The sequence below is a fragment of the Podarcis gaigeae genome (assembly GCF_964106915.1).
Source record: "Podarcis gaigeae genome assembly, chromosome: 6".
NCBI lineage: Eukaryota > Metazoa > Chordata > Lepidosauria > Squamata > Lacertidae > Podarcis > Podarcis gaigeae.
In genome coordinates this window covers 72132191-72256735 of record NC_139682.1, presented here as the reverse complement: position 1 = coordinate 72256735, position 124545 = coordinate 72132191, and the positions used below count along the sequence as shown (strand labels likewise).

The window sequence follows — 124545 nt, the reverse complement described above, 5'->3', positions numbered from 1 at the left end:
TCTGCATATCTTGTATATAGAGAAACAACCAGGGTTATGTACAAGGTTCGGTGGGCATTTTAGGTGGATAGTTTAGGTGGGGATCTTCATGAAAGAATTGTCCACCATGTGTAAACTGCAAGTAGGTTTTTCTGCTTCTCTTTATTTCCTGGGGTGAAGGTCTGGGGTCCCTTGCGTGGTCAAAGCCTTGGCACCCCTTGGCTTCCGGTTCTTCCTGTCTTAATGGAAGCAGCTCCCACGACAGCGGGAGACCGTTGGCGAAGGAAAAACAAGGATGATTGAGGGGAATTATCCATGCAAATTTCCCCCCAGGGGCAGGGGGAATGGGCTTCACTCACAATTCATCTTGGTACCTGGCTCTCGCTCTGGCATGGATTGCGAGAGGCAGGGAGATGCTGAATGCAAGAGCACTTCACCTACCGAAAACGCTCTTCAACGGGCGCAATGGCGCTTTTCCCTCTCACACTGTTGGATCCGCTCTCACTTAGATAACTTGCCCCTACCTCACTGTACAACCCTGTACCCGAATGTTTCTTTTCCTTTCCTCTTTAAAATTCTAACCCAGATGATCCTGTGGGGGACCTTTGTGAGGAGATATTTAGTAAGTTGGAGTCCCAGATACGTTTTCTTTAAATAAACAATAAAGATTTATGTAAGGCAAGATAGTATATCACACAAATGGATTAAATTTAGGTTACTTCAGGGATACAGTACGATTTCACTTTAATTTGTCCTCAGTTGTTTTTGCGTTATAGGTTTGGTTCCTTTATATGGTGATACTTTCTTTCAGTTATCCACCCCCTTTAACAATCCTGCTCCTGAGGTACTTTAAGTAATAGACCAAAGGTCTCTCCACACCCCTCCCTTCACTGGGTTTGGGAGTTTCTTCTTTTCCTTAGAAGAATCTCTCCCCTCCAGACTAGATTTGAGTCCCAAGTAGGCTGTTCCTTTCCAGCTCCTACTTCTCCTGGCTCAACATCTGCCTTCCAGTAAACTTCCAGTCGATTCTTCCTACAGGACACCACACACTGTCCTTCACAATACAGTGTACGCTCAGAGTGGGAATTATTTTTCCAAAACCAACTCTTTTTCCCATTCACTCTTAATACCTCAACCTGTCTTCTAACCTATCTCCCAACCTCTCCAACCTCAATTCCAACCCACCTTAACCAACTCTCACTCTCCAATAACCGTCCTGGAACCACGGTCAATCAGAGGCTGCCATTCGTTAACCATTTACTGGCAGGGAAAGAAAAGAGAAACACTTGTTGATCCAACCTGTCCAGCAAAACCAACATTTTCGTCACACCCTCCAACACTGCCATTAAGAAGCAGAGGCTCTCCTGTTAATTAGAGTTAAATTGGACTAAGTACAGGCACGTTCTAGAAAAGATGAGATCACAAACTGCGGAACATAAACAACCGCAAGGATTTTAAGGTTTGAATTTGAGATAAAACTTCATTCGGTGCAAAAGATGGTGTGGGGGGAGGAGAGCCTATGGTTTCTTTATTTAAAGTTTTATTCTTTACATTTATGATTTGGCAACCCTTCTCCGAATGTTTAGTTCAAATTATATTTGTACAAGCGAGGACGGAAGAAATTGGATTATAGATATGGAATATAACATTAGATGGAACTGTGTAAAAAAAAAGGAAAAAGGGAGAGAAGCTATATTTTGCAAAAGGTTTACAATGGAAACTTAGAGCTGACACTTCCCTATCCTTTATTATTTTACAGTTCTGAACAATAAGAGGCTTGGAATTTAATTTAATTGGAAGTATAATTGCTAATTTTTCTTCACTTGGACGGAAGGTTGAAAGGAGTCTGTGAACTTGCCAAGGAACTGATAAGGTTCATTATTGAGTCATCTGCAGTTCGACAGACTACTTTTCTTCCCAGGCTGAGAGGGAAAATTGTGAAAACAGGTTATTTATTGGGACAGAGTGATTTTTGCAGCTGTTGTTAATACAGTGGTACCTTGGGTTAAGTGCTTAATTTGTTCCGGAGGTCCGTACTTAACCTGAAACTGTTCTTAACCTGAATCACCACTTTAGCTAATGGGGCCTCCTGCTGCTGCCGCACCGCCGGAGCACGATTTCTGTTCTCATCCTGAAGCAAAGTTCTTAACCCGAGGTAATATTTCTGGGTTAGCGGAGTCTGTAACCTGAAGCGTATGTAACCTGAAGCGTATGTAACCCGAGGTACCACTGTAATGCTAAGGCAGGGTTTCTCAAACCTGGGTATCCATCTGTTTTTGGACTACAATTCCCATCATCCATGACCGCAGGTCCTGTTAGCTAGGGGAAATGGGAGTTGAAGTCCAACAACAACTGGAGACCCAAGTTTGAGAAACCCTGATCTAAGTGGAACCCAGCTCTCCGTAAGGCCAATTGAAGCAAACGAACACTGCAATCTTTAAAAAGTGGGGAGGAGCATTAGAACATTAAGTCTAGAGGTGCTCCTGCCATAAGAACAGTGAATTCAGAGTCCAAAATTACCAAACCCCACCGCAATCAGGGAGGGGGTGATGGAAGATCAGGTGGTGTTGCAGGTCAGAGTAGGTAATGCTCTCAAAAGTCTCATCTGGTTTAAGGGAGGTATGCATGGCAAGATCCAGGATTTGTCTTTATTTTTCTACTTGTGTGTGAAGCAAGCATGTTTTTTAAAAAATTAATTGCTGTGGATTTGGTCTTTCAGCAGTGTAACAAAGAACCCGGCTTAAAATAATAGTGAGCTGCCATCTGCTGGTGTGAAAGTGTTATGTGGGTGATAAGACTGGATTTTGTTTATTATCCTGGATGTTTATTTGAGAGGCGTATTACAGTGGTACCTCGGAAATCGAACGGAATCCATTCCGGAAGTCCGTTTGACTTCCAAAACGTTCAGAAACCAAGGCACAGCTTGTGATGGGCCGTTGGAAGCTACTGCAGCCAATGGGAAGCCGCGGAAGCCGCGTCAGACGTTTGGGTTTCAAATAACGTTCTCACTTCTGGGTTTGCGGTGTTCGGGAGCCAAAACATTCAACTCACAAGGCGTTTGGGATCCAAGGTACGACTGTATTATGCTTTTGCAACCGGCAGGTTACACAGTGAATTAGAGGCAACTTGCCAATGTAACTCATAGAATGAGGCAGTTGGAGCAGCAGTTTCCGTATCGTGAGGGACAGTATGTGTTATGTGAGGAAATCAAAAGCATTATTTTGACTTCATTCTTGTCCAGTTTGGCTGTAGTTCTCATGAGAAATCTCACTAAGCATTGCAGTACAGTGGTACCTCGGTTTACATACGCTTCAGGTTACAGTCTCCGCAAACCCAGAAATAGTGCTTCAGGTTAAGAACTTTGCTTCAAAATGAGAACAGAAATCATGCTCTGGCGGCGCGGCAGCAGCAAGAGGCACCATTAGCTAAAGTGGTGCTTCTGGTTAAGAACAGTTTCAGGTTAAGAATGGACCTCCGGAACGAATTAAGTACTTAACCCGAGGTACCACTGTAGTGACCAAATACTCCTCCCTTATTTGCAATGGTGGCCACCTGAGAAGCGCCAGAACTGATTTCCAGTGGCTTCCAGCTGGAAAAAAAAAGCCCTGGCGATATGTGCGTTTTAACCCATTTTTAAATTTAATAATAATTAAACCTGAAATGCGGCATTCACTGCGTGGTTTATACGAGTGGCTACAGAGAGCACTGTTGTGCCTTTATTACCTTCAGTTGCAGTATAGAACCGAGGTACTGAGGTGGCTGTTGAGGGAAACTGCTTCGTTTCCCACATTTCTTTGCCTTTTGATGCTTAAATTTCTTCCCAGCAAGTGGTATTCGGAGGCATACTGCCTCCGATAGTGGAAGCAGAACATAGCCATCATGGTTAGAAGCCACTGGTAGCCTTATCCTCCGTGAATTTGTCTAAATTCCATTTACAGCCATAAGAGTTGGTGGTTATCACTACATTTGATGGGAGCAAATGCCACAGTTTAACTGTAGGACTCAACTGTCAGGAGAACATGCAGGAGCCAGGCCCTGTGACCAGTAGGGCTTCGCAGGACTGGGGCCTTCCTAAGTTTCTTCTGAAGAGGCAAGGCGCGGCCGCACAGGTGAGGCCGATTGGTAACTCACAGCACCTGGTGGCAAGAGCCGGGAAGGGATATAAGGTCAGCATTTCACTTCGGCTCTTTGCCACAGCAACACGCTTCCTGCCTTGCTGTGTTTGGCTTTTTGTTTTGTGATGTTTCTTGATGTTCCCTTGTTTTTGTGACTCCCTGCTTCCTGACCCTTGGACCCTTGGCTTCTTGACTCCCAGCTCTCTCTAACCCTCGGGATCTTGGCTTCCTGACTCTTGGCTTCTGGTCTCTCGTTCCTGCTCCCACCCTGCCATCTTGCCTTCGGTCCCAACATCCTTAGCCGGGACTTCGATCGCCCGTAGACCGGACCATGACATCAGCAAAGAAAAGGTGTTTTAGATGCGTTACAACCCCATGGCACCAGGTGGCACTGTGGAGTCCTGTCTTTCACCAGCGTGATTTCCCATTACAGTGGTACCTTGATTTTCGAACAGCTTAGTTCTCGAACAACTTGGAACCCGAACGCTGCAAGCCTGGAAGTAAGTGTTCTGGTTTGCGAACTTTTTTCGGAAGCCAAGCATGCTACGCTTCCAATTTGAGTGTTACGCTTCCCTTTTGAGTGCCACACTTCCCTTCTGAGTGCTTGCTGAGGTCTGTCGGCTGGCGGGTCCTGAGCACAAATGCAAGACGGAGGTGGTATTTGGAACTTCTATTTGACACTTTTGTTTTTGCTTTTTATTTTGTGTTTTTGTTTTTGGGGCTTTTTCAGTTAATTTGTTTTTGTGACTGTGTGGAACCCAGTTCAGTACATTGTTTATTGCTTTCATTTTACGGATCAATGGCCTCGTTGGATAGTAAAATTCATGTCAAATTGCTGTTTTAGGGGTTTTTAAAAATCTGGAATGGATTAATCCATTTTGCATTACTTTCTATGGGAAAGCGCGCCTTGGTTTTAGAACGCTATTGAGCATCACCCGAAACACCCCAAATGCTGAACAAAGCTAATGGCTTTTCTTTTTAAATGCCTTCTTTAAAATGGCACAGCTACTCTCTCTTATTTGTAGCTTATTATTATTCTTATTATTATTTGTTCCTATTGTAGCGACATCAAAGCAGTTTCAAAGGAAAGGGCAAGGGGGGGAAAATAGGTCAGCCCTTCATATGAAACTGGAGATGAGCAGGCATTTGTAATGTTTCTCAGGTTTGTTTCCTCAGAGCGAGGTTGGCAGGTATGAGAGGAAGTTAAAGATTTATTTTTGGTACTACTTACCAGATGTCACACTTGCTCTTCGGAGACAGTTGCTTTCATCTTTCGCAGTACCTGTTCCGGGAGCGACGAAAATGTGATTTTCATCCCATTTTAAGCAGTGTAGCACATATTCTTTGCATGCCATTGAGGGCAGTGGTGGTGGGGGCCTGGATTGCTTGAGAAGGCTTCAGGCAGAGACTTTAGGTGTGATTTAAAAACTAAACACATCTATACCAGCTTTGTTGGTTCTGGAATAATCATGAAGGAATCCTATATAGCAGGGGCTCCCAAGCGATCGCTCCGATGGACCACTTGAAACTATCCGAGGGTTTTGGCAGACCGCTTAATTTCCCCCCCTTTTCCTTTTTTTGCCTGTAGTAGTAGTAGTAATATTTTTTTATTTATAACCACCCATCTGGTTGGGCTTCCCCAGCCACTTTGGGTGGCTTCCAACAGAATATTAAAAACACGATAAAACATCAAACATTAAAAACTTCCCTAAACAGGCTGCCTTCAGATGTCTTCTAAAAGTCAGATAGTTGTTTATTTCCTTGATATCTGAAGGGAGGGTGCCACTACCAAGAAGGCCCTCTGCCAGGTTCCCTGTAACCTCAGTTATCGCAGTGAGGGAACTGCCAGAAGAGCCTCAGAGCTGGACCTCAGTGTCTGGGCTGAGCGATGGGGGTGGAGATGCTCCTTCAGGTATACTGGGCCAAGGTAGTTTAGCAGTTATATTATAGCTTCGTCTTTGCCTCCCTGGAGAGAGCATTCCCCAAGCGCGGGGCCACCATTGAAAAGACCTGTTCTTGTGTCATCACCCTCTGAATCTCTCTCATGGAGCAGGAAACACAAAGATGGACCTTGGAGGATGATTGCATGTTCTGGATTGGGTCATGTGGGGAAAGGTGGTCCTTGAGCTCTGAGGGTCCTAAGGTTTTACAGATCAAGATGTACACTTTGAATTGAGCCTGGAAACTAACTGGTAGCCAGAACTGACGTTATATGTGCAATATAATTCTCATGGCAAGGAGAGACAAAGGGAGCCGCTTTTGAGACTGACAGCAGTTTCGGAAACAAAGACATTCCCTTTGATACCCATACTTTGTCAGTATTCACGACAACATTAACTTATGGAGACCTTGGGTAGCGTGGGGAACGTTTAACAGCAAAAGGCCCAAACTCCAGGCATTTGTCAAAGTGAAACTTTGTGAATGACTAATATCCTAATCCATCAGGCAGTGCATGCAAAAGAGACGCTGAGCGCCACTCTGCCTGCTGATAGGAATTTGGCCCATGAAGGTGCAAGATGATTAATCGGTGAGGGATTCTCTCCCCCCCCCAACTATTAATGTTATGTTTGGGAGCGGCTGCCCGCAGCTCATTAAAGCGTAGAAAATTTGAATTCAAGTGTGAAGGACAGTACAAAACATATTCTCTGCGCATCCCCTGCTTGAGCCTTAGAGATTAGAAAAATGAAGTAGTGAAGGAAGCTCGTCTTGTGATAACACTGACCCAGTGTGGTTTCGTGTGGTGTTTTTTTTCTTAAGTGTCAGGCCTGTCAGGAGTTGTTTAGATGGATACAGGCAAAAAGGGATTGAATATAACGCTGTCAGGAACAGGGTGAAGGTAAGCAGCTGCTAATATAAAAGTAGGTGATTTAGATCAGTGTTTCCCAACCTTTTTTGGGCAAAGGCACACTTGTTTCATGAAAAAAATCTCGAGGCACACCACCATTAGAAAATGTTTAAAAAATTAACTCTGTGCCTATATTGACTATATATAAAGTAACTCTCTTTAATAGGCATCAAATAAACACAAAGAAAGTATTTTATAATTACTTTATTATGAAATAGTAAGTACCGTATTTTTCGTCCCATAGGACGCTCCGTCCCATAGGACGCACCTACTTTTTTGGGGGGGGGGAATAAAGGAAATTTTTTCCCCTTTATTTCCCCCCCCCAAAAAAACCAGGTCGGGGAACAGTGGGATGGCGGTGCTGCGCCTCCCCGCTGTCCCCCGAGCTTGTGGGGCTGGCCCATGTCTGCCCGGCGCGAGGGGCGCCCTGCTTCAGGGCGCCCTGCTTCAGGGCGCCCCGCGCGTTGGGCGGCAGGCTACAGTCAGCAGCATGGGGAACCCTCTGTTTCAGGGCGCCCCACGCGCCCCCCGGTGCGCAAGGCTTGCCAACACGAGCGCGGAGCACGGGGCGCCCTTCGGCTGCCAGCTGCCGCCCGCAAGCCTTGCGCTGCTGGGGGGAGATCCCCCGGGTGCGCAAGGCTGGCCAACACCAGCGCGGAGCACGGGCGGCCTCCGAAGGGCGCCCCGTGCTCCGCGCTGCCAGCTGCCGCCCGCAAGCCTTGCGCTCCTGGGGGGAGATCCCCCGGGTGCCCAAGGCTTGCCAACACGAGCGCGGAGCACGGGGCGTCTTCCGAAGGGCGCCCCGTGCTCCGTGCTGCCAGCTGCCGCCCGCAAGCCTTGCGCTCCTGGGGGGAGATCCCCCGGGTGCGCAAGGCTGGCCAACACCAGCGCGGAGCGCGGAGTATGGGGCAGCCTCCGAAGTTCACCCCGTGCTCCGCGCTGCCAGCTGCCGCCCGCAAGCCTTGCGCTCCCGGGGGGAGATCCCCCGGGTGCGCAAGGCTGGCCAACACCAGCGCGGAGCACGGGGCGTCCTCCGAAGGGCGCCCCGTGCTCCGTGCTGCCGCCCGCAAGCCTTGCGCTCCCGGGGGGAGATCCCCCGGTGCGCAAGACTTGCCAACACCAGCGTGGAGCACGGGGCGTCCTCCGAAGGGCGCCCCATGCTCCGTGCTGCCGGCTTCCGCCCGCAAGCCTTGCCCTCCTGGGGGGAGATCCCCCGGGTGCGCAAGGCTGGCCAGCGCGGAGCGCGGAGTATGGGGCAGCCTCCGAAGTTCACCCCGTGCTCCGCGCTGCCAGCTGCCGCCCGCAAGCCTTGCGCTCCCGGGGGGAGATCCCCCGGTGCGCAAGGCTGGCCGACACCAGCGCGGAGCGTCCTCCGAAGGGCGCCCCGTGCTCCGCGCTGCCAGCTGCCGCCCGCAAGCCTTGCGCTCTCGGGGGGAGGTCCCCCAGGTGCGCAAGGCTGGCCAACACCAGCGCGGAGCACGGGGCGTCCTCCGAAGGGCGCCCCGTGCTCCGTGCTGCCGGCTTCCACCCGCAAGCCTTGCGCTCACGGGGGGGGGAGATCCCCCGGGTGCGCAAGGCTGGCCAACACCAGCGCCGAGCACGGGGCGTCCTCAAAAGGGTGCGCAAGGCTTGCCGACACCAGCGCGGAGCACGGGCCGGCCGGCCGAAGCGAGCGGCGATGGGATGTGGGAGCTCGCTCACTCGCCACCCCGCGTGTGCTCGCCGCTGCCGCCCCGCCTCTCGCCGCCCGACTCGCCCGCCTCCCTCCCACGGCACACCAGGCAACGTCTCGCGGCACACTAGTGTGCCGCGGAACACCGGTTGGGAAACACTGATTTAGATTACATTCATGCTAGAGGAAGAAGAGGAGTTTGGATTTGATATCCCGCTTTATCACTACCCGAAGGAGTCTCAAAGAGGCTAACATTCTCCTTTCCCTTCCTCCCCCACAACAAACACTCTGTGAGGTGAGTGGGGCTGAGAGACTTCAGAGAAGTGTGACTAGCCCAAGGTCACCCAGCAGCTGCATGTGGAGGATCGGGGATGAGTATGTGCCTGTTTGAAAGGTACAGCTAAGTGCAATTTTAAATGGGCTTTGTTCCATCTTAACTACAATAGCCTCTCCCAGAGAACCCCATTCTAGCTGGGGTGCCAGCAATGATGTTAGAGATCCATGGATCCTGTAAGAAGTCTCAGACTATGGTCTCCCTCACACACATACCCAGGAGTATAGAATGGAGTATATTAGGAATGCCTTCAGACTGCAGCATACCCTCCAACATTTCTCCAATGAAAATAGAGACGTCCCATTCCATAATGATAATTTTACTATTTACACCTCATACATCTTACCAGCTTGCCCCAGTCTCTCTGGACAGCTTCCAACATATATAAAAACATAACAAAACATTTTAAAAAAACTCTTCCCTATACAGGATTGCCTTCAGACGCCTCAGGGGTGGGATTACTCCTTAACTTCCCGTCTAACATTTCTCCAATGAAAATAGATCAAATTGGAAACCGTGACGGCTTCTCTAAATCGGGGACATCCCTGGAAAATAGGGACACTTGGACGGTCTTCTGCACCTCTCATAATCCCTGAACATTGGCCATGCTGGTTGAGGCTGATGGAAGTTGGAGTCCAACAACATCTGGAGGGCAACAGGTTGCCGAACCCCTGATATATGTGAACAGGGGTGCCATGCAGGGGGGGGGGGGAAGTCCCCTCAAATTTTCAGGCAGCGGGCCAGGTCCCCTCATTATTCTGCAACCCGTCAGGGCCACCCTATGGCTGCGACGGGCCCCACCCGTGAAAGCTAGGAGCTAAATGGCACCTTCAACCCAAGTTATGGGCACAACAACGGAACGTCTAGTCACGCTTTTTTATAACAAGAATACAAAGCTGAAAATGAATGAACAGCTAAAATTTCATGTTCGTTTTTCACATGTTCTAGTCCTTCCCCTGCCCACCCCTCTAATATTAAGAGGGTCTTTTCTCCAGTCTTTGGAGAGTGGCCGGAAGTAGGGAGGCAGATAAAGGTTCTCCTTTCCTTCCACTCTGCAGTTTTAATCTGAAATCTTAGGCACAGTACGGCTCGCGCTAATGAAATTCCCTGTTGTAAAATGTGCCTAGAACGATGGGAGTTTCGAACACGGACCCCGTCAGGTTTACCTGCAGTCATGATAAGCCCTGTGGGGCCTACCGACAGATGGCCCCATTGGTCCTCCTCCCACCACGTGATGTCACATGCATGCTGCCCCCCCCAATTGGGCAGAACCTAGCGTGTGCGAATTAGTTATATTTACCGTATTTTTCGCCCTATAGGACACACCGTCCCATAAGGTGCACCTAGTTTTTTTTGGGGGGGGGGAAATAAAGGGAAAAAAATTTATTTCCCCCCCAGAACAGGCAACTCTCTGCAAGCTGTGCTCCCGCGCCTTGAGGAGAGCCGCGCAAAGTCTGGGCGCACTGAGCGCAGCGCGCCCAGCCTTCGGCATGCAGGCAACTCTCCGCAAGGCGCGGGAGCCCAGTGCAGGGCTCCCGCGCCTTGCGGAGAGCCGCGCAAAGCCTGGAGAGTGAGAGGGGTCTGTGCACACCGACCCCTCTTGCTCTCCAGGCTTCAGCGAATGCCTGCATTTGCCCCATAGGACACACACACACATTTCCCCTTCATTTTTGGAGGGGGAAAAGGGTGTCCTATGGGGCGAAAAATACGGTATATTTACACCCTATCTTTCTTTGACGGAAATCAGTGCAGACACTGACCATGCTCAGACCCGCTTAGCTTCAGCAAGGTATCTAGGTATGCCTCAGGTGCGTCAACTCTAGGGGGGCGGAGGTGTTTGTCAGCCCCCTCTATAATCCTTAGTAGTCTCCTCCCAATGATGTGTGTTAAATGTTTGGAAAAAGTCAGAAGCCCAAGGCAGTATAAGTTCCTCAACTTCGTTTATTCAACATTTGTCAGTGACAACAGCTCACTGATATGAAAACAAGAACCGAACTCACAGGACTACACATTGAAAAACTGCAGCATGAACTGGCCATTGACAGTGGAGAGTTGAAAGTCCATGCGCTTACTTGCAATTAGAACGTTCATCTACCAACGCTTATACAATTGGTTAGAATGCGCCTTGTAACATAAAAAGTGTTAAACCCAATACATAACAACATGCCTCCTCTGGACAATGCACGCCTGTCACAAGTGTGACATCACAGGTCTAGGTTGGATGTGTGACGCGCCACTGCCCTCCCCATCTTCCGCCCAAGGCGGCCCCTCCAGTATGCCTCGTGACCTATATGGTGTAAACTAAGCCACTCAGGACTCAGCTACAATAGTCAAATGACAACGTTATAAATGTGTTATAACACGGTGACACCAGATGGTGCTGTAGAGCTGAAATCGCAACTCAATTCTATTTTCCACTGTGAGCTTTAAAAGGGGTTTGTTTTTTCCTCAGAGTTTTTCAGAGCATTTTTTATAACTGTAGATCTAGCCCCAGACTATATATGCATTAAGTAAATGCTGGGAATAAGGGGAGACACGTCCAAGTGTCTCCAGCATGCTATGTGCATGTGTTAAAGGATGTCTGAATTTACAGAATTCAGAGCATTTGTTCACAGAGGCAAATTCTTTGTCTTAGTGCAGGGGACTCTTTTTTAAAAAATGTATCACATAATTGTTATCAATTGATTATATTAATCAATGTTATTGCTACGGTGTTTAAATTAATTCCCCTGGTTCATTAAATTAACAAATTCCCACCCTCCTTGCAATTCCTAATCCAGACTTTCACACTCTCTAATCTGCATTGAACGTTAACCTAATGCACGTGATATATTCCTATTACTGTTTGTTCAAACCACCCTTAAAAGCCACACACACTCTTCCAACTTTTTATATTTGATTTACTGTTTCAAATTCTACCATGCCAATTAAAGAGAATTTAGGTGCAATATATACTTTTCATCCCAGACTAGTAAAACAATAAGACAGAAGCGATTATTTTAAAATCCCTTTGTTTTTTCTTTTATATATGTTTTTATCTTTGATCAGTTGTAGATAAAATAGCTATCTAAATAATGTGGCACAGAGCCTTGTCATTTGGATTGATAAAATTATAAAGACATTCAAATAAGATATTAATTTCTTATCCTGATGCAGTCACAGGTTGCTTTGAGAAACTCAAAATGCACCTCTGAGACAGCAAAGAAAACCTCCAGTTTTGACTCTTCTGATTTGAAATTTTCAGTCACCTAGCAAGATGAAATCCTCAAACTATTTACTTAGATGAATGGATATATCCCTTTCTGAAATAGTGGATATGCAAGATTTAGCCATTAAAGTGTTGGGGTAAAATTAAAATCCTCTCCAGTAGTAACTAAAGACAGAGAAAATCTTTCAAGAAAATTAAACACTTCATCAAAAAGAAGGAAGGGTTATTGTTGAGATTATAAAGATTATATAGGAGGGTTTTCTCTGATGATAGCCACCAGCTATAAATAGAAGACCCTTAGTAAATCTGCTCAGGGAATCTTCTTTTTCTTACAAAGCTATGTCCTTTAACACAAATATACAACTACATTTCATTCAGTCAAAGTATAACATAGCTCTTTCTCTCCATCTATGGGAGGAAGGAATAAACCTTATGGGAAATGTAAATTGTTATATTCTAACAGGAAAGGTAGGTTTGATACAGGAGCTGAAAAACAATTAGTACAGGTTACCAGTAACGTTATGTATGTGTGTATCTGTGTCCTCTGTTTTGTATGTCCATCTATTCTGAAAGCTCATTTCTATAGGTGGGCTTACATTTTTTTATTTTTGATTACCTATTGACACCATACTTTTGTGCTTTTAACTCTGAGTGGCTTTAAAAAGAAAAACAGGAATAAAAATTAAAGTGTATAAGCCACATCACAGACCCTCCAAGTGTCCCTGTTTTCCAGGGACATCCTTGATTTAGAGAAGACATCCCGGGTTTTTTATTTGATTTTAATTTTATTTTATTTGAATGTCCCACTTTTCCTTAGGATGTCCCTATTTTCATTGGAGAAATGTTTGAGGGTATGGAATTATCCGACCCGCCCCCCCAGCTGTCTGAAGGCAACCCTGTATAGAGAAGTTTAATTTTTTAAAAATGTTTTTAATATATGTTGAAGCTGCCCAGAGTGGCTCAGGCAACCCAGTCAGATGTGTGGGGTGTAAATAGTAAAATTATCATTATGGAATGGGACCGCCCCTATTTTATTCAGAGAAATGTCGGAGGGTATGACATTAACCTGAGCAGGCTTGTAAATGGATTTAAAAGGGCTTGGCAAGTGAGTGGCTTAGTGGTGAAATGAATGATTTCTGATAATAGAATGCAACATTGTAAGTGACCCGAATAAGTGCTGTCTTCACTCCTCCTGGTGACTTCACTAGTAATTCTTCACTAGCAATTCACTACAGTGGTACCTTGGTTCTCAAACTTAATCCGTTCCAGAAGTCTGTTCCAAAACCAAGGCGCGCTTTCCCATAGAAAGTAATGGGAAATGAATCAACCTGTTCCAGACTTTTAAAAACAACCCCTAAAACAGCAATTAAACATGAATTTTACTATCTAATGAGACCATTGTTCCATAAAATGAAAGTAATAAACGATGTTCTTCAGTCACACAATCAATCAATCAATCAATCAATCAGTAGCTGAACTGGGTTCCACACAGTCACAAGAACGAAAAAAGAGCCACAAAAATAAAAATGCAAAATAAATAGCAAAAACAGACAGACTTCAGTGTAACAATCAAAACAGAAGTGTAACACTCAAAATGGGGCATGTTCGGCTTCCGAAAATAGTTTGCAAACCGGAACACTTACTTCCCGGTTTGCTGTGTTTGGGTTCCAAGTTGTTTGAGTACCAAGGCATTTGAGAACCAAGGTACCACTGTAGTAACATCCTTCACTAACAATTGTGATGGACGCTTTCTACTTCTTTGTCTATACAGTGGTACCTCTGGTTATGTACTTAATTCGTTCTGGAGGTCTGTTCTTAACCTGAAACTGTTCTTAACCTGAAGCACCGCTTTAGCTAATGGGGCCTCCCACTGCTGCCGCGCCACTGGAGCATGATTTCTGTTCTCATCCTGAAGCAAAGTTCTTAACCCGAGGTACTATTTCTGAGTTAGCGGAGTCTGTAACCTGAAGCGTACGTAACCTGAAGTGCATGTAATCTGAGATACCACTGTATGCTTTTTTAAAAAGGTCTATTCAGGGTGCCATTTTCTAGAGCAGATAGAATGATTAATCTCTGGCTCTGTGTGGGTATTGTTGTAAAACGGGGATGGGCAACCTTTGGCTCCAGAGCCACTTGTGGTCGTCGGCTTAATTTCATGTTAATGAGGAGAATCTGAAGGTAAAGAAGGGGAGGGGAGGAGGAAAATGAGAGGAGGGGAGAGCCAAAATGGATGGAGAAATTGAAGGAGGTGGTGGGGCCAGGGGGAGAAGGAACCTGCCTGTGATCAGTTTAGACCTCTGCAAAAAATAAAAATAAAATCTATGTACTGGGCAGCGAGGAATGTTGGGTGGTGAGAGTGAAGGTGATAGTCTTGCTCAATCCTGTGCAAACTCACCTGAAAATAATCCCTAGGAGGAAATTGTTTCAAGAAAACATTTTAAAATTTGGAGTATATATGCATCTTTGAAAAATAAATAAGGCAGGAACTTGGTTTGGACAGCGTTATGCTGGTTGGCTCACAGATTTTTTTAAATAAAAGGTCAGCCTAGAGCAAATGTGGAAGTGGTAAAGCGGTTAAACTTTTTAAGAATTTTGATGCACAAAACTGGAGTTTGGTCTCCATTGTGGAGTGTTTAGCTGACCACTTCTGCATTCAGTGCGGGCTGGGAAAAGTCACAATCGAAGAAACATCACTCTGAAAAGTTATAGGTGCAAAAGCAAGTTTATTGGAGCTGCATGTTTTGTTGGTCATTATATTCCAAAATTGTTGACGCCTGGCTTGTGCTTAAAGGAGAGGACAGGTTGAAATAATAATAATAATAATAATAATAATAATAATAATAATAATAATAAAAATAAATTTATTTTTATTATTATTAATTTATTTATACCCCGCCCATCCGGCTTGGTTTCCCCAGCCACTCTGGGCTGCCTCCAACAAAATATTAAAAATACAATGAAACATCAGACATTAAAGACTTCCCTAAACAGGGCTGCCTTCAGATGTCTTCTAAAAGTCAGATTGCTGTTTATTTCCTTTACAATTGATAGTTCAGTTGGTTGGAGCCTGGGGCTGAAAACACCAAGGTCACAAGTTTGATCCAGCTGCATATTCCTACATTGCATGGGGTTGGACTAGATCAGGCACTCCCAAACTTGGCCCGCCAGATGTTTTGGGACTCCAACTCCCATCATCCCTAGCTAGCAGGACCAGTGGTCAGGGATGATGGGTGTTGTAGTCCCAAAACATCTGGAGGGCCGAGTTTGGGGATGCCTGGACTAGATCATCCTCAGGGTCCCTTCCAGCTCTAAAATTCTAAGATATACATATAAAGTAGTTTAACATTCCTAGTTACAATAAACACACGTACATTATATTGTCGGTTTTCCAAGGTTCATTTTGGAACAGGGACGTTATTTCTTCCCAGTTGTTTTACTACAATTGCAAAGATTTTAAAACAAAGACATAAAAAAGAATCTGCACCTTTTGATATCTTTGTCCTTTGACAGCGAGAGTACTGTCTGATAGACTGACAGTGGTACTATTGCACTATCAGAAAGAGCTGCGGCGCCTGGGCATATTAAGATGCAGCAGGAGAGTCTGGAGAGAAACCCATGCTGTGTCTGGTGTATTAGGGATGAGAGTATACTCTGATTATATTATATAACCAGATCATCTTTGAAATTTAGTGAATTTCAAAGCTACTTTCAGTACTGTTTGCTAAGCTAAGCTGATTATGGATCCCTAGCGCTTACTTGGGTTTCTGCTACTACACTCTCAAGAAGTGGAGGTTCAGAATGTAGTCTGCTGCTTTCGCTAGGGGCTTCCGTTCTTTCAAATCACAAGTTTATTGCAACCCTCAATGGCACAGATTAATGGTCAAATTAAAGTTGGCGCGAAAGCAGCACGAGACCCAGTGTGAGTGAGGCCTTTGGTTGTGATAGTTTGTACCCCCATCCTGGCTTGTTTGTACAGGTTGTGGGGAGGTGTGTACATCGAGTGGTGGTTAATGCATCCGTGCAGGAAGGAGCCATCCTTTCCCTTCTGAAAGAGGTGGCAGTATGTCCACTCCTGGAAAAGTCCTTGCCAGCATGGTGTAGTGGTTAAGAGCAGTGGACTCGTAATCTGGTGAACCGGGTTCGCGTCCCCGCTCCTCCACATGCAGCTGCTGGGTGACCTTGGGCTAGTCACACTTCTCTGAAGTCTCTCAGCCTCACTCACCTCACAGAGTGTTTGTTGTGGGAGAGGAAGGGAAAGGAGAATGTTAGCCGCTTTGAGACTCCTTCGGGTAGTGATAAAGCAGGATATCAAATCCAAACTCCTCCTCCTCCTCCTCCTTCTTGCTGGACTCTGCAGTATTTGACAACTACTGCCTGTCACCAACATGCCCCAAATTATTTTATTTATTTATTTACTTCTTAACATTTATATACTGCTTGATCGTAAAACAAAACCAAAAATCTCAAAGCAGTTTACAAGAAAAGGAGAACAATAGAATTATCAGTAGAAAGAGTTCAAAACTTCTGTTTAAAACATTCAAATAACCAGTGATTTTTTTGGGGGGGGGGGAATGTAGGGATATGCATACCCCTAAACATTTTATGAACCTGAGTTTGGCCTCATTGAGGGGCAGTATTTCAATATAAGTAGGAAAATGAGAGAACCCCTAAACATTTTTTTTAAAGAAAAAAAGCACTGCAAATAATAATTAAAATCTGTAATAAGCTGAACAAAGATTAAAACACATGCAGGCTTGTCTAAAAAGGCAGGCTATAAAGGCAGGCTTGTCTAAAAAAATGTTTTTAGGAGGCTCAGAAAATAGCACAGTGAAGAAGTATGGGTACTGTTCCCCTGAAAGATTGATTCCTTACAAATGATGTGGGACTTGTAACAGTGCTAGGTGTGCCAAGTGGAAATGCTGTCTATAATAATAACGCTAATATTGATGTGTGAAAGGCTGATCATTTGCCACCTGAACTCCTTTACCATATAATTGTACGACGGAAGAGGCAATGATAATGTTCATATGTATAATGGATTATAAGTGTGTTATCTGCGATTTGCTCAGGTTAGCGGAATAACTTGAGTAAATCAAGTAGTGATTTGTACACATCGTGTAATGCAGCGCCATTGATGCCAGAACTATATGAGGTGTGGACAACTTTTATCATGTCTAAAGTCATTTCAATATGTGCCGTGGTATGTAGATTCACCCATATGCGTTGTACACTGCCCTGAAGTTCAAAGACATGTGGTGACATTCCCTGAGGACCCAGAATAAGAGTGTATGCAATGAAGTTTTCTTTCTGGGATAGTTTGGCATTTCGCTGCCAGGAAATATTTCCAGACATACTGGAGCCAGAACATCTTCACTGATCATATGACAGCCAGTGTGGATGGTCCAAAGATTTATACATAGTGGTACCTCGGGATGCGAACGAGTTCCGTTCTGGAGCCCCGTTCGCATCCTGAATGCAACATAAGCCGCGATGGCATGTCTGCGTGTGCGCAGGTCGCGTTTTGCCACTTCCGCGCATGCACATGACGTCATTTGAGCGTCTGCGCATGCATGAGCGGCAAAACCCGGAAGTAACGCACTCTGTTACTTCCGGGTTGCCGCGGAGCGCAACTCAAACGCACTCAACCCAAAACCCATTCAACCCAAGATATGACTTTATGGGCCCAATTCCACGAGCTGGTTAATATTACCTTTAAATCCTTGAATGTCTTAAGACGAGGTTACTTAGAAGTCTCCCTCCTTCCATATGAAATGTATTATGATCTGCTCTGGAGATTCCTTGCCTTGTGTCTTAACAACAGAGAGTAGTTGATGGGAGAAACTCATGGGTAGGCAAACTAAGGCCCGGGGCCCGGATTCGGCCCAATCACCTTCTAAATCCGGCCCGCGGATGGTCCGGGAATCAGCATGTTTTTACATGAGTAAAATGTGTCCTTTTATTTAAAATGCATCTCTGGGTTATTTGTGGGGTCTGCCTGGTGTTTTTACATGAGTAGAATGTGTGCTTTTACAGTAGTACCTCGGGTTAAGAACTTAATTCATTCTAGAGGTTTGTTCTTAACCTGAAACTATTCTTAACCTGAGGTACCACTTTAGCTAATGGGGCCTCCCGCGGCGGCCATGCCGCGGCGGCACAATTTTTGTTCTCATCCTGAAGTAAAGTTCTTAACCCGAGTTACTATTTCTGGGTTAACGGAGTCTGTAACCAGAAGCATCTGTAACCCGAGGTACCACTGTATTTAAAAAGCATCTCTGGGTTATTTGTGGGGCATAGGAATTCGTTCACCCCCCAAAAAAAATATAGCCCAGCCCCCCACAAGGTCTGAGGGACAGTGGACCAGCCCCTTGCTGAAAAAGTTTGCCGACCCCTGCTCTAGAGATTATGGAATACCCTTCCTAGGAAGGCCCAGTTGGCTTCCTCCCTCTCGAAAAGCCATGTTTCTCAGCAGGTACCCAGCCTTTGGAACTGGGGGTGTTTTTGTGGTGTTCTTACATTCCCATAAGTGGTGTGAAGCTTCATCTGCTGCTTGTTTTTTTTAAAAATGTAATCTATTTTAATTATTTTATTGCCTTGTTAGGTGGTGAAGAGTTTTCATCCACTGTTGCACCGGCAATGTTTTCTGGCGACACCCCAGGTGCCTCTTGACCCCATCGCCCCTGCTGCTGGAGATGTGAGGAGAAGCCCTGGCAGCACCGAGATCTTATGAGAGGATCACAAGATATCACTGGAACCCAGAAGCCGCCACTGTCCCTGCTTCTCCAGTGCCATTGGACCCCTCCTGCCCTTCCCTTCAAAGTGTTGGTGCTGACCTTTAAAGCCCTAAATGGCTTTGTCCCAGTATACCTGAAGGAGCATCTTCACCCCCATTGCTCAGCAATGAGGTTCACTTCCAAAGGTCGTCTTCTGGTTTCCTCATTGCAAGATGCGATGTTACAGGGAACCAGGCAGAGGGCCTTCTCCGTAGTGGCGCCCTCCCTTCAGATGTCAAGGAGATAAACTACTATCTGACTTTGGAAAGACATCTGAAGGCAGCCCTGTATCGGGAATTTTTTAATCATCTGTTTTATCGCGTTTTTACTATTCTGGTGGGAGGCACTGCGGCAACAGCGAGATCTGTGGAACTCCCTGCCTCTGTGTGCTTCATAGGGATGCTCACACTGCAGCTCAGGAAATTGCTTCCGGCTCCTTTCAGACCATGATATCCAGCTGAGATTGAACTTTGGTCAGCTGAGAGGGGAATTTGGTCCTGAGCGCCAAACCAGGCAATAGATCCTGAGAAGCTATGGCGTGGGGAAGACTGTGGGTCTGCCTGACATCTGCTTGAATGGGATGGGTTGCCATATTTTGAAAAGTGAAAACCAAAAAGCCCTGAAAGTTGTTTTTAAGCCTTTTTTAAGGAAACCACCATTTTTGAAAAAAAATTATTTTTACAAAAACGCCAAATAACCCTTGATTTTTCGATGGACTCGCTTAAAATTCAGGGCAATTTCCCCTGAATGTCAATCCTGACTTTGAAATGCGATGTCCGGGAACATCCGGAAGCATGGTAGCCCCAATGCAGGGCGAAAACTAGATGATGGCATAGTGTCAGAAGAAAGCGACGGACCAGATTCCTTCCTTCAGCTCTTTCCGTTTGCATCAGCTGAGACCAAGGATATCGGCTGAACAACAGACCTTGTCCTCTCCCCGACGTCGACTCGGGATCACGGCGGTGTCCGGCCAAACCCGGACGGGTGGCAGCCCGAACCAGACCGGAACCCGGCAGCCAGACGAAGCAAGTTCGGGAAAGGAGGGCAAAGGCGGGCGAGGGGCGGGAAGAAGCAGCAGCAGCCTCCGCACATGCGCCTTTAGGTGGGTCGGCGTGATGCCGTCACGACGCCGCACGCAAGGGCCCCCACCTCCCCCCGCTCCCTCCCTCGGCGTGACGCACGCCCTGGCGAGCCCGTGAGTTTTCCGTTATGATTATTATTCATTACGGGAGGGGTGGGAGGGAAGAGGGGAGGGGGGGCGGTCTGGGAACGGGCGGGGAGGGCGCGCGCGGGAAGGAGGGAGGGGGGCCGGAGGGGAGGGGGAGGGGTCTCGTCTCCCTCCTGTCGCATCAGGGAACATGGCGGCTGCCTCCGGTGCGGCAAAGGGACTGCGGCCAGGCCGGGGTGAGTGGCTGGGAGAGAGGCGGCCTCGCAGGCGGGAAGATGGGCTCGTTCTTCTCCCCTCAGAGCGAAGCCTCGGACGGCGGGGGGGGGGAGGGGGCGGGGTAAGCCGCCGCCGCCGGCCTCCTCCTCCTCCTCCGGCCTCCTCCTCCTCCTCCCGCGGCTCCGACTGGGCCGGACACCGGAGCGCCGGGGCCTCCTCTGAGGAGGGTTTTCTCTCTGAGGAGGCCGCAGGCATGTGGAGAGGAAGCCGAGGCGACCCCCCAGCTCGGGAAGGCCGTGGAAATAGCGAGGTCACCCTGGCAGCGGGTGGGGGTGGGGGAAACGGCCAGGTGAAACCAGGGGCTCCTTCTCGTCCCTGGGGCGCCTTGGCTACTTTTGTTTTGTTTCCCCCTCCCAGGCCAGGTGAAAGTACCTGGGCCTCCTGGGTGCCACTTTTTCAAGCCCCCCCCCCCCAGCTTGGTCCCCGTTGCAAACGGCACCAGCACAAGGCCGCCGAGGCTCTAGCCCCGCTGCGCCCTTGAGTTTCGCGATCCGACCGAGTTCCGCGGCTTCTCGCCGGTGGAAGCGGAGTGCTTTCTCTCCCCTGAAGCTCCCCTTTCAGCTCGCTGGGTCGGTAAGGCTCCCCTCCTCCCGCGAGCTCGGCAACTTCTATAAACGTGCCAGGGAAGTTCTGGAACGTGTAAAAACGCACCAGGGACAATAGTAACCGTTGGTACTAATCGGCAGCGGACTCCCTGCACTATGCAGTTGCCTAGGGATGGATGGTGTCCCGAAATGTTTCCACGCTCTTGTACACACACTTGTTGCTCTTCTCTTGGTCTGGCGCTCACATTGCAGGGCGAGAAAATGCCTCCACCGGCAAATCTTAACCAGGCACTTGCCATGTAACTGTTAGGCTACCAGAATGTGTGAGGGTGTAAATCACCTGCGTTGTGTTTTGATGGGAGAACTAACGTTTAGAATTCCTTGTCCCCAGGTTGATGAATTTCAAGATGTGAAAGAACTTGGGCGGAAGAATTTTGCTGCTTTAGCGTAGGTAAGGCTTCAGGAGACTACGGTTCTATGCAGAATTAGAAACTGAGATATGAAAGCCAGGAGCTAAAAAGCACCTTAAACTGAGGTTGCAGGCGCAGCAACGGAATGTCTGGGGCGCACTTTTTTACAATACGAAGCTGAAAATGAATGAACGACGGCTAAAATCTTACGTTCATTTTTCACACGGTCTAGTCCTTCCCCTGCCCACACCCCTAATATTCTTAAGAGGGTCTCTTCTCCAGTCTTTGGAGAGTAGCTGGTGGCTAGGAGGCAGAAAAAGGTCCTCCTTTCCTTCCACACTGCGGTTTTAATCGGAAATCTTAGGTGCAGTACTGCTTCTGTAGCTCAGAAGCTGCTTGCTCTAAAGAAATTCCCTGTCGCAAAATGTGCCCAGAACAATGAGACTTTTGATCACTGATTCTACGTATTTCCTGGTGTGAAAGTCGTACGGCAAGGAGGACTTGAAAATACTTGACAAAACAAGATAAGCTAAAATGTACATTTAAAAAGCTGTCAATTCACCAAAACAATGCAGAGTACAAAGAAAAGGTCAATATGATAATCCTTTTACAACAGTAGAGATGGTACTAGTGGATCAGTAGTTTTTTTAACATAGGAGATCTGGTTCATATTCAGGTCACTTCATGGGCTTGGACACACTGTTGGGCCAGTTACTGTTTTCTTTGCATGTTACTTTACCCTAAGTAATATAAGGTATGAGATAAGAAGTGGAAAAGTTAAAAAAGGGGCTGCAATCATGAACCTGTATCACATCCATATTATCAGGAGTGACACATGAAATTTGCCAGTCTTTCAAAAGTTAATTCAAGAAAGGAAAAACAGTCTTAATACGTAGCTTTTCAGTTATTTGTAAAATGAGAGTAGTGGTGAATCTCTTATTTACATTTTGGGGGTTAATTTAATACTATTTAAAAGCAGTATGCAAAATTAAGGCTCAAAAGTGATGTGATATTGGGCCTATTTGTGGAATCTTATTCAGAAATACAGGGCACAGTTTCAAATTAATGTATAAGTAGCACACCTTAAACCAATGACTTGGGAATATTGTCATGGTTCCCTTACGATGGCTGCTAAAGTGTGTGCTTCATTGTAGTTTATCACATCAAATTGTTCCCAAGATACTGAAGTTCTTAAGATCCTGGATGTACCAATACTCTTGACATATGAGTATATTTCAAAATACTGGTGCTGCAAGGAAAACTACTTTTTGATACTTGATGATGCTTTTATTTTTTAATTGGTCTGGGCAGGTAAAAGAGATAGCATTGTGCAGCATTAATGTGTCAGAAAGGCTTTATTAAAAGTAAGAAGAGTTGTTCAGAAGTAGGGTAGATAGACTAGGAAGGTCTGGATTTGAGTTCCCGCTTAGATACATAGAGATGTGATTGGGAAAACATACATCTCAATTACACTTTTATTTACTAATTCATTATTCATTTTGAATGTGAACAGAGCCTGCTTTGCTCTTAAGAACATATGAATGTAAGAACAGCCTGCTGGATCAGGCCAGTGTGTGGCTCATCTAGTCCAGCATCTTGTTCTCAGAATGGCCAGCCGGATGCCTGTGGGAAGCTTATAAGCGCAACATGAGCACACAAGCACTTTACCTTCCCATTTCCACCAACTGAAATTGCTGCCTCCAACAGTGTAGGTAGAGCATAGCTAACATAACAAGTAGACATTGACAGCCCTCTCCTCCATGAATTTAATTCTATCTTAAAGCCATCCAAGTTGGTGGCTATTACTGCCTCCCGGGGCATAGTTTGACTATGCACTGCATGGAGAAGTACTTTCTTTTATCTGTCCTGAATATTCCACGAAAGTGACAAATACATTTGAAACCTGCTATTCCAGGAAAAGTCGTCGCTGACGAGGTTTGCTGCCACCTTGCTATCTGTGGCTAAGTCATGATTTGCCTTAGTGTTGTGTCTGCACCTGAGCTTGTAGTTTTGCTCCTTCAGAAAAACCACAAATGATCCACAAAAAACAAACTTCATGGTTTGTTTTGAGTGAGATAAGCCATAGGCCTGAATTTGGATGTAATGCTGAGCTAATCCATGACTTCACTCACATTAGTGAGGGAGGAGTGGGAACCCACATTTGCTTGTTCTCGCTATACCATGATTTTGCTTAGTGTTAAATGTGAATGGGGCCAATAACTTTAGCATGTGTTGGGATTAGCAAAAACCAAACCACAGAACTAGTGATCGCAATGGCCAGATGGGCTTATTACTAACAGTATTCATATTGCCTCTAGAAGTTAAACTAAAAAAGCAGTTTAGGAGTAATTGTTTTTGTTAGTGTTATATGCCTCATTTCCTCATAAATTTATTATTATTTATCCCTAGCGTTCAGAAGCATTGGAACATGCATTACATTTATGGCACTGTGAACCAATTTTTCCATATCGTTAAGTCAGGATTTGGTTAAAGTCATGTGATTTTTGTTTAAAAAAAAGAGGAGCATCAGAAGATCATGTTTTCAAATTTGCATGGCTTAAAAAAAAGTCAATTAGCATTTCTAAGATAAAAATAAGCACTCTTTGATGTAACAGTGACTTTAGTGCTGATAGGTGCTTACTTGAACATTTAGAATTCAAGCTAAAGTATTAATTACTTCAAATGACAAATATAACACTGATTCTTTTATTTCAGTGAAGGATCTGAAAAAAATATTACGACATGGCATATACTTTCGGACAACTTTGTATTGCGCTGGTGGACTTAAGTCTTGCTTAGTGAAATTCCACCAATACTTTACAAGCTGACATATCTAGGAAACTAGGAAGTTACTGATAATTCACATTTAAAATTCTATCTAGAAATTGGTATCCCACATACTTAGGACATACTGTTGGCTGACTAGCTTTGTTCAATATTTATCCTTGACCATGTTGGGGCAAATTATGGGACCAGAGGACAAAAGTATGTGGCGTGTAGCAAGAACTTATTCAGTTAAGTGTTGCAGCACCTTGGCCCAGTTCCATCCTGGCTAGCAGCCATCTGAACACCTTTGCCATGCACTCTGCAGCTATGCTTTTCTTCTGTATGTAGAGAGGGGAAATTTGCTGAGGATCCAGTGCAGAAGAACTTGGGCAGCTGCTACGCCCAAGCACCAGTGGTGGCCTTCTTGGCAGTCTCCTTGCTCTCCAGATTAAGACAAGAAGGCATAGAGAAGTGGAAATGGTTGTAGAATTCATTGCTGGGCATCTGTCTCCTTACGTCAGGAAGAGGGAGGGGACAAGAGATGCCAGCCAGAAACTCCATGCTGAGGCAGCTCCTAGTCTCCATGTTGCCACTTTCTTTTCTACCTGAAACAGTTCCTCTGTGTATGAAACTTAGCCTTGCACTTTCAGGCTTAGACTTCTAGTTTTAGGACTGGTAGGAAGAAAGAATCACTATACACCTGTAATAAAGGGGTGTGTTTTGTAGGTAGGGCTCAGGACTTTTTTCCCCCATCGCAGAAATGGAGAGAGCCTGGGATGTAGTCTTCTGGCATGCAAGCAAGGAGTTCTTCAAGGTTCAGAGGAAGAATTGGGACACAGTAGTTGATTGCCTGGGGACAATTCTTTTTCGCCATTGACAAATGACTGTCACAGCTGTAGTAAGCCAGTGACAGCTAGAATAACGAAAGCATCTATGTCATCAAAGCAGGGCAACCATGGAGAGAGGCTTGGATCAAAAGTGCCATTCACAGTCTCCTCTAATCTTTGGGGGTTCATTGGTTCCCCCCCTTCAACAGTAGCCTCTTGCACCTCCTGAAAAGAGCTTTTGAGACCCTCTGAAGGAGGGCCCTGTGAGGGGCCTCTATCACAGGAAAAGAGGCAAGCTGCCTCATGTGTATGGAAGTGTTTTTTCTGTGTGCAGAGACTTTGGTTCTCTGCCAGAGACTTGAATGCATGCGTGTGCCATGTTGGTTTTGCTGCACGCTCATCAGAGCTTAATGTTTATAAGATTGTTTTAAAAGCTTTGGCTGTTATAAAAAGTACTAAATACATTGTCCAGGAACATCCCACTGATAATAACAAACTGCTTTAAGTTGCAATGAAATATAAAGCTTTATACTCTTAGGCCAAAATATAAAGGCTGAATAGCTAATCTCCAAACTTTCCATCATTTTATCTGCTGTTGTGTTGTCAAAGTGTCAAGTTACCTCCTGCCTGGAGGCTGGAATGGAGCCTTTTATGTTTTTTTTTTCTGTCTCCCAGCTGCTGCTAATAGATGGCAAATGTATTTTCAAAAATCACACAATTTGCAGATGACTGGGTTGTGGAAAGGAGGAGAATGATTTTCTGTTGTACCACTTTCTGTCCTGTCCTGTGTAAATATCCATTCACTGAATAGCTCTAGAGTTAGGCAGTGTTTCTGATAGTATTTGTAGTGATTGTCTTGATTCTTGAAAATTTCAAGCCATGGCTGTGTATTCAGAAGCAGCTACAGTGTTCGTCGTTGCATATACTGTAGGTACTATGACCAGTTGTAGTGGTTACTTGTGGTACTTTCAACCTTTTTGGGTCCATGGTTCCCTTGATAAACTGCATTCTTTCTGCGGCACCACTGTGGGGCTCACTCAGGAGCCCAGTTATGTCCCCCTTTGTCTGCAGAGCTGGCAGCCTCTCACCCTTTTTCAAACACCCTCCCTTGTGTGTTCCCTCTTCCCTTTCCCTTGGATTCCTCTGGGCAGTCCCTGGTGTCTGAGCTGCTCCATCCCACCCCAAAAAGAGGTGCATCCTCACAGGGCATCAGAGAAAGGGGGGTAAGAAAGAGGGACAGAGGATAGTATTGGCCGTGGCACCCCTGACCATCATTCATGGCACCCCAGGGCGCCATGGCACACTGGTTGAAAACCACTGCTTTATGTTTATAAATCTACACTTTAAATTTGTTGTTGTTGTTTAGTTGTGTCCGACTCTTCGTGACCCCATGGACCAGAGCATGCCAGGCACTCCTGTCTTCCACTGCCTCCCGCAGTTTGGTCAAACTCATGCTGTTAGCTTCGAGAACACTGTCTGACCATCTCGTCCTCTGTCGTCCCCACACTATAAATTACAGGATGACTAATGACTATCTCCTGTGATGGGGGTGCCAAAAAGAGACTAGAGTTGATGTAGGTTTGCCTCCTAGAATCCTAGAATTGTAGAATTGGAAAGGACCCCAAGGGTCATCTAGTCCAACCCCCTGAAATGCAGGAATCTCATTTAATGTTCCCATGTCAGCTGTGGAAGATTATATTAGCATCCTTATTCACTTTAGAAATGAAGAATCCTTGTTGAATCCTTTAATGAAGATACAGCTTCAGGATCGCCCATCCTTGTACCTGTATATATTTCTGGAAAGAGGTCTCCCTTTCAGTGGTAATAAATATAGATGACAGTGGTTGGAGATGGCACTTGCCTACCAGTCATCTCACCCTGCAAACACTGAGCTTTCGTCATTGCACACTTAGTTTTCACCTAGGCTTTTGCAGCAGCTATTTGTTGGGTGTGTGGCAGAGCTGTGGTAGCCGTCTTACACAGGACAGAAAGATGGGTGAGTGCTGAAAGCGAATTCCAACTGCTAGCATTTGTACAGGTGTTGATGGAAGGCAGTTTGCTTACTTCTTCTAGAGGTCAGACCTTGGTTATGTAGTGAGTTAATTCTGCATAAGCTGTAATTGCAGGTTAGTCTAAGGTTCTCAGATTTTTTTCAATGAATCCGGGGACACTTTTCAACTTCCTACTAAATAGATGGATTTTGTCAGGGGACTGATTTGTAAATCCGGGGACTGTCCCCGGGAAACGGGGACATCTGGTAACCTTAGGTTAGTCTTCTACCATAGACAAATCTTGGAATTTTTTTTCCAATTTAAGGATGGTATAAAAATCTGATAAATGTCAGCAACTAATTGCCCAGTAAACTAGCAGTGTGGATAAATAATAATTCTTCTTCAGCATCAACATTTTCTGTTGATCATTGACAGCCAGATGTGAATTGACATTTACAAATACTATTGATTTCAAGATTCAGATTTTGACTGCAGAATTTCATCTTTGAAAGGGATAAAATTTAAATGTGACTGACTTAGGAAAAGGTGAAATTAGGCCTTTGCTGGGAAGCCTCAGGAGACATTTATAGTACTGTATTTGGCTTCATGGTGCATTCATTATGATACATGGACTACTATATGGAGGCCGGGTTTGGTTGCCAAAGCAGAGAAACCTGCTTGTGTGGCCTGCCCACTTTTGGCAGCCTGGTACACAATTCATCATGATATTCTTGCTTCATACTATATTGGTGTGTTTTTATAGCTAAGTAGGAATGAACTCTGAAATCTATGTTTAAGTTAATCATATAGTTATTGAAATCTTCTGGGCATTAAAATGTCAGGAATTGTACAAGGATAGAAATGAAAATAAATTAGGATTTATTTAATCAGATATCGCATGTATGGTTGAATTGTAAAAAAATACTATCATTTGGAAGGGATAAACATCAAACTAAAAGGTAAAGGTAAAGGTACCCCTGCCCGTACGGGCCAGTGGTGTCCGACTCTAAGGTTGTGCGCCCATCTCACTTAAGAGGCTGGGGGCCAGCGCTGTCCGGAGACACTTCCGGGTCACGTGGCCAGCGTGACGAAGCTGCTCTGGTGAGCCGGCACCAAACTAAAAAAAGCGTAATACAGAATAAGCACTGGTGATAGAATCTGTTCACAGCTCAGCAGTATCTAAGGTGGAGTGCCTTTTTGAAATGAAAAAGAACATTTTTGTAGTAGTTTTTTCAGCACTCCAAGTTGGTAATTCAATTGAGAGAAGCTGAATTTTAATATTTAGAACAAAGTTATGAAATGTTTTATTCTACTACAGATAGAACAGTTCAATCTTTGTCTTCTGTTGATTTTGTAATGAATTACTTTCAAGTTTACAAACTCTTGTCTCAAGCTTCCTACAGTTCCTAGATCTTCTGCCTGTTGTCTTTAGTGTCTTTTGGTTGCCTCATAATTTTCCACTTTGTTCTCTTGCTTGGTTTTCATTTTTATTTTACCTTCTGATCAAACTTATAAAGCATTTTTCTCATCTCTTCACCACCTTGTCCATCACATTCCCTTCACTCTGCTGACACCCTTCTACTTATCAAGCCCAATATTTCTTCCTTCTTGCCATCCTTTTCGCTGTTTCCTTCCACCCAAATGCCCTGCTTCCTGACGTAACAGACATCTCCCTTGGTCTCTATATTTTAAAGAGCTGCTTTTATCCATCTTTGCTCAGAGTTGTCCTTCTCCCTTCTCCTTCATCATTCTCCCTTTATCTGATTTCTGTTACTCTTGGGTAGTTTGTAGGCAAAATATACCAGTTTTGTTTGTATTCAAATGCATAGTCCCCCCCACAAATGCTGTACAGTTAATGCATATGATTAATAATCTTACTGTTGTTACAGCACATTGGAGTGTTCATAGCACTCAAGATACATTACCTTGTAATTTGGATAGATCTGTATCTTGTGTTAGTTAGCTGGTAATACTAAAGTTGAGTTTTTGTGTTGTTCCTGGGTGTTGATTGGAGAAGTTACTTTGAGTGTAGGAGGGTGAATGTGGTAACAAATATGGCATAGACTTGCATAAAATGCTGCTTGCCAGACCCCTCTCCCCAATTGTGCTGGGCTTGGGCATGCTACAAGCATTTCCAAAGGGATGAGGCATTCTCTTCAACTCGGAGGGAAGGGGTGGGCCTCAACCTTGCAAATATGCTGGGACTTGTAGGCATCCTGAAGACATTGGCTGAGCTGTTGGAACATGTCAGAACAATCTGCGGAAATCTCATACCAGTTAGAGATTGATGGGTCTATTTATGGCTAGTGGGAAGATGACTGGAGAAGCAGGAAGGCCTGAAAGCATAGGAAACTTCTATTGATTTTTGCAAGCTTCCAGTTGTAAGTCAGATTTTTGAGGGGTAATTGTAGCCTACAATAGGATAAATGAATAGCTATCTTCAAATTTCCTAGTTTAACAGAAGGAAGGAAAGTGGGTTCATTTTAAAATTGGAGTAGTTCTGTTCTGCAGTAGTGCGTAGTTGAAATGCAGATGAAAGTTGCGTTAGATGGCAATATTCTTTGGTGTAAGCTTATAGAAAAATAGAAAAGAGCACAAGTTAATTATTGCCACCTTCAGGTTTAAGGGGAGAGTGCAGTAAGAAATGCAGAATCGTCAGTGTTTGATACAAAAAGAAAATGGCTACCAGAAATGAGTGCTGGTGCAGCAACATGGCTTGCTGTAGTTTTTTATGTGCTGCTTCTACATCTTTCTGATGGTTTTGTTGTAAATTCTGATATAATTTGAAAAGAATTACATATATGTTATTTTGGTATTTTGAATTTTGTAATAAATGACTGATTCTACTGTATTCTACTGATTCTACTGATTCAGATTCATTAATTTACATAAAGTACAAGGAATTAAGTCTCAACCCTAAAGATGCTGGATATCCATTTTTAATCCATTGCTCTGAAACAAAGCTAGATGCTGATCTTTTGGACACATTTAAGCATCTTAGGAACATCATAAAGTTTCTGTGGCACTGTACCCAGTTTATTTCAAATATATAGTTAAGCTCAGAAAATGTTGATGGTGAAAATGAAGTTTCTTTACATTACTATAATCAATGAAATATCCTCTTCCTTACTTGCAAATGGTGTAACCTACCCTTCAGTGCCTTCCCTCCACCTCATTGTTGAGGAATTTTTTTCTGGAATATTTTCCATTGATTCATTTCCCCCCCGAAATATGCCCGTTTCTAAAAATAAATGAAATCCATCTATAACCATGAATATGGATTCCAATACAATATGAGCAAGCTTGGCAGCTTCCAAAATAATAATTTCCAAGCAGTTATTCCTAGGAATTGTGTGAGAAAGTGTGTGTGTGTGTATGTATGTACGTTTTGTAGATATCTAAGCAGGGATGAGATACACAGAATAATCCAAACCAAGTAATGAACTCTCAGGACTAGCTGTGCAGTTAAATAAGAACCAAGCTGAAATTATTATTTCGTTTCCTAACTACAATTGAAAGCAAAACTGAAACTAAAATTGTGATTGCTATTGCTTTCACTTTCAGCAAACACCATGAAAAGAAATTGACATTCCCAGTGTCTCTCTTTAGGGCCTGTCCCCAGACTTCCCTTTAATGTATTTGCTGTCACTACCTAAAGACTTTGGGAGCTCCAGGACTTTCGCTCTGTAATATTACCCATATATCTTTTGAACTATTGACATAAGTTGAGACATATTTTGGTTTAGAATCTACCCGGACTAGAGCACGGATCAGGAAACAAACATTTATTCAGTTAGTGAATGCAATAAGCAGTCATTAAATGCAGCATTCTTATAGCTCTAGTTTTCTGATTTAACCGACTAAACATTTTATATCTATCCCAGGTACCCCAACTCTCCCTTAATTAGCCCTTGTGCTAGCCAGCACTAATTAACTGTCAGTTCCTGCCTGCCACTCCCTGTCAGTCATTCCCTTTAGCTTTGCTTAATATTTCATTCCTCCACTGTTAAGTCAGCCTTCCACTTAGATGTCTGGTACAGAAACTGCTATGTGGCCATGCACGTAATTCTGCAGGTAGCGACTGTGAAACTGGAGGTGTCCAAGGTGGATTATAACTCTGAAGTAGAATTGTGGACAAACATGATGCATCATGCACAATTATTTTGGTGTGCTAAAATTGTTGTGTTAGTAGTTTTCCCTGCCTTCATCCCTCCCCCTCTTATACAATGTAAGGGAAGTGCAAACTATCATCTTTATAAATTTTTTCAAGTTATTATTTCCTTGTAAGGTTTTGAGTTTCTTTAACATTTAAACCACTTTTAAGTATAATAATGTGCCTGATAAAATATGTTGATTCAAAAACTTAAGAATTACCTCATGCTAATTTTATAAGTCACATGATGAACATGTTAGAATTATGAATTTTCCAATTCAAACTCCCTACCACTTTAAAAATCCATTCTATTTTAAATTCAACTATGGAAGAAACTGGATATCTCTGTTTGCAAATTAAGTTTTTCATTATTGATGCAAAAGAAGCATGTTTTAAGTAGCGAGATGGCAAGAAAATATGCCAGATAGTAGCGAGATGGCAGTAGTTTTAAGTAGCGAGATGGCAAGAAAATATGCCACTTAAGAGTTTTAAGCGCAAACATATAGATGCATCTGCTTAGGTAAGCTGACTTTGTGCAGATCAACAGTGGCCACATTTGGCATAACACTAAACCATAGTTTCATATTTTGTGAAGAAATTAGCTGTTTCCTGGGCTCTGGCATTCTTATCCCACTTAGCCAAGAGTTTGTAAGCTTTTGCCTTGCAGTATAAGAATTCAGGACCTCTTCTGAAGGCTGGCGGGGGGCGAAAGTCTTTGCTCCCCCCCGCCTGCCTTCAAAAGCCGTCCAGGACAGCGGAGAAACACGCTGCTTTTCTCCGCTCTCCCGGGAAGGCAGGCAGGGGGGAGCAAGGACTTTTGCCCCCCGCCAGCCTTCAGAAGAGGTCCTGGACCTCTTCTGAATGCGGGTGGGGGGCGAAAGTCTTTGCTCCCCTCTGCCTGCCTTCAAAAGCTGTCCGGGACAGCAGAGAAACACGCTGCGTTTCTCCGCTCTCCCGGGAAGGCAGGCTCCCCCTGCCTGCCTTCAAAAGCCGTCCAGGATAGCGGGAAGCCTGGACTGCTTTTAAAATGCTGGCGGTGGGGAGCAAAGCCTTTCGGCCCCCGCCGGCCTTCCTGGACCTCTTCTGAAGGCCGGAGGGGGGGGAAGGCTTTGCTCCCCACCGCCAGCATTTAAAAGAGGTCCCCGGAGATTTCCCTATGGGCTTTCTTCTTGCGAAGCAAGCCCATAGGGAAATTCGTCTTGCGAAGTGCCTCAAAAAACGGAAAACCCTTTCGTCTTGCGGGTTTTTCGTCTTGCGAGGCATTCGTCTTGCGGGGCACCACTGTACGTTTTATGTTTAGTCTTGAGGAAAATGTATGTAAAATATATAACATTTTAAGTCTAACCAGCTGCTACATAAAACCATGATTTAGCATTGCCGCCAAACATGGCCAATGTCTATGGCTAAGTTACCTAAATCATACTCTGATAGATCCCTTTAAGTCATAGCCAACGGGAAATAGTGTTGCCTTAATAGGCACAGTAAGATGAGAGAATACTATACAGTGGAACCTTGGTTCTCGAACTTAATCCGTTCCGGGAGTCTGTTCGACTCCTGGAACAATTCAAAAACCAAGCTGCATACTCTTTATTCTCCATGTATATCGGGAGTAGCCAGTTTGGTGTACAATTCCTGTCATCTCTGATCATGGGACTTGCTGAAGGGGCTGATGGGAGTTGTAGTTCAAAACATATGCAGTATACCACAGTAGCTTTCCCTGGTCTGTAGCTTCAGTCTCGATCCTCCATGTTCTGTGTCAAAGCAGGATTATTGCTGATTCACTGAATAAAGCTTTGAAAGGGTTTTAATTCTGTTGTTGCCTCTGGTATCATGATTCCTTTGTTGCATTCTGGAACATTTTGTTTTTTTCATCCTAGCATTTGATTAAGTACTGCCTAAAATAACAGGTTTCTATTTCAGAAAAACTCTGAAAAAAGTACTTCTGTTTGTAAAGAAACATGTATGTACTTCAGCAGGGCTGAAGACTGATGGGTACTCAGGATACTTGAGCATTAATCACCATATTCTTCTATAAAATGTAGTCATTGGAGAGTTGGAGGAACGTGTATATAGAGGTTTCAATAATGGGATAAATGTTTAGGTATAAATATTAAGAAAATAACTTATGTGGTGTTTCATTGTTGGTGAGATTGAATGATTGCATATCCATTTGTACAGCCTGGGTGCCTATCAGGGGTATAATAAATTTGCTTTCAGACAACTTTATCATAGTCTTTTATTTACTGCTTGTAGGTTTGTCTTGGTATTGGATCCAAACTTGCAGCTTGAAGAGGGAGAAGGCAAACACAGGTAAGCAGTAAAAACTTCTACAGGTTTGTATCTCAGATGGAATAATAACTAATGAATATTCAGAATCATAACTAATTTCTTTTCTCTCGTATGATATTATATTTCAGGTTTACAGATTTCCCCTTTTTCATAAATAAACCATAGTGAAGAAATCAAAATACATGAAGTTTTCATTAAAGCAAATGTTCTTGCATATAATCATCTCTGCAAGAAAGCCATTAGTTTTCATTATGTGATTATTTATTTGTATACTGCCCTTTATGAAGATACAGGGCAACCCAAGCAGTTTCTGTGCCAAAACGGTGCCTAAACCCTGATTGAAATGGATCTAAAAAATCAGTTTCCTCCCAAGAGTGTCTGGGTATGGTCTGCGACCACCTGCTCAAGAACCTTGCCCAAGAAAAGGAAATTGGCCACTGGCCACTAGTTTCTTAGATTTCCCAAATCCAGTGAGGGTTTCTTGAGCAGTAGTTTTACCACTGCCTCCTTCAAGCAGGCAGGTACCACCTCCTGTTGCAAGGAGGCATTAATCACCTCTCTGGCCCAGCCAGCTGTTAGATCTTATCAGTCATGGGGGGCAGGGATTCAGAGCAGATTTACAATCCCAGTGGATGCAAGCAATTTAATTCTCACAGTGCTTTGCAAACAAGTCACAATGCTACCTTCAATTCTGCCACCTCCTTCAGACCAGACTGTAAGCGGCCTGCACTACCTGGAAAAGCTGTGCCAGAAGGCACAAAGAGGATGCTATGGAGGCAGCACAGTATGCCTTCTAAAGTGGACTCTATAATGAGCCCTCTCCAGTCTGCAGTTGCATTTGACTGGAGTTTACCTGCACTTGTGTTTAAGCTGTCTCTCAGCTTGTTTCCTTGCCCTAAGCTCTGGACTATTACCAGGAAGCCAAGTGGGCTCTGTGAAGTGGGAAAGGGCGCTCAAAGGCCATTGTGTCAGCATCCTGAGCAATTTGGATGTTCCAGAGGTTGGCCAGGCCTTTGACAGGAGTGCCAGGCATATCAGCAGGTAAACCCTACTAAGATGTCTGGAAACCCATTGGCTCCATCAGCCTCTGAGAGTGGAATATCCTAATTGGCCTGTTGCAGAGGAGAAAAGGTGCTGAAAGCCTAAATCTTGCAAGAAGCGATCTGACCATCCCGAGGGACTGATGTCAATATCCTCCACTTTCAGATGGTTGAACTCCTTCCTGCCAGGTTGAGAAAACGTCCCAAGTGTGGCCTGCTACATGCTTTGGGCCGGTGACATGTTGAGACGGCCCCATGGTCGTCATGGCAGCCATAGAGCCACCCCAGAGCCAGTTGCCTCAGCATGAATGTTGAAGTCCCCCAAAACCGACAGTCTGGGAGTCCTCAGGACTACCTCTGAGACTGGCTCTGTCATCTCAGGCAGGGAGATTGTTAACAGCAAGGTGGGTTGTAAACCAGCAGAATCCCTAATCTGTTCCAGTTGCCCAACGCCAGGAACACACACTCAAGATTGCCTCCCCTCCTCTACCCAACTGGACAGTGAGCCTGGAAAGAGAAAGAGAGAGAATTTCTATAGACCACAAGAACTCCCTCTCTCCAACCTTCAAGCCTACCCTGATGCTGCATCGAGCACCCAGGTGGGCACAGCTGAGTGAGACTTGTTCCACCCACCCAGGTCTCTGTGATACAGACCAAATCTGAGCTGACCTGTCATTCAGCAACAACAGCCCAGTCGCTGATCCAATAGCTGGCTGATAGGACAACCACAATTCCCCATGTTGGAGAAGGGACTGTCGCACAGCACAGTCACTAACTGCCTGTGCTATGTGCCCCCTACCCAACCTTCCCCACCCTCCACACCATACCTTCCCTCCAGAACCACTGTGATTGGGGTTGCTCCTGCTCTTTCTAGCTCCTCTCCTTCCATGCAGATCTTATGTTCCCTTACTTTAAAAAAACAGCAAACCCTCAAATGTAACAACTTACAAGTTAAAAGCAGTTAAAAACAATTTAAAACATTTTAAAGAGGGCAATAAAAATAGCAATAAAACCCTGCAACAAAACCCCCTGTTCAGCCACTTCAACTTTTTGTAGCTGCCCCCACCCCCGGGCAAGGAGCAGGTCATCCAGGACTCACAGCAAGATGGCAATTTGCATTTGGATGGCAAGTGCAAATCCTTCTGCAGCTCATTAACCATGACACCTGCTTCCATAAAACGTACGTCAAGCTATAAGTTCTGAGGTGTTCCAACAATAGTTTATGTGTTAAAACAAAACAATAACATTAAAAGCCAGCAGTACTTAAAATGTGTAGAAAAGAATAAATAACTGGGGTGTGTGCCCCAAAATAATATTTGGCCTGACACCCATGCATTCAGCAGAATGTCCTCTACTAGATAGCATTTAGTTACATATTCTCTGTGCTTTGTTTGGGCACTGACCCATCAGTGGACCCATAAATCCTTTTAACCTGGAATTGCTGAAGTAGTCTACTTTTGAACATACCCCCTTTTGAACATACTTTTGAACTATTGGCTTTTAGTTATAAAAGCCAATAGTTATTGATGCCATCCAGGAATTTCTCTAATCCCTTGTTTTACCAACTGTTGATAGAAAATTGATCGTACCAATTTGGTATTGTAGTGAAAGGTACCCAGGAGGGCCATCCAGATAAAATAATTGATGGAAGTTATTAAGCCATTTGCATTTTATTTTTTTAAATCCCTTTATTGAGACCTTCCCTTGTCCAATAAAACAGTCTAGTTACTAATAAGTACTGTGGTCAACAAGGCTCAGAGTAAAGTACAAAAACCTACACAAACTATGGAGGTGTCTTAGTAATCTCAGTTTTTAAAATGTAACATATTGTGCCATAAGCCATGCATATAAGATAGTTATAGCAGCTGCTAAAGTATAACAGTGCAGTAATCTTGCGTGTGAACTTCTAGTGACAACAACAAATCTAGCATACTTTGCAAACTTATTGGACATGACCTGAGCATTTTCTAATCAACATGACTGTTTGAGCTGGGTAGACAGAATTGTTAGATGAAATGCATTATTGCTGTGATCTTCTCATTGCATCGTCTGAAGAGACATCATCTGCCCCTGTCCTTTATATCGGCAGCAGCAGACTTTACCAGTTCTGAGGCTATCTCTCTTGACATCCTAAGAAAGCTATGTGTGTGGACTAAATCTGGTTTTGATCTACCGTAGATCTACTGGAAAGAGACTTCTTTTGAGATCTTCACATTGTGTGTTGTCTGGCTTCTATAGGCATGAAAGCAGGCCTTGTCTACCATTGTTCAAGTGTTGCTGCTGCTGTATTTATAGTGTGTAATGATTTTTATCTTTCGAAAGCTTTCGGTGCTGTTTTACAGTTTGTTTTCATAATTTCATAATTTGTGTTTTCTTCAGATTATAATCATGTTTTTATATATGGTACTGGGTCACTATTTGAGGAAGGGTTGTTTAAAAGTTGAGTAAATAAAATATGAATAAGTAAATATTAAAACAATATTAGCTGCTGCTTGATCATGAGTTTAGGATTGTTTGTGAAGACCATTTGGATGCATGAGTCCATATCACCATTAGTTTTATTGTAATAAAGGAGTAGGCAATTCTGATTTATTTATTTCATAAAATTTATACACCATTTGATACAAAGAACACTATCAAAGTGGTTTACAGAAAAGTTAATCTGAGATTGCTTGTATACACTACCCTTGATTTATTTGCTATATTGCTTAAAAGGGTCAAATCTTTTTGAACTTCAAAAATGTTGTAGTTGGCACTAGGATTTGAGGGCAAAAAACTTTGGGGATATTTCTGGGTTTTTTGATGTGCTAAGCTGAGTTAGGTTTTTCTTTGCTAAGCTTCTGGTATACTGGTGATGTTACCAGTTGCTATATTCTATTCAGAAAATAATAAATCTGCTCTTAGTTTCTTAGCCTGTGTATGGCCTTGTTTGTCTTCACCACATTTATGTCTACCAGTTATGTTCAAGATACAATCACAACACATGTATGACGTACTTTGTGGGTTTGGATGGTATGTACACCATCATTTTCATTCAAATGGAACAAATCTGTTCATAAACGGTAACTCACACACAGGCATACTTGTCTCCTGCATTGGCAGTTCGGCATTGACAATTCTAATAAAATTTGAGGACTTTCTCTATTGTTTCCTTTGAAGGATGCCAGTGACATTTGGCCCAGAAGTGTTGAGGTCAACCCTCAACAACACATTTTGCAATGATCTTTCTGTGCGTAGAACAGAGAAAGATCCTTTACTGTATTAGAAGTTGCCATTAGGTCTGGCTTTCAGTTGAGGTGAGTGTGCTGGTTGTCCAAAAACGTTTTTGCAGATACAGTTACATTCTTAAGGATTTCAAAACCCGGATCAGCATGTTTTGCACAAAATGAAAGTCATGATGAAATAAACCCCAGTATTGCTGGGTCAGAAGGAAGGTTGTAACTGGAAAAGGGTTTGTAACAGGTTTTATAAACTCGTGAGGTATAGATTACTAGTAAATAAAAACTTTAAATACATTTCACAGCATCACTTTGACCCAGTAGGGGTAAAATTGACCTCAAAAATCACAAAAGTAAAAGCTTCAGTATTTCACTGAAGTATGGAGACTCCCCCCCCCCCCCCGAAACACCACATGGTAATTCCCAGGTTGACATAGTTGAGGGCTACTTGGAATATGGAGTTGTGGAGAACAGACACAAAAGTTTTATGTAATTTCCAGTGCTATTGGGATGTATATGGCCCCGTTTCTTGGCCAAGGGGTAAAGCCCTATATGCTAATGGTTATCTCCACATTAGTCCTTTTCACACATTAATGTGTTGGGATCTCAGTTTCAGGGTGGAGTGCAGCTATTCATTTTGCCTTGCCAGCTCTGTCCTCTGATTGTGTTGCACATAGCTGTCTGCAAGGAAACCCCCTACACTTCAGCAGCTTCTCACACATAGGAAATCCGTGGGATTGGGAACACTGGTGTCCGGAATGCATCAAGCCTCTGTCTGTGAGATGCTGCTTGTGCATAGAGATTCCACTGCATACAATCATTCTTAACATGTGGTCTTTGAGGGCATGGCATAGTTAGAGTGGAGCTTGAAACTGTGATTTTCCTGTTTGCATGTAATATGCAAATAGGGCTATTGTGGTGGGCAATTCTGTATGTTAAGTAAACAAATACAGTAATTAAAAGTAATCAAGTAATTCTTGCTTTTATGGCAACTATTTCATAGAATGATATTCTAAGGGATGTGTTGGTGGAGAAGGATACATTCCTTTCTTTTCCTTCCATTGTATGTAACACACTCCTTGTTCCTTTTCCCCCATCCAAAACAAAGCATTGTTTTTCCATATAGAATGTGCTCCAGTTATGTTTATTTCCCCCTTTTCTAACATGCATCTAACACCATGCATGGCTTAAACTGCATGTTCAGATGTGGCTAGGGCAGTAAACTTTCCTGTTGAGAAGAACTATTGGTGAAGATTTGTTCGTCCAGTGTTGGAGCATGAGTCTCCATAATCGTGAGGTCTTGCAAGATCGATCGATTTTATTGCATTAGCCATGTGGCCATAGCATAATATACATAGAAATAACAACATAAAATGGGGGTGGGGAGATAAAAGTGGATGTTGTCCTGGGCGAATACTTTGAAAAAATGGGGATAACAAAAGTAACAAGGGATTTAAAACATCGAGTGACAGAGAATACAAAAACAGGTTCGATTGTGCGGCGTATCGACTAGATCTGTGGTATTAAAGAAGAAGTTGGTGCCGCTTTCCTCTTCATCACACTAAGCAGGAAGTTAGCTGTCATCTCGGTAATCCAACAGTCAGAATCCTGCAGAAGAAGGGACACTATCCAAGGCTGGATTGGGAGATGAAGCTCGTTCACGAGAGGAGTTAGAAACCGAGATCTTTCATCAGTCCAGTTGGGACAGAAGAGCATTACATGTTCCATAGTCTCCAGAGCCGTGTCATTGCAGGTGAATGTTCTATTTGCGATGGAAACTCTGGAGTAACGACCCGACAGAACTGCTGTAGGAAAACAGTTGAGACGGGCACAGGTAAAGGCCCTTCGCTTAGCCTCCGAAGGAATTGTGAGGCAGTATAGAGGGATCCCTTCAGGGGGTGGAATAGCTAGGACTAAGCCTGAACACGGCCCTCTTGCATGGGAAGCTGTGTTAGAGAAGTCAAGTTGCTGTAGCTTCTTTTTGATTGGAGGTAGGGCTGCCGGGCTAATACACTCTAAGTTAAAAACAGTTTTGCGGTTCAAATTGAGAAGAGAGCGGAATTTGAGATTAATTGCGGTTTTTCAAGGAGAATTATGAATATCTCTTAGGATCAGATTGGAGAAACCACCTCTAATTCGAGCATCCGATGCTAGTAGGTGGGAGCTATAGGAAATGGCTTGACTCCATGCTCGTTTTACAATTGAGGGCTGGGCGAACTCAAGTCGTAGGGCTGCACCTGAGACACATCTCGGGACGCCGGAAAGAGATCTCAGAAACATGTGAAGTGGGCGATCCAAGTTACCTGATATTGCTGTGGTCCACACTTCGCAGCCATATAATAATTTAGGGACAACTTTGGCGTTAAATATTTGAATTGCTGCTGGAAGGTGTTTGCCGCCCTTCTGGTGATAAAATTGGACAATGGCATTAGAGGTCGTGGTTGCAGCAAGGGAGGAAGATTGTAGATGGGTGGTCCAGGAGAGATTATAAGTAAATATTAAGCCTAGATATTTAAAGGCTTTTACCTTTTCTAAGTAGCCACCTGTGATCTTAAGCGGCTCCAGCTTGAGTTTGCGGGAACGAGTGAAGTGGAGGACTTTCGATTTTTTATAATTAATATTAAGAGCTTCCACCTTACAATAGGCGATAAATGCATTAACTGCATTTGCTAGGTCCGCAGCTGTTCTGGATAAGATGACGGCATCATCTGCATAGAAAAGGGAAGCAACAGGGTGGCCTGCTAAGTGAGGAGGATACTTAGTTGCTAGCTTCAAAGGGGAAAGAGCATCATGAAGATAAAGATTAAACAGTAAAGGGGCCAAGAGACAACCTTGTCGGACGCCTCTGGCCGTTGGGAATGGAGAGGTAAGGAAGCCGTTGGGACCAATTCGGACGCGAGCTGTGGTGTTTGAATAAAGGGAAATAATTAGGGAGAGGAGGTGCGGATCAATTCCCAGATGGGCAAGTTTGGACCATAATCTCTGCCTAGGAATGGAATCAAAGGCGGCCTCCAGGTCCATGAAAGCGGCAAACAAGTGGCCTTGCCTTGGTGCAGTGTATTTACTGGCAAGGTGATAGAGAGTTAGACAGTGGTCCATGGTTGATGCTGACTTCCGGAAGCCAATCTGTTCTGGCGGTAGAATGGGAAATAACAGTTCCGATATTTGTGAACATCGGCGAACTTCAATTAAATCTTGATAACAGAATTAATATGCAAGCAGACCTCCATCCGAAAGGGATGTGTGTACACAAATTGTAAGTGATTACATGAAGAGTTATGTTACATCAGAGCTTTCAAAACTGTGCCACGACACATTAGTGTGTTGGCTGCACTGTGTAGGTGTGTCACACAAATGCTCCCCACGCTCTTCCCGGGGCTGGAAAGGGTTAGTTTAACCTCCAGCTTGCTAGTCAAACTGAATTACACAGTATGTAACCAACTTGAAAAGTTTGAAAAGCTCTGTATTGCATGAATGTAGTTGGTTTTTTAATGCAACAACTGGTGACTTTTAACTTAATGGGATGTGGTTGAGAGAGAGAAAGATTAGTAGATGTCACAATACAGCTTGATATCGCATGCTACTGCATGATCGCCTTCAGCATTACTGCTACTGTTCTATATATTATGGGGCTGGAAAATAGTCACAAATACTTGTTGCTTTCCATTCTACATGACAACATTTATGTGTTTATATAGTTACCACCCTTTCTTCCTTGAAACCTTTGCATAAGGTCTAAGAACAAGTTGCAAATTGAGAAGGCCTGCCTTAGGTTACACATTTCTGGTTTTTGTTTTTTTTAAGTTTAGAATGCTTTGTTATATCAAATTCACACTGCTGCTCTTTTTCAGAAACAATTTTAGGTGGGTGTTAAAACCATTAACTCACTTTCTAGGGTGTTTATTTCTGAAATGTTGCTAGTTTAATTTGTAAGAAATTTGTCTCAAGAAGCATCATAAAACCTTAGCAGTCAGAACAAAGATCCATCCAGTTCATTATCCTGTTAACACCAAACATCTCTGGAATTCTTTGAGGGCATTTATAACAGTATATTAATACTGCTGTAACTGCTACTATTTTGTTGCTGACATTAACTAAAGTGCAGCGTCCCTTGGGTCCTCATTGAGCTCATTGGGGAAGCCAGAGTATCTAGTTGTACAGTATAGTTAGTTGCCCAGCCTCACCATAAACATATCCATGGTAAACTGCTGCAGTAACTTGCAGAACTACACAGCAACAGGACTCTCCATAAATATGTTTGCCTTTCTAGAAATGTAGGGAAAAACCCTTTTACCAGTACCCTGTAGACTCAAGTATAAGCCGACCCGAATATAAGCCGAGGCACCTAATTTTACCACCAAAACCTGGGAAAACTTATTTACTCGAGTATAAGCCTAGGGTGGGAAATGCTGACAGCGGCAAAGGCGGAAGAGGAGGAAGGAGCAGCCCAGAAGGGCTGCTTTCAGGCTGCTCGTTCCTCCTCCTCCACTGACAACAGCCTCTGTTGCTCGCAAGGGCGGCGGCAGCAAACAGTAAGTGGGACCCTCACTCGAGTGTAAGCCGAGGGGGGCTTTTTCAGCATAAAAAATGTGCTGAAAAAGTCGACTTAAACACAAGTATATATGGTAATTTTCAGATCACTTTTTAAAGATTTTGCAGCAAAACTGTTTTACACACCAAATTCAAATTTGAAAGCTAAATGAATTCAAATCATAACAAGAGCCTCTCAGAAACACATTTTGATGTGAATGAAATGCAGAGATGATGAAATATTTAAAATGAAATGAAATAGAAATCTATTCAAGAAAAGCTATGAACATATGTATTTTCCAAAAGAGTGTAGTTTTCAGGTTTATTTAAATTTAAGAGAGTTGTTATAACATGATCTACCAACGGTATCTTACATGTTGGAAAAATAAAAATATACATAGACAGAAGGTAAATATTGATCTTGCTCCAAAAGCAAAGGGAACTTCATTCAGTTGTGGATATGTGGAAAAAAGAGATGATTTTGGAAAATCTTTATAGATATTGTTTAATATTTGAAACCGTTTAATATTTAAAACTAAACTAATCAGTCAACTGATTGTCATCTAGAGCAACTTCCTTTGGTGCTGAAAGCATGTCTTCAATTGGGATTGGTGCTGGAAGTGTATCTTTGAAGAGGCTAAATCTCTTTAACTGATGTGCAGTTGATTGTTTGTTGGAGGGGAGCTCCTTTGAAGCATTTGCAGTGGGGAAAATATTCCTTTAAAAAAATGGAAACAAATCTTTCCAAAGGAAGCTTGGAAGTCTGGTAAATTTTATGAGCCACTTTGCTAAATATACTAAATATATAAAAAATACTTTTAAGAAGACTAAGATAATATCAAAACACAGAGTATACTGTAAACAATTGTTTTATTTATTTCCCCCAACAATTATGACATTTAAGTTTAAAAAGCAGATTCACTTTACAGATAGGAAAAAATGTAAAATGCAGCGGCCACAAGCAAAAGCAGCGTTGAGTTGGATGAGAGCCCTACATATAAATATTATTTAATTGAAATCAGAATTAATTTAAAATTGCCCAAACTTCCACTGCAAAAGGAACTTAATTCACCTGGAAATTATAGGAACTACTTTCAGGTGTAAATATTAGATTTTTGAATTCAGTGAATTAGTTAATCTAAATTAGTTCATCGCAAGCCCTGCTCATATCTGAGAATTGAAAAGTCAGTTAATGTATGTGGTGCTTAACAAACAGTATACTTTATTGGCAAGTGCTGAAGTTATGCAGTAACCATTTCAGTATAGTTAATGCAGGAACTACACATGAATGAAATATAGGGTAATTTCAAGAGAATATCTTGTTCTGTCAGCTGACTTCCAGCTTCTGAACACAATGACTTGGATCCGAAGATCCACACAATTAGTTCTGCATGTCACAGCAAACCTGGGGGTTATTTTTCCTCAAAGATCAGTCACCCTTTTCACAGCACTGGGTAAATTACATGAAGCTGAAGGGACTCTCGAAAGCTGTTTGATATGGCTGAGGAGTCTGCTACTAAAAAAGAGAGAGGTCAAATATAATTCTGGATGTGCCCAAGCTGTTTGACCTGCTTAAAGTAGTTATTTGGATAGAATAGTAGAATTGTAGAGTTGGAAGGGATCCCAAGGGTCATCTAGTCCAACCCCCTGCAATGCAGGAATCTCTACCAAACATCCATGCTAGATGGCCATCCAACCTCTGCTTTAAAAACTCCAAGGAAGGAGAGTCCGCCACCTCCTGAGGGAGACTGTTCCACTGTCAAACAGCTCTTAATGTCAGAAAGTTTCCTTATGTTTACCTGGAATCTCCTTTCCTGCAACTTGAAGCCTTTGGTTTGAGTCCTACCTTCCAGAAAAGGGGGAAAGCAAGCTTGCTCCATTGTCCATGTGACAGCCCTTCCGATATTTGAAGATGGCTTTGAAGATATTTGAAGATGGACTCAACTTATGTTCTCACATTTTGGTTTACTATACATTTAGTACCAAATCAGCCTATTAGACAGTGCTATAGTTGAATGGTGATAGTACAGAGCATGTCATAATGCAGTGTGTCTCAAAATTTGGTCCCCAGCAGTTGTTGGACTACAACTCTTATCATCCCTAGGGATGATGGAAGTTGTAGTCCAACAACAGCTGGAGTTTGAGAAATAGTGACATAACGTTCCCTTTGTGTTTTTTTCTGAACCAAGTTGTCAACGATTGTAAGTAGTTAGCAGTGTAGTAAAAGGACAGGATTAACATGTATGTAAACAGAAAATTTAGCTTACGCTAGGGATGAGGTATGTCATCTTTTTCACTTTGGATGTTTAAGCAAACTGATCTAATTTGCATTTCTCAAACATGGATTGGAATGCAGTTTTCCTTCAGAATTTTGAGGTACAACTACACTCAGCTCAAAAAAGTTCAAAAATGCATAAAGCAACAATTTTGGAGTAAGATATGTCCAGAAATTGATGTATTGAGATGATAGATATTTAAATATGAATGTTCATGTGGACTTCAAAATATCATTGCAGCTAAATGCAGAAAAGGTACTGAACAGATTTACGATTGAGCATATGCAAAATTGACAGAGACTGGAAATAGACTGATCCAGTCATCCATATTTGCCCCTTGAGCTAGAGGAGGTGAACAGAATTGGCAGTTATAGAATATGTTGGATGAGGGAAACAGATACTAGAAGTAAGATTGTCTGTTAGGTTAAGAGTAGAAAATACAGTCGTACCTTGGTTTTCAAACAGCTTAGTTCTCGAATGTTTTGGCTCCCGCCAAATGCTGCAAACCTGGAAGTGACTGTTCCAGTTTGTGAACTATTTTTGAAAGCTGAACAACTGATGGGGCTTCCACGGCTTCTGATTGGCTGCAGGATCTTCCTGCAGCCAATCAGAAGCCGCGCTTTGGTTTCCGAATGTTTTGGAAGTCGTACGGATTCCGTTCAACTTTCGAAGTACGACTGTACATTCATCTGATTATTCTGTGTTCAAGTGGAAATTTGGGTTGGCTAGTAAAACTTGCATCATTTAGCTACTGAATGTGATATGGAACAGGAATCATTTCAGCAATGAGATACTATCAAAAGTAACTGACTGAAATATAAACCTACCCAAATTTTGGTATACCTTTGTATGCTAAAAGACTGATACCCTGCTTCTTGTTTTAGCTACAGTTAACATCTATTCCAATGAATTACTGGCACATTTAGAGATCAGTCATGTTATGAACATTTTAGTTGGGCCTTCTAGCATTCATTGATACTTTCTTATGAAAAATCCCTAAAAGCTATTTAGCCACAATAATATATAAATTAATGTTGGCATTTAAAAAAATAATTTTGGAGTGAATGAGCCTGATAAGATTTTTTATGTAACAACTACTGAAATGTCATCTATTTGCATCTATTTAACTATTGGCTTTCCCCTTAGAGGCCTTCTAAATGAATGTTTTAACTTAGTGTGTCTATCTGACATGTACGGGTGTTTGATGTCAGATTGTTAAGGCTGCTGATGAAACATTTTCAGACTTAATTTGCAGAAGGTGAATTCCACTTTGTGAGGTGGTTTGAACTGAATGTTGGATACAAAATGTGGCTACCACTTGGTGGCAGTGCCTTGCTTCAAGACACAAGTCTTCATTAACATTTTAATTCTGGAACTGAGTAGTGATTTGTGCAAGGGGGAGTTAGATGTGGGTTAAAATAAAACCAATATATATGTTAAAAGTGCAGAATTCTGCGAATTCAGAGATGGCCTTGACCATGTAGCATCATGGCCACACACATACACAAACCCCAGTTCTAGCTATAATGGAATTTGTGGCTTATCTGACTTGGTAGTCCACCTCGTATGCTTTCCAGGTGTGGTATCTGACTAAATAGAACTATCTGAAGAAACAGCACCCCGCCCCCCTGCTGCCCAGAACTGCCATGATAAGGAACTGGTTCATGTTCCACAAAGACTTAATAATCAGCATGGTCATTTCTGCTAGTGCTTTACTATCATTAGATTATCTAAATGTTAATTACAGGGGACACGCTAACAATTAATTTTAATTTTTATATTTAAAGCCTTGTTATATTCATATTGTCCCTTGTATTTCTGATATTTTTTTATGATCTGTGATATTGTGTGTGTTGACGCTGGTCTGTGACCATATTAATAAATTCATTCATCATTAGATGGACAAGTTTTTGTAAATTGCTTAGAGGTGTGTTTTTTTAAGAAATATAACAATCAAGTAGTATATAACTTTTTAAAAATAAATGAATTAAATAAAATTGGGAAGCATGTAGTCTCTTGTCTGGGTATGTCTGGCAAATGAGGCTTAAAAGTAACCTACCAGAACATTCATACCTCTTTTTTCTGATTTTCCATTTCGGATTAAACGTTTAGAGAGAAATCGTAATTTGCATATGCAGGAAGTTTGGGTTGTTTGCATCTGCAGGAAGGGCTGCTTTCCTAGTGGTAACAGGCAAAATCACATCTGCAATAAGTTTTCAGTACCTCTCCCTCCTTTGGAAGCCAGTTTGTGATCAGTATTGTAGTACAGCGCTAACTAAAAGCAGTTCTCATGTTCTTTTTCCCTATTCTTTGCAGTGGCTGTTTCACAAGAAACATTTAATTTGGACGTGGCAGTAGTAGAACTGATAAGTCCATAAAAGTTATAAGCATTCCCTACCACCACCAAAATAACTGCTACCTACTTGTCTGTTGAGGGATCACAAAGATACTTCACATTTTCCCCTTGCCTGTTGCTGATTAGCACCAACATTTAGCAGCTGTCAGGGTTGCAGCATGCCGGCAGGGTTTTATAATTCTGCATGCTCTGCCCTCTGACTAAGAAGAACTTGGTGGCTGGGTCAAGCTACTAGTAAAATTTCTCACAGCACCTCTATGTAGCATCAGTCTGGGACTATGTGGAAATCTAAAATGGCAGCCTAGCCAATCAACTCTGCTACTGCCTGTCACTCCTGCTGGTTAGGGTTTGCCATATGTCCTCTTTTTCAAGGGTAGAAGCGTCATAGTGGTCCACAGTTAAAAGTAGAAGTTGGCAAATGTGTCCTCTTTTTTGCACTTCAAAATATGCCAACTCTAAGTTTGGATCCACTGACAGGAGAAAGAGGTTGAAAAACTGGGCGTCTTCTAGAATAAGTAGCACTTCATCAATAATTACAGTTTGTCACTATCCAGACATTTTAGTATGGAGAGAACAAATGTTTTTAGATTTTTGGATATGCCCAATAAAAACAGAATGTATATGTACATTTGCTATGTATACACACCCAAGAATGAGTCTGAAGCTCAGTTGAGTTTACTTCCAAAGTCTATCAATAGATAAAAATGGGATTTCATTTTAGTAGTCTGTTTTTTGTGTGCCATTTTCAAAAGTAGAGCTCTGCACTGAATCAGGATTTTTGTGTGTGGAGCAGTGTTTTCTATGTAGACTCAGAGGTTGGCTTTGTTTACAGAAATTCACTATCGTGAATTTCAGTTTTCATGTGAAACAAGTATCTGGCAAAGATAAGGTTAAAATGTAAGGATATTTTTTGATAGGGTATGTCTGGCAAATGAGGATTAAAAGTAACCTACCAGAACCTACCAGAATTAGAAAAAATAATTAATTTGAATCTCAGCAGTGCCATTCATACATTTCTTCATAAATTTTTATCCGTTAATATTTGAGTATACAATTTCAAGGGGGTATCAGTGCTAGTAGTCTGTTGCAGCAAAAGCAACAAAGAGATGTGTGCTACCTCTAAAGGCTAACACATTTTATTATGACAAGCTTTTGTGTACTAGAATATCAGTCACAATATGATTAAGTGGACTCCAGTCCACAGAAACTTTTTCAGAATTAATTTTGTCTTGAATATAGAGGGCTTTTTTCTCTTGACCCACTAGTAAACAGTAATATATACATTCCTGGACTGAAATAATTTAAGCAAAGACTTCTGGAAGATAGATGTCAGGATGCAGATTTGAACAGCAGAGGCCATCAACATGCACAGTTGCTTGGTTTGTCTGTGTATTCTTTCTCTCCCCCTTTACTAATCTACTTACTGTATTTATAGGCTTCTCTCACAAAGTTCTCAGGGGATCTTACAATAAAAATCAAATTAAATTACAATCGAACAGCAATAAAAAAATGGCAAAAGGATAAACACAGCACAAAATTTTTCAGAGAGCATAAACGGCTTAAAACTAGCAGATTAATAAAGCCAGAGAAAATAAAAAAAAATCTTTTCCTGCTGCTGAAATGATACCCTGGAAGTAGCATCTGACAGAGGTATCAATGGGAGAACATTCTATCATGAGCCACCACTGAAAAGGCCTCTGTCTTATACAGTGTTGGAAACTGGGATAGAAAAGCTAGGAGCCAAATGGCTCTTGTGACCTGGGTTTGGCAAGACTTTTTATATATTATTTTGATAAGCATGAACTAATACGCAATTCACATAAGTGACACATTGTTAATATCACATTTTTAACAGACATTGTTTACACATTTTTAAATTGGTGCTTACAATAAAAATATTGGTACCATACTTCAGTTTTCAAAACACTCTACTCTTTATTGTTAAACTCCTTAACATATTGTCTACCCTTAGCATATACTTCGAGGCTTCAAAGCACATACATTTAATTGTTGAGTGTCAACCAGGTGTAAAAAATGGCATCCATACTTTTGGAGGTTCTTGCAAATGGAGAATCTTTAGGCACAGAATGTGCCTGGCGCCGTGCTAATTTCGAACCCTGGTCTTACAACCTTTTGCCACATCTTAGTTGGTGGAGGCATTCAGGGAAGAGCCTCCAGAGAAGATCTCATGGTCTGGATAGGGACCATGGTGAAAAGCCTGAAGATCCTTGCTCAATTGCACTTTTACGGAACTGAAAAATAGCTTTCTTCTGGGGACGCCTTACTACACAAATAGTTTCAGGTTGCTTTTGGTAGCTCACCAGGTAGTAAACATTTTATATTGTTATATCAAAACTGTTGTTTTATACCTCTTAGAAGTCAGAATAAAGTGTTGGTTGTTTTTTGGTTTTTTTAAAAAAACATTTTACAAGAATGAAACCTCATTCAACTTCTTATTTATTCTATAACCATTGTGAAATGTGGAGGGAGGGAAGTTACCTTGCAGAAGCATAAATCTCTGCACTGACAGGAATCTTTCTTAGCGTTGCATTGGATACAAACCTAAAACTTCTATTTTCAATCAGCTTTCTTTTTTAGCAGATCAGATTACTTACACATTTGGCTGGTCTAATAAAGGTTTTGCCCTACTGGAGTTTTTGGAACATTACTACATTTGGTGTTTTTTTTATCGCTGATCATGTTTGTTTTTTTCTTTCAATTTTTGTGAACTAGTACTATATAGGCATTATATAAGTATCTCTTGTTTTGATCTTAACAGCGGCTGATACTGAAAATGCCGCTTCCGTTTTGGATGTTTTAAAATTAACATAAAGAATGGATGTTACAGAAACATCTAGGGATGTGGCCTTAAATTATTGAAATTTATACTAAACGGATCTCTCAGCAATAGTAAGTGCAACAAAAATTGAGTATGTAATAAGCAAAAACTTGTTAGCAGCTTTAATGAGTGTTGAATCGCAGCTAGAGGAAACTGCTGGTTATTTGCCACTGAAAAGATATTCATTTTAAATATAGTCATGTGACAAAGGTGCATACTAAGTAAGTTCTTAGTTCAGAAAACAATTTTTTTAGTTCTTGACATTTCACTACTCTAAATGGAAAACTCTATAGTGTTAATTTAGCTTGAGGCACTTTTACCTTTTACAAATAGGTTGGTTTTGTTAATGGAACATACATAATGCATGCTACTTAAGTTCAAAGAGAAGAACCCATCTTTTTATAGTTAAACTTTAAAGGCTCTGGTAATGTTGAGTTTTAAAGTACTTGTACCTGTTGTTAAGAAGTGCTTAACTTTGTTTTATTCTTAATGCTACAACATCAAATGAAGTTTTCTGGGTAACATCTCTGGCAATTAGAAGTATGTAGTCTCATTTTTGGAGGTCATGGAAATACTTCATGTATGCTCAAAGGAGAAAAATTAATTTGACAAATGCTCTAGGGATTCTTAAGTGAACTATATATATTTCTCATGCCAAACTACTTCCAAAAACGAATACTACTTTATGTTCAAAATCTTTCTTGCATATTAATCACTGACTTGGAACTCTGCCCTCCTTATGTTAGCTGCTCCTGATTCAAGTTTGCAGTAGAAACTGGCATGTTTTCATAGATTTGAGACCTTTTTGACTTGTAGTTGCATGAACACCATAACACCACGGGAAATATTCTCATATAAACAAGACATTACAACTTTTTAATCCTTTGTGCCCTGATAACATGAAATTGAACTTTTAATTCAATTGTTAAAGGTAAAGGTAAAGGTACCCCTGCCCGTATGGGCCAGTCGTGTCCGACTCTAGGGTTGTGCGCCCATCTCACTTAAGAGGCCGGGGGCCAGCACTGTCCGAGGACACTTCCGGGTCACGTGGCCAGCGTGACAAAGCTGTTCTGGCGAGCCAGTACCAGCACAGCACACGGAAACGCCGTTTACCTTCCCGCTATAAAGCGGTACCTATTTATCTACTTGCACTTAAGGGTGCTTTCGAACTGCTAGGTGGGCAGGAGCTGGGACCGAACGACGGGAGCTCACCCCGCCGCGGGGATTCGAACCGCCGACCATACGATCGGCAGGTCCTAGGCATTGAGGTTTTACCCACAGCACCACCCGCGTCCCATAATCCAATTGTTAGTGAGCACCAAATCACTAACAGTTTTAAGCCTAGTGGCCTTAGTCCATTATCGATAATGTGATTGAGTGCTGTGGGCCATCACATATTTAGTGGGGTAGGAGAGCTGTAAATGTTGTCAATGTATTTCACATCTGGCAACCAATGCACCCTTTGATTTTAGATAAGTACATGGGTAGATGGGTCTGAAAAGCTTGGGACACAATTTTGTGGGGCCCTCTAGCTTCTGTGGTTGGTTCATTTACCAGAAGTAATGTATTTAGTGTTAACTCTGGAAGTGTATACTCGATTTTGACCAAACGAAGCCTCGTCTGCCCATGTACTTTCTGAAACTAAAGGGGTACATTGGTTACTAGATGTGATTTTTTTTCTAGCTCTCCTATCCCACTAATTGAACCTTTCCTAGAATCAGCCTTTGAGGATTCTTCTATTGACACTCTCTTTCGTCTGACTACACTCTGCATAGACAGTCACCAAAGCTGCTATCAACCTCAAATCCCCCCACCCACACAAGCATAATTTAGAGCTCAAATTTCTTACAGATTATTGTGCTTTTGTTAGTGAATTACCTGCTTGAGTAGTGAATTACCTGTAACAACAACAGCTGCAACATTTTTTGCATACCAACTGCATTAAGCAGCATATGCGTAATCACCATATGCATGAGTTGGTCAGACAAAACAGTTACATGAAATGCATTGTTACTGTGATTTTCGTGTCGTTGACAGAGATGACACCTGCCCCTTTTCTTGATTGCTGGCCCTATCATTTCTGAGGTGTCTTCTCTCAACTTGACCAAGACCAGTTGTCTGTGTTCTAGAGTCCAGTTAGGATTTGATGAACTCAAGTCCCAGGTCTGCGAGGAAAAAAGAGAGGTATTTTGGGATGTTCACTCCATTGTGGTTTCAGTTTCCAAGCAATTTCAAACAATGTAGGCATTTGAGCAGACAATGTCTAATAGATTGGAGAAACGAACTTTGGTTGCTGTTTGATTATATATTTGGAAGCGTATCATTACAGGTATTCACACCACCTTTAGTTTCAGTATAATAAAGGATGATCTCAGGCTTAGGTTTGTGGTCTGAGATTGCTGCTTTTTCATTTATTTTGTATAAATATATACCCCAACCTTCTGATACCTGTGCACCACTTAAAGTGGTGAACAACAATTAAAATCAGCCCTAAAATACAGTTTTGAAGAAAGTGTCCAATTTTACAAAGCTGCTTAACCAAGTCATGCTGTTGATCTCTTTAGGTTGGTTTTGTCTACACAGATTCATAGTAGCTGTCCAGGTTTCAGACAGGTATCTTCCCCAATCCTACTTGAAAATGCTGTGGTCTCAACCTGGGACTTTCTACATACAAAGCACTTAACCCACCATTGAGTAATGGTGTGCTGTTGAGACTTCAGGATTTTCAAGGAATGCCTTAGGCCTTCCTTCCTTCCTTCCTTCCTTCCTTCCTTCCTTCCTTCCTTCCTGATGTGCCAACCATAGTCTGGTTTCCTCTTAGCTAATCCCATGGACAATTAAAATGTTAGCAATTGTTACTTTCCATCCAGAACCCTGTAAATTTGGTGTTGGTATCTCAACCATTGTCCTGAGTTTTTCAGCCACTATCCATTCTTAAGTTTTCTTATTTATTTACTAAAAACATTTAGGCCAATCTGAGGGTGGGGCACCTAATAATTAAACAATTTGTGAAGGGATAACCCCTCTCCTACAAATATACATCAGTAATTTTAAAACAGCAGAGTGGTTGTACTACATTGTTCAACATCACAATCAACAAGTCACAATGACCTAAGAGACCAACCAGGTGTTGATCTGGTGCTGAAAAGAAAGAAAATTAGCGACAGACATGCCTCGGGTTTAGAGCTGTTGGGCTGCTTGATTATAAAGATGACAGATGCAACTCTCAACTGCATATTTTGGAAAACTCTTACTGTAAACAGAGGGAAGGGGTCATCTAAAGGTTCTTAATTGAGAACTGCCGTTAAGCCTGGCCACCTGCTGAGGTGAGGACACAAGCATTTGCAGATGCAGTTAGGGTGAAAATGACCCCCAAAGCAAATCAGTAAGTATTGTTCAATAGACACTCAGCAAATCACAAAGATGAATTGGGGAGGAGGTGGGTGCACATAAAAGTTAGCTTTTGTGTGATGGGAAAAACAATGAAATGAATGTAAAGGGGTGCTGTAAACCTGCTGGTTCAACTGATTCCTGACGCCATATGTAGTGAGCGATCTAAAGCAGGGATGTCCAACAGGTTGATGGCTGGGTCCCTTTCCCTAGTGTTAGTAAACTAGAACCCAGGCCCGCCCCCTCGCCCCGCCCTCCATTGTTGCACAATCTGCCAAATGGAAGGTGGAGTTTACTCAGAGAGGCTGTTTGTCTCCTCAGTGATCTGTTGGTGAGTGGCTGTTCCCCTTTCTCCCTAAAAATGGCGAACAGCTTAGCCTTGAACTCCCCCAAAATGGGGCTTTTCTTCTCCCTAAAAAAGCTCAACAACTCTGCCCTGAACCACCTAAAAACGTGAGTAGTTCACCACCAGTTTTTAATTCTGTGAGTAGATCGCAATCTCTTGGGAGTTGGCCACCCCTGATCTAAAGGAAAGTGAGTAATTTGTCTATTATATTATGAAAATACAGGGTTTTTTTCACTCTCTGTGCACTTTCATCACAAATCAACTTCATGAGCCATGCTCTGAAATTGGTTTTCTTAAACCAATCATATTTAATAAGATCACGGGCATTTTGGCCATGTTTGGACAACCTACAGTTAATTCAAGATGGAAGTGAAAGCTTTCAAGTTCTTCCTTGTGGCTGTTTGTGAGCCCAAGTTTGGTTCTCATAACACTAAGGCCCAGATTACTGTTGTGTCTAAATAGGACTGATAGTATCATGCCTTCTACCCATTCAAGAGCTACTTCATCCTTTATATTAGAGCATTGTTTGAGAAAAGTAAAACTAAACCACTGAAGCTCGTTCGTGTGATAGCAAATCATGGGTTAGTGTTGAATTTGAATTGGGCCCATGGTAGCATTAGCATAACATTCAGGTTTGGGTACTGCTGGGTGATTCCCTGTGGTCTGTTTATATTTTGACCTTTTTAAATGTAGGCATGGATTCAAAGGGGTCCTTACAGAGGCAGCAGGTGTGTTATGTTCATGGAGGGGCTTTTGTACTGCTCATCTTAGAGCATTGTATGAGGACAACAACGGAAGCATGAGGACAATAACAGAACCTGCCTGTTATAGCACTGTATCAACTTTTTTGCTAGCACTTGCACAAGCATTTACATAGCTGCGCTAGTGGCTATTTTCATTCTGCTCATGGTTCTTTGGATCCAACCCATGGTGCTTTCTAATTGAATATGACAAACCTTTAACTGTAACTGCTAGTGGGCAACTAGCATAACATTTAATTTGGTTATGTGGCTAAATGAGCTAGCATTTGAATGAGGACACTGTTATCGTTTGTGTAACCATATTACACGGAAAAGGTTGCCATTATGAAATAGGTATTCAGTGAATATTAACCTACTTGTAATAAATACAATTAATAATGTACATAAAAGAATAAAATTAAGTGCATTTTGTTACAAAGAATTCTTAATGAACAGAAAGTGGGCAGCATAGATATGACAGGAAGGTTGAATCTAATCTGAATTACGAAGTGACCTAGGAAGTTTGCTCAGAGGGGATTACAGAATAATTATGTTAATATGCAATTATCACCTCATTTCTTCTGTAGTAACCTCAAGATGTAGTGTAGTAAGGGTGTTATAGCAAGTGCTGATAGTTTGCAAAAATACTGATGTTTGAGATTTCCGAGACAATGAGACTAGCCTGAGGCGGTTAAGTGATGATCTGTCATCTTGAAGACAGATCTGACCTTTGTGCTTCATTTCTTAAAGCTTACATTATATGGCTACAGGCAGCTATAGCTGCAGAACTCATTAAGGGTTCTCCCCCCCCCCCCCCAAATTGAAATGTTTATGCAAAAAACGAGGATATTTTAGAGAAGTTTGTTTTTAGGTTTTGAAAAGGAGAAAATAGAGAAATGGTTATTCAAGCATTGCAACACTGAGTAGTGTTACATTTATAGAAATCTGAAGTAAATCTAGGTTTGTAGTTGGAGCTACCTTCTCTTTAGGATTTTGAATAGAAAGCTAGCACATATTCAGCACGACTCAGGTGTTACAGTTACTCTTTAATGTGTTGTCCTATCGATGTTCAAAGTGCAAAAGAGCCCCAGTTGATGGAAGGCTCTCAGATCCAATAGAAGCTTCCATGAGTGGAACTTGGATTTTTGCTGCTCTCCCCTTTCCTTTGCAGCCCCCCATATGCTCCAGATCAGGGGTCAGAAAACTTTTTCAGCAGGGGTCCGGTCAACTGTCCCTCAGACCTTGTGGGGGGCCGGACTATGTTTTGAAGGGGAAAAAAGAAAAAATTCCTATGCCCCACAAATAACCTAGAGATGCATTTTAAATAAAAGGACACATTCTACTCATGTAAAAACACCAGGCAATCCCCACAAATAACCCAGAGATGCATTTTAAATAAAAGGACACTTTCTACTCATGTTAAAACACGTTGATTCCCAGACCATCCGCGGGCCAGATTTAGAAGGCGATTGGGCCGGATCTGGCCCCCAGGCCTTAGTTTGCCTCCAGATCATTGAGGGGACCCTTTGAACGGCATGGGAGGTGATGGAAGAGGCCGCAGGAGGGAAGGGGGAATTGGCGAGCCCTCCTTCTGCTGGATTGGAGAACCTTTTGCCAGTGAAGGTGGACACAGTTGAGGAGTGTAGGCTGAAAGCATGCTTTACTCAAATAAATCTTTACTAGATGTATTTCCCTCCAGGCTGAAAATAATATTGAAATGTGTTAATGTGACAATTCAAGGCATTTGCTGATGGCCTGAATGGGTTGGGTATTATCCCTCATAACTTGACAGAGGCAGAAGAGCAAAGAACTCTGGGAGGCAGGCCCTCCAATTTCTCTCTCTTGCCTGATGGATCAGATCCATTTCCCCCATTTCTGGCTGACCTTTCTTTAAGCTTAAGTTCTTCTACTTTCAAATATTCTTTTTTACTGATTCCTTCTGGTGCTTTCCGGTTCCCTCTTATTCCCCTTTCACTCTCCTACTGTATTTTATTTCTGACTTTACTTGTGTTTTCCTTTCCTCCGCTGAGATAAACAAAAAACATTTTAACGTGGTGCTTTGTCACATAAGATTTTAGCCAAAGTGTATTGTAAATTTCTAATGGATTCAGTTGTTTTTTAAGATAAAACGTTTGCTAAGGAAAGATAAGCATCTGTCAGTTCTATTATTTTGAAAAACAAGCAAGTTGTACCTTTATAAAAGGAGTTTGGTGGATTTTTTTTTAATGCAATCTTACCAACATGAAGCCACATTTCACACAACAGGACTTACTTCGATACATAGGGTTCAATAGCATACTACCTAATTCCTGGCTTTCATGAAATGTCTGCATAACTTAACTTCTTTATTTCTTCTATGTAGTAACAGAATCTTGTTTCAGCTGGCATCTCATTATTTCTTATTTTCTCAAACAGAGTTTTTCCACACAAATATTCTTTATTAATCTTAATTTAATATTCATATTGAACAACAGCTTGCAATAATACAGAGTGCACATTTAAAAGTGAATCCATCAATCTGTATTTCATTATTCTCTTGCTCCACAAATTGTCAAAAAATAATACTGTTTAGTATTGGGGGGGGGGGGTTTAGAGTTAAAATTAAACTAAAGGCACCCTGGGCCAAGAAGTCAAATTCATAATTTGTGTGGATTTAAAAGGGCAGTTTGGGACTTTTATAATCACAATTTTAATTTCGTACCAAAGTCTGTACTGCAAACTATTTGACATCAGAAGTGCCCTGAAAAAGTCATAAACACCATGAAGTCCATCATGTCAATTCCACAATCTATGCTTGCCCTCTCAACCATTTAGGTTGAATGACTATGAACTGAACTATCATGACTTATATCGACCGCAGATTGGATGTGCAGTAAGCCTGCAACTTAATTTTGGGTTACGTTCTGGGGATCCCGTCTAAAGCCAAAATCCCATATTGTCCAAACACATTGGGTTCATAGGTGGCTGGGATTGTCAAAATGTTTTAGCCTGGACACCCACATCATTCCGCCGCCTTTTATTTTTATAGAATTTTTTTGGCAAGCACGTAAAGCTGAATGTGCACAAGTTAAATGCATGTCAGTTGTGGGCTTACTGTACTGCATCTGATCCAGCACTGACTTGGTTTTGGCACATGGGGAAACATCTCTATTAAAAAAAACTTCTGGCTTCTTTTGACAGATAAAATCTGTTTTGATATTAAAATCTTTCTGTTCCTACAAGTTGGTTTAAATTAAAAATCTGAGTCAGTTGAAAAGGCCTCATTGCTTGTGAACAAAATTCTATGTGGTTTAGACAAAAGGGTTATGTTTAGTTATTAACCTCAGACAATATTGTCTATAATAGTCATACTTTTTATATGTATAAGGAGAAACAACATTTCATGCAGACTTGCTTCAGGTTCTCTTGAAACCTTTCTGATAATGATAATTGCAGTCTCCAAGCAAATATGATATTCTTAGTTTACCACCCTGCTGTTCAGGGGGTACCAACAAAGTTGCTTTAAATGGGAAGCGTCTGTTCTTTCTCTGAACCCCTAACACCAGAACAGATGGATAGAACATGAAACGTGAAAGGTTTTACCTCAGAGGTGGCAACAGTGAAGCCACTCATTAACACTGAATTTACCACTTCGTTAGCAACGTTGCTTCCTGTTGAGAAAAGCTAATATAGACTCTCAAATTGACTGAGCATACATTTGTCTACTTCTGTGAGTGTAATAAGTTGGAGAAAATACAAATCTTTCTACTGCATAAACATCACCAAACATCTAAAACTTAATTCCTGTACTTAAGTTTTCAAGATACCTTGGACTTTTGCTTTCATTTCTCTAACATTTTATACTGCGTTTTAATAGTACTTTCATGCCTATTTTTAACCTTTGTCTATGTGATGTTGTAGTTCCTACTGGGTGCTGCATTATCACCATTTTAGGGTGATAACATTTAGTTCAATTTATTACAGGGGTCTACTTTTATTCATTTGGAAACCTGTTAATATACAAATGCAATGAATTTTAAAAGCAAAGTTATTAAAACTTATGTATAGCGTTATAAAGCTTAATGAAGACTAGAGTGTAGATAAATTTCAAGATATTTCAGTGCAAGATATTTGACATTGTTTTCAGCCTCTCATCTGTATGAAAACATTGATTATTCAATACTTAAATAAATTGAAAGCATTGGCCTGAATTTAATCAAATGCAAAACTGCTAAGTGCTATAACAATATAGCAACCTTTAAATGTTTTTGTATTTGGAAAATGAGTTAAGATGATTCTGCCAACCATAAATGATTTGTCTGTTAAGTAACTGAGAAACTTTAACCTTAGTAGCATTAAAGTATTGCTTTATTGTGCGATAATTGTTGTGCCAATTTCATTGGTTAGAAAGCAGGTTAGGAGCAAGACAATTTATTGTTTAGACTCCTTGCTGACTTGTCTCACTTAAAATATATTGAGAGATCTGTACCTATTATCTTGGAAGATTTTATCTAAAAATGTCTAAGAATTAAGTCACAATTGTTGAGAACCAGAGAGCCATGTCAGGCAAGGATGACACTTGCATGTAGCAGGGTGAAGCGATGTTCCTTATGCAGCATCATGAGGAAAGGATAGGTGCAGGAATTGGTATCTAAATGATGTAGCAAGACCTTTAAGAATCTGTAGGCCACAGTGGGGAATATGGAATAAGGTGGAGTGATATTAATTGGAGTAGGAGCTGAGAAATCAGTGTTAAAATCAGTCATGAAACTTACTGTATGACCATGTGCCAGTCACTGTCACTCACTCTGATCTGCTTCACAGGGTTGTTGTGAGGATAACATGCAGAAAAGGAAACTAATGAATGTCACATTGAGCTCCTTGGAAGAAGGTGGAATGGATACTGATAAATAAGGAACAGCCAAAATTAAAAGTTCAGGCAGCTTGTCTCTCGTTTTCAGTTGGGGGCAGGTTTGGAATCATGAAAAAGCCTAACTTAAAAATAAAATTAGGGACAGAATCAGAATATTCAGCCCCACCCCCAAACACTGGACTTCACATGTAGGTCCTCAGCAAATCCAGTCCGTGCCTGTAGGTGCTGGATGTGTACTGAAACACTAAACCATACACATAAAGATTTCAACTATATTTATACTTAAAACATGATAGAGAAATTGGTTTTTATCAGGCTAAAAACAAAAAAGTTGAAATTCTGTTTTCTTTGATCTGTCTCTGATTTAGTGGCGGGAATAAAAATTTAGGCTTACTTAGAGTAGACCCATTGAAATCAACAGGGCCATGATACAAGTTTGTAATAACCAAGAGTTTTGTGGCATGCTAAAAGATTGTTATGGCATAAGTCACAATGTAGTTTGGCAAGTCCGCTGTATGTCTGGATCTAACCTAATATGTTTTTCTGCTTTCCTTTAAGAGACTTGTAAAAATTGTTGCTTTTTCAGTATTCATTAGAAGTAACATTTATAACTTTTCCATGACTCTTTTCCATGAGACGTGGGTTTTTAAATTTGGCATAATTTTCCCTGAAATTAGCTTCTTTAATTAATAGTGTGTGTGTTATATATTAGTTGTCTTACAGTGAATGGCCAGCTTAGTAATGAAAATGCTTTTTAACTGATCCAGATTTAAACATAAAAATGTTTGAATATATTATAAAAACTGCCTGTCTCTGATACATAGAGAAAATTTCTAATAAGGATTTCTTTTCTTTTATTCTAGCATAAATGTGCTTAATGGGCAGAGCAGACCAGCAGTATGGATGAAACGGAGATCGATACTCAGATCATTGGTGCTAAAGGACTGCTAGATGACAGCAGCTTCATTTCTGAGAAGCAGAGCAGCATTCTCAAATCACAAGAGAGTGAAACATCATTTCAGAAAAATACGTTAACTCTGCCTGAAGAGCTATCAAGGGACAAGTCTGAAAAAGCCTTAAGCGGAGGCCAAACGTCTCTATTTATACACTCTAGTGCTCCTACTGTTTCAAGTGAAAACTTTCTTCTGCCTACAGGAACTGCTGTTAATGGACCAGTTTCACACTCCACTTCCATTATGAAGAAAGGCAGCATTTCATTAACCACTGCACAAACTGTGGGCCATCAAGCAGATTCTTGCTCAGCTGGGACGGTGGCACATGATCAACTTCCCACAAAGACTTCAACCCAAAATTCAAGTCCACACCAACATTTGTTTTTGTTACCTGAAGCAGCTCATGCTAAGAACCTGACACATTCCATAAAAAATCTACCTCCCTCTGCTTCAGTTGCTTGTGACACACAGCCATCTATACGAAAAAGCATAAAACCAGATAGCACTTTAGTAAGCCAAGTAGACATGTGTGAGGATAGCAAAAGCTCGCTAGAAAAAGATGGCGGTAGCAAATCACTAACAGCCACATCCTCAGGTACAGGTGACTTCAGAACTGAAAGTGATGCAAACTGGGACCCACAGAAAGAGTTTATAGAATTTCTGATGACAAATGAAGAACCTGTAGAGAAGTCACCAGTCCAGCCTAAAGTGGGTGTACCAAAAAGGAGGAAAAGAAAGATGGATGTTAGCAAAATCACACGTTACACTGAGGACTGTTTTAATGAATCAAATTATACTCATGACAATTCAGAATCACTAGATACTGAGTTTTTGGAGCAGAGTGAGACTCTACAAGTGATAGAATCTCATAAATTTTCTTTAGCAAAAGTGAAGCCTGAATCAACAGATGAGGAATTGGAAGTTGTAGATGCCATCCAACAGTTGATTTATAACCCAAGTAATAAATGTGCAGGTGATACTTCTCCTATTCACACTAGCACTTATCTTTCTAATACTCTGTTAAACAAATGTGAACAAGATGAATTGGAACCACCAACTAATTTCAGTACTGATGAGCCTTCATTTTATCCCTGTACAAAGTGCAATGTGAATTTTAGGGAAAAGAAGCACCTGCACAGGCACATGATGTATCACTTGGATGGCAATAGCCACTTTCGCCATTTAAATGTTCCAAGGCCTTATGCATGTAGGGAATGTGGTCGGACCTTTCGAGACCGCAATTCCCTTCTTAAACATATGATAATTCACCAGGAAAGAAGACAGAAACTGATGGAGGAAATTCGTGAATTGAAAGAGCTTCAGGACGAGGGTAGGAGTGCACGGTTACAGTGTCCACAATGTGTATTTGGTACCAATTGTCCCAAAACCTTTGTGCAGCATGCTAAAACCCATGAGAAGGACAAAAGGTACTACTGCTGTGAAGAATGTAACTTTATGGCAGTGACAGAGAGTGAACTTGAATGTCATCGAGGGATTGCTCATGGGGCAGTGGTGAAATGTTCAATGATCACTGCAGACATAGCTCAGAGAAAATCACAGAAAAAGGCATTAGCGAAAGATTCCTTCATGGAATCGTCCAAAAAATCAGCTGACTATATGTGCAAAATGTGTCCATTCACTACATCAGCCAGAAGCATTTTGAAAAAACACATGGAATACCTGCATCCAACATCATGCATAGACCCTTTCGGTAGCCGACTTAGACTAGAAAAAAGAAAAGGTCATATTATAGAAGACCCTTTAGATTTTGGTAGCAGGACTAAACATTTCATCAAACAATCATCTGCCTTTCCAAAGAACTCTGTTTTAAAACAAGATATAAAAAGACCATTTGGCTCTGCATTCCAGTCCAGTAACTTTGCAAAACTTCACAAGAGACCCCCCAGGATACAGAAGGCTCGGAAAAGCGTTGCACAGTCAGCTGTAAGTGTGTATGGTCATAGCTCTACAGACAAGCCTATTTTGAATAGAAATAGCACTGGCCAAAAACCTAAATATTTGCATCATTCAGGAAAGCAAAAGACTAGCGTCAGAGCTAGCAATAATTATTTATATAGATACAAACATGAAAACAATAGGATTAAAAAATCTAGCAGCCCTTATCTTTTACACTTAAAAAGGGAAGCTGCAAGATCTGTCAGGTCCTTACCTTTATTATCTTCAAATAATTCTCATAGATTTATTATGGATTCTCTTAACTATGATGCAAAAAGACCAGGAGTCTATAAAGATAAGCATGTAACTGTAAAAAGATTGGTTAAAAGATCCAAAAGTGAAGGCTCTGTAAAAGGAGATGGTTTGGACAGTTATCCAGACTTTCTACATAAAATGACTGTTGTTGTTTTGCAGAAACTTGCTGGGAAAAAAGACAGCTATGAAACGGAGGATGAAAGTTCATGGGATAATGTTGAACTGTGTGATTACACTACACGGTCTGTGGAGGATGACTCTTACAGTGATATTAATCAGGAGCATGTAAACCTGTTCCCTTTATTTAAAGGTAAAATGGAAGAAGAAACTGGTGGTAAATCCTCTCTTAGATATGAGCAAAATGATGGATTTTATTTTGAGTATTATGAAGATGGCGAAGGTAGCAATTACCTGCATGATTTTCAAGATCCTCATAATTTAGAAAACATAGGCACAACATTGCCAAAGCATAACTCAGTTTTCCATTGGACTGACTTATCGCTTGAGAAAAAAAACTGTCCATATTGTCCAGCAACTTTTGAAACAGGTGTTGGATTGTCTAATCATGTCCGTGGGCATCTTCACAGAGCTGGGTTAAGTTATGAAGCCCGTCATGTTGTCTCGCCTGAGCAGATAGCAACAAGCGACAAAATGCAGCATTTCAAAAGAACTGTAACAGGAACTCCTGTTAAACGCGTTAGAAAAGGTAAGATTTTTCTTTCCTTATCCTATGCAGGGGGGGAGCGGGGTGTATAATAATGTGGTTGCAGGTCTGGCTATGCTACATCCTGCCTCTCATAATAGCTTTTATTTCCATTCATGGTAGAAACTTTTAATGTCTACGGTTTAAGCAAGCTGGGTCCTTAGTGTCTGACAAATTGATAAATGGATGATTTTTCTTTTTAGCTATTGAGAAATCAGAAAGTTCTTCAGAACACACATGCCAACTCTGTGGAGGTTGGTTTGACACTAAAATAGGATTATCTAATCATGTTCGAGGACACCTGAAAAGGCTTGGTAAAACCAAATGGGATGCACACAAATCTCCAATCTGTGTTCTGAATGAGATGATGCAAAATGAAGAAAAATATGAAAAAATCCTGAAGGCATTGAACAGTCGGCGTATTATTCCCAGACCGTTTGTCGCTCAGAAACTTTCATCAAATGAGTTTTTATCTCAAAATGTTATACCTCTTGAAGCATACCGCAATGGCCTAAAGACTGAAGATATATCTGTATCTGCATCAGAGGAAGAAGGGCTGACTTTCCTCAATGAATGTGATGAAGCAAAATCAGTACTACATGATGAAAAAAAAAACCAGTCAGTCACACTGATAGAACTTTTGAAAAATAAGAGGTTAGGAGAAGAAAGAAACCCTGATACCTCTCCTCAAAAGATCCATAATCAGACGGCAAGAAAGAGGTTTGTTCAAAAATGTGTTCTTCCATTAGATGAAGACAGTCCTTTGATGTATCAGCCACAAAAAATGGACTTGACTATGCAGTCAGGTAAGAGGCTTGTTACAATTTTAATAACTTGGAAATACATTACAAGATAAATCCCCCCCCCCGCCACCCCAATATTCTAAAAGTAATTATTTTCTTTGAGACGGTTTTTCCCCTTTGCAAGGTTCTAGACAGAGAAATATTAATGAAATTAGTTTTAACGTTAAAATTGCCTTAGTTTTCTGCATACAAATTGAGTTCTGAAAAGAGAGTAGCTTTTGCTCTGTAATGGCTCTTGAAGATGCATATAAAGAGGAAACGAGAACGTCTACTTAGCAAAATATGGTATCACTTAAATAGCAGACACATCTGGGAGAGCCCCTTGATCTTTCTTAGACTGTAAGTGTTGCAGATATATAATCGGTTCATAGTGTTAGGATTGTTCTTTTATCTGGTGTAAGTGAATGCACGACTTACTGGTTAAGCGGGTGATGTGTTGTCTGATCCATGCCTAGATTTTATACCCTGTCAGAGTAACTGTGATGGCCATACCCCCTGAACACAGCTGTTGCCGTCAACACAAAATCCTTAAAAGTTTTAGATACATCTCTTAGAAATCGTGCCAACAATTTTATTCCTTTAGACTACTCTCTCCCCCCCCCCCCCCCATTCTAGCATAGTTTTAGAATGCTCTTCTGAAAGGTGTCTTTCAGTCTTGGCTGTCACGGCTTCGGAAAGCTCTGCTCATCTCCTCCAACACCTCTGCACAGACCTTATTGTAGCTATCTTTTCTCAATCTAGTTTGAGTGAACGATTTATGTAAACTGCTCTGCGATGAAAGTGCTTGATCTTGTCTTATACCCTTTTATCGTTTTGCTGGTACTTAAAATTATTACAGCGTGGTTGATAAAAGTCTTGTACACTGAGCATTGCTTGATTTGCAGACCCATGTGATCGACCTGTTGCTGTGTAGTACCGCTATGGACTGTAGGCAAAGGACTGAATGTTAATATTGCCATATAAAAACCCTGGATAAGTGAGGGTTTTTTTCATGGGGAAGCATTCATATATTTGAATCTGCAGTCTGAAGTTCCTTAATATGGCAACAGGTACAGCACATGAGGCCACAAATTCTGTCTTCTACTTTTGTCTGGTTAGGCACTCTGTCTTCACACCAAATTTTGCCTTAGGTGACCATAGTCATAGATCATGGGGATTGAAAATATCAGTTAACTATATATAGAGAGAGAGAGAGAGAAAGAGAGAGAGAAACTTTAAGATCGGAGCTCCCCCAATAAAGTTTATTTCTTGGACAAGCTTCACATAAACTTGGAAGATGATGTTCAACTACAGTTTGTTAAATTTGGAAGTAATGTGCTACTTAATGTTAGGTAGCCTGCCTTCTAGGTTTCACTAAAAAAAGCTGCTTGCATAATACTAATAGTTACATGAATAGAGCCCTTAAGCTAATTGTGGTTAACATAGCATTTGACAATTAACTCACTCTCCTACTTCAGTTATTTAAACTTTCATAATTTTAAGTCTGGTTTTTTAAAATATTTTCTCAAGTATACAGTGGTGCCCTGCAAGACGAACGCCTCGCAAGACGAAAAACCCGCTAGACGAAAGGGTTTTCCGTTTTGGAGGCGCTTCGTAAAACGAATTTCCCTATGGGGTTGCTTCGCAAGACGAAAAAAATCTTGCATCCCCCCGTGGGTTTTTTTCCGCTTTTTCGCCCTTTTCTTAAGCCGCTAAGCCACTTATCAGCTGTTCCGCTGATAAGCCGCTTAACAGCTGATCGCTGGAAGCCGCTTGACAGCTGTAGCGCTAATCCGCTAAGCTGTCAATGGGCTTGCTTCGCAAGACGAAAAAACCGCTAGACGAAGAGAATCGCGGAACGGATTCTTTTCATCTAGCGAGGCACCACTGTATTATGAAACCCAGTTTTAGTGTATATTGCAGTAAATCTAAACTTTGGTTTTTTCATGTGTTGGAAGCAGCCCAGAGTGGCAGGGGCAACCCAGCCAGATGGGCGACATATAAATGTTCTTCTTCTTATTATTACCTGACAGGATTCTTGTTTTGATAAAAAAAGCTTTCAAATAAATGAAAAACCTTTTCCCAATTTGTTGAATGTGTTGTCTAAGACAATATATTTCTGAGGACAGTGAAAATTTTGTGCCTCCATGAATGTAAAGTTGAGAAGAAACCATTTTTATTGGTTTCTTTGTCTGAAACAGTGTAGTATGGTTTGACTGTGTGTTCTTTCCTGCGATGTTTGTTGATCATTTATTTAGCACAAAGATTTTAGCAAAAACTACAAATCATTAACTTTCATTATTGATTGCGCATTCAGAGTAATGAAGATAAAATGCACCAAATAAAATGTTTTGTCTAACAGCTGTGCAGTGGTGTGTTTTACCACCTTTTCCTCCCAGCCTTCATCAGCAACCTAATTTAGTATTGAGCCTTTTACAGTCTTGTGGGTAAAACACTTTAATTACCACTTTGTCAACTAGACTTTATAATTCTCTTTATTGGGAACATTAGAAGCCTTGAAACTTCTTAACAAAACTGTGCTATTCAAATTGCAGAATTGTATTTTGGGTTTAGGAAATAATCTGTGCAATGTGAAGATAAGCAGGAAAGTGATAATTCAAAGAAGCTTAGGAATTCAAATCATGCCTTCCATTTTTTTTGTACAAAATAGCATGTTTCATGCTAAATGTCACATGCAGAAGTAATCGCCATGAGCTTGGCTCTTTCTAGTATATGAAATAATTACGTTGATGATGTAGTGAACCTGCGTAAAAGCAAGTTTTAATACAGAATTTTCCAAAACGCTTTTGAGAGTTTCACTTTTAAAGAGAGAACTGGATTATAGTTTTCTTTTGAATGATAGGTATGCCTGTGAAGCTTAGAACGTGTGTGCATTGCAATACGGCGTTTACAAGTGCTGTTAGCCTGTCCAACCATTTGCGCGCTTATGCACGAAAGAAGAGTGCTGGACTTTTGACTGGGACAGGTATGTTTGTTACAGATGTAAAATCAAGTCTGTCTGTATACGTTTTCCTCATCAGACTTGACAGATTCATATGCTAATTCAGTTGACATTTAAAATTTTCTGAAACAGAAGTTGAATTTGAGAAACAGAACTTTTAGCAACTTGTAAACTTACGTTGCTAATGTCCATTTTTTTCCATGCCTGGTTTTTATTTTCATTGGTTCATTTTGGATCCAGCATTATTTTCATGTGTACAAACAGTTGAGAGCGGAATGCCTTTTTGTTTTCTGGCTAAATGCAAAAGGAGCTGCTTTTATAAATGAGGGAGATTTTCACCAATTATTTGTTAGGTGAATTGAGAACAAGCTCGAATAAACATAGACAATTATATGTGGTACAATTTTCAGCACATCATGTTCAACTAAAGCTACTCTTATTTTCTCCCATATATTTATTATCACTTACTTTTTTTTTACTTTGTTCTTCCACAAAATGAAATAGTAACAACAAAGTGCTGCTGTGTTTTGTGTATCCATTTGGTGCTTTATACTGTACTTGGATTTTGACAGTGATGGGACTTTTATATAAATCAGATCCACCCAACTGCAGTAGTCTAAACCAGTGTTCTTCAACTGATGGGCCCTGACCCACTATTGAGTCAGAGTCTGATCTAAGGTGGATTGCAGCCACAATGTAAATTCTTAAGAAATGGGTCCCACAAATGCATGGGGGTTCTCAAATTGAAAATGCTGGTCCAAACAAAAGGGAGATGTTATCAGACTACTTGTGGGGTAGTCAAGCTTTCAGTGTATAAACAATCCCCTCCTTTAAAGTGCAGGTGCCCAAGGCCAGCACAATTTAGGAAAAATCAGATTCCTCAGTGGGGCTCAAATGGCTTACATGGAAGCATGATATTGAAGGAAACCACTATTTCTAAGTCAGAGCCTTAAAAGACCAGTTAGTTCTCAAAGTAGCTTGATAGCTCCTATTTCCATTCAACAGCCAACCAAACTAGTTTTCTAATCTGTCTCCTAGCTTTCAAGCCTGCTGAGTTGTGGCTATAAAGTTGTGATAAAGGAAGTGTGCTCTCCTTTCCTAACCCATAACCAAGCTATGTTGGGACTGCCATTATCCGTGGTTAGCGCAAACGGGGGCTCGTTTTATACTAGATTTTGAAATCGGGTTTCAATTCCTGGCCCAAAGCAAACCCTAGATCGTGCTCACCATGACCAGTGTCTGCACCAATATGACTTCCATTAAGGCTGCTATAGTGAAATGGAGTGCTTAAGAGTTGGGGCTGGGCGTTCTCAGTCTATGATCTGTTCCTGCTCCCTTCATGGGGTGGTAATGTTACATTGGCTTAGGCTCCGAGGTGGCTTATAAAAACACTGTAAATGATCAAGCACTTAATCATAAACTGTCTGGTCCTTAGAAGTATGATAGGTTCTTAATATCAGGCTTGTGTTATTGTAAATGTCATACTTTGCCATAACACTTGCAAATGGATACACATTCAAAATGAATTGGAATACTTTTAATTTATTGCTTAGTTTCATAGGTTTAATTGTGTAATTACCCTCTGGCAACACTGAAGGGGTGGAATGTTAATACATAAATAGCCTGCAACATTTCCATACAGATGTTTAATTTATCTGCAAACCTGGAGACTGCAGTGGATGTTGTCACAATTTTTTATGCTTTGCAAATCATAAACGGCTAACTCTATGTGTGTGATCTGGAAATAAATCCTTTTCAGTTGTAGACTTTGCCTGGCTATTTAGTATTGTCAATTCAAGTGAAGAATTCTACTACCAATTTTCCTATGAGAATTTGAGAGCAAAATCCTGGTGTTCGTCTTCAGTTTGACACCACTTCTTTAAATTTCATTGTTTCCTCTTATTTCTGTTAGCAGTTTCCCTAGATAAGAGAAAGCTGCATTTTAGGGAAAGAAAATATATTAAATGGTTACTCTTCTGTGACAAACATATAATGCCCCTGTGTTCAAAGGTCATGTTAATTGCTGTACTATGTAATTATTTTTCTTCATTTCAGCTTAATTTTAATACCTAGGACTAGTATTTTTCGTAGTGTTACATATTTTTGAAGGAAATGCCATGGCCATAAATTCCTTTGAGCATTTTTCAGTTTTGTGCCCTAGTTGCATAATTGTATGCATAAATGACCTTTATTTTTATATGTGACAATTGCTATGGGACCTTTTGTATTTTACTTTTGAATAGGAGAAAAACTATCAACTATCAAACTCACTGAAGCTGAAAGGAGTGTTTTCCCCAGGGCTACATGAGCTTCTGGTCAAGACATTGGCATTTTTCACTACTCTGCCTTTGTTTATTTAATGACTTGTGGAGAACAGGAGCATGCCCTTTCCTCTAATGGTCAATTGAGCCCAGTGATTAGATACAGATGCTACCATGAAAAGGGTAAGATTTAGGATAGTGATGGTCATTGTCAGCCTGGAACATTGCATTCTCCCTGACCAAACTGCTTAGGGATTAGTTCCAGGACATCCCTGGTATCATTAGATCGCTCTACCCTTAACTGTCAGTTGCAACTTGAGTCTGGTCTGGGACACCCTAGTTTTTATTTAACAAAATTTATATACTGCTTGATGGTAAATAAGCAGTTTACAATGAAGAGTGAATACTCTTTATCTTCTTAATAATCACTATTGTGTTTAGTCTGTGAATTTCAAGGTGTATAAAAGACATGGTTTTAAAAGTAAAAATGTTTTTTTTAAAAAATCAGGTATAGTAAGTTTCAATTATAACAAGGTGCACTTTTAAAATGAAGTCTTAATTTCATGCAAATGTATGTCTTAAAAACTGAATTTATATAATTTAAGAGGCTAGTCATCACATAAGTTAGTACTACTATTTACATAATGCTTATATTATGTCTTGATATTTGATGTCAGAGACTAGAAGGTCATCATAGGCTCTAGAATCCAGGTAATGCTATTCTGTTTCGCACCAGGATTATCCACTGAGCACACATAATCTACTTCTATCTAATGCTTTAGCTCCCTAAACTCTGCAATATGTTCAGTTCCAATAGACAGCCTTTAATTCATGAGTCTACCAGATAAATGAAATGCACGTTCTTACTGCTTTCCATCTCGTAGAGAAACTGTGTTTTCATTCTGTTATTATCATTATTATTATTATTATTATTATTGTTGTTGTTGTTGTTATTTAAATTTATCCAGGGATTGCAGGGCGGTTTACAATATAAAAACGCAAAAATGCACAACCTAGTAACAAACAAAAACAGTATATAGATTATTTAGATTATAGATTATTTAATTAGCCGAAGACCTAGAAGAAGAGGAATGTGTTTTCCTAGTGCCTAAAGATATGTAACGAAGGGGCCAGGCGAGCCTCCCTGGGGAGAGCATTCCACAAACAGGGAGCCACCACAGAAAAGGCCTATTCTTGTGTTGCCGCTCTCTGGACCTCTTGCGGAGAAGGCATATGAAGAAAGGTCTCCTATGATGATCACAGGGTCTGGGTCGATTCCTAAGCGGAGAGCTACTCCTTGAGGTTGAACCATATTGCGGTCGTAAGCCACAAACAGGGAGCCACTGCAGAAAAGGCCTTTTCTCATGTTGCCACCCTCCATACCTATCATGCACACAAAGAAGGGCCTCAGATGATGATCACAGGGTCCAGGTAGGCTCATATGGACAGAGACAATCCTTGAGCTCTTGTGCTCCTGAGCCATTTAAGGCTTTGTGGATCAAAACCAGCACTTTGAATAGGGCCTCAAAACTAACTGGCAGGGCAGTTGGCTCAGGGTTGGCATTATATGCTCAAACTGTCTTGCCCCGATGAGCAACCTGACCACTGAATTCTGCTCCAGCTGAAGTTTCCAAACTGTCTTCAGATTCTATAGCACAAAAGACAGGTGGGTTGTATGGCCTAAGATAAGATAAAATAGTAAGGTCGAAATGGTAAGCTTATTTAAAGTTCTGATCAGGACTATCCTAAGCTGAGGTGGGTCACCTCAGATGGTAACACCATAGTTAATAATTTTATATTTTTGAAGGGATTTGGATTCCCTGCCCCTGTCACCAAAATGTATTGGGCTGTTTCTAGTCCTAACTGCATTTGCAAGGCATTATGAATCCCAAATAATTTTGGTTGATTTTACCTTTTTTTAAACTTTCTTTTATGTGTGTTGAAGTGGGTTGATCAGATCTGTGGTACAGTATTACAGCATACTTTGTGGCTGGATTTTTAAATATTTTCCCCAAAAAAATTATTTCAGTTTTGTTGGCGATAATGTATTGCACTGATATTTTGAGAATTATTTTCTGAAGTCATTAGAAATAATTTAGGATCAAAATGCATGTAAGTTTATTCTTTTATTTTTTGTAATCTTTCATTTATTTCCTAAATGGGCATGTATTCTCTTCTTTGAGTTTATTAGCCTTAAGAAAATGTGGTTGGATGTTAGCTGAAATTTTTGTTTCACGTACAACAGTTCTTGTGACCACCATGACACCACAATGCGCAACTTACGTAGCGTAAATGCGTTGTCAGGTGTGTCATTTAAACGTGTCTCAGCACTGTCACAATTCCTTCCCTACAACTTCAATGATTATTTATTTGTACTATGCCATCACTGTAGGGTAACTTGCAGAGCTTTACAAAAAGAGTTTCCTGACCTCCTGAAGCTTACAGTTTGAATACAAGTCATAGAATTGTAGAGTTGGAAGGGTCCAGGAAGGTCATCTAGTCCAACCCCCTGCAGTGCAGGAATCTTTTGCCCAACATGGGGCTTGAACCCATGACCCTGAGATTAAGAGTCTCATGCCCTACTGATTGAGCCTCAGACAAGAGGAGGCTGAACATACATTATTGGTTTTAAGGAGTGGGTGGAGCTGTGGTCTAAAGTCCTAAACCACTGAGCTTAGTATTGCCAATCGGAAGGTTGAATCTGTGTGATGGGATGAGCTCCCATTGCTCTGTCCCAGTTCCTGCCAACCTAGCAGTTGAAAAGCTTACCATTGTAAGTAGATAAATAGGTACCGCTGCGGTGGGAAGGTAAATGGCATTTCTGTGCGCTCTGGCTTCCGTCACGGTGTCCCGCGGTTTAGTCATGCTGGCCACATGACTCAGAAAGCTGTCCGTGGACGCCAGCTCCTTCGCCCTGAAAAACGACATGAGTGCCACCCCATAGTCGCCTTTGACTGGACATAACCGTCCAGGGGTCCTTTAGCTTTACCTTTTATTGCTTCTTGAAGAAAGATAATAGAATTACACATTAATATGTTTAGTAGGTAGATAGCTTTTAATGGTTATTTATCAGTTACCTCAACTTGGGCGTGACTTCGAAAAGTGTAGAAACATATTTTTCTACTAGCCCCCCACCCCACTTTATTGAAGCATGTAGAAGCTTCTACCCACTTCCACTCAGGTATGTCAGGCCCTTCCTGGTTGGCTCCTGCTAGCTGGGCTGATGCCACCATGGGAAATATTATTCCAAAAGAAAGCACAGAAGCAGAAAGAGACACCAAAGTACTGGTGTCAGTTGGGAACTTCATTATTTTTGCATTTGAGAGAGGGCAGTTGAAAAGGAAATTTGTCGGCCAAGTGATGGGCAATATGATCTTTGAATATGAAAACCTCTTCTTAAAAAGGAGACTTCACTGACATTTGTCTTCCCTGCAGATGATGATAAATGTTCACTTGAAAAGAAACAAATCATTAGGGTGCTGCTACAACCAAGTGTTGGGACGCGGGTGGCGCTGTGGGTAAAACCTCAGCGCCTAGGACTTGCCAATCGCATGGTCGGCGGTTCGAATCCCCGCGGCAGGGTGAGCTCCCGTCGTTCGGTCCCAGCTCCTGCCCACCTAGCAGTTCGAAAGCACCCTTAAGTGCAAGTAGATAAATAGGTACTGCTTTACAGCGGGAAGGTAAACGCCGTTTCCATATGCTGCGCTGGTGCAGGCTCGCCAGAGCAGCTTTGTCACGCTGGCCACGTGACCCGGAAGTGTCTTCGGACAGCGCTGGCCCCCGGCCTCTTAAGCGAGATGGGTGCGCAACCCCAGAGTCGGACACGATTGGCCCGTACGGGCAGGGGTCCCTTTACCTTTACCTTACAACCAAGTGTTAATTCCTGCGGGTTTTGCAACATCCCACATGGACGACCTGCAAGTGTCATGTGCAGGATCTTGCTGTGGAGTCATTTGTTTGTATGTGTCTGTCAGTAAATTGCCACATGTTATGTGGGTCACAGATCATTTGTTGGAAAACTGTCTTTCCAGTTTCCAATAAACATTACCATAAGTTTGATATTTGCCCGTGAAACATTAGCTGTTTATGTATATGACTGCATATGGAGAATAAATTTACAGATAACTTCTTGAGGTTGCAGAACTGTTGTGTTGGACACACATGTTAAAGTACAGTAAAAATACAGCATTTAAACTTTCTGTGGCATACCTCTTGGTTATTTTTGTAGGGTTGGTTCCTGCTAGCTAGGGAAGATCATTCCTGTTAACAAATAGTTTAATGTTAATCCGAGTTCAAGTATTATTAGCTAACACATGAAATGCTATGTAAGAAGCTTACAGATTTTATGTTGCTCAGCATTGTACTATCCGTTTATTTTTGATAATTGGCTTCCATAAAACTTAGTTGTGAAACAAGCAGCTTTTATCATTCTTGTAAGAATTTATATGGCTCGCTGTCAGTGGTGATCTGGTAACATGCTATATTCTTTTACCATTGGAATTAGCTTTATTTTCTACAAGTTTGGTAGAAAGTGTTTAAATGGTGATTCCTTGGCAAGCTATTATCAGCCTGGCATATTCAGGAATGGCAAGGAGACTTCTCTTGTTTCTCTGAGATCTTTCCCCTGTTGTACTTCACTGTGTTTCTTGGAGATTCTTCTCCCTTAGTCCAACATTTACCTTCTATTGCAACTTTGGTGCCTTCCAGGCTCCTTTCTTTTATTTAACTCTGCTTCCTTAGATAATGCTCTAAAAATGAGAGTTGGAAGGTACATCCGGTTCAATTTCCTGCCAATGCAGGAAACACTCTATAGCAGGGGAAGGGAACCTCTTGGCCCAGCAGGCCAGAACCTCATCTATCGCCATCCCCATTGAGTAATTTTGGCTGGCGGTGCTTTGTCCAGATCTTAGGCAAGTCAATTGAAAAAAAATGTTTTCTTTTCGGGGGGGGGGGGATGCCTTCTAAAAAAAAGCTCAACAATTTTGGAGTGTTCATAACCAACACGCCTGTCAAAGTCACAGCACAGCACTTCCCAAGCAAGCTGGTTATTGGGAACTTGGGAACTTCAGTGCATGGGGCTTTGCATTGGATAATTTTACTGATCAGATAACTCATATTGGTCCTTGGGTAAAGACCAGTGGAAGGGGGCACTATTGACTGGCCAGCAAAATATACAAGGCCAGAGGCAGAGAAAGATAAAGACCAGAAGGCAGAGATGGCGTAAAGATTAGTGGAGTTGAGGTGTGCCAAGTGGTCATGAGATGAAGACTCATAGCTTAAGGTAATCCTAGAAGAGGAAGGACCAGAAGAAAGCAGCTGGAGGTAGACACTTCTGGAACAAATGTGCTTAGGGAAGCAGATCGGCTCCAGCAAACAGGCAGCGTGGAATCTTTAAGATTGTGGTTCTGACTCAAGTGAGAACTTTTTCCTCAGAAAAGCATATTTGCAGTGACTGAACATTTATCAGGCCAGTGAGAAGCAAAGTGAGGGTTGGAACTAAGAGAATATGTCATTGTAGATGCTAGTCTTGCTTTGTGACTGTTGGCTGGTATAGGGAGGATAGGGAATTAAGTCCTGAATTTAAATAGAAGGTTAAATAGGGAAAGGAGATTCCATATTCCATTCCACATTACATGGCAATTATGCCAAGTTTAAATAAGGCATAACATTTGAAGTTGTAACGTTTTATCTTTAATAATATATTAACCTGCAGTTGTTAAATTAATCTAATTTCTGCATACATTAATGCCAGTAATATATTATTTTGTTCTTGTTTAAGCTCTTAGTTGATCAGATCTTATGCCCACGCTTTGTTATCCAGACTGTTATAAAAATGTGAAATCCAGGGAGTGGTTACTGTGGTTGTAATGGGTGTTTATCAGCAGGGCTAAGTTAAAGATGCATATATTTTCCCCCACACTATTCATGGTTGCATTTCTTCTACAGCCTATGTAAGCTTTTCAGTCATTTGGTATGGTTAGTGTGCTGTGACATCTAGAGTTTTTGCCTCCAGGAGGACATTCTAAATCAAAGTCCCAGGACTATTTTAGCTTTCAGTAATCTGTGCAAGAGAAGAGCTAGCTTTAGAGCAAATAGCTGGTGTAATCTCAGACCCCTAGAGCATTTGCTGATGGCAGGTCTAATAATTTGAGAATTGGGAAGAGAGGTAGATTTTATTCCCCCCCCCTGAAAACTGTTTATCTTGGGAAATCAAATCTAAGAAAATGTGAAGAACTAAGCAATAGTGAGCTTTTCGCTATTCTTGGTCCTGCTGCCCATATAGTGGTCTTTAATAATTCTTTAGCCTGGTTTTGCAATTTATATATCCAAGACACACATGCAGAGATAGGTGTTATTTGGAACTGTGCCTTCTTCCTTTTTTGCCAATGCTTGTCCTTTAAATAGTAGCCAGAAAATGCTGTTATGGATGGTATGGCATCTCCGAATACCAATACAATTATCATAGTTTCATTCTGAAGAGAGAATTTCCTTGGTGATGCTCAGTGGTTTTTAAGTGCAGCAATGCAATACATTTTCCATTTCTGTATTTTATTATTATCTAGGTGATATGAGGAAAACCTCATCCTATAGTTTGTGGATTTTTGTTTGAAAATGTTATGTTATTTGATTTGAGGTATGGACAAAAGCTTGCTGTTAAGGTCTTTAAAATTTACATTGACTAACTGGATTCCAACATATATTCTGATTGTTAGGTTGTAGTAGCTGTCAGATGGAAACTGCAGACTGTCCTGCCTTTTATCTTCTTCATGCCATAAGTAGCTTAGATGAGGAATTTGGAGGTTATATTATTTTGAGAGCATTTTACTTTACACAGTTTCTGACATTATCCTTCTCTGTAGAAGAGGGTTATATTAATCACGAACTTAAGTAGGTATTTGCAAGTAGAATTCTTGCTTTGTTTCCAGCTCTTTTGTACTGCTGGTACATGTGCTTGGATAAAGCGGCATGCATTCATTTCCCAAAATATCCTAAGTGTTTCATGTTCAATTACATTAGGAACTAAACAGTGCATTCTTGTCAGACTAGGCTTTTCCTTTTGAATTCCCTACATTGCTTTATTTCCTTTTGTACCTCAAAAGAATTCACATCACCCTGAAACAAATCAGTAATAATTCTGTAGCACATCTGATTCCAGTACACCTTATTAAAGGGACAATCAGCAATGGTTGGAGATCCTGATACTCTTCAGCCTTAAAACTTAAAACCAAAATAAAGCCATTATCATAAGACTCCTTTAGCATACAGAACAGAAAACGTTTCAGTGTAATATATACAAAAGTTCTAGTTATGAAGTTTGTCAAAACATATTTATATTTAATCATTGGTCCTTTTGAGTTATGGTTGTTGGCTGCATGATGAAAACAAATGATATTGACATTTCAAATGATATTGAAGGCCTCTATGTTGATAAAATTTACAAGCAAAGCATGATGCTTGGGTTACCAGTTAGGTAGAATGACTTAGTAGTCTGAAATGTGGTTTGGTCATCAAATATACATGTTTTAAAATTAAACTTAAACTGTAGGTGTCAAGCATGTAAGCTCATTTGTGCATGAAAATGGTGTGCACACTTCAGCTTTATGATGAATTGGAAAGTGCATATTTTCAAGTTACATAATTTAATATGGTATAGAAAATAAGTGAGTATAGAAGTATCCTTTAACATATTTCGGGGGGAGGGAATTATCCAGTAAAGTGCTCAAAACTTATATCTATCTACATGATTTTATTTTCTCTTCATAGCCATAGATTGTAAGCAAAAAAAATCAAGATCAAGATCTGGGAGCAAGAAAAAAATTCTGCCATTACCTCATGGTGCTGATGAAGTTTACATACTCCGGTGCAGGTATATGTGGGACTGCATTGCGTCATTTGGAGTAGCTATAGCTTGTTTCCGATTTGTAGAAATGCATATTGTATTTGAGTGTCATGTATGTACAAAAATTATAGTTACCTAGTGACCTGTGGACCTAATGATGCTCACCATGGATGAGTGTAGCCGGTAGCTGCCCCCCAAATCAAGTAAATAAATGAAAATACTTAACTAACTGACCAGTTGTGTTGCTGATAATTTGAGAAGTCCTTTGGGGGAAATGGGAAGTCATTTGGGGGAAAACTGAGAACGCCTTATTTTCCTTGATCTGCCCCTCCCCCCAGGCCCTCATTACTTCCCTGCATCCCAGCAAATAAGTCACTGCTAATGAAAGTGAATATTAGCAAGGCTTCCCCACACTCTAGGATTTTAAGGAAGGGTAACCTAATTTGAGGAGAGGTACAGTCATACCTTGTTTTGCAACTGGGATCTGTTCCGGAGCCCCAGACGCTAGACGAAAAGGACGCACGACAAAGCGTGTGCGTGGAGCGGTTTGTGCTTTTGCGCATGCGCGAAGTGCAATTTAGCGCTTCTGCGCATGTGCGAGCAGCAAACCCAAAAGTAACCCGTTTCAGTACTTCTGGGTTTGCCACGGGCAGGTCGTTGAAATGGACACTTGATGAAGCAGACTCAAAACAAGGTACCACTGTACTACCTAATTAGGACTTTATTTAGGTAATAACCAGCACCTTGAACTGGACCAAGAACCTCACATTAGATTATTTACCTTCCCCCTATTATGAGTTGGGACTCACAAAACACTTTGCAGTAGTAGCATATAGCAGTTGGCTTAAAAGATAAGATCATTCCTGCCCTCATGCTTATCGTCTAAAAAACACAACACAGACTGAAGAAAGATGGGGAGGGAAGAAGAAAACCAGACGCCAGTTTTTAATTCACAGATGTAATTTTAGAATTATAGGTATAATTTGTGGTATAAGGTTGTATGCTTCTGTTTTTGTTTTTGTTTTTTTGTATCTAGAGTTACTTATATCTGTGATAAACGATAGCTGAATTAACACCCAGGAAATTTTTTTAATCTATCAGCGATATGCATACTCAGGCTTAGTTTTTCTGTCGTTATTTTGTGAATCTACTGCACCTAACACAAAGTTCAGTTACAATGCTAATGTGCTTTATTTGGATGATTTTAAAAACTGTGCAGGTTTTGTGGTCTGGTGTTTCGGGGGCCCTTGTCTGTTCAAGAAGACTGGATAAAACACCTTCAGCGCCACATTGTCAACGCAAATCTTCCTCGAACTGGGGCTGGCATGGTGGAAGTAACGTCACTGCTTAAAAAACCTGCCTCAATTTCTGAAACTTCATTTTCTTTCCTGATGGCGGAAGCAGCTTCATAGAACGTTGGAAACACTTCATATTGCATTGAATGAACATTTTAAATATCTTTGTTAGTTTTTTTAAGGTTAAAATAAATTATCTGTTTATAAAATCTGAAGCCGGAAAATGGGGAGAAGAGTGACAGTTAACATCCAAACAATTGAGTACTTAAAACAGTTACCGTAAGTAGTCTTTATATTTTATATAGGGTGGAAGATGTGTTTTTAAAGTTTACTATGTTTTTTGTCAATTACTGTGTTCACTATTGATACAAGCCCATTACACGTAAGCAGCCGTTTTTAAAATGTTGCACATGGGTACTTAAGATAGGTTTTATGAAATGAAAACATTCTTTACAGTGTTACCAGAATCAATGCTCTGTTTATTAAACAAAAACCCTTGCTTAGTAAAATATTATATTTTGTTTGTATGTATGTAGTGTTTTGTACAATACCAAGAAATGCTAATGCAATTAACTCAGTTTAGGGCATTAAATATCATGTACTTCATTGTTCAAGAGACTGTTCCATTCAAATAGGGCAATTAGTACTACTCTTATCTAGCTGTGTAAGTGTTTTTTTTAATCACACGAGACTCTTTTGTACTAAAAGTAGAGGGAAACTTGTTAAACAAATTTCTAAAAATAATGTACATAGTACTGGAAACTATTTGTGGTAAGGAAATAATATTCTTTACTTCACTTGCATTTCTCACTGACAATAAAATGGTGCATCCATGCTACCTCCAACTTTGTCAGCAGTAATGGTATTTCCCCTTTCCATTTGTTGCATCAAGCACTCACAGTTTTCTTTATTTTTAATCACAATTTTGTTAAGTCTTTCTTTTTATGCCTAGCTTAAGTATGAGTTGCTTACAGGACATTTTTGACATTTTTTGCCACCTCTTTTATTTAATACTGTAGAAATGTACTAAGAAGCATTGCTCACTACATGACTTAGCCTAGACTTTTCATTTTACAATTGTTTAAAGAAATCATAACACCCTTGGACAAAAAAAAAAGTTTCTACATATGAAGAGAATGTTTACAATTTGAATTTTAAAACTTGTTTTGGATGTAATTATATGTATGAAAACTGTAACACTATGCTCATGCTAAGGACCTATTTACAGAATTATTGAAATAAATGTGCTGTGAGGATGGAAAAAAAATATGGTGCAGGTGTCTTGGTCAAAATAAGTATTGGCTGTTCACAAAAATGAAATGTCACGTTTCAACAAATAAGCAAATTCCTCTTTTGAAAACTGGTTCTGTAATGCAAGTAATGTTTCATTTTATTCATGTAGGGTGACTAATACTGTAGTTAAGCCAAGGAAAAGCATTGATATTGTTTTGCGTGTAAATAAAGTTATAAAAGCAGTTGAGATGTGAGGAGTATTTTGGTGGAGAATATACATACCTCACAGCCAGTGAAATTGCTTTCCTCATGGTATATCTCCTTACCAAGAATATATCTCTCTAAATAAAAAGGTTAAAAGAAAACATTAAAATGTCTGTAATGTGAACTATTATTTTACATTATGTGTGGCATACAAAGTTGATTTTTCTCTTTTGATCTTTTGAAGGATCTCAAGCAAAGTACCTGTGATGAAAATGTAATATTAGTTTCCAGGTAAAATGCATCTCACTTAAATGTATAGAAACTTCTATAATTTGGCAATGGTTTCAAGAGCAGGCAAGGAAAACCAGTGGAAAATATAGTGCAGGCAAGTCTTTTGTGTGTAAGACGGAAGAGATTCATACCAGGATCTCCTTTACTGTACATGGTTGGTATTACTTAACAAAAAAAAAGTATTATGCTTAAGCAAATGGAAACCACAACTGCACCCAGGGAGGGAAATGGTTTTTGCCTCCTCAAAACTGAGTTTCCTGATGCAGCCAATCCCAGTTGATCATCGAAGCTGTACTACAAAACCTGGTCAATCAGCTGACGGTTGGTTGTGTAGGGCTCTCTTCAAGCAGTGACAATCAGCTGGTCATCAGCTGATAGCCAGGGCTTCAATACTGCAGAGGGCTTTGCAGATATGTTGATCAACTGATGGGCGGTTCCACCAAAACGCCTTTGGGCTCAGCCATGACTCTAACTATAAGGCAAGTGAGTGTGGCTTGGCCAAAATGGCCTCATAGACCCAATGAGGAGGCCTGGTGGATTTAATTAAATCCATGGGCTGGGAGGTGCCTCACCCCTGTTCCCGATGGCAATGCTTCATCAGAACTGTATAACATTTGGTGTTTCTTTTAGAAATGGCAGAAGTAAAGTTAAAGTGTTCTACCTGCTTATTCGATAGCCTAAAAATCCATAATTCATACTCAATCCTGCAGTGGTTCTTGCACTTGAAAGCTTGAGGAATATCAGACTTAAGGTTCATTCTCTACTTTTCAACCATCTGTGGCCCAAAGAAAGAACTGCAGGGAGACTTGCTTTTTGCAGGTCTGAGCAATTAGGAAGCCTGCTCTCGCTGACTGCAGACCACCTTTGCTGTGCTCCCCTCAACCATCTCTGTCACATACAAAAAATATTCCTCCTATTTAGCTGAGAGACCATGACTTGCTGAGTTTTCAAACCAGGATTCTTACCCCAAGACTTCCTAGCCAAAGCCCAACATACTACACAACTGTACACTTTTATCTTGAGCTTTTAATCTAAAGGTGGGTGGTGCAGTATAAACAGTAAAGTTATTGTGCATTGCTGCTGGCCTCTACTTTGTACCTATCATTTTCTTTCTAAGTAGATGGGAAATGTGTGACCCTCCAGATGTTGCTGGACCACAACTCCCATCATCCCTTGCCATGGACTATGCTGGTTGAGACTGATGGGCGCCCCTCTTCTCAGTCTTTCTGCTTCTTATCTACAGCTTTGCCACTCTCAATTTACCCATGGTTATTCCCCAACCTCAGTCCTATTCATATGGACTCACAGCAGACTCAACCTTTGTCTGTTCATTGGAATAAATGTTTTTCTAGAATGGTGACTTAACAGATATTGAGATCTGCCCCCAGCCCCAGCCCTTTTATGGGGGAGGGACATTTCATGGGCTACACAACAAGGAGTGTCCATATTTGAATTTTTATATAACTACAGTTGTTCTCTACTTATGAAATGGCTACTTGATATTATTCAAATATTTGAATAAACATACCCAGTGAGTTGAGATGATATGCTGGTAGAGTGATGGATTTATTTCTTTAAGATGCTACATCCTATGGACAAGTCTTCAACAATCATTGCCTTTCTGATCAGTGTCAAACCTAGAGTAATTGTTCCTATTGTAACATCTCTCTTGTGCTGTGGATTTAAAAAGAAGCAAAGACCCAGAGTTCTACAGAACATCACAACATAAAGCATGCATCATAGAGCAGGAATGCATCACTTTAGATACACTATTTGCAGGACCTGAATTATTGATTCCTCAACCCTCCAAAGCTTTAAGATGTACAAAAGGGCCAACTAATGTTCAATTATATCTTTCGCATTTACAAAATGCTGTTCTGAAGAAAATTGGAATAAAAGTAGAAACATTATATGCTTCTCTTTCTGTACTGGAATAATATTGCCATTGTGATTTTTCTTCGGATATTTAAGGTAGCTGCATTTATTAGTATTCCTACTGTATATCTTAAAACGGGTACAGACACAAATCATGTGTCTATATGTCTGTGAAACGCAACCCAGTGCAACTTGTTTATACCTTAAGTTTGTACCGCAATACCAAATGCTACAATCTGATTTTCTCTCATTTCATTCTGACTGGAGTGTAAAAAGAATGACTGACAAAGTAGAGTGTGAGTTAACAAGATTAAACTGTATTTTACCTGAGTAAGGATCTGCCTGTCAACATGGTATATATACCACTCACTCGAAATGCCTTTCATCTGCCTCTTTCACAAAGAAGCCAATTATATCATGTAAAAATAATGTATAAAATAGCATATCTACTTTCTAGGATGTAGAAAATGCAGGGAACACAGCTCAAAACTGTATAAGAAACCAGACTGGCATCAGAAAATAAGGTTCTGTGTGCATTTCTATTACCTCAGAGCCTCTTCAATTTGTCATCATTCTTTGCTGAATAGAGTTCACATCTTCTTGTTAATGTTCTTGAATGTGAATGCTGAAAGTTGCTGGAAGATGTTGGCTACCAATAGAGTTGACAAAAGTGTAAAATTGTAGCAACAACTCTTAATAACAGACAAGCAGAATTTCTTGTTTACGTATTTATTTTTGAGTAAGCCTGTGAGTGGGAATTCTCTCTCTTCTGCGTGTAGCTTCAAATACGTTGGTTGACATGATTTAAGAGAAGAAGAACCAGGGCAATAAAGGATTGGAGCATCTGTCTTGGCCTTGGCAAAGCATCAGGCCTGAGTGTTTCTCCTTAAGTCCACAGCTGGTTAGGTTCCATAACAAAGGTAAGATGCTTTTCTTCTTTTCTTTTTTACAACTCCTGTACAAACTTGCAGGGAGTTCTGGTTAATAATGAATGCAGTAGATGTCACAAAACTTTCCATACAAAATTAAAAGGCAGTTTCTGATTTTAACTGGAACTGTGCCAGATAAGCTCAAACTACCACCACTAGAAGCAAACAAATTAAGCAACCTGCAGGCTAACATGATTTCTTCACAGTATGGAGCAGATGGCAAATGATTTAATTAGGGGTGAAAAAAGTGCTGGCTTTACATTTCAGTTTGCTTTAAGGTCTCGTTCTATGGAGCAGACTATGGATGGTGTGATGTCAAACTAATGCGTTTTTAGACCTTGGTGTTGAGTAAAAAGAAAATGGGAAGACATGTCTCTAAAAAATAAAAAATCTGCCCAAAGGAGCAATTATGTAGTTTAGTCTAGACTACTTGCCACCTTAGTAAGTTTTATAGAAGTTAGTTGACACCATGGTTTATAAGCCATCTGGATTCACAAGGATCTGCTGCTTCCACAGTTCTGTAAGAGTTCTTGGAGCAAAATTTTCAAAGCTATTACATGTAAAATCTAATCTAGCTTTTCTTTTAGTAAAAAGTGCAAACCGGGGGGTTATCTTGCAAAGTTTCACATACCGAAGCACTTTGATTTGGGTGGATTGCATAAGCTGCTTTTATCATTCTACAAAGCGTATCTGAAAACCCCCTAATCCTAGACCTTCAGCCGTAGTGGCTGGGGATGATCTAAGTTGGCGTCAAACTGCATCCAGAGGGCCAGAGGTCCTCTGCCATGTTCTAAAACTGTTTCTGACTTGTATTGTGGTCCCCTCTAACAGTGCTGACTATCTGTTGCAGGGTGCTGAATGCAATGTTGCTATGGTACCACTCAGCATAAAAAACACACACCATCCCTACAAATCCAGTGTTGCTACTTTATTCAGTGCAATCCAGAGAACCATGAAGATTCTCTTAGGCAGCTGGGTTTTGGTCTTAACAACACTGGAGAGTCACAGGTTTAGACAATGTACAATATATACAAGTCAGCAAGGGTCTGTGTGTGCACTGGATGTAGGCTGTTTTGCATTGCACAGCTCTATTTGTGCATGAGAGAGTACCGTATTTTTCACTCTATAGGGCGCACCGGCCCATAGGGTGCACCTAGGATTTTTTTTTGGGGGGGGGAAATAAAGAAAAAAAATTATTCCCAGCCCCCAGAACAGGCTGCTATCCCCAAGCCTGGGGAGCCCAGCGGGAACTCCCACCAGGCTCCCAAGGCTTGCAGAGAGCTGCCCGAAGCCTGGGGTGCGCTCTGCTACACTCCCCGGGTTTCGGGCTGCAGGCTGCTGTCCGCAAGCCTTGGGAGCCCGGCGGGAACTCCCGCAGGCTCCCAAGGCTTGCGAATAGCTTCCTGAAGCCTGGAGAGCGAGAGGGGTCGGTGTGCACTGACCCCTCTCACTCTCCAGGCTTCAGCGAAAGCCTGCATTCGCCCCATAGGACACACACACATTTCCCCTTTATTTTTGGAGGGAAAAAAGTGTCCTATAAGGCGAAAAATACGGTAGGTCATTAGCAACTTGCTATAATGCTCTATATCTATAGAACCAGTACCAAAATAAAATAGGTTGATATAGGATTATCCATAGGTTAAACAGATCCTTTAAAAAATAATTCATTACATCTGGTAATATAAAGTATGATTGTTTGATCCAGTTCAGGGGTGATTCCTAGTTATTGAGCAGAAAGCTAAGGTAAGTTTCGTCCCAAAGAAGATCAGATAGCTCTGTGTCTTATGCTTTGAGGGGGTTACCAGACTTATGGGTGATGATTAGCCATAGAGTAGCAAAATCTTTAATACAAACTTTGCCCCATTGTACTTTGTAATCGATTTGTAATTTTTTAGAAACTGCCATAATGTTCTCTATACTACATTGCCAGGTGCAATTTTGTTTTGTTTTTGCCTCTTTCTGATTCTGAGTTATGATTAAATTTGCACCCACTATAACAGAATTAACCATCAGTTTTGGTTGGAGATCATTGGCATGATCAGGGAATGCAGATAGCAAACATAAAATGGGATCATGGGAAATATGTGTAATACTGTACCCATCTCTTGCAATATTTGCATCCATAGAGAGCAAATCTAACATGATGATCCACGTGTTGTTGATGAAATGCCAAACTAGGTAGTTTCTGGTGCAGTTTATCGTGTGTGTGTGTGTGTGTGTGTGTGAAAGAGAGAGAGAGAGAGAGAGAGAGGAGATACCTGATGAAAGAGTTGCTGAAAGGCTGCAACCACACAACCTTGCCTGTTATGCTCAAGTTCAAGCCCCTGAGAGTTCATTGTTGCCGGGGGTGAATGAGAAGTCGTACCTGTAGATTTATCCATCTGTTTCAAACAGAAAAGAGCCACAGTGCAATTATAGAGTACATACATTGAATGCAGGAGGTCACAGGTTCAAACCCTGACGTATCTGGGTTGCTATAGGACTCGTTTATCAAGCTACAAAGAGATGCTGCTCAGTGTAGACCACAAGTGGGGAACCTGTGGCCCTCCGGATGTTGATAGACTCTAGCTCCCACCAGCACCTGCCAGCAAAGCCAATGGCCAGGGATGATGGGGCGGTTCAGTGATTGGCTCATCCCGCTCAGTATTGCCTACTGTAAGAGATTTTTCAGTAAATAGATAGTCGGGTTCTTCCAAGAACAAAAAAGAAGGAAGCTGGTAAAAGCACACCATTGCCCTGAAACTAGCAGTGAGCATGTAGTCAGACAAAAATCACAAGGGGGAGGCACATATAAATTTTAAAGGGCTTTAATGTGATTTAAATACCATGATGAAGTTGCATTCAGCAACAGTCTGGTCACCAAGTACAGTGTAAAATTATTCTCCACGGAGACGCAGTCCTACAAACTACTTTACCATCAGCCATCTGGCCCAGATTTAATAAGCGCAGTTCAGTGAGTGATATGTAACCCAGGGGGGTGTACTAAATTTGCCTAAACATAAGCATATAATCAGCTCATAATAAAAACCTGGACGCATCTCCAATTTTATATTGTGTTGGGAGTGTTCTTCAAAACCCAAAAAACCATTGCTTGCTTGTCAGTAAAAACCACTGTTTTCTCATTCTTCTATTGAAGTAAGACACCTTCCGACAGAGAAAGGGAACCTCTGGGTTCTATAGGGTTTCCTTACTGTTGGCTAGAGGAAATTTCTGGCCTTGCAAGCAAAAGGAATATAAAACTCAAGTCTCTGGCCTTGCATGGATTTCAGTTTTGGAAGTTAATAGATGGGGAACATCTTTCAGCCTGTGGGTCAGAGATGCACAAGGTTACCCTTTTGAGGGCCACAGGCAAAGTGGGTGGGTTAAAATTTTAAATCCTCACGTTTGATGCAAATAATGGACATGCTTGTTTTGTGTTGTTTTATTTCCCCCTATCCTCCAGTCCTCTTTTTTTTCTAGTGGTGATTGCACCCTCTTTTCCTTTGTGAGCCTTGCCAAGTGTGGCTATGTGGATGTTGACGTCACTCTTGCTGCCTTTCTGTTGTCATCTGTCACAAAGATGGTTCTTGGCCTGCATCAGCTTCGGAAACGATGCTTCACAGCAGTAGGGTGTCCCAAAGAGAGATGCTATTCTTAGTGCATGTCTCCCTAGCGCAGGAAATTCCTCCTGAGAGATGCACAGTATGCAGAATTCCAGCATAGTCATGCTGTTGCATTTGGCCTGCATTTCCGTGTTGCTTGCAGTCCTAACAGCTTGAATTGAAATCCTTGAAGGGCATCATTTGCTGAATTTTTTCTCAAAACTGATGTAGTTGTTCCCGCACTTTGGAGTCTTTGAAACACCCGTGAAACTTCTCCAGAGAATTCACACACTTGGTAAGAATAGCACTGCCTGCTGTTGATTCTGGTTTCTGCTTAGCCAGAGGATGCAAGTATATTATGCACCCCGCCCCCCAACCTGACTCCAACACACTCAGGAGCAGCTGGCTTTTCCCTTGCACTTTTAGAGTGAGGTCTGAAAGATGGCCAGTGATACTAACTACGTAAGCACGGTTGCATGGCTATTCCCTCCCCCCCACAGGTGGAATAAATGAAGACAGCCGACACAGCAGAGTTTTGGTTAATGGGCGAATATGGCCACAACTTTATTGATTACAGGAAAGAAAGGTATTGGCTTTAGGCATTGGCCCCTAACCGACTATCCGGTCTAACCGGGAAGGGTTAAACACCAACAGGGGGAGCCACCCGAGATGCGTATCCCTAGGTGCTCCCCGAGGGATTACCGCTCGGGGGCGCGCTTTAGGCCCTAGCCTCCGTAGGTTTCGGACGAGGCGTCGCCCCTCGGAGTCCTTTAACGAACTACCCTTCAAGCATTGGGGGAGGTGATGGCGTTCCTCCCCCCCAACCTCTTCTGCATGACAATACCCCCGGCCAATGCCTACCGCCAAAAACCGAATGAGTTGTGACGATTTGCTACGAGGTAGGCGAAAAAACCAAGTGGCTCCCTAAACCAGCCAATTAGCCAAATGGAAAAACTCCTACCAGGCCCCTTGCGGCGACCAGCCGAAGCCCGTAGCAAGGTCAGGGGCAAACCTAAAGGGCGGGTGGGTGGGAACCGCGTCTCCGAAGGGAAAAGGGGCGAGCCAAGGGCTGCCCCGACCTTAAGTGGCCTTACCAAGGTCCGCCCCTGCCGCCAGCCGATTGGCTGGCGCCACAGGGGATGCTAATTGGGGGGAATCCTTGCCTCCCACGAGGCTGACGCCAGCCTCGCGGGAGCGGGTGTGGGCGGGGTCGTGATCCCGCAACCCCCCCTCCTCCTGACGATCAGAAGGGGCATTACAGGGCCAATTGTAATTACTAAGTTGAGGTGCAGACCAGGTCTTTTCCATGGTCTCTAGCAACCTACTTGGGAATTGGCAGGCAGATAGGACCAGCGAGGCAGCAGAAGTTGAAAAATGCCTGCCACTGGTAGTATGATCTAATTGATGGAGGCTCATTGATTTGCTGCCCTTCATCAGTAATGGTTCCAGGGAGACTTACAATAGCTGCACAAAAGGTGGACTACAGCTTCCATCATCCCTGACCACTGTCCATGTTAACTCAGGCTTTGGGGAGTTCAGAGTCCCAACAACATCTTGAAGGTCACAGGTTCCCCATTTCTGGTTTAGAACCTTAAGAGAGGCCAGTCTCAGAATTGGAGAGCCATTGTTATGAACCTTCTGAGCAAAAGGAACATATTTGAAACTACTTGGGAGTTTTGTTTCTTTGCCCTGGAAGTAGGTTTAACACTTTCTGTAACATGAAAACTGCATTTTGGGAATTAGGAGAGCACACTTCAAGACATGAGGATACCACCTCAAGTGGATCATATTCCAGTAAGCAATGCCAAACACAACAAATATTTCCTATCCTAATTTTATCACAATCGCCAACAATACATGCTTTGTTTTAACACTGCTTTGGATTTTCCCTCTTAAAATTAATAATTAGAAAGCTGATGTGTTGCTACAAAGTTAACACAACGTTCAAAATAAACTGCAGCTCTTGTTAGGCATCTGTTGACATTTTAAAAATAAATTAGGATAAATAAGAAGAGGTGATGGAGGAATTAAAGTTCCCTTTGTTTCAGTTCCATGGAAATGAAATCTGATAGCTTGATAACAGACTTGGGCTGAATAAGCCGCTGTGTATTAAGTTACTCAAGGACTGGGAGCAACAGCTGACCAACTGCAGTTCATTTACTGTTTGCTGTGAGGAGCCTTACTGGAAATTTATGGAGCAGATGGTCAAGCAATATTCATGGCCTTATGTGCCTGAGTTGTTTTAAAACCCAGATAGGAGCCTAAGGGAGGTATTCAACGTCATGCTAATTTAAAGTCGCTTAGTGGTGTTCTAGTTGCAGCTAGTAGAATGTCTTGTGCAAGAGGAGGTGCAGAAAACCGCCATGGTTCTTATCACTGGTTGTGCAACAGGTTGCTGCTGTGGTCCTGAAGCTTCCACCAGTGTTATTGTCATGCAGCATTTTGTATTGCACAACCTTTTATTTTTGTGATTACACTAGTGCAACAGGCTTTGCCCTGGAGGCTGGAGAAGGTTGAATCTCAGCCTGAGTCTCCTTGACATCTTATGATATCTCTCGGGTAGTGATGAAGTATACATTAAACTTAAGCCACAGTGTTCCTGGATTAATGTATATTTCAATTTGATCACATTAAAACACTTTTCTAGTGTTTAAAGTTATCCATTTGATTAAACTAAATAAAGAAATTGGAGGAACTGTTTGCTCCCGATATGCCAACAATCAAATAAAATTTTGTAATAAATGATAAAAATACAAATAACGAGCTGTTTTCTTTCCTTCTCTGCCTTCTCCGCCTGCTGCTGGGAGCTCTGCTTAAGAAGGCTGAAGCCAGCTGGTTCTCTTCAGCGCCTTCTCCTCAGAGTCTTTGAAGCTGCAGGAGAAGTCACTCCCCCTTCTCCCCCTTAAGGCTGCTGTTCAGCAGGTGAAGCTGATTTCTGTCCCAAGGTGCCCCTCCACCTGCCAGATGGGTGCCAGCTTTCGGGGAACACAAGAGTGGAAGTGTTGGATCAACTGGGGGAAGGGGAGGCATGGATATGTGAGACACCTTCCCAAGAGAGTTTAATGAAGTCCATGAAATTGGCTGTAGACACCAAATCTCATGTTCTTTGGCGATCACTCATAGCCAAGTAAGGATTGTCTTCCATGAACACGGTCTTAACAGTGAGTCCATAAGTGACTGTGGAGGCCAATTCTGGATCCACACGTCCTTCCACAGTGGGGACATAGGTTTCCGTGCAGGAGTTGATCATGGTGAGGGTTTGCCAAACATGCCTTCCTCTTAGCTCATTTCTCCCTTTCATCCTGAGTTTGAGTGTCTTCAAAGTCCATGACACCTTTGGTAAAGGCTGTTCTCCAACTGAAGCGCTTGCAGGCCAGTGTTTTTCAGTTTGTTGGGACCAGCCTTACGCTTTCCATTTTTAAGTTGCTTTGGAAGACAACCAGGCATAGCCCAGGCCTGTGAAGCTGCTTTTCAGGTGCTTGGAGGGGGTGCTGCGAGGCATCTGGGCATTAGCAATGCTAGCCAAGCCCTGGCTCTGTGGCCCACCTAAACCGAGGGATTTCTGTTTCCCGCGCAGCTGGCAGAGCCCCTCTTCGCTGGACATGGGACTGCCATATGCCCTGGCCTCCACAGGAGACTCATAGTCCCTATCTGCGTCTCTATTCCTTTTTGGCCACTATCAAACGAGGGCGATGGCAACTGCCCTAATGATCCTAAGCTGAATAGCTGCCCAGCCCAGCTTCAGGTCCCCCACCAAGTGCCCCCCCCCCCAGAACCCACCGCTCTCAACCGACTCAGCTATCTCCTCCCCAACATTCACACTCCCTTTCCAAGCCTCCTCCAGTCTACTCTCTCTCCACCAGAATTCCACTCACTCTCTTCCCCGCTCCCTCCCTGCTTGACATTCCCTTAGTAACTCTAATAGCATTACCTCAGTTACCCTATTACATACAATATTTCTTACAGATTTGTGGGGGGACTGCACCAAACCCTGTGAAGGGAAAGGACTTGGTATTCTCCTGGCAGACGTGGGGAATGGATGCGCAGTGCACCTGCCCTGACATTGCTCCCAAATAAAGCTTGGCCCACCCACTTCAATGACGAAAGCACCTCATTTGCGCTCTCATGCAGGAAGGTCCTCCCATTCTCCGTTTATGCTCAAGTTGTATTCTCCCCGCCCCATGAAAATCTTTCCTTCCTCTGAAATAGGTAAGAGGAAGGGAAATTTCTTGATTTACAAAAATACGTGCATTGTCTATTTTTTTCAAGTTGTGTTTGGTGTGTGGTAGCCCATTCACATGTTCAGGGATTCTTCCCTCAAAGCAACCCATACCATAGAGTTCTGCCATGCTTCAAGGATACCGTCTTCCTTCCTGGATCTCCATTGTGCTCCTGCAGAAGCGCTCTGTAAAAAGAACAGGTAATTGATGATGATGGGCGGGGTACAAATAATAAATGTTCTACAAGTGAGACCAATGCCAACACACCCTTCAGTGATGTCATGTGGAAGAACAACAGCAAGGAGAGTTGAGCAAGACCCAGAACATGCATGTCAATAAATGTAACCCATGTTAATGGCCTTTATACCAACCTAAAAAAAGAAGTAGTAAAGGACCCCTGAAAGTTAAGTCCAGTCACAGACGACTCTGGGGTTGCGGTGCTCATCTCCCTTTACAGGCTGAGCGAGCCGGCGTTTGCAGTTTTTTCCGGGTCGTGTGGCCAGCATGACTAAGCCGCTTCTGGTGCAATGGAGCACCGAAACCAGAGCAGCACACGGAAATACTGTTTACCTTCCCGCTGGAGTGGTATCTATTTATCTACTTGCACTTTTTCGTGTGCTTTCGAACTGCTAGGTTGGCAGGAGCAGGGACCGAGCAATGGGAGCTCACCCCGTCGCGGGGATTCGAACTGCCGACCTGATCGGTAAGCTCAAGAGGCTCAGTGGTTTAGACCGCAGCGCCACCCATGTCCCAACCTACAGCTACTCATAAAGTCTTGCCACTAAAAAACGACGGGTAGCTGTTCTACCTACCTACAGCTACCCATAAAAGTTTTTCAGGTGTAATTTTTCATCATCATTAGAATTTATTACCTTCACTTCACCCTAAGGTCCCAGAGTGGGTTACAACTTTTTTGTAAAAAAAAAATCTAATAGTTAAGCGATATATGTAAAAACCCTGTCCACTCCAAATATGCTGGTCCATTGCCTTGAGGTGGTAGTGGACTGAATGTGGGCCAACAAACTGAAGCTGAATGCAGGCAAGACAGGTGCTGTGCATTTGGGGGTTTTGGATCTGGGAAATGGGGAGCTGGTTGCACTGCCTGAAGGAGCCAGTGTGTAGTTTGGGGGTACTCTGAGATTCAGCACTGCCACTTGAGGCCTGGATGGCCTCCATGGTTAGAGTTAGGGTTTTGCCAGCTATGAGCCTTCTTGGACAGAGAAAGTTTGGCTATTCAAGCACTGGAAATCTCCCACCTGCTCTGCTCATTACACTGCCCTTGAAGACTGGACGCTACAACTCTTGGCGAGCAGGATACCAACTAGTGCTACAGGTGGAGTGCATATTACATCTGTTTTTAAAAACCTGCACTCTCAGCCAGTTTGTTTACAGACCCAATTCAATGAGATTTTTCAGATATACAAAGCCCTAAATGACTTGTGCCCCCAAAATTTCTGGAGGAGTGCCTTCTGCCACATTAACCTGCCCAGATGTTGAGATCTGAGGGCAGGGACTGCTCTTGGTGCCGCTGCCTAACAAAAATTGAGTGGTGGGAGCACAAGAGAAGGTCGTCATGGTGGTAGTCCCTAGCCAGAGATGAACCTTGTATGTTGTTTTGTCAGCAGGCCAAGGCAGACCTCTTTTAGCCAGGTCTTTGGAGAGGGAACGGGCAAGATTAGTGCTATCTCCTTTCCCTTACATGTCTTGAGATTACTGTGTAACACTTTCACAGTGTTACTGTGGTTTTATTTAGTGTGCTTTACCTTACTGATTTTGATGTACCCTGCCCTGGGACAGTAGGTGAAGGCTGAATAATAAACACAGACAAATCCAGCTCTCTATCTTTCCTTGAAATATGTAACACAAGTTAAAATTTTAAGTAGATAACCGTCCTAAACTTTGTCGCTTGAATTTGACTGATTCCTTAGCATGCACTGATACGACACAAATCTAACAACGATGAATAAGTTTTTTTTATTTCTTGCATGTAGTTTATTAGTGATGGATAGCATATGAGATAAAGGTCATTGTACTTTCAGTAGTTTTGGATTCTAAGGCTAATTTCCTTCTCAAGAAGGAAAACAAACAAAAACCAGAGTTGCCAATTGTTTCAGGGTGTGTGGGGGGGGGGGGGACCATCTATGTTTGTTCTATCCTGTTTGTTAATTTCTGTGGGGTAATCTATGCAAAGAAGCATTCTGTCCTAGATTCTCATCCTCTGCTGGACACCAGCTGTCGAGCGTACTAAAGATGAACTTGAATCCCTGCAATTGAAGGCTCAGAGGCTAGAGTAAGCAGTTTAAGACAGTATTATGCAGTCCACGGCCACATGGTGGAATGTTGTTAGAATCTGATCCCTTTACCAATCCTCGGAGCCAAGAGAAGAGAGGACTGGCATTTTCCACAAGTAAGAGAAAAGTGACTACTAACTGAGAGTCTGCCTGCTCAAGGAATTGCTGCCTCCTTTTGTAAATAAGAGTTGAGATTGTGCAGCTGTGTGCGGGCATTGTTTTCCATTAAATATCTAACCCCCCCCCCAAGAAACCATTCTTTATCAACTTGCAGTCATTGTATAGATCACACAGATGTATGGCTATAGGTTTCACGTTGATCCTTAATGCCAAACACTGAAAGTCTTCACTAACCTGCATATGATTGGGGGCTTACAGAGGCAGCAGTTAACGTCTTGTGCCCTGAGCATGACTGAATACTGGGGGAGAGATTTCAGGGGGCAACAAGTCACCCCTTCACAGGAACAAGGCTTGGCTTCATGGTGAAAATGAGGCGAGCTATGCTGTTGCTCCAGCAAATGTCAGCAACTATAGGAATCAGACCTTAGGAAGCAGATGTGGCTCTTTTTCCAGCTAGGGTAGTGTAGAGTGTCATAACCATCCAACAGATTACTTGATTAGGACTTGCAAAGGAATAAAACTTCCAAGAAATGATTGGGAGGCAAAATTACAATGTTTTGGACTTTTTAGTTTCGGGGGAGGGAGATGAGTTTGGGGGGGGGGAGAGGTGATGTGATAGCAGTGCGTGATGTGAAGAAAGTGGAGACAAAAGGAAGGACTTCTTTGATGAAGACTAGGGCTGCCATGTGTCGGGCAACTCAATAAGAGAATCACTTTTTTGGCGTTTGTCTAAAACAAACAACTCAACAATGTTGTGGTCTTTCGGAGTTAATGTTTGGAATTTGCTCCTGCAAGATGTAAGTGAAATATGGAGTTAATGTTTGGAATTTGCTCCTGCAAGATGTAAGTGAAATATGGAGTTAATGTTTGGAATTTCCTCCTGCAAGATGTAAGTGAAATATGGAGTTAATGTTTGGAATGTGCTCCCGCAAGATGTAAGACAGACTCCCGCAAGAAGTACGCAACAACTACCAGACTTTTAGAAGACATTTGAAGGCAGCCCTGTTTAGGGAAGCTTTTAATGTTTGATGTATTACAGTATTTTAATATTTTTTGGAAGCCGCCCAGATGGGCGGGGTATAAATAAATTATTATTATTATTATTATTAGTATTATTATTATTATGGGGGGGAGCTGCCAACTTGGATGATTTTAAAAAGGGGTTAGACAAATTAATGGAGGATAAGAATGGCTTGCTAGTCATGATGGCTATGCATTCCCTTCAGGATCAAAGGTATCGTGCCCCTGAATAGACTTGCTAAAGAACAACAGAGGAGGGATATTGGGCACATGCCTTGTGGGCTTTCTAGGGGCATCTGATGGTCAACTGTGGAAACAGGGCGGTGGACTGCATAGGCCTTGGGATCCATGCGCTCTTATTTTGTGCTCTTCCAAAGACCCCTCTTTGTGCTTGCTGCAGTAAGATCGTGTCTCTACTTGACAAACGTAACATGGGAAAAACCTCAGCTATTCAATTGCTTATCCTATTGCAAAAAGTAGCTTGCGACTTCAGCCCTTATTGTTTAACTGGGGGCTGATTGCTCGTGGTTTACGTCTGGGACAAGCTGATAAAGTCTAGTTTGTGTTTTTCACCAGCAAACTGTCAGGCTGGGCAGAAGATCTTTGGTACTCTTGTCTATCAGACTCCAAGGCAATTGATGACATTACATTGGTTGTTCGTTTCAGATCTGCTGAGCCCCATGAAAATCAATAGTTTTCCATTATCAGGTCTGGCTGGGTCACTGGTCTGTCAATGAGCTGTTACAATTGGCGTACAAGGGTGAACCTGACCAGTCAATTGCTGCTGACAAGAGGAAAACATGCTGACAGCCAATAGAACAAGTCAGAACACAGATTTGCACTTCATCGAAAGAGGCTCAGAGCAAGGCCATTGTCGAGATGTAGGGCACACAGAGTTTCTGCTCTAGGAGAGACTGTGGTGTAACCTTTCTAGGGAATAAAATCCTCGTCTGATGCAAGCTATGCATAGGTGAGCTAAGATTCAAATAGAGACATTTGCTAACAAGTGAACCCACAGGCCATAGGCCCATGAGGTCTGACATCTCAATTTTTGCCCCACTCTTTAACACGCTCTTCCAAGCTTCTCAGCTACCATTAAAAAAAATGTTGAGAGATCATCCCAATATTAGGATATTATTTTCAACCTTTTATTAGCTCCTTTCAAGTATTAAATCCTGGGCTTTTCACATTATTTATGCCTTTGGTTCTGTTTGATTCTTCCAGAATTCAACGTTCAGTTGTGTTCTCTCATGAAACAGGGAAAGGAGGGGAGGCGAAAAGCACACACAACTCCCTAGTCATCACTGGAAGTCAAATTAGCTGGGGTGGAGACCGGACTCCTCCAAAAAGAAATCTTGTGGATTTTAATTTTTTTCCTGTGGTAAAGAGGGAAAAGCAGAGCTGAGTGAAGCCGCCTTGCTTGGGAATAATAATAATAATAATGAGATGAAAAGTTGCCGTTTGACTTGCAGCATTTGGTAGCTCGAAACCCCTATCAGATCCCTCATAGCATTAATTAAAAAGAACTTATTTTTTTAAATAAAATGATGCACGGTTTAGACGCCCCCTCCACCTCCCCCATATCTATCCTCCACCTCCTCTTCTCCCATGTGAGTCTGTGGGCTGAAGGGAATTCAGGTTAATATGTTGACACACTTAACAATGTAGGGTCATGTTGCACCGCATGCTTCACTGGTTTGCTTGAGCGCCGCCTCTGACAGGTTCCTAATCAGCCACTGCCCTAAAGGCAGAGGCAAAAGAGAGGGATTTTAATTACTGCTCCAGCCCAGGCTTTGCCAGCATTAAATTGAGACATAATTAGGCCTCCGAATTTTAATAATTGTCCTAGCTAATTGGGCAGACAAGTGCGTTTCAGCAGCATGGCGTGATTAGATAATTAGTATTTCCAAATGACAAAATTGGGCTCTTGATTACAAAGTTGAGAGAAATGAGTTAGGGGGCGGGTAACTGGGAAGGAGTGGAGGGATGGAAAAAGAGAGAGAGAGAGGACAAGGTAGCTCAGGAAAGCGGCTCTTTAGGAGTCTATTAAGAGAGAGTTTAACGGTGCAGGTAATTTGGTAGCCATTCAGAGATGTCGGAGAGCTCACTTGAGAGAGATGTGAGCATTTGGGCTGCAGAGGGCAGCAGGCTGAGGAAAGCCGGCTTTGAAACTCTGCAATGATATCATTATTTGGGGCCTTCGTGTGTTCACTGGTGGTGGTTCACTAGGCCCTTTCCTGCAGGTGGTGCGTGAACTTCAGAAGGAGCATCTCATGGGCTTCTTTCTTCAGCAGCCTTAACTCACCAAACTTCCTACGCAGCCTGCTGTGGCATGGAGGAGGGTGGCGAGAGGTCCTGCAGACCTGGCCAGGTAGCACAGCTGCCTTGGGACATTGAAAGGTCAAGGATCTCATGATACCTTCAGCAGAGAGCATCTCACAGCAGCTGCAAGTAGTTCACAAGTGAAGCCTGCAGCAAAACCTTATAGTCTGGAGTGGTCCCAGACCCTCCAAGTGTCCAGGGACATCCCTGAATTAGAGAAGCCGTTCCTGTTTCTGATTTGACCCTATTTTCCTTGGGATGTCCCTATTTTCACTGGAGAAACGTTGGAGGGTATGTGATCCTGTGCTGGATTCCAGCTTTTCCAGAATTCTGCATTCTATCCCTCTTTATGGTCATCTCTCCTAGCACCTCACTAGTCAGTATTCTATGGACACTGAGCCATCCTGGTTTCCTCTCAGGATTTCCCTCTATTTTTTCAACCTGCAAACCTTGGGGTCCCCTCAATGCCTGCTGTTAGCACCTTCCTATAATTCCTCACTTATAGTTTACCCTTTCATCCAAGTCTTAAGGTGACATACAGAGTTCTTCATTGCCCCATGTCTCACAACAACCCTCTAAGGTAGGCTAAGCTGAGAGATGGTGAGTGGCCCAAGTTTGCTAAGTGAGTCTCTAAGTCCTAGTCTGGCACTTTAACCGTGACGCTGGTTAAATAACATTTAATAACATTTCTGCAGGACCTCTGCAAACTGTGGTTGAAGACATATCCATTAGAAAGCCGTAGGTATCTTCTGACATAGCTAATGATATGGACCTGCTAACCCTCCCTCCGTAAAAAAAGTGTAGAAAATATCAGTAGACCCTGTGAAACAAAAAACATATTCTCCCTCTCTCCAGCCCCCAACGTAGCACATGACAATGATTGTACACTCCAAGGGTTATCACAACATACTTGTATGTTACAAGTATGTTGTGTATAAGTAGCACATTGCTACTATTTAACCTCCATGTGCTATACATGCATGGCAAAGCATGGTCTTCCCACCACCAGGGGGCATAACAGCGCACAGAATAACTAACCAGCAATTCTGAGCCTTCTGCATTGTAGCCGGACAGCTTGTTGCCTCTTCTTTGCTTCGTTTTTCTTCCAGGTCAATGGGCAACAAGATGGCCAATGTGGCACAACGTAGTTAAGTGTTACACATTGTTTTATGCAATACATATTATCACTTGGATGCTGCTAACACACTGGTTTGACCTCCCCACCCAGCCGCCCTTCATTGTCTCTTGAGACAGACGGATGCCAACAATATACAGTGGTACCTTGGGTTACATACGCTTCAGGTTACATACGCTTCAGGTTACAGACTCCGCTAACCCAGAAATAGTACCTCGGGTTAAGAACTTCAGGATGAGAACAGAAATCATGCTCCAGCGGTGCGGCAGCAGCAGGAGGCCCCATTAGCTAAAGTGGTGCTTCAGGTTAAGAACAGTTTCAGGTTAAGAACGGACCTCTGGAACGAATTAAGTACTTAACCCGAGGCACCCATGTATTGTTGCATACCACTCCAATCTCTGAGTGGTGTGAGATTGCAGGGGTCCAGGTGCCTACTCAGGGTACGTGTATCCTTTTTGGAAATGAGGCACAGCAGAGACTGTGGTGCCTTTATGATATATGGTTTATTTACACATATATATCTGAGTCTACAATGGAGAGTTTCCCAGCATGACACTCCAAGAGGGTCTCTTTCTCTGGGGGATAGGAAATAGTTTGATGAAATTATGTATACCATGGAGAATGTGGAATATAATAGTAGTACTTGAGATCATCCAAGAGGGTCTCTTGCTTCTCCCTTCCAGTAAAATCAAATACCTGTGTGTTTAGGAGAGGCAAAAGGAAGTCCTTCATATATAAAGATGTGGTGGTAGCCACTGATTTAGATGGTGTTAAAAGAGGATTAGACAAATTCATTGAGGATTGGTGTGTCAATAGTTAATAGGTATGATGGCTAAATAGAAGCTCCATGTTCAGAGGCAGCGTGCAGTTGAATGCCAGTCACCGGGGAACAGCAGTAGGAGGGGGCTCTTGCTGTCAAGCCTTACTTGAGGGCATCCTTGAGAGATCTGGTTGGTGACTTTGTGAAAGAAGATGCTGGACTAGATTCCCACTGGTCTGGTCCACAAGGACCCTTCTTGTGCTGCATGCCACTTCTTGCAGAAAGGGGTTGGCTATTCCTTAAGTCCCCTTCATGGATAACTGCCTTGCCGTGGCGAAGGGGCTTGAAGAACTCAGAGAAGCTATGAACTACGCCGAGCAGGGCACCCAAGATGAACAGGTCATAGTGGAGAGTTTTAATCAAACGTGATCCACCTGGAGGAGGAACCGGCAAGCCACTCCAGTATCCCTGCCAAGAAAACTCCATGAACAAATTCCTTAAGTTACCTGCAAGATCAGAGATGAAGGTAGAGTTGGGCATTTGCCAACACCACTTGCTGAACGAGAACAATGCAAGTCTAGCAAGAACGGAGGATGTGAATCGTGTGCTCAGGATTACATCACATTTATCCATTTTAAGTTTCTGTTTTCTAGTTTCCTTGTTCTCTTCTAGGACCAGTTCACCCATATCTGTGGTTACATCATCTGAAAAATGAACACTGATTCATCTAAATGAACATCTTCCTTTGAAGAGTCAGCTGAGATGATATGATATGGACCAGCCATTGCTGTTCTGCTTTAAGTTGGAAATGGAATAGCAACTTTGCTTCCAGACTTCTGGAATCCAAATAACATTCTGTAACAAGTTGGACACTTGCCCTTTATCCAGACCCAAATTTTGTGTGTGTGTAATTTTCATTAGGATGGAGAGGGTTCAATATTCCCTCTCACTCTCCCCCTGTACTGCAATTTAGGGAAGAAGAATAGAAACTGATAGGGCAATGCTACTTAGAAAAGAAAAGGTTAAGGAGATAGAGTTGATTCCTAGAGAGGAGGAATGACCCACAGAGGAAGAAATAATAGAGTAAATTCTATATTGGCCATAACCAGCCAGGAAAGCTGAATAGCTGCACAATGGATCAGCTACACCTGAGGAAATTATGCAATGGTTCCATTGTGCTAAAAAAAGCCCACATTTTCTTACCTGTGGGGTTGAGAGTGTAGCTGAACAGAGAAAGCATAGGCGCATGATTTGAACCTGATGTCATGCAGATGCCTCATAAAAAAGTAAGTCAACAAAGCATGGCTATTCTACAGTAAATACCCAGGGTTAAAACAGCCATGGAAGGTCTACCTGTGATGTTTGGCCTGTGGTGGACTCATTACCCAGGTAAGTTGCAGTGATGCTGATCTCAAATGATGCATATGCAGTAGTGGCTGGTGTCCATTGGGAGTGGCAGGGCAGAAGGGAGGCCAATAGTAGGTAGAGCGAGAGCCAGGGGTGAACTCTGGAAATGTGGTGTCCTGAGTGTGGACAAAATTTGGTGCCATCCCCCAACTTTTAGTAGGTACCCCCTTGGCAGCCTTTGAGGAAGTAGTGTTCACAGCACCCTGAATCTGGCATTGCCAGAGCCAATGAGAGCCAACTAATTCTAGTTTTGTTTCCATCTTCCCTGCTTGGTTCTGTTGGGGCATCATGGCAAGAAAGGCAATTGAGACTGGCAGCCAGTGCCATAGCCTAGGCAGGCTGCAAGTACCATACCTTATTCCAGGCTATTTTTTGACAGTTATTTCACTTTTTAAAAAAATGGTTTTTGTTGTTGGCATAATTCTGCGTTTTGTTAACCGTTCTGATGAATAAATACTTAAAATAATATCTGAACCAATGATTGACCGCTTAGTTAATCAAGTTTGCCTCATTTTTAAAAATGACTAAATAGATGCCAAAGTTGCTGGGTCCGGGGCAGGAGAGGAAGAGAATGGGTATTAAGTCACTCAAGAGAGGCTTTTCCGAAGGAAGGGATCTGCTGAACCTCTTCCAAAAGCAATAACTTTTCCATACGTCCAGATTTTCCCAGACATTATAGGCATTTCAAGGGCAGGATTGATGTCCGGGGGGAAATTACTGAAATGTGTCAATCGAAAAATCACGTTTTGGGATTTGTCTTTTAAAAAATGCTGAACAACTTTGGGTTGGTTGTTCAACAATTTACAATTTGGATGGTTACCTTAAAAAAAGCTCAACGAGTTTTTTTTGTGTGTGGGGGGGGGGTCTTGGTTTTCACTTTTTGAAATAAATATGGCAACACTATCTGTTTGGCAGTAGCTGGGCTCCCATTTTGAGTTCACTTTTTGCCTTCCACAGATAAAAATCTAACACCCACGGAAGGAAGGTGTAATATCAGACTGTCACAAAGATTTCGCCTGCCTGTACACAATGCGAGGGTTTCTCTCCCCTCCCTGCCCGCTTTTTGAAGAATTTCTTTTATGACTGATCACTCAACACCTTGTTGGCTCTGATTGCAGAAAACGCACCTTATAAATATATGATAACCACCCTGTAATAGGGAGTGTGACAATTTACTTCACAGTGTGTTTCAGGCTGCTAATTGATCGTTTCAGTCCAGGGACTATGCAGAATAAATTACAGCCATCAAAAGGATATCACAGTTCATTTTTGTAGAATGGTGCCTGTGTCGCTTCTTGTTCATCTTTTGTCGAATAAACCACATTAATCCGATGCGCTTGTTATTAATCTGACTATTCAGACGGATCTGCGCGCAGCCACAAGGGGGCGCTCGATTTGCATCCTTTGGCAAGCCATGCCTGTTTAAACCTACCTTGATCAGATTCCGGTTCTTTTGTAGAAGGGCTGGATTATGCAAGACAGTGTGACTACTGGCTGTGCTCCACTATTTTATAAATTAGCAGGAGGGGGAAAAATACATAGAAAAATGTTTTTTTTATGAGATTTTTTTTTTCCTTCTTCAATTTTTAATTCCTCATTGAGCGATCAAAGAGCTGGCAAGTGGGTAAGAGATTAATCCTGAGCTGGTAAGCCCTTTAAATAGAAACTGTTTTTTTGTTTCCTTCCAGTCCTCTTTAATTTCTTTATAAATGGTAATAACAACAGCAGCAATAACGACAACAACACCATCAAGATATGACCTGGTTCAAACCAACAGCCTATGTTTTGAGAAAATGTCTGAATCTGATCAAAGGCTCAAATAAAATGTGATGAGATGTATTTCACTTATAGGTAATTCATCAAACACTCTTTTATTATGGTGATTAAATAAAAATAAAATAATAACAGTATTCTTAGTACCGAAGAACTAATTTCTTTCTTTAAAGAAAGTAAAAGGGCTGAGTTACTTCATTCTAAAGGCTTTGGGAGAAATCATTCCTTTCTTAAGGCTGCAATCCTATACACACTTTCCTGGGAGCAGGTAAGGTTTACTTCTGAGTAGAGAAGCCTAGGATTTCATTGAAAAGCACAAAATGAATGCATATATTGTTTCAAATGAAGCGTACATTTATCAGATACACATGTGTGTTTTACATTTAGTCTGTCTCCCGTTTTACTAGCTGAAGAATATATTGGAATTAGAAGAACTATTTTGTTAGCTAAAGGATGAAGTGTGTGGTTTTTGGCCTGCTTGAGATGATGAAAGTTGACCCATGAATATTTCAGGCATTTGTTTTAGACAGCTTTGCAAGCAAGTACCTGCAAAGACAATTCTTCCATTTGAAAAATAATAATAATTGGTACCCACTTTCAGTAGAAGACTCTGCCACCCCCCAAGAGGACTTTTTCTTATAGCTTTCCCTAAACAAATCAGATGCTAAAGCAAAAGTTTTTTCTCTGCCAGTGCAGCCACCTGCTTGCATTGCTCCTATTCCCTCCAGAATCACATCTAGGAAAATCTGTTAAGACCATGGTGCCTAATCCTGCACACTTTGGTGTGAAAAGCAATGCCTAAATTATGGGGGGGGGGTGCTGTGTGTGTGTTGATCCCTCAACTCTCTTGGATAACATAAAGGGTACTCTTTGCAGCAGAAATAGGAGTGGGGCACACACGTACTTGAATGTATGTGCTGAGTATCAGGATAGAACCTCTCATGTGTCAAGACCCATATTATACGTTTGAGCCGATACCCAGAAAAAAGACCGCCTGAGCTGGTAGGGATAATCCGTAGTGCATCGCTAGTTCTTCTTTTCACTCAGGTGACATGCTCGTTGACTTAGTGTTGACATGTACTTCAGTCAAAAGGCTGCTGTTATCTGTATGTATTGTCAAAATACATAATTCCATCTCTGATCATTCGTGCTGTGCTAATGAGAAATTATTCTCTCCAGAACGCAGTAACTCCAGAGCAGAGCAGTGGTTGCAGGGTTTTACACCTGTGAAATACCCGAAAGATGAAAGGACATATATGCATATAATTTTGCAGCCATCAAATCTGCATTTGCAAAATCTAAACATTTTTACATGGTGTGTGTGTGTGTGTGTGTGTGTGTGTGTGTAAGCATAATGAGTCTTGTTAGAGAAGAGGGAAATTTAGAAATCGGATTGGTGGCAGTAGATTCTCCCCACTCAGACAGGAGGCGTTTTGATGCATTGTCATTGAACCCATGTAGCTCTGTATATTTCATAGATTGATTGAAACTGATAGCAAGACATTTCTATCTATTTCTAATATTGGCACAGTGTGTGTATATCTAGCTATCTAGATATATCTGTATCTATAAGATAGGGATGATTTCATATTTCTTTGTTGGATAACATCTTGCAAATGTTATTATTATTTACTATAGATTTGCAGATCAAGACTTATGGTACAATCCTAAATGTGTTGGCTCAGGAGTAAGCCCAATAATAATTGCTATTGCTATTGATATTATTTACTATAGATTTGCAGATCAAGACTTATGGTACAAAAATCCTATGTGTAAGTAAGCCCTGTTGAGTTGAATGGGACTTACTCCTATGTAAGCATGCATAGGTTTGCAGCCTTAGACATTTGTTAATCACACCTTTTAAGAGTTGATATGCATATGAGCATGAATGGAAAAGGAAGGAGATGCTCTCATTTCTCTTCATTGCATTATAACTGAAGCTACAGTATAAACTGAGTGAAAATGGCCTTCTGAAATTCTCTATTTTGTTTGCAGGCAGTGAGGTTGGGGTATTTCTCTGAATATTCTCCATTGGGAAAAGAAAACCTTCAATAGGTTTTGTTTTTTACAATAGGACCACCTATTGTGCATCACAGCATCACAGCATCTTTCTTATTTCCCAAGATGCTATTTTTCTGCTGCTACAAGCCTCAACTCTATTGATAACTTGGCCACCATTTTGCATCTTCCAAATTGTCCAAGGCATAATATTGTTCTGGGGTGTTATGCTTGTGTAGGGATGGAGGAGAAAATTGATTCTGCTCTCATTCAAAGGCAAATCTACCCAATTCACACTACCTAATTCACACTTTCATGAAACAACATGTGAAGTGAAACACAGGCATCCTTCGAAATTTGCATTTTGTAGGAGCTAGTAGGAGTTCCTATGATGAGCACAAAATTTATTGCAACGCCACCAATAGGTAGATTTCCGCCCTGCCTTCTATACCTCTCCCTTGCTTTTTTAAATCAGCTAGTTAATACTTACAGTTATATCGATGACATGGAGAGCATCTGAAATTTGAAAAAATAATGCTAAAACATTGAAATAACAAGAAACAAATAAATAGGTGTGCAATTTCCCAAAAAGGCATTGTATAGCGCAGGCATCCCCAAGCTGCAGCACTCCAGATGTCTTGGCCTACAACTCCCATGATTCCTAGCTAACAGGACCAGTGGTCAGGGATGATGGAAATTGTAGTCCAAAACATCTGGAGGGCCAAAGGTTGGGGATGCCTGGAAAACGGCTATAATGTCTACTGTACTACTATTGTAGATATAGTTTGGCTGATATCCTGGGGATCTCTTAACAAATAATTCTCTGCACTCCTGCAAATCTACAGTTCATTGTTTCTTTGTGGGAAGCCACAACAGTGAAATCTGTTTTCAACCCTCTTTAAATTGGTAGAGAATATTCCCTTCTGCCAGAGATTTGCAGAAGCCCAAATCCGCCTTTATACTCCAGGGACTGTAGAAGACCTTGCAAAAACAATATGGCTGGACATGTGCACAGTTTTGATTACAAAAACTATTGCATCAATCAACATTCAGATATCCCTACCTCCTATGAGAAGCATCAAAAGTCTATTTAATTACATTAACCTTTTAATTCATTTCAATTTTTAAACAAAGGCAAGTTGCCATGTGCCCTTGGAGATGCATAGCCATGTTATATTGATGTTGCATATGTAACAAAACTTCACTAGGTTAATATGAATGAGTAGTGGTTTTCTCACCTGGTCTACTCTTCCGGACGTGGGTTGTCAGTTTGTCCATAATATTAATGGACAATATTAATCTTAAGTCCCAAAGTTGTGAGATCCAGATTTCAAGCTGGTCTGCACTGAGAGTCTTGCAATAGTAAGCTGTGCTACAGTCATCAGATGAGTGATGAGATCCCTGTGGGAAAGTTGTTGAACAGTTTCTGAATAGTACAATAGGAGTGGTATTTTAGGATCCAAAGAGATACTTTGTTTTGTGACAAGGTCTGCTTCTTGAAAAACTTTTTTCCAAAACAAACAGACTTGCGGGCATTGCCACCACATGTGAACTAATGAGATAGTAACAATACATTTTCTCTAATGCATAGCTGATACATTTTTTTAGTCGGCTTTCTCGATAATACTGGGTATATATACCATCAATATGTAACTTGGAGTGCATTTTTCTAGATTCTTACTGAAACGGATTTACAGGGAACTTTTAGCCAGATTTTGTTGGAGATATATCAGCTAATGGTTCACATCTCTTTTTCCCGTCATGCCTTTAGAGATGTGAGAGGCAGCAGCATTAGAAAGTTTAATGCTTTGTAGATTTGGGAGACAAGGCCTTTACCTAGTGGATTGTAAATGGACACTATCTTTTCAAAAGGAATTTGGATTGTTAATTGCCTTAGAAAATGCAGGACCTGGTACACTGCGAACAAATTACCGGTACTTGGCAGTCTAGCCAATTTTTGTTGTCACTCAGGTCCTGTAAGAAGTTGTTGACCTGTAAGAAAACATTTGGGCCAAAAGAGCCTCTCTCCCATTGTAGTAGCTCATTATCAAGTTCATTAATTTACATATTTCCCCCCTCTTTAGGTTCTTTGGGCCTTTAAGTTTAAAGATTATAATAGTTGGGAACAATAAACTAATATTCCATGTGTGTATTCCATGTTCATGTTTTGTTCATCTTCCTAAGTAGATTTTATACTTCAGCATAGCAGCTTGTAATGCTCTGAATGGTGGAATTTTGATTTGGGCAAGGATTATTTGAATGAACATGAATTGAACTATAAACTGTGTGTACACTGAATTAGTTCATTTTGTAAATGTGTGTTGGAATGAGTTCCTTTTGGGTCATGTTATACTTGAGCTAGAACAAGGTCCTTCTAAAAATGAACTTCCCAAGCTCTGTTGAAATTGCATCAGGATTTTCTGTGGATCGGGGAGCTCCAGTGTTTATCGTAGCTCTAGGTCCTTTTCCATGAGCCATGGAAGCAGAATAATTTGTGCAAAAGAAGCAAAGCTATCCAAATGCACATAATTTACACAGGTTGTTAATTGGTGGTGCAGAAAGGGCTAATCTGTTGGACTCCAACTCCCTTCATCCCCAGCCAGCATGTCCAATGGTCAGGGCTGATGGATGTTGTAGTTCAGCAACATTTGAAGGTCACTAGATTAGCCAACCCTCTTGTAGATTTTAGTCTTTCTTGACCCCACCACATACTATACAGATCTTAGGATATAAAGGGTTCTTCCAGGCAACCTGCCTATTAAGCATTCATACTGATTTTTATATATGCTGTAAACCACCCAAAGTGGCTGGGGAGACCCAGCCAGATGAGTGGGGTATAAATAATAAAATTGTTGTTTTCGTTGTTCTTGTTTGCTTGCACAGAGCTTACACAGAAGTTAGACTTTATTAAGCATTCATTCATATTGCTTTGTGGGGAGATTGTACAATCATGAACATTTGTCCTGGATTCTTTGCTTGCACAGTGTTGATACATCTTCCTCTCAATCAATCGTTCACCCCACACCTTCCCCAGTGTATTTCCCTGTCACATTCCTAACTGCAAAAAGTCCATAAAGAAAGAAGTTTCTTGGATCTCTCTCTTGCAAAATACTCTTGGCCTAAGTGGTGAGCTGGCCTGAGTGGTGCAGAGGCCCTGGAAAGGTGGGATAGATTTCACATATATATGAAATCTCTCTCTGTGCCTCTAACCCCTGGCCAGAGAGAGACCCTGGCTGTCTAGAAAGCCCCAAAGAACGTATAACTTGAGAGCCAGACCCCAGCTTTTCTGCCAGGCTGCCTGCCTTTTCATCCTAAGAAACAGCACCCCTGGCGCCCCCTGTTGTCCACCGTGGGGTGTATCATGCTAGCAGACTGTTTTCCAGGCGTTTCCTAATGGATGTGAGCAGAGACGGCTGATGGGAGCTAATTGCTTTAATTGGCCGCTGAGCCATTAAAATTTCTTTTTGTAATTATAGGGTTTTTTAATGTGATTATTATTTTACGCCGAGTGAAAGCTATTCCACGCACCCCTCCCCTCTGGAGCAAAGATTGGGAGATGTTTCAGGCACTTCGAAATAAATTATTCAGGCTTCTCTCTCATCCCCATCCCAACCTCTGATCTCTTCCCTCCAGACCCCTCATTCAGGAATGGTGAGTCCCCAGCCTGTGTTCTCCCTCCTCTCCTAAGGCAGATTGCAGTCCCAGGTGGTGGGGTAGAAGGGAGCTAACAAGGAGTATGTTACTGCAAGCTTCACCGCCATCTTAATGCCACAGTGTTATGTACAGTGGTACCTCGGGTTAAGAACTTAATTGGTTCCAGAGGTCTGTTCTTAACCTGAAACTGTTCTTAACCTGAAGACCACTTTAGCTAATGGGGCCACCTGCTGCCGCCATGCCATCGGAGCACGATTTCTGTTCTCATCCTGAAGCAAAGTTCTTAACCTGAAGCACTATTTCTGGGTTAGCGGAGTTGTAACCTGAAGCGTAGGTAACCTGAAGCGTAGGTAACCTGAGGTACCACTGTATTATACGAAAACTCCCTCTAACAGAGAAGCTCACAGACCTACTTCTCATTTGCATCTGCAGGCCGGGGCAGAGGATGTGCTGGACTGTTGTCTTGCCTCGGTAATGGACTGGATGAGAGCCAACAAACTGAAGCTCCATTCTGATAAGACTGAAGCACCATCAGTGGGTGGTTCCCAAGACCGGGTGGCGTGGGGTGGGAGTTTTTTCCTACTCTTGATGGGGTTACCACTCCCTCTGAAAGAGTGTGGACTCAGCTTGGGGTTACTTCTGGACCCTTGGCTGTCGCTTGAGGTTCAAGTGGCCTCAGTGGCACAAAGCGCCTTCCCTCAGCTTTGGCTGGTGGCCCAGTTGTGCCCCTTTGGGACAAGGAGAGCCGAACTTCCATCATCTATGCTCTGGTAAGCTCTAGGTCAGATTGCTGCAATGTGTTATAAGTAGGGCTTCCTCTTCAGATGGTGCAGAAACTCCAGCTGGTGCAGAATTCGGTGGCCAGTTACTCACCAGGGCCAGAGGTTTGAGCATATTACACTGATCTTGGCCCAACTGCACTGGCTGCCGGTTAGTTTTGGGGCCCTCCTCAAAGTGCTGGTTTTGATCTATAAAGCCTTAAATGGCTCAGGAGCACAATAGCTCAAGGATCGCCTTTGTCCAGATGAGCTTACCCGGACCTTCTTTGAGGCCCTTCTGAGGCCCTTCTTTGTGTGCCTCCTCCAGGAGAGGTCTGGAGGGTGGCAACACGAGAACAGGCCTTTTCTGCGGTGGCTCCCCGTTTGTGGAATGCTCTCCCTAGGGAGGCTCGCCTGGTGCCTTCATTATACACCTTTAGGTGCATGGCAAAAGCATTCCTCTTCAACCAGGCCTTTGGCTGGTTAACATCCTATACCTTTTTAGATGTGTTTGTGGGAATGGGTTGGGGGGGGTTGTTTGTTTGTTCTTGTTTTTATTACCTTGTGTTTTTATGCTGCGAACAGCCCTGAGATCTACAGATGAAGGGCAGCGTGCAAATTTAATAAATAATGAACACGACAAATAATATTGACGAGCTCCTGGTGCCCCAGAGTTGGAGGCCTTAGCTTGCCCAGTCCAAGTACCAGATGGCGAGCTGGGGGCTGCACTGATCACCTGACCTCCCTCCGGCTGTGTCTCTGCAGCAACCCAGGATAGACAGTGGGAGCGGTGAGGACGTAGTGAAGTTGTAGTTCCAATGCTCCAACAGCAGCTCCGCTGGCAAGTTTTCACCGTGCCAACCTCCCTGCCACCTGCCACCTCCCCCTCTCCAACCTGGTGTGTTGAAGCATCCCAGTGGGAGGGAGGTCAGGGGAGTAGCGCAGCTCCAACACACCATCTGCTACTCTAGCAGACCCTCTGCTCTGTACATTTTGAGCTGCTTCCTTAGCTGCTGATGCTCTGCTGCCAAAAAAAGTCTTCTCTCTATTATAGTGTCTTGGGTGGGTGGGTGCTTCAGGGCTGCCCCCCCCCATTAAACTGCCTTCAGTGTTAGACTGATCTACTTAGGGGTGGTGACCTCGCTTCTTCTCCATGCCAACCTTGTGAGAGGAGACATCTGGTTCAGGGCATTTCCTACCTTAGTTAGAACTCATATTTTTCCTATCAAGCACATATTTCTTGCAATAAATGTAGCTTCCTCATTCCCCCTCATGCTCCCTGAAAGGACAGATCCTGAAGCTGAGGCTCCAATACTTTGGCCACCTCATGAGAAGACAAGACGCCCTGGAAAAGACCCTGATGTTGGGAAAGATTGAAGGCACAAGGAGAAGGGGATGACAGAGGACGAGATGGTTGGACAGTGTTCTCAAAGCTGCCAGCATGAGCCTGACCAAACTGCGGGAGGCGGTGGAAGACAGGAGTGCCTGGCGTGCTCTGGTCCAGGGGGTCACGAAGAGTCGGACACGACTAAACGACTAAACAACCTCATTCCCCCCAAACTCGGGAGTATTAGATTATATCCCAGGTAAAGTGTGCTTCTCCAGTGAATAGTCAGTGCTCAGCTCAGCTTCACTCCAAATGTCAACCTGAGCAAGGATAGGGCTGTACAGAGAGGTGTTAGCAGGGCAGGCCTCACTATCACCCTCCCAAACCCAACCAGGCAAGCTGCAGTGATGCCAAGGTCCGGCAACTACTGATATGTCAGTTTAAAGTAGTTACAGTAGATTGCAGATAAATGGCTCAGGATCACAATGCTTCAAGGTCCGCCTCTTTCCATATGAACCTACCCAGACCCTGAGATCATCTTCTGAGGCCCTTCTTCGTGTGCCTCATCCTCTAGAGGTCCGGAGGATGGCAACATGAGAACGGGCCTTCTCTGCAGTGGCTCCCCGTCTGTAGAATGCTCTTGCCAGGGAAGTTCGCCCAACGCCTTCATTATACACCTTTCATCACCAGGCAAAAAAACGGTTCCTTTTTAACCAGGCCTTTGGTTGATCTGATTGACATCCTGTGCCCTTTTAAAATGTTTTTTTCCCTGTGTGTGGGGGGGTATTGGGTTGTTGTTTGTATTTTTATTATGTATTTTGTGGTTTTATATCTTGATTTTATTCCGAGACCACTGGGTATAGGGTGATATATAAATTCAATAAATGATGATGGTGATGATAGATTGAATGGATATACAATGCATCTCACCGTCAAGGGGAAGACTGTGACCAGGTGAGCTGACTGAAGTGCTATTTTCCTAGAAAAATAGGTACCAGAACTCACCACGAACCTCTCCCTCGTTCTCTTATGATGGCAATAGTGCCCACCTGAGAGGGTCCGGGACTGAGTTCTGGTGAGTTCTGGCTGAAAAAAGCCCTCCCTGTGTGTCTGCTCAGTCTGGTGCCTTAAGTAATAACAGTTGATGGGGAACTTCAAGGCACCTCCTCCATCCTTCCCTCCTTATGGTCTTCATCTTTAAATCAGACTTGGATCTGATGGACAGCCCTTGAAGTAGAGGACTCTTTCAGGCAGAGGACTGTCCATTGTAAAGTAGCGCACGCAGCCAACTTAGTTTGTGGGGCTCTCCTACTGGAGTGCTGGTTTCCGCACCGGATTCTATCTGGGTAGCAATATTTATCTGAAACTCTTTAACGATGAGCTGCACTCCATGCGCCCAATTCTGGATGTGCGTATCCCAGCGTGTGGCTTTGCATATGCTGCTTGCCTTAAAGCTTCTTCCACCCCGATTCAAAACAAACACTAAATAAAATCCAGCGCCAGACATGAATCCTGACATCCCTGTGCCCAGCCTCTGACTGTGCAGATTCTGATTCTGAGAAAACGCTGTTTCCTTATTGCAAAAAGAAAAAGAAGGAAAAAAAGGAGTAAGGATGAGCAGCTGGAAGACCAAAAAAAATTTATTACTTTGGAAGCTCTGCGACTCATTTTTTATTTGTAAAGATTTATGAACAGAAGAAGAAGGTAAAGTTTAATACTTCACAGAAGAGGATGGTGGCAGAAGGGACGCCGACAAAAGAAGGCAGCGGAATAGCAAATACGCTTTATGCGAAGGGAATTATTCTTTAAACATAAAAAAATCAGAGATGTGGCAATCACCCGTCCAACTCTGCGGCTTTCTGATTGGGACGCAAGGGTGAGATCTTGCTAACAATGCGCAGATCTGTATATTTAATTGCGACCCGCTTGTATGTTCCTGTTGAGGGAGGATGCAGATGACAAGCGCATTTTATATATATATATGTATCTGAAGTTGACAAAACCAGGAAGGAAATAACTGACAGATGAAAAGACAGCCAATGCTGAGCTAACAGGCAAATACATCAGTACAAAGTCACCTGCTTTCTGTGGGGAGCAGGAGTTTGTTTTATTCTGCCTCTCCAGAGTTTTATCTTCTGTCTGTGTGATGGGCAAGAGAGAGGGAGGGAGAGGGAGGGAGGGAGCTGGGGGAAGAGAAAAGCTAATGTGCCCAGTTTGGGATATAAACATGCAGATGAGATGAGAGATCTGACATCATGTTTCACTCAGGACTTTAAACAGAGGAATAATACAGGCTTTCTCCTGCTGTGGAAAGGGGGGGGGGGCAGAGAAAAAGGGGGAAAGACTGTGATCATTAAAAAAGAGAGAGCAACCTAGCAGCTGGTTCTAGGTGTGTTTACACAAAGAACCCACTCAGTTCAATGAAACTTACTGCCTGCCAAGAAAATGTGCATAGGATTGCAGCCTTCAAGCCATTTGCACCTAAAATGTGTCTGCCTGCAGGGACGGCCCTACCATTAGGCAGAGGGAGGTGGTGACCTCAGACACCAGTAGGCAGGGAGTGGTGCTGAGATATTTGGAAGACAGGGCTGTGTGTTCCCCATGGCCTGTTGCCTATATCTGCAGCTGAGTATGCTATTCTGTCAGCAGGACTGCAGTAAGATTCAATTGCTGTACATGCAATTGGGAGGGGGCATCTTCTCCTTTGCCTCAGGTGGCAAAATGTCTTGGGCTGGCTCTGTTATCAACATGCATCCGCAAGAAAAATGCTGTAAGTATACCCTATGGCACAAAGACTTTGGGTATGCCAAGCATGGATACCTATTTAGAATTGCCTATTTCCATATGTGCCTCCTTAGGTAAAGGTAAAGGGACCCCTGACCATTAGGTCCAGTCATGACTGACTCTGAGGTTGCGGCACTCATCTCGCTTTATTAGCCGAGGGAGCCGGCATACAGCTTCTGGGTCATGTGGCCAGCATGACTAAGGCACTTCTGGCAAACCAGAGCAGCGCACGGAAACGCTGTTTACCTTCCCGCCGGAGCGGTACCTATTTATCTACCTGCACTTGGACGTGCTTTTGAACTGCTAGGTTGGCAGGAGCAGGGACCGAGAAACGGGAGCTCACCCCGTCACGGGGATTCGAACTGCCGACCTTCTGATTGGCAAGCCCTAGGCTCTGTGGTTTAACCCACAGTGCCACCTGCGTCTCTTATGTGCCTCCCTACCCATACATTAATGCAGTAGGTGGGAACCTGCAGCCTTCCATATAATGTTGGGACTATAACTTCCATAATGCCTGACCATTGGCCATGCTGGCTGGGGCCCATGGGAGTTGGAGTCCAGCAATTTCTGGGTATTCACCATCTCTGCATTAAGCTCTTCTGCTCTGAGGTGGGGCAGAGAGCTATCAGAAGGACAACCTCAGTCATGGTGCCCCAGCCATGGAATTTTCTCTGCAGAGAGGTCTAACTTGCTGTCCTTTTTGCAGCAGGCAAATGCCTCTTTATTTTCTCAGGCCTTTTAGCCTTAATTTACACCCAAATGACGATAATTCTTTACCTATAATGCCGTGTTGCCTTTTAGTCTTTGTGACTTTATAATTATTTTTTATTTCTATTATTCACATATTTAAATGGTTTTTTTCCCCTGGTAGTCTGCGGTTTTGTTTTGTTTATCTTAAAAAAAACACAAAAAACCTGACGTAGAAATTCTTATTGCAGGGCATTATAGATATTTCTGTATTAAGTAAATAACAAACGTTAGACAAAGTGAGCTGAGTTTTATAGCATTTCCTTTATTCAATAGTACGATCTGACATCAAGGCATGAGGCAGGTCCCGACAGACTAAGTGGTAAAATGTTGCATTAAAATCCGGTGAACCTCATTTATAATCTAAAAAACTCTGTAATGTTAAATGTTATGAGCATGATATTTAAACCACCACTTACTGTGTTAATCAATAGCTTCCCCAAAAGCTAGCCCATTGCTTTCAAAAGACCATTAATTCCCAAAATACACTCACTCCACAGACATATGTATTCTCTCTCTGTTGTATGTGCAAAGGACGTGGGTGGCGCTGTGGTCTAAACCACTGAGCCTCTTGGGACTGCTGATCAGAAGGTCAGTGATTCAAATCTGTGTTGCTTTGTCCCAGGTTCTGCCAACCAAGCAGTTCAAAAGCACACCAGTGCAAGTAGATATTATTATTATTAATAATATTATTATTAATACCCCGCCCATCTGGCTGGATTTCCCCAGCCACTCTGGACAGCTCTCAGCAGAATACTAAAAACACGATAAAAGATCAAACATTAAAAACTTCCCTAAACAGGGCTGCTTTCAGATGTTTTCTAAAAGTCAGATAGTTGTTTATTTCTTGAACATCTGATGGGAGGGTGTTCCACAGGGTGGGCGCCACTACCAAGAATGCCCTCTACCTGATTCTCTGTAAATAGGTACCGCTGCGGCAGGAAAGTAAGTGGCGTTCCATGCGCTCTAGTATCCGTCATGGTGTCCCGTTGCTCCAGAAGCTGTTTAGTCATGCTGGCCACATGACCCAGAAAGCTGTCTGCGGGCAAACAGTGGCTCCCTCGGCCTGAAAGTGAGACGAGCGCTGCAGCCCCATAGTCGCCTTTAACTGGACTTAACCGTCCAGGGGTCCTTTATCTTTACCCACTGCAAAAGCAGTTGGAGTTCACCTGTACAAAGGTGATAGTGCTTATAGGTGTGTGCATTTGACTTTACAACATTGATCTGCAATGGTTCGGGGCCTGGAGGCACATTTGGAAATAAGAAACTGCCATGGCTGCTACATAATACCCGCTTCACAGGAGAAAAAACAATTGGCGATACTCAGAACAGCCACCAAACTTGGCAAGACATCCTAAAACACAGTCAAAAATGCACACAATAGCTCTGCAAACCAAACCCTGCACCCCCACCCCAATCTCATTCTTTAAAAAAAAGAAAAAGTAGGGAGGGGGGCATTGGTACACACCGAATGGGGTGTATGTTGGTGCCACGGTACTCATGGGTGTTACATTGGGGACCCCAGCTGTGCAGTGTACACTCAGACTCCATGAATAAGCCATATTATTAATATTATTATTTGCATACCACCCTATACCCACAGGTCTCGGGGCAGTTTGCAACATAAAAACACTATATAAAAACACAAAATACATAATGAAAACAAAAACAATTCAATAATCCCCCCTCCTCAACATATTTTAAAAGTATCAGCTCAAAGGCCTGGTTAAAGGAACGATTTTGCCTGGCGCCTAATGGCGTAGAATGAAGATATGAACAAGGAGCCTGAATGGTCTAATCAGAACCCACCCAGTTGGCCTTGCATATATATTTCTAGCAGCATTGTATATGGCGTTGCTCGGGACTTCTAAGAAACCCTCAAAGCCAGCTCAGCTTTGAAATGGGTGGTTAAAATCAGCTCAGCTTTGATTCAAAATGGCGCCCAGTTGTATCCAAACATAGACAAATGCCTGCTGGCTTGACCTCCGGAACCACCCTACGAAACATGCTTATGACACTTTACGAGGTGTCCAAACGCGTAGCAGGCAGATGACTTTCCACAATACGCCGTTGCGTGTCTCTGTATAGCCAAGGTGATCAGAGCTCACCTGCCCTGGAGAAAGCCTTTGTTCTCTCTGCATCGGCTTTGTCTGCTCCTTTTGAACCCAGACGAGGTTCCGTGTGGGGGAGGCCTTTTAAGCTTTCAGCTTGGAGATGTGGGGGTGAGGCCTTAACCCTGCTCCCAGCTCCTTGTGGGGTGGGGGGTGGGGAGAGAAAAGAAACCACAGTGGCCTCTTTGCTTGGCGACGAGTGGAATTAGGAGGCGTTTAACTTTTTGCCAGGCGCTTTCATCGCAGCTCTGCCGCTTGTCCCTTCTGCTTTTAAAGGAACTAATAACTTTCGCAGTGAGGGGCAAATCCTGTTAATGAACAAATTAAAGTTCAACCTGTTATTCAAGTTCACAGCGACGGGCCCCACTCACTGCTCTTTTAATAAGAAGAGTTATACATGTTACTTTCTCTTTCTCTCCCCTGCCCACCCCCCTCAAAAAAACCCCTCACATTGATTAACTTGGTCAGGCTTTTCAGATCTGTCCCCCTGGCTAGTAGAGCGATGGCTTCTGGATGGAATCTGACCTTAATCCGAGCTTAATTTGGCAACTTTTGTAAAACACATAAAAGCCCCTGTGCAACTTTTGTGTGCTCAAATGATTCCATCAGAGACAAGCGGACCCACAGGAAGGGGCTCTGTTGCCCCCAGCGCCCTAAGCAAGATCTCGTTGCAGTCTAGCCGGCTAATTTTTCATTGGGTTTCGAAGGAGAGGGTCCGGTTTACATTATATCGATTTCTTTGAATGATGGGTGTGTGAGAAAGAAGGAATTTCCTCATCTCCAAGAGAGGGCTGTGCTGCAAAGGAATTTGGAGGCCAAGAGGGAAGGAATGTTGCTCTCTGCATGAGGTTATCTCCCCCGGCCACAACCTCCAACCCCTTTTCTCTAGCCTCCTCCATTCAGATTTGGTTTTCGAGGCCTGTTGTGGTAAGCAGTCCTCACCAGGTCCCAAAATGTTGACACTTGCCGAACGCAGGCTCCGTGCCTCCTCAAGTGATCTCTAAGATATAACGCCAGGATCCAGAGATTTGCAGTGTGATGCAGGGATGGCTGGAGAAATTTGGTTCAGTTCACATGGAATACCAAAATCGAATCTGCACTTTCTGAAACCACGTGAGGGGCAAAATGCAGCCATCCTTCAAAATTCGCACTTCTCTGAATTGTGCAATGCGGTTCTCCAACCAAACAAATGCATATATTAGGGGAAGTGTGTGTGTAAAAATGCATGTATCGGTGAAAATACATTTTATTAAAAGCTGCTTGCAAAAATGTGGACATCAGCCAAAAGTGCTTACAAAAACGTAGGTGAAATTCATATTAAGTGCTGATGAATTTTCATGGCGATTTCTTAAATTAAAAATAAATAGATCGCTAATCGTTGAGGAAATGTGGTGAACTGAAATTAAGAAAGAAATTGAAAACAGGAGAGAACTGACATTGACAGATCCTTCTGTCCCTAAAGTGACAGCAGAACATGTGCTTGGTTAAAGGTAGCCCTGACCATTAGGTCCAGTCATGACCGACTCTGAGGTTGCAGCGCTCATCTCGCTTTATTGGCCGAGGGAGCCGGCATACAGCTTCCGGGTCATGTGGCCAGCATGACTAAGCCGCTTCTGGCGAAACCAGAGCAGCACACGGAAATGCCGTTTACCTTCCCGCTGGAGCAGTACCTATTTATCTACTTGCGCTTTGACGTGCTTTCGAACTGCTACGTGGCAGGAGCAGGGACCAAGCAACGGGAGCTCACCCCATCATGGGGATTCGAACCGCCAACCTTCTGATCGGCAAGTCCTAGGCTCTGTGGTTTAACCCACAGTGCCACCTGCATCCCTATGTGCTTGGTTAGTTTGGGATTATTTGCCAGTGGAAGACTGTCTGTGGGTGGCAAAATTATGAACATATGATACTGTCTCATACAGAGCCAGACTATTAGTCCATGCAGCCTGGTACTGTTTGCTCTGACTCACAGAAGCTAGCCCTATTGGGTGGATTAGATTGGACAGAGTGACTTACCAAGGTGACCCAGTTAGCTGCATGCCTGAGCAGACATTTGCATCCAGGTCTCTGTGGCCTAAGTCCAGGGCTCTATCCATTATACAATGCTTTCTCTCAGCAACTCTGATTGCAGCAGTTCCTCCCTGACTCTGACATGTTCTTGCTTCCACCACCGCAACCGCTCTCTCTACCTTCTTCCAGTATGCATTTCCCAAAACAGTACACGAACTTAAAACGCAGCTGTTCTTAAAAAGCAGTGCTTCTCTGAAGTTTGCAATGCTGTTCTCCGCCCAAAGTAATGTGTACCAAAAAGGGGGAGGGGCCTATTGGGGGAAAGTGTGAAAAACAGCATACAGAGATGCCTTATGTCTGGATAACTGCTTACTAAAAGAGCCAGTGTGGTGTAGTGGTTAAGAGCGGTGGGCTCGTAATCTGGTGAACCGGGTTCACTTCCCCGCTCCTCCACATGCAGCTGCTGGGTGACCTTGGGCTAGTCACACTTCTCTGAAGTCTCTCAGCCTCACTCACCTCACAGAGTGTTTGTTGTGGGGGAGGAAGGGAAAGGAGATTGTTAGCCACTTTGAGACTCCTTCGGGTAGTGATAAAGCGGGATATCAAATCCAAACTCCTCTTCTTCTGCTACTAAAATGCATGCAAATATGTGCAAAATTGCGCACAAATGCAATATGAAAAGGAATGCACATGAAAATGCTGGTGGTTTTCACATATGTTGCAAACTGGTGCAGAAATGTGATGAATGGGACTTAGGAAACCAGAACTCAGAGATTTCTCCATCCTCCGTTCCCTCTCTTGTTCTCTCTCTCCCATTTGAGAACCTTTAGCTTTGCCTGAGCGGGAAGGAAAATGCCTTTCTAGAGCTTCTCATCAGAAAAGAGCACACAGAACATCTAGGCAAACATGAGGCATTTGGTGGAGAGATCACTTGCTCTTTCTCAAACACATCAGTCTTGAAAACCACATGTCAGAAAATGTCGGTGAATGGCATACTGGTTTGAATGGCATACTGGTTTGAATGGCATACTGGTTTGAATGGCATACTGGTTTGACCTCAGTTGAATTCTTATCCATGCCACCAAATTAACAAATGCTCCTTAAAATTGGATGCTATTTGATAATTTGATATAGGTATGTGTATGAACTGGATGAATAGAACTGAATATACGTGCTATATGACAGTCTTTCTTAAACTTGGGTCCCCAGATATTGTTGGACCACAACTCCCATCATCCCTGACCACTGGTCCCGGTAGCTAGGGATGATGGGAGTTGTAGTCCAACAACATCTGGGGAGCCAAGTTTGGGGAAAGCTGCTGCTGTATGATATAATAGCTCTGAAGATGCAGTTTTCTAGGCTCCGCTGCAGTCTTCAGCAATTGGGGATGTAAAAAGAGGCTTTGGGGCTGAGAACTCACTGCTAGAGTCATTGCAATCAGCACCCCGTTCTCAATTGTGGGTTAGGACCATGAATTAGGAATGGGAGAATCGGGCAATTCTGATTTCTTTCTGTTTCTTATTCTTCCAGTCTTTGGGTCAGTTCTCTACATTTCCACATCAGAATCCTGCTCATTTATTTATTTAAAAACACCCTGAAAATTCGCCAGCATTTCACTGCAAAATTATCCTAATACGTGCATCGATTTGCGTGTAGTTTTGCCTAATGCTAAATGGTATGTTAACTTCATAAATATATGCTGTTTTATGCACACTTTATAAACATGCAGATGCGGGTGGTGCTGTGGGTTAAACCACAGAGCCTAGGACTTGCCGATCAGAAGGTTGGTGGTTCCAATCCCCGCACCGGGGTGAGCTCCCGTTGCTCAGTCCCTGCTCCTGCCAACCTAGCAGCTTGAAAGCATGTCAAAATAGATGAATAGGTACTGCTCCAGTGGGAAGGTAAATGGTGTTTCCGTGCGCTGCTCTGGTTCGCCAGAAGCGGTTTAGTCATGCTGGCCACATGACCAGGAAGCTGTACACTGGCTCCTTGGTCAATAAAGCGAGATGAGCGCCACAACCCCAGAGTCGGCCACGACTGGACCTAATGGTCAGGGGTCCCTTTACCTTTACCAACATGCATATTTATGTACACAAGACTTGGCCAGAGAAGCACGATGTAAAATTCAGTGAAGCACAGGTTGCAAGGGATCGCCATTTCTCGGCCAGCTTGTCGGTTCGGGCAGCGCGAATGAGGCAGGATCGCCTCTCGGTGCGAAGTGGAGCGACTTCCTCTTTGCATCCGGACCATGACGTCAAAGGGTGAGCGCTGATTCTTGTCAGCTTTCTAAAACCAGCGGCTTCCTGCGGCCAGCATTCGATAACCCCCAGAAACACAAGAAGCGCCCTAAAGGAACTTGGCTAGAGGGGTGGGCTGGTGACTGATACCCTCCTTGGGGCAACATGGTGGTCTTGGGGGAGTATTGGGAGCTATTGTGGTGATTAGAGAGTCCCGCCTCCTCCCCTCAGCTGATCTCGAGGGATTGGCCAGATGGGCTGCCCTTGTGCTTCGCTTCTCCCTTTTTTAAAAAAAAGACCTCTGGGCTGCAGAGAAGCTTGATATAATCACCATGACAACTTGCCATCTATGAGCATACAAATCATGGAGATGAAATAGACAAAAGATTAGGCCTGCCCTGAAAAGTACAATAAGTTTCTTATTTAGCATTTAGATAACTGCCTTGCCTTTCGGAGCAAGCTTCAAAGTTGAAGCCAGTTTAGACCAAGAGGATTAATTCTTTCTCCCGCATGCTTCATTGAATCTCTCATTACCAAACTTTGTCTGTATTGATGTAAGATTTGATTGAAGATTAGAGCATTTAGCAAATCTTGCTTTTCTGCATGTATCAGGCCTTTTCAAGCACAGCCCGGTGCTGCCCCAGTGGTCAATACCCTTACTTTTATCCAGTGTCTGCTTCATTTAAACTTAATCAACTCCATCAATGAACTGGAACAGGGAAACGTCCCTGCGGTAAGAATGCGGTGCTCTTCTTAGATAATTCTTTGCTCCTGTTCCCCAGTCTGTTGGTGTTAAACCCAAAATTGCACTCTGATGAACTTCATCAATATGATAATGACAATTGGGGCTCGATAGCCGTCCTGGATGTATGTGCATGGTTTTTGTGCATGCACAGGAGAATGGAACGTGCATCGTGAAAACCAGATACAGTGACTTGTACTTATTGTTCCTGCTAACTTCTGCTTAGCTTGCCTTTCTGGGATTTTATTTATTTGCTTTTTTTTCAGGGGTTGGTGTCCTTGCTCCTTCACCAGATCTATTCGTTGGTGATTTTGGAAAGAATCTTTTTGGCCGCCCTTATTTTCAGGCTTGGCACAGGCGACATAGCAGCGAAAATGCTCCTGAAATGCCCTTGAACATTTCGTTCCAGATGAAATGTGTGGCTCTCCCAAGATTTTCATAGAATTGTAGAGTTGAAAGGTAACCCCGGGGGGCATCTAGACCAACCCCCTGCAAAGCAGGAATCGGCCATGCAACCTCTGCATAAAATACTGCAAGAAAGGTGAGTCCACTGCCTTCTGAGGGAGTCTGTTCTGTTGTCAACCAGCTCTTGCCATCAGAAAGTTTTTCTGAATGTCGGAATCTCCTTTCTTGCAACTTCAAGCCATTGGTTCGAGTCCTACCCTCCGCAGCAGGAGAAAACAAGGTTGTTCCATCTTCCATGGGACAGCCCTTGAGATATTTGAAGATGGCTTCTCATACAGGGGGTGATGGAACTGCCACACCTTTGCCGCTCTGGAGGCTGGAGACCTGATATGGAATGCTATGCCCTCAGACATAGGAGTCATCTCTGAGGGGCTGTGGGGGCTTTGGCCCCCAGAATAAAATATTTGAGGGGGCTGGGCCTCCACAAAGTTGATGGACATTCCCATTCAAATGGTGTGCGTGCACTGCATCATGTGATCGAATATGCGGGTCGGGGCTTACCTGGACCCCCACAATATTTTATTCAAGTTGGCACCCCTGCCCTCAGACTAGGTAGCCAGTGGGTTCCTTCCTGACGCCATTGGACTACATCAGCCTCCCATCAGCCTCAACCAGCACAATTGGGAATGTTGGGAGTTGTAGTCCAACATCTGAAGGACATCACATTGGCAACCCTTGGATGAGAAGCTGGCTGTGGTTAGTCAACCAGTGAGATCAAAGCGCTTCACACATGCTCTGAGAACCTCCTTGCTGCCACTTCCAGGAATGAAGCTTAAAAATAGGGCTCTTCCAGGCAACCTGTTTCATTGAACTTTCCTTCTGATTTGCTTGTGCAAAGCACCTTATGTGGAGGTTAGATTACAGGTGGCCTTTATGGAGCATTCCTTCTGATTATGTTGTAGGGTGTTTAAATGTCTTCCCCTCTATCCTTCCACACTTTCCCCTTCCATTTCTCATCACTTGCCTAACTGCAAAAAGCCCCTTCTTTTTTGAAATGGGTTTGTGGCGCTGAAGCGAGCTTTGATCCACTTTGATCTGAAGGAGTGTCTCCACCCCCACCGTTCTGCCCGGACACTGAGGTCCAGCGCCGAGGGCCTTCTGGCTGTTCCCTCACTGCGAGAAGCCAAGTTCCAGGGAACCAGGCAGAGGGCCTTCTCAGTAGTGGCACCTGCCCTGTGGAACGCCCTCCCACCAGATGTCAAAGAGAACAACAACTACCAGACTTTTAGAAGACTTCTGAAGGCAGCCCTGTTTAGGGAAGCTTTTAATGTTTGATGCATTACTGTATTTTAATATTTTGTTGAAAGCCGCCCAGAGTGGCTGGGGAAGCCCAGTCAGATGGACGGGGTAATAATAATAATAATAATAATAATAATAATAATAATAATAATAATAATTTCAATTGCACCAACCAAAATTTCCCAGTGCTTCAATTCCTTGTGCAAAACGCTGGCCATCTAAGAGCCTAGAACTATGTGGGGTGTTGTTTTTAAGTGACCAGGCACATCCTTGCAGGTGATAAAAAAGAGTTTCTTAGAGCAGTGTTTCCCAACCTTGGCTCTCCAGCTGCTGTTGGACTACAACTCCCATCATCCCTGACCAGTGGTCTTGCTAGCAAGGGATGATGGGAGTTGTAGTCCCAAAGCAGCTGGAGACCCAAGGTTGGGAAACACTGTCTTAGAGCATGTGCATATTGCTTTGTCTCCACTACTGGCTTTAGTCATAGGGCACAGCATTCCACATTTCCCCCCCTCCTTTAAGAAATTAACCTTTGACTATTCAACCTTTGCTGAGAACAATTTAGCCACCGCCCGTTGGTAGGGATGAGGATTTGTTGCCTAGGGCCAGACTGGTCAGGTGAATGCCTTGGCTTGGGGCCTTGAATTATGTGCCCGCTTTCTTCCCCTTGTCAACAAGTTTCCCCAGCAGTATAGGACAGATCAATCAAAGCTGACAGGGTGCATGTGAAGCTTTTACGGTGTAAATCTGGAGCTCTCGTCCCAGCCCAGCGGCTGCTGCATCTGTATATCATTTTTATACGGCTACCAGTAGAGCAATTTCCAAAGTATTTGCAAGGAAAATGGATGTCCCCATCTGTTCGCAGCATCATAAATGTGCCACTTTTGGAAGCTTTTCCCCGGTAATCATATCTTTAATGATGAACAAACTTGTGATATATACCTTTCCATAAAATGGGGTTTTCTTTCACTTTATTGTGATTGGCTGGAATAAATAGCTTTTCCATATGTTAGGGAGATAAAATATAAGGATTAGCAAGGCTCGTTTGCTAGATCGTAAACAAAAGAAACAATTCATCCCAAAGACTCCTTAAACAGAAACAACTACAGAATTGAGAGGTGTTAATGAGGGAGGTCCGGTGGCCTCGGCCATAAAGAGAGGAAGAAATGCAATAGAACAGCAGTCCCCAAGCTGGTGCCCTCCAGATGGGCTGGACTACAACTCCCATCATGTCTGCTTTGGAAGAATACCATCTGACAGGGAGAACCTGCAGTTTTGTACATTGTTCTGTAGTTTTCTAATGCGGTCAGCCTTATCCGACACTCGGTCATTATTCTTGAGAAACATTTTAAATGTTGTTATGACATACTCTCTAACATTTCTCTGATGAAAATGGGGACATCCTATTCTATTATTATTATTATTATTATTATTATTATTATTATACCCTGTACATCTGACTGGGTAGCCCCAGCCACTCTAGGCTGCTTCCAACATATATTAAAACATTAAAAAGCTTCCCTATACAGGGCTGCCTTCAGATGTCTTCTAAAGGTTGTATAGTTATGCAACCGGCTGAGCCAAAGAGATATCTCCATACCCTTTAACATTTATCCGATGAAAATAGGGACATCCTAAGGGACGTGGGTCGCGCTGTGGTCTAAACCACAGAGCCTAGGGCTTGCCAATCAGAAGGTCGGTGGTTCAAATCCCCATGACAGGGTGAGCTCCCGTTGCTCGGTCCCTGCTCCTGCCAACCTAGCGGTTCGAAAGCACGTCAAAGTGCAAGTCGATAAATAGGTACCGCTCCGGCGGGAAGGTAAACGGTGTTTCCGTGCGCTGCTCTGGTTCACCAGAAGTGGCTTAGTCATGCTGGCCACATGACCCAGAAGCTGTACGCCGGCTCCCTCGGCCAATAAAGCGAGATGAGCACCCCACCTCAGAGTCGTCCGTGACAGTACCTAACGGTCAGGGGTCCGTTTACCTTTACAGGAAAAGCAGGACATTATGAGATCAAATCAGAAACTGGGACAATAGGAGGGGCTGTTACGAGCCTTGATTTTTAAAAAATCATTGTTTGAGTCTTTCCTGTGATTTTGCTGTGACTTCATCATTACTGTGGTGCATTGGTAGCTAGGAATGTTGGACCCAGGAGGCTTAACATGCACCCTCACTGTGTGATCATGGGCTGGTTCTCTTTGGCGCAGGACTATTGTCAGCACAAAGTGATATGTCTGTGTATGATTCTGCCCTGAGTTCCTTGGATGGTGGGCCGAATTACGGAGGTGAGAAATGAAGACCTCTTGGACATCGAAACCAGGCTACTGAAGTTCTACGAGTGTCAAATCTTCATAGGAACTGTATAGGCAGCTGCCTTCTCCGCTGCTTCTACCAAGCTTTGTAAAGTTGTGTTAAAGAACGTAGAGCAGGAAGGAAGCAGCTGGAAAACAACTCCCATCAGCTCCACCCAATGGTCAATGGTCAGGGATGGTGGAAGCCATAGCCCAACAGCTTCTGAAGGGCCACAGATTCCTCTATCCTTGCCTTAGAACAGTGTTTCCCAATTGTGGGTCTCCAGCTGTTTTTGGACTACAACTCCCATCATCCCTAGCTAGTCAGGGATGATGGGAATTGCAGTTCAAAAACAGCTGAAGACCCACGTTTGGGAGACACTGCCTTAGAATGTGGACTTCCTGGGGTGAATAGCTAGGTACTTGGTTGATTATATGTCAATATCTTCAATGTATTGTATAAGTTTACAGCCCCTAATGGAGGCTTTATCAAGCTTGTGGGTGCAGGGACAGACTTTGGTCTTTCGAATTTCAGCAGTGCCCTGTGCGAACCCAACAACTCATGCCCCCTCATCTCTTGTCTCCTGTTCTTGCTCAATTCACTACATCATTGCTGCGATGCCCTGCAGCGCTCCTTAGGCTTGGCACCCATTGGCATGAGAGCCAGTGTGGTGTAGTGGTTAAGAGCGGTGGGCTCGTAATCTGGTGAACCGGGTTCACTTCCTCACTCCTCCACATGCAGCTGCTGGGTGACCTTGGGCCAGTCACACTTCTCTGAAGCCTCTCAGCCCCACTCACCTCACAGAGTGTTTGTTGTGGGGGAGGGAGGGAAAGGAGAATGTTAGCCGCTTTGAGACTCCTTAAAGCGAGTGAAAGGCGGGATATCAAATCCAAACTCTTCTTCTTCTTCTGCATCAGAACCAGTTGTGCTGCCCTAAATCCATCTCTGGCAGATGTGCACAGATACATTGCTCCTTGTGCCATTTCTGATGGGAGGCCAGGATTAGGCCATGTTGTGCCAGCAGCCCCTAACCCACTGAATTCAGTGGCCGGACTCGGGCTGATTTAGTGAAGCCAGCTCA

The 124545-nt window shown here is 42.5% G+C and overlaps 1 protein-coding gene across 10 annotated transcripts; it reads left to right on the top strand.

Annotated features, from left to right (window-relative positions):
• Positions 1 to 19005: 19005 nt before the first annotated feature.
• On the top strand, positions 19006 to 81215 carry ZNF644 (zinc finger protein 644). Of its 10 annotated transcripts, none has more exons than XR_014565391.1 (9): positions 19006 to 20118; positions 21304 to 21363; positions 33313 to 33369; positions 59799 to 61832; positions 62259 to 62805; positions 63006 to 63608; positions 76572 to 76674; positions 77867 to 78221; positions 79624 to 81215. XR_014565391.1 is itself a non-coding variant. In XM_083743282.1 (9 exons), the coding sequence occupies exons 4-9, from the start codon at positions 59835 to 59837 to the stop codon at positions 78057 to 78059; spliced, it is 3567 nt and encodes a 1188-aa protein (XP_083599408.1). In that variant the 5' UTR covers positions 19006 to 20118; positions 21304 to 21363; positions 33313 to 33369; positions 59799 to 59834; the 3' UTR covers positions 78060 to 79548. The 10 variants fall into 10 exon arrangements, 9 of the variants coding, with proteins under 9 accessions (XP_083599408.1, XP_083599410.1, XP_083599403.1 ...); XM_083743282.1 differs by lacking the exon at positions 79624 to 81215 and adding an exon at positions 66448 to 66570 and having other exon boundaries at positions 77867 to 79548; XM_083743283.1 differs by lacking the exons at positions 19006 to 20118; positions 79624 to 81215 and adding exons at positions 20208 to 20327; positions 66448 to 66570 and having other exon boundaries at positions 77867 to 79548.
• The last annotated feature ends 43330 nt before the right edge of the window (positions 81216 to 124545 follow it).

What these genes read in the sequence shown, in the direction of transcription:
- ZNF644 (XM_083743277.1), top strand. Translation starts at nt 59,835, where the DNA reads ATGGATGAAACGGAGATCGATACTCAGATCATTGGTGCTAAAGGACTG. An exon ending in GGACTTGACTATGCAGTCAG is followed by an intron (nt 63,609 to 66,447) that starts GTAAGAGGCTTG and finishes TTTGAATGATAG; the next exon opens with GTATGCCTGTGAAGCTTAGA. An exon ending in TGGACTTTTGACTGGGACAG is followed by an intron (nt 66,571 to 76,571) that starts GTATGTTTGTTA and finishes TTCTCTTCATAG; the next exon opens with CCATAGATTGTAAGCAAAAA.